The sequence below is a fragment of the Vicia villosa genome, linkage group LG1 (genome assembly GCF_029867415.1).
Source record: "Vicia villosa cultivar HV-30 ecotype Madison, WI linkage group LG1, Vvil1.0, whole genome shotgun sequence".
In the NCBI taxonomy this organism is placed as follows: domain Eukaryota; kingdom Viridiplantae; phylum Streptophyta; class Magnoliopsida; order Fabales; family Fabaceae; genus Vicia; species Vicia villosa.
Genome location: NC_081180.1, coordinates 92,636,597 through 92,780,775, shown reverse-complemented (window position 1 = coordinate 92,780,775; position 144,179 = coordinate 92,636,597). Strand labels below are relative to the sequence as shown.

At 33.0% G+C, this 144,179-nt stretch overlaps 9 protein-coding genes, 2 long non-coding RNA genes and 1 other non-coding gene across 14 annotated transcripts; 5 read left to right on the top strand and 7 right to left on the bottom strand.

Moving 5' to 3' along the window:
- Positions 1 to 1,571: 1,571 nt before the first annotated feature.
- On the top strand, positions 1,572 to 2,806 carry LOC131612403 (uncharacterized). The gene is made up of 3 exons (XR_009287368.1): positions 1,572 to 1,690; positions 1,894 to 1,967; positions 2,482 to 2,806. It is a non-coding gene; the product is annotated as an uncharacterized LOC131612403 (long non-coding RNA).
- A 31,211-nt stretch (positions 2,807 to 34,017) lies between these two features.
- LOC131612393 (E3 ubiquitin-protein ligase Os03g0188200-like) lies at positions 34,018 to 34,702 on the bottom strand. The gene has a single exon (XM_058884193.1). It carries the CDS (start codon positions 34,698 to 34,700, stop codon positions 34,161 to 34,163), a length of 540 nt encoding a protein of 179 aa, XP_058740176.1. The 5' UTR covers positions 34,701 to 34,702; the 3' UTR covers positions 34,018 to 34,160.
- A 6,045-nt stretch (positions 34,703 to 40,747) lies between these two features.
- LOC131612383 (uncharacterized) lies at positions 40,748 to 41,574 on the bottom strand. Its single transcript, XM_058884184.1, has one exon. It carries the CDS (start codon positions 41,484 to 41,486, stop codon positions 40,869 to 40,871), a length of 618 nt encoding a protein of 205 aa, XP_058740167.1. The 5' UTR covers positions 41,487 to 41,574; the 3' UTR covers positions 40,748 to 40,868.
- A 3,448-nt stretch (positions 41,575 to 45,022) lies between these two features.
- Positions 45,023 to 48,324, bottom strand: LOC131612359 (protein phosphatase inhibitor 2-like). 3 transcript variants are annotated; one of them, XM_058884159.1, is made up of 5 exons: positions 48,212 to 48,324; positions 46,624 to 46,695; positions 46,133 to 46,245; positions 45,589 to 45,759; positions 45,023 to 45,492 (listed from the first exon to the last, which is right to left on the bottom strand). In XM_058884159.1, exons 2-5 carry the CDS (start codon positions 46,626 to 46,628, stop codon positions 45,314 to 45,316), a joined length of 468 nt encoding a protein of 155 aa, XP_058740142.1. In that variant the 5' UTR covers positions 46,629 to 46,695; positions 48,212 to 48,324; the 3' UTR covers positions 45,023 to 45,313. The 3 variants fall into 3 exon arrangements, with proteins under 3 accessions (XP_058740142.1, XP_058740156.1, XP_058740149.1); XM_058884173.1 differs by having other exon boundaries at positions 45,023 to 45,486; XM_058884166.1 differs by lacking the exon at positions 48,212 to 48,324 and adding an exon at positions 48,076 to 48,132.
- An 8,760-nt stretch (positions 48,325 to 57,084) lies between these two features.
- Positions 57,085 to 57,191, bottom strand: LOC131645446 (small nucleolar RNA R71). Its single transcript, XR_009297067.1, has one exon. It is a non-coding gene; the product is annotated as a small nucleolar RNA R71 (small nucleolar RNA).
- A 688-nt stretch (positions 57,192 to 57,879) lies between these two features.
- On the top strand, positions 57,880 to 59,425 carry LOC131643542 (uncharacterized). The gene has a single exon (XM_058913792.1). The coding sequence runs from the start codon at positions 57,951 to 57,953 to the stop codon at positions 59,319 to 59,321; it is 1,371 nt and encodes a 456-aa protein (XP_058769775.1). The 5' UTR covers positions 57,880 to 57,950; the 3' UTR covers positions 59,322 to 59,425.
- A 2,915-nt stretch (positions 59,426 to 62,340) lies between these two features.
- On the top strand, positions 62,341 to 62,803 carry LOC131612349 (putative zinc finger A20 and AN1 domain-containing stress-associated protein 8). The gene has a single exon (XM_058884148.1). It carries the CDS (start codon positions 62,387 to 62,389, stop codon positions 62,801 to 62,803), a length of 417 nt encoding a protein of 138 aa, XP_058740131.1. The 5' UTR covers positions 62,341 to 62,386.
- Positions 62,804 to 68,713: 5,910 nt separating this feature from the next.
- On the bottom strand, positions 68,714 to 69,993 carry LOC131612341 (heat stress transcription factor B-2b-like). Its single transcript, XM_058884138.1, has 2 exons — positions 69,632 to 69,993; positions 68,714 to 69,536 (listed from the first exon to the last, which is right to left on the bottom strand). The coding sequence occupies exons 1-2, from the start codon at positions 69,875 to 69,877 to the stop codon at positions 68,955 to 68,957; spliced, it is 828 nt and encodes a 275-aa protein (XP_058740121.1). The 5' UTR covers positions 69,878 to 69,993; the 3' UTR covers positions 68,714 to 68,954.
- Positions 69,994 to 77,546: 7,553 nt separating this feature from the next.
- On the top strand, positions 77,547 to 78,923 carry LOC131612329 (heat stress transcription factor B-2b-like). The gene is made up of 2 exons (XM_058884127.1): positions 77,547 to 78,011; positions 78,106 to 78,923. The coding sequence occupies exons 1-2, from the start codon at positions 77,766 to 77,768 to the stop codon at positions 78,745 to 78,747; spliced, it is 888 nt and encodes a 295-aa protein (XP_058740110.1). The 5' UTR covers positions 77,547 to 77,765; the 3' UTR covers positions 78,748 to 78,923.
- A 6,195-nt stretch (positions 78,924 to 85,118) lies between these two features.
- LOC131612322 (uncharacterized) lies at positions 85,119 to 87,898 on the top strand. Its single transcript, XR_009287352.1, has 4 exons — positions 85,119 to 85,220; positions 85,520 to 85,608; positions 86,904 to 86,999; positions 87,298 to 87,898. It is a non-coding gene; the product is annotated as an uncharacterized LOC131612322 (long non-coding RNA).
- Positions 87,899 to 97,136: 9,238 nt separating this feature from the next.
- LOC131643541 (leucine-rich repeat receptor protein kinase EMS1-like) lies at positions 97,137 to 101,315 on the bottom strand. Its single transcript, XM_058913791.1, has one exon. It carries the CDS (start codon positions 101,128 to 101,130, stop codon positions 97,312 to 97,314), a length of 3,819 nt encoding a protein of 1,272 aa, XP_058769774.1. The 5' UTR covers positions 101,131 to 101,315; the 3' UTR covers positions 97,137 to 97,311.
- Positions 101,316 to 112,949: 11,634 nt separating this feature from the next.
- On the bottom strand, positions 112,950 to 113,621 carry LOC131649298 (uncharacterized). The gene has a single exon (XM_058919071.1). It carries the CDS (start codon positions 113,619 to 113,621, stop codon positions 112,950 to 112,952), a length of 672 nt encoding a protein of 223 aa, XP_058775054.1.
- Between the last annotated feature and the right edge of the window lie 30,558 nt (positions 113,622 to 144,179).

Genomic DNA, 144,179 nt, shown 5'->3' with positions numbered 1-144,179 from the left:
CTTTTGACTGAATCCTATTAAAAAGTAGTTTATTTAGTACATTTTGGTTCTTTCCTTATTAACTTTTTTATAATTTTTTCTTTAAAAAAATAAGTCATAAAAAACAATTGTATTGGGTATTATTAGGTGTCAAATGGGTGTCCAAGCATCACCCCTGTTTTTAGTCAATTGTGTTTTAAATGAAATGAATGTATGTTTGCATACCCCTGAGCGTCATTTTACATCTAATCATGATTACATTCCAACAGTTTATTTAATGCAAAAGTTCTGTATTGGAATATGAAAAAACCTGCACTATCTTCTATACTGTTATTGCATTGGAACATACATATTAAAAAAACCCTACCTTTTCATTATTTCTCCCTATGTCTATATATTTAAGTCATTATTACTTTTAACTAATTAATTTGTAGATTTTTTATATTAATAATTGGACCGTTGGTTTTCCCCAAATATTGTTTCACGCGTAAAACAAATTATTTTGGCATTTCATCACTTCCAACGCTTCCTTCTCATTATTAAAGTCTCTATTATTTTCCAATGCACATCAATGGGAGCATTTGCTATAAGAATAACTACATGAATAACTCTCCTCATTCTCCAATTTTCTTTTTCCATTAAATTTATTCCCCTTCAACCTTTGCATGAGCGACTGTTTTTTTCAATTTTATTTTTAGGGTTGTATTTTCTTCTTCCTGTTTATTGATTTTTCCTAAATAGTGTTGTTGTTCTCTTTAGATTCGCACATTCAGTCCAGGGATCTGAACGAGAGGGTTGGAGAAATCATATTTGCTTATGCAAGGTAAGTTATCTACGAATCTCATTCAATCCTCCTTTCAATCTTTAGTTTCTTTTTCTATTAGAAATCTCCTTTTCTCTCTACTTCATATATTTCAGTTCTTCTCCTAACTGATTATGAATTCTATTTTTAATCCCCAGAACAAAAAACAAAAGCAACGCATTTTAGAAATTTGTTCAGAAACTTAAGTATTTCGTGTAACTAAAAATCGACCCCAAAGTCGATGTAAAGATAGTATTTTTAATTATTGTTAATCGATTTTGTTTAATTTTAGTGTTTTTAGTAATGTTTTCAAATGAGTTTTCTGCTATGTGTTGATTTTAACAAAAAAAAGAGGGAGGAAGAGATGGCTAAAGAGAAGGAGCAGAATAATTTATTCAAAGTTGTTGTCAGTCAGCTTAAAGTTCCAACTGGTTATTATTCCACTGTGTAATATTTTTTGGGATTATAGTTAATGGGTTTCTGTTATTCAGGTGATGATGATATGCTGTTCATTGATGTTGTTTGTTTGTTATTGTTTTGGTTTTGATGAGATTTCTTTTTCATTTTTTTTCTTCTGTTGTTTTGGTCTGATGTTATTTACATACAATGGAGAAATGGGATGCAGAAAGTATTGGAGGCGAAGCAAAATAATCAGAATAAATCGAAAGGATACAAAGTTCCAACCTTGCATGACTAAACTCTTCCTCCTTCCTCTTCCATTACATTCATCAATTTTAGGTTTTTTTTTCCAGTTGCTTCTGCCATTCCACCTCCATCGTTTTTGGATAATTTTTCCTTTACTTCTGTCATTCTAAAATCCATTTTAATGCCCATCCATCATGTTTGAATACGATTCAAATACGATTTACGGTATTTGGTTTTAAAGTCTTGCTGTTTGTTGATTTACGGGTTAGTGTTCAGTTCTTTCATCATGTTTGGTATTTTCTTTATTTTATGATTTTCTTCTGCAAGTTTTTTATGATTTGGTTTGAGATTTCACGTTTGAGTTCGAATCAGTTACGATAAACTATTTTTACCGTTTTGTTGATTTTTTATGGTTTCGTCTTAACTACGACTATGCTACAATTTGATTGTGGTTTGATTCGATGCAGATTTTGTTTAGGATTAAAGTTACAGCAAGCATACAACACTGTAATAAAACATAAAACGGGACTGTGCTCACAAGGTGTTTGATGAAAGTGCTCAGTAAATTATTTTTGTTCAAATGTTTTTTTATGTTTTTTTTTATTTTGTTTAATGATCAATTACTATAGGATTGTTTGATCTCTTACATTAAGGTTTTACCTCTTATATTATAGATTGATTTGGTTTGATTTTGGTTTAGTTTTTTTTCCAATTTTTTGCCTTTCATATTAAGGTTTTACCTCTCAAATTACTTCTTTATTTTGTATTGTTTGCAGTGTGATTGTTGAAGCACTAAAGGTGGACAATATGCACAGGAACCTGAGAAAATTACCCAAGTTTTATTAATTCTTATATATTTTATGTTTTCACTATTTTAGATTGGTTTAATTTCCATATTTTGTTGCTATGATGAAAACTCAATTTTTTGTTACTGTGATTGTTTATGTTTCAAATTTCTCAGATTATGTTTCAAGGATAAAGGTTTGTATTGTATTTAGTTTCCACAAGACTGACATATGTTTCTATTACTAATTTCTATTGACTTCTCCTTTCAGGATGATATGAGAACTTATGACATGGAATGTATAACTATGAGCAAAAAAGACCTTCAAAGTTTTGTTTCAAACAAAGTTACAGAATGCTATCAAGTTAAAAAAGTTTCATCAAGAGTTCAAGAAATTTGTGGTAGAGTTTGATTTGAAAGTTAGAATGCAGCTACTGAAAGAGCACTTAGCCAGTACCATAAGTCACATTCACAGTGCCTACGAAAACTCATGTTTTCATGTTTTCATTTTCATTCTATGCTATGTAAAGATGCCTCTAATCACAAGGATAGTAGTTTCTACTATTAGACCAATTTATACCAGTTTTGTAGCAGGAATAAAGAACTCCAACATTTATATGATTTTTATTGACTGAGAAATGAGAAATAGTGCATTATTTTTTAAACATAGGGAGAAATATATAGTTTTACGATTGGAAATATTAACAAAATATTAGACTATTAAGCTTCAATTCTAATATATAATTCTAATATATAGAAAACACTTTTAAAATTTATCTCTTTCTAATTAGATGTTAAATTTATCTTTTTAAATGGCTTACAAGCAATTTATCTCTTTCTAGCAATTTTCTATCAGTATCGTTAATTACATATTGTTAAACATGCTATATAAAATCAATAGAATTGATTGGAATCAAATTTAATTGAATATAATTAATTGTTACAATTATGATATTATTAATCATAATTAACATAAATAGTAAATAACTAGATTTACAATTAATAAATAGGTTTGGTTACTTTTAAACAAAATAAAATAAATTAAAATGTATATGAATAAAATGAGAAACATAGTTGATTTTAAAATTTATTTCACATAAGTGTGATTGAATGTCAATTTAATCATTTTATTTCTGACTAATAAATATATTTAATAAATATATTTAATGACTTAAAGGTAACTCTATCCAACTTTTTTTTAATAAATATATTCTGACTAATCAATATATTTGTCCTATTTAATTAATTATTAAATAGTATATTTTTTGGTTGTTTATTCCAAACGTACTGATTGGCCTTTCTATATTCCAAAACTTTAAAAACCAAAATTTATTATAACGATATACTGTTACAGGATGTAATTATTGATGTAAATATTTTTTTCCAATAATAAATAAAATTAATTAGGGTATTAGATTTTTAATAAAAAATTATTTAAAATGTAATTATTATCATTTATTATAAATCAATTAAATTTGGTTATTGTAAATCAATTATTATCATTATTATCTTTTAATTTAATGTGAATTTTTTCTAAAACTATATGCATTTTATTATTGTCATGTTATGTTATTGTATTTGTTATATTATTATTCACGTGATTTATGTCAATGGGATGAAGACATTTTACTTTATTCCATTTTTAATAATTACACTTAACACTAATGTCATGTTATATAATGTTCGGATATTTTTTAACAACAAAATAAAATTAAAAATAGAATAAGATTTCTCTGTAAATGAATTTGACGAGAGAATTTGATGTTATACATAATATCAATTATAATTTATTATTTATAATAAAATAGTATACATTTATTTATTATATTATTCATTGATTTGGTTTTATATATTATAGTTTACAAACAGTATACATTTATTTATTATATTATTCATTGATTTGGTTTTATATATTTTAGTTTACAAAGAGTACTATGCTTTGTATCATGATTAATACTTTGGTTCATGATTGAGATTGACATGATTAGTATTTTGTATCATGATTGAGATTGAGATTTACTTTGCACGTAGGCTGTCTATTTAACTTTTCAAAACTTGCTTATTCCAATAAATTGTTTATTCCAATTAACTTTTCAAAACTGTCACACTTACCTATGCCAATACATTGATATTCGAAATTGTAATGTTCAATATTTTATCTCAAATATTAATTTTATATAAAAAATAATTGCGATGAAAATAAATAAATAATAGAAAAAAAAGGAGATTTATGTATTATTTATTTTTATTATGATAAAATAATATACTGCCAAAAATACTTAATTACCTTAACCAAAATTAATTTAAAAGATTATTTTGTGCCTCTATGATCATTTTCATTATTATTATTATTGTATTAATATCTGCCATTATTATTTTTTTCCACTTTAACAATAATATCTTATTATTATGTTAAGTGTATATTTTAAAACAAAAGTCATATTTCCGTTTCTTTATTCTAAAATAAATCCTAATTAATTATTACCGTTAATACAATGTATCTCTATTATCTAAGTTGACTCAAATCAATTTTTTAAACTTCGGGTGTTCTCCCATAAAAACTCCTTTTAGTCTACAACTTTTCAAATCTGTAAAATTATAAGATTTCAAAACATTAAAATTATAACATAATTAATTAATTTAAAAATAGGCTTAAATTATTTATTTCAATCTACTAAAACATTATTAGGTACACGATTACATGATTGAATAGTTAGAAATGATTAAGTTACATTACATGACCAATATGTGTTATTTATATGTAATTAAATATTTTATTTGATAATATATTTTATAAATAAACACACATTTAACAAATATTGTATGATCTAATTGATAAAATAAAAATAAATAATTACATGTGTATTATATAAGTAGGATATTCTTAATAATATTAAAAATAATTAGACATGTTACTAGAAATAAATGTTTTATAAATAGAATTACACGATTTACTTAACATAATTTCATAATTATGCTTTTGAATTTTTTATTGCAACTTATTTTTCATTATTATAACCGCTGAATTTATTTACATTTTATCTCCCAATGTGTGATCCGTACAAACATACACATTCATATTAAATTAATATTTAATATGACAATCATAATTTTAACCATTTTCTCTTTTTAAATTTTTTTAACCTTTTATATACATTTATTAAACTTTATCATTTTGATTTTCTCTTAATTACAATTTTATTTCCTATTTAGTATCTATTTTATTGTAAATTGATCTTAATATATAATTTCAACCTTTAAAAATAGAAAGCTTGGTCTAAAAATAGTAATTTATCTTCTAAATTTTATTTTGAAAATAAAATATTACTTTGAAAAATAATTATAAAAATTATGAAAAAAGGTAACTGTTTTAATTAATTATAAATTATTTTTTATTTTCAAAAATAACATAAAATTTACTTCTATATTTATTCCAATTAATTTTTTTAGATTGCAGCTACGAAAGGAGTTAAAAAATTGGCTTTTACATTTTATTTTTAAAAGGATTGAGTTCTTTGGTGGGATGAGTGGCTCTGTTATTTTCAAAAAAAAATTAATGTTCCAGCTTTATAAATAATGGTCTTTTCCAATATCGTGCACCATTTCATTGTAATTTGTAATTGTTCTCTTTATTTGTTTCAAAAATGAATTAATTTGACTTGGGAAATAAAAATAGTGTCAGATTCAAACCTCTACAATCATGATAACATATTATAATAATAAGAATCGTGTCTTACAAGATTCAAACCTCTATAATCATGATAACATATTATAATAATAAAATAATTTGGAAATCCTCAATATTTATTACATGTGAGTAAACATTGAGGAAAAGAAATTATTTTTTTTCTCATTTAAATTGTTAACCTATTTAAATGATATTAAATTTTAAGTTTCAGTATAATGACATTTGTATCAATATTTTAATTTGTACAAAAAAATATTAATATTTTTAATTTATGAGAAATTTGTAATAGTACTTTTGTAAAATTTATATTATAAACTCATTATTATAATAATAGTTATAATTGATCAAAATTCCAACCAATACTGGAGAAATGAGAGAAAATGAGTGAATAATTGATCAAAATACCAATCAACACGGGAGAAAGGAAAATATAGAAGCAAATTCAAAAAAAAATATCAAATTTTAATTTATAGTAAAATATTATCAATTTTAATTTGTTACTAAACCAATATGTTTTTTGTGTATTATTTTTATTTTATAATTTTTGTTAATAGAAATAATAAAATTAAAATTATAAGCCAATATGTTTTTTGTGTATTATTTTTATTTTATAATTTTTGTTAATAGAAATTGTAAAATTAAAATTATAAGCAATTATAAAAATTATAGTATGTCCGACGGGCCAAACCTGTTTTTCTAATATATATATATATATATATATATATATATATATATATATATATATATATATATATATATATATATATATATATATATATATATATATATATATATATATATATATATATATATATATATATATATATATATATATATATATATGTAATACCCCGGTTTGCCGACGCTAGTAATTATCATTTAATTGGATAATTGGAAATTAGAATGCACGTCTGGTCCTATTCCGTATCAATGTAAGAATTTGCTTATAAGAAGAGCTAGTGGATTTAGTTAGAAAGGAACCATGTGGCATATTGGTAAATATGGCTTAGTTAAAGGGCAAATTGGTCCAAAGAATAAGTATATCATTATAAGGGTTTGTTTGGCTGAAAGGATCAGAATTTGGAAAAGGAAATGAGAAGCTTAGAAGCATGGGAGAGAAGAGGAAGATTCATGTTCATCACCTTCATCCTCCATTTTCGCAACTATGGTACAGCCTTCACTAATCAGGTAATAACTCTCCGCTCGTAACTCCGATTGAGCTGATTCCGGTCCCATTGGATAGCTAACGAATTTCTCTTCGATTTGCACCTATGGTTCGCATTTATAGCTTCTGATTCGAAGGAGAAAACTGACCTTGAAGTTGTGTCAGTGATGCTGAAAGTGTGAAAAGAGGGATTACGGGTTTGTTCTTGTTGGAGATGAAGATTTGATCAAGAAGGAAGTTTAGTGGAAGCAAGAACACAATCTCAACCTCCATTTTAACAAGGTGAGTCCTTTAGATAGAACTTGGGTAGGATTTGGGGAAGAATGCATGTCAAGGGTTTAGATGGAGATGAACATATTGCATGCTTAAATGAATGATAAATGTGACAAATTGATAATTGGTAATTTTCTGTGATGCATGCTTGATTTAATGCTTAGATTGTATTTTATGTATGTATTGTGTCCATTAGATCACTACTACATGTTAGAATTCGTTGGAATTATGTTAGTGATGCATGGAATCAATTATGGGGCAATTGGGACTGTTATAGAACCCTTAAAATGCAGAAAATTGATTCTGCTTCAGGGTAATCGGTTACTGGCATTTGGGTAACCGATTACTCTGTGTAAATTTGCGTTTCTGGGCATTTTTCATGTCAGTAACCGGTTACTGGATTCTGGGTAACCGGTTACCCTGGGCAAAAGTGCAAAAATCAGCAAACTTTAGAAAGTCGTAACTTCCTGCTCGGGTATCGGAATTGCGCAAACTTTATATCGTTGGAAAGCTAGCGACGTGTACTTTCTAATTAAATAGGTCCCCAAACCAGAATTATTGATTTAATAATAGTGGAGCCCCACTTAGTGAATCAAGGAATTAGTATGAGAACTTATGCCTTTACTATTTGACCAATACTTCTCCTGTTATGTGTGGCATTTATTATCTAATGCTTATTATGAATGTGATATCTATGTTTGAGATGATATGCAATTATATGATGTGCATGAAATCCTATTGGCACCGTCGTTTTGGTTAAACGATCGGCTTTGGTTGTATTGTATGGATTAACGCTTGTTATGCGTGTGTATGCTTGAATCGAAGTAGACCCGGTACTAAGTTACGATTCGGACCGTGGGTCCTGGAGTTGTCCGTGGGACTGCCCTGATCATGGATCCCAGAGGCACATACCTGAACTACCGTTGCAGTGTGCTTGTGAGTGCCGTACGGGGCTTTTTACTCACTTGCTGTATACACACTCGCGTGCTCGGTATGATGGCGTTATGCGGCTAAGTAAGCCTACGCATAACAGGTAAACCATCTCTAATGATGCCATGTAGGCTACATCATTAGGTTCCTATCCGGATGGGCTCATGCGTCAAGACGGCGTGTTGCACTTGCTGTTAACACCACGTGCGTACAGATGGTTAATGGGACGATGTCGCCTCTTAGGCAAGGTCATCTCGCAGCCATGTAGGCTTGTGCGAACCCATTTAATCATTCTTGCAGGGTGCTTGTGTAAGTCTCTTGACAAATAGGCATGGGTGAACCCACCGAGGGTGTGTTAGTAACTTAGTCTAGTGGTATTAACGTACTTCTGGATTCCCCGTACATGGGTATGGGTCTGCATACGTGTTTGTTGTACTATTTGTGTACTTGTGATACGATGACTCCTATGGTGGACGATTCATGTATTTGCTCCGTACTTGTACCGGATGAGAGGATAAACCCCGGATCAATGGTGGATTCGGTTTGTGATGCATGTACCCTGTAGAGCCGAGTGGACCCATAGGATAGGAGGACTCACTGAGATTTAGTAATCTCACCCCAATCAACTTATATTTTTTCAGGTGCAGTTAGTAGCGTTTGGTCAGTAACAGGTTTGGACTGAAGACTTGGAAGTGGTGTTGGCTCGAAGACCTCGTTGGTTTTGACATTCCGCTGTGCAAGATCTATTGAAGACTCATGTATTATGCTTCTTAGTAGAATTTCATGTTGTATTTTATATGGATCTTTCTATAACTATAGCTTTTGTATGTACTCAATATCAATTTTAACGTTTCATGCATAATATACTAGTCAGTTATGTATGGGGTGTTACAGTTGGTATCAGAGCAGGTCGATTCTCGGCCGAGCCATGAGACATCACTAGCAATTCCTTTTCCTCCTCTCAAGTGTGCGTTGCTAGCCTGATTTTACTGATATCTCATTCAGTTGTTGAACTTGATCAACTCATCGACTGAGTGTGAGACAGTAGGATTACGGCAGAGCCGCCACGAGGACTCGTAAACCTGTAAGTGTTGTGAACCCAAGTAGTTGAAGTGGGACGAGTAATGGATTTTTTTGGATGTTGTAAGTGGATAATATTGGAGTCGTCAAGCTTAAGGAGAGCGTTTGACGCGAAGTAGTGATACCCGAACTGTCAAGATGTGGATGGAGACAACTAGAACCCCCAGGATTTTGACTGAACGAAGTGAAGATTTCTCTGAGTCTTGGTAATAGCAAGGGAAATCCAAATAGGAACGAGTAGGAGCCTTGTAAGTGGGATTCTCCGAAGGTGTTGAGCTGAGAATTAGTAGGATTCAGTACTGATGATGCTGCTGGTGTTGAGTGCGACTGATGAGCTGATAGGACAGAATAACCTTTGGTAGTGCGGACACAGAAGTCAGACCATTCTGATTGCGTTGGTACTAACAGTAATTGGATGGGTGAAGTATTAGATTCTTAATCATCTTGGAGCACCTAAGCGAGAGTAGTTTCCTAGTAAGGGTTGGTGGAATGTACGAGCGTGGTAGCTTACGATTGGGTGAGGCTTGAATACCCGGTCGATAGAAGAAGATGTGTATTTCTGTTCTTATCATTTTATATTTAGTTCTAGAACTACGCTAGATGGAATATGAAATGATGTAGAAGCGTGAAATGCAGTATTCAAGTCCTCTTAGTTGTTGTTCGTCTGACCCCGAGTGAAGCCATAGAACTACGCTTGGCGTTGGGCGTACAGGCGAGTAAGAACTAAGATCTATCCGGACTGAATTATCCTTGGAATCTCATGCATGCATGGGACGAGTGGGTACCCGCACTGCATGGTGACCCGGAGTTGAACTTCATATCTTCGTGCTTAGCGTTTTGGATTTCCGAGTAAATAAACCTTGGTGTGTAGCACTCTCAGGTTTTAGCATCCTGAGGAGTGTGATTCGAAGGACTTGAGGAACGATGAGCCTATTGGAAGCCTGTTCAGACACTTGTCGGTTGTGATAATAGGATACTTGTGTGGGTCATTATACGCCACTGAGGTAGTTTACCTGGATACATGGCCTCGGAGTTAGACCACCATGTTGGTACTACCAGGCGGGTATGACGCCACAATATCGCCATCGTGCACAAATGCGTGAGTCATCCTTATTCCGACATGTGTGGGACAAAGGTGATCTGAAGCTCAAGGTGGAATTCTGATTTGGCACTCGTGAGACACAGATCCAGACTCTCATAAGGTATGTGGGATAAGGATCCATACATCGCGCTCGATAGTAGAGGAATAACTAGACAGGCGATGATGTGATGGATCAAGATCCAATACTATACTTATGGAGACCCTGAGTGATCGTGATTGCGTGAGTTAGTATCAGATTGTACCTTGGAGACGTTCTCGTTTCATGAAGTGTTAGGTTGGCAATTTTGCATGAGTGTCTAGAGTGAGACTCATGTGCGGTCATGATATCCTGGTCAGCATAGCGAGTTGATATCATGTACCAATGGCGACCGGTGATGGAATATGCAAGTTGTATCTTGGATCGGCTCGATGTGTGATGTGTCCGGTAAGGTATTGCCAGATACTCTGAGTAAAGAAATGTGAATCTTGGTAAGGCATGGACAATTTGGTTTGAGAACTGCTAAGGAGTTTATAAGAGAGATGTTCGAAGTGCAAAGTGCAAAGTGCAATTTCTTGCATTGTGGCTACACTCAGACCGTTGGAAGCACTGCAATGAAGGATGCAGCCGCTGAGGAAGTCAGTTCAGTGTCTGATTCAGAGGTGGAACATACGTTAGATGATTGTGTGAATGGAGTGTGGCTATGGGAGGATCGTTATATCAGTAGGTCACACGAGTTATCAGAGGTGATACTACGCTAAGAGAATGAAGGTGTATGGTTTGGTAGAAGTTGTGTAAAACTGCTAGAGTTATCATGAACTGCAGTATGTCGTGAAGGGTTTGACATACCGGTTGAGCAACAAGATTGGTTGGAATGAAAAACATAGCAGTTGTACGCTGTGGAAATCAGTGACAAGGACGAACCTCTAAGTCAGTGAATTTTTGGGTTTCAATGTCCTGAGATCGAAACGTGTACCTAAGTTGTGGTGGATGAACTATATGGAATGGCAGGGTAAGTAGAAGCTTGATTATGGAGAGTATGCAACTTTGACGAGTAGTAGTTGATGATGGATGTATATGGAGTTCTGGAACGTGTTGTAATTGGATAACTGTGGATAAGGAACTGTTGTGTAGTAATGGAAACTAAGTGAATTATGGATATAATATGACTCAGAGGATTTCAAGGTGTGTGACTTGTTGGGATCGGAGCAGCGTTTCGTTCGTTCTAGTCTCTTAAGGATCACCATAATCTTGAGAGGTATTGTTGACGACCGACTTAGAGGAGGCTTCATGATTGATGTGCAATCGGATGTTTTCTTGGTCGACGGTCGAGCTTGTGAATATCGTGATCGTTGAAATGATGAAGTCAAGTGAAGCATTTTGCTTGACAAAGATTTATCATGGATATGTCTGGTGCACTTATGAGCGTGCGTGAAGAATTTGGGCGAAGATTGTAGGACCGCTGTTAGAATTCACCTTTTGTCAGTGGAACCGCAAGGGAAATTGTCGGATATTAAGGATGTAGTTGTGGGATTCTACTCCCTTGTGGTTTGCAGTGGCAGTGATGTGGTCTAAGACTGAATGAAGGATCAGTTTGGAAGTGAATCCGGGATATCGTCATTGAAGGAAAGTTGTAATAAGATTTCTTGAAATGGCAGTGTTTTTGGGAACCTATGGCAAAAGTGGAGATTCTGGGGCTTATATTAGTAAGGATGAGCTTAGCAGATACGTGGTATGATGAATATCCCAACTAGGCATGGATTGCCATCAGTTCCAAGGCTACAGACTCAGTATGATGTGTAGAGGTTGGAGACCTCAGAAGAGATGTGTCATGAAAGATCTGGGGTTTTCAATCGGGGATGGTAGAGCACAAGTCTATTAGTAGTAGGTTATGTTTCCTTAGACGGAACAAGTTTCAATCAGAGTTGTAAGGTTTATCCAAAGGAGAAGATGTGAAGGTGTTTGTTGGCATGGTGATCGGAAGGAATTCGAGGGCGAATTCTATTTAAGGGGGGGAGAATGTAATACCCCGGTTTGCCGACGCTAGTAATTATCATTTAATTGGATAATTGGAAATTAGAATGCACGTCTGGTCCTATTCCGTATCAATGTAAGAATTTGCTTATAAGAAGAGCTAGTGGATTTAGTTAGAAAGGAACCATGTGGCATATTGGTAAATATGGCTTAGTTAAAGGGCAAATTGGTCCAAAGAATAAGTATATCATTATAAGGGTTTGTTTGGCTGAAAGGATCAGAATTTGGAAAAGGAAATGAGAAGCTTAGAAGCATGGGAGAGAAGAGGAAGATTCATGTTCATCACCTTCATCCTCCATTTTCGCAACTATGGTACAGCCTTCACTAATCAGGTAATAACTCTCCGCTCGTAACTCCGATTGAGCTGATTCCGGTCCCATTGGATAGCTAACGAATTTCTCTTCGATTTGCACCTATGGTTCGCATTTATAGCTTCTGATTCGAAGGAGAAAACTGACCTTGAAGTTGTGTCAGTGATGCTGAAAGTGTGAAAAGAGGGATTACGGGTTTGTTCTTGTTGGAGATGAAGATTTGATCAAGAAGGAAGTTTAGTGGAAGCAAGAACACAATCTCAACCTCCATTTTAACAAGGTGAGTCCTTTAGATAGAACTTGGGTAGGATTTGGGGAAGAATGCATGTCAAGGGTTTAGATGGAGATGAACATATTGCATGCTTAAATGAATGATAAATGTGACAAATTGATAATTGGTAATTTTCTGTGATGCATGCTTGATTTAATGCTTAGATTGTATTTTATGTATGTATTGTGTCCATTAGATCACTACTACATGTTAGAATTCGTTGGAATTATGTTAGTGATGCATGGAATCAATTATGGGGCAATTGGGACTGTTATAGAACCCTTAAAATGCAGAAAATTGATTCTGCTTCAGGGTAATCGGTTACTGGCATTTGGGTAACCGATTACTCTGTGTAAATTTGCGTTTCTGGGCATTTTTCATGTCAGTAACCGGTTACTGGATTCTGGGTAACCGGTTACCCTGGGCAAAAGTGCAAAAATCAGCAAACTTTAGAAAGTCGTAACTTCCTGCTCGGGTATCGGAATTGCGCAAACTTTATATCGTTGGAAAGCTAGCGACGTGTACTTTCTAATTAAATAGGTCCCCAAACCAGAATTATTGATTTAATAATAGTGGAGCCCCACTTAGTGAATCAAGGAATTAGTATGAGAACTTATGCCTTTACTATTTGACCAATACTTCTCCTGTTATGTGTGGCATTTATTATCTAATGCTTATTATGAATGTGATATCTATGTTTGAGATGATATGCAATTATATGATGTGCATGAAATCCTATTGGCACCGTCGTTTTGGTTAAACGATCGGCTTTGGTTGTATTGTATGGATTAACGCTTGTTATGCGTGTGTATGCTTGAATCGAAGTAGACCCGGTACTAAGTTACGATTCGGACCGTGGGTCCTGGAGTTGTCCGTGGGACTGCCCTGATCATGGATCCCAGAGGCACATACCTGAACTACCGTTGCAGTGTGCTTGTGAGTGCCGTACGGGGCTTTTTACTCACTTGCTGTATACACACTCGCGTGCTCGGTATGATGGCGTTATGCGGCTAAGTAAGCCTACGCATAACAGGTAAACCATCTCTAATGATGCCATGTAGGCTACATCATTAGGTTCCTATCCGGATGGGCTCATGCGTCAAGACGGCGTGTTGCACTTGCTGTTAACACCACGTGCGTACAGATGGTTAATGGGACGATGTCGCCTCTTAGGCAAGGTCATCTCGCAGCCATGTAGGCTTGTGCGAACCCATTTAATCATTCTTGCAGGGTGCTTGTGTAAGTCTCTTGACAAATAGGCATGGGTGAACCCACCGAGGGTGTGTTAGTAACTTAGTCTAGTGGTATTAACGTACTTCTGGATTCCCCGTACATGGGTATGGGTCTGCATACGTGTTTGTTGTACTATTTGTGTACTTGTGATACGATGACTCCTATGGTGGACGATTCATGTATTTGCTCCGTACTTGTACCGGATGAGAGGATAAACCCCGGATCAATGGTGGATTCGGTTTGTGATGCATGTACCCTGTAGAGCCGAGTGGACCCATAGGATAGGAGGACTCACTGAGATTTAGTAATCTCACCCCAATCAACTTATATTTTTTCAGGTGCAGTTAGTAGCGTTTGGTCAGTAACAGGTTTGGACTGAAGACTTGGAAGTGGTGTTGGCTCGAAGACCTCGTTGGTTTTGACATTCCGCTGTGCAAGATCTATTGAAGACTCATGTATTATGCTTCTTAGTAGAATTTCATGTTGTATTTTATATGGATCTTTCTATAACTATAGCTTTTGTATGTACTCAATATCAATTTTAACGTTTCATGCATAATATACTAGTCAGTTATGTATGGGGTGTTACAATATATATATATATATATATATATATATATATATATATATATATATATATATATATATATATATATATATATATATATATATATATATATATATGGTTTAATAGCAATTACCAAATTATATCAAATATATTCGTTTAAATTTTAATAACGGAATTAATTGAAAAAAATAGATTAATTGGAAATGTGGTTATTAAATTTTAATATATATGAAAAGTCATTAAATAATTAATAATTAGTATTTATAATAAATAAATTAAAAATAAATATTTGAAAACGTGATTGTACGTTAAATGATTTTTTAATGTAACAAGAAGTTATCAAAATTAATTGAATACTAATTATTATTATGATTTACTTATTAATATTATTATGATTAATATTGCTTATTCTTTAAGTATTTAGCATCATGGAGATTAGCTGAGCAATACCGGTATGAAAGTTTGGTACATGTTACCAAATCAAATAAATATAATCACATATATTATATTTATTTATTATTTATAACATTGTCCAATCCGTGCGAACGCACAGGTAGATGACCAAGGTAGATTCATAACAATATTGTATGATGCGTGCGAACGCAGATAGATGACTATTTAATTATTTCATTTATTTTTTCTACTAAAGTATATATTTTTTAATAAGATTAAATTAATATTTATATGACAATTATAATTTAAAATATTTTTTATTTTTAATTTGTGTATGTTTTATATATATTTATTAACTATTATTATATATTTATTTATTATTTATTTCGACTTTACGTGACCCGTGCGAACGCACGGGTCCATTACTAGTAATAATAGTAAAAGTAAAGGTATATTTTTAATTTTGAGAAAAAATTGTCATATTCAACCGAGTATTTGAGCTCGGGTGGTAAACAAATTGTCATATTCAATTTTAAGTGGGAATAATACTTGATTAGTATTATAATTTTTTAATATGAACTCTGAATTACTTCGCCTGAGAACCAGAATGAGAAAGAAAATAAAATAAATTAATTGTGATATTTAAAATCTCATAATCCTTTGTTAAAATATTTTAAAAAAATAATTTGTATAGTGCTATATATTTTTTATACAAATAATTTAAAAGAGAACTTTTTATAAAATAAATTTATATAAAATTTAGTTTAAATAGATTCTAATAAAAGATATTTATAGCAATTTTTTTGTTATTATTTTAAAATGACAGTGTAAATCATCCAATTAAAATATATCATTTTATCATGTCATATAATTTTTTTAAAATTTTCAGTGTAACTTAACAGAATACACTAATATTAATTAACAGTGTAATACATATTCTTTTTTCCTTTTGTTATAACATTTCTAAATACTAAAATTTAAAAAAAGATTGAAATTTGAACTATTTTTAAAAAAAAAAAATGTAAGTATCATTTTTATGTTTGTTAAATAAAAATACGTAAGTATCATTTTTTATGTTTGTTAAATAAAAATACGTAAGTATCATTTTTATGTTTGTTAAATAAAAATATGCGATTTTGAACACAATAAAGCTTTCAATAATAAATATTTAAACTATCATGTCAAATAAATTTAAAATATGTTCTACAATTTCTATAAAATTCTTAAAATCAATTTAAAAATGTAAATCTGTTTGGTAAAAATAGCGGTTGACTGATAAGCTAGTTGATAGTTTATAGCTTATGACTGATGGCTGATGATTGATGACTTATAGCTTATAGCGGATGGTTGAGACAGATAGCTTATAAGCTCATTGAAATATTTGATAAAATTAACGGTTCAATTAACTTATAAATGTAAAATAACATACAAGATATTTAATATATATTTATTTTATTTTAAGTTAAAATAAATTATAAGGGTTAAAAATGAGTTTTAATTAGAATAATAAGGATAAAAAAGAAAGAAAATATAATAAGCTATAAGACATAAGCTAAAACGTTATTTGAAATAGCGTCTGAAAAATAAGCTATAAGCTAATAAAATAAACTATAAGTTCGTGATGAAAAGATCGTTATCAAACGGGTCTAAATTATCATATGAGTTTATAAGACATAAGACATAAACTATAAGCTCGAAAACATGTCTTACCAAGCAGAAAAAAAAAATTTCTAATCTATAACAAAAATACCTCAATTAAGCTCTGAGAAAAATATAAATAGATTTTAATCAATGATAAAAATAGATGAAAAAACTTAGTTTTTACCTTCATTACACATTGACTGATTATTAAAGGAAATTGTGGGTGGGAAACAAAGAAAATGGATTTTAAAAATAAAAAGTACAGCATTATTATTTAATAAATTTATTTGAAAAAAATAAATGTGTGTTATATTTTAAAATTCGGACCGGTTATCGACCCAGTCAAACTATTGAGTCGGGCCAATGAATTTCTTTTCGGACCACATGACTTATAATAATGTAAAAAAAAAAATCAAAATTTTTGTTAATTTATAGTATCATTCAATCGAATAATTAATTTTCTAATTTTTAAAATTTATTATATTAGTATACTTTATTATTAATTGAAAATAAGTTTAATGAAAATTGCATTGGGGAGAAATGTTATAATTATATAATATAGAACTCTCTTTTCTATGATCAAAATAAAACATCGAAGAGATATATGTTGCAGTTGGTAAAACTATAATCTTAATTGTTTTGAAAGGTTAAATATTCGATTTTTAAAATTTGACAGAATTTTTATTTCTATAATTTTAAATTACTTAGTTATTATAAGTATTTAACATAATTATAAATATTAATAAAATTGAATTTTAAAATAGGGTCACCAAAATTTTAAAAAATTAAAAATAAAGGGTTTAAAATTATAATTAAACTAAAAATAAATATAAAAAAATCAATTTGTCAAATCAAAAAATCTACGGGTTCACTGATCTGACCACTGAACCGGTCGAATCATACCAATTTTCACCGGATCAATTATAACTAAGGTCCAATGGTTTTATTCGCCCGCTCTACCCTATGGTCACGGTCTAATTAGTCTGATCGGCATGAACGGTCCGAGTTTTAAATTATTAATTTTACACGTGATAAAAATATTTTTGAACTAAAATAAATTAAGATAAAAAAATTAAAACATTATTAAACTAAGCAATTGATTAAGGTCAATGAAAAACTAATCATCAAATTAAAAATAAAAAGAAAAAAATAGTTGTTTTTACTTCTTAAAGGTTACAACTTAATAATTTCTAAATATAATTTTATTAATAAAATAAATTTTATTTTATTTTTTTATATATAAATTAGATATCAAGACCTCTGATTAATTGAAAGAGACACTTATCATTTCAACAAAGTGCTTTTTTCGAATATTTTGTATCTATTTAATTGTTGTAAATAATAAATTATGAAATAATTCTAATTGATAAAAATATTAATATTGTATAATTAATTAACTATTATTCATTGAGGCTATCACTATTATTTTTGTGTTTGCCATCTATGTTTCTATATTTTTTTATTTAGAAACGTTGATTTTTATAGTGAACCAAATCCTAAAAATGCAAAGAATTTGGAATTGTTCATTCAAAGGCTATCATGGCTAAGGCCTAAATCATCTCAAATTCATTTCACATGATCTGAGGAAAAAAAGTCATCTTATGTGAAACGCAAGGTGTAATTTTTTATCTCTACTTTTATTACATTTATCTTGAATTTTGAATTGACTTGGACGTTGGAGTGTTAACTTTTACATCCATCCTGCACCACTGTATCAAAGATTAGCAACACTGACTCAGGATTTCGTATCAACATATGACAACCAACTTTGGTTCCAGAATGTAACGATGTCGTCGTCTGTGAGAAACGACTTCTTACTCCTGCAGAACTCCATTTATAGATCAATCTCAATCTAAAATCAGATATCTACCGAAAGTAAAAGGAGTAAAAGCGGTAACTCTGTTAGTCATGTTCAAGAGATCCATTCCATCCTCCAAATCAATCATTCACCATTTGTCACCAATCGGTAAATTCCACGATACCGTAACATCCAACACTTGTATGTCATCAGATTTCCTGCTACAAACGGAAAATATCGCCAATCATCAAAACAGAGATTGATCGAAGTTAAGATTTCTGGATCGCGAAAAGATCAATGGACTTTCAAACTTCGACCTACCTCTAATTCTAGTAGTAACCATCACTGATCAAATTTTGACAAGATTCCTCGTGGATGACAGAAGCTCTTGCAACGTCCTCTACACCGACACGTTGAAACAACTAGGCCTTCAACAAACTAACATTTTTGACAAAAAACAATATTAAAAGGATTGTGTGAGAGAAATATAATCCTCAATTTCCAATTAATATCGTGTAAGAGTGCCTTCAGAGGTATCATGGGGAGATCCTTCTTAGTGAATCTAAGTGTAGTAGCATAATCAGTCCAATTGAAAGTAACCTATCAAGATATAAAGGAAGGTCGGCCATGATTAGCACCTACGTAGAGGAGGCAAAATGGAACAAGGAGCTTATTCGTAAGCACATTCTCATGTTAGCAACAGGAGCAAAATAACATCTGGGGAAAACCAACACGTTCGACCTGGACGCATGCGAAGATGAAGTTTGGCCTATTCTGGATGGAGAGTCTGAGTCTATCCAGCTCTATGATAACCTTGTCTGGTCAATAAAGATAGGATTCGAGTTTTCCCAAGAAGTGAGGTCCACCTTAATAGAATTTCTTCAGGCCAACGTAGACCTTTTTGATATTTCTCCACATGTGATGTATGACAAGACGCCTCTGTGGTATGCCATTAGTTTAATGTAGACTCCATCGCCCGCTACATGTCCCAGAGGTGGAGGAGGAAATCCTTAGAGAAAGTTGAAGCCATTGCGAGCACGGTGAATGGGTTTCTTTGACGTCAAGTCTGTAAAGAAGATGTTCATCATCTTTCTTAGCTTAGTTTTGATGAAGATAAAAGTTTGTCATAGAAGAAATATCAAAGAAGAAAAAGATTAGAATCAAGTATCAATATTGAATAAGCTTTGGAAATCAAGACTGAATCATGAAGATTAAGATTCAGTGGCAATTTATATGTATATAAGCTTTAATTGCTCATAAAATCATTAGTCTTTTAATCTTTAATGTTTCTAAATTTCCATGCATCATCCATGCATCATAAGCTATCATTAAATATTTTTCAAATGCAAAAATTAAGTTTTCAAAGGAATATATCAATTGTTCATTTAGATTAATCGATTGTCGACAAAATGATAATAGATTTAGCCGCATCACTGGAATCTTATGAGAGACTACAATATCTCATGTTAATCGCTTCAAGCCACAACCCATTTGCTTCTTATAATTCCTTGTTCATTCTTGGAAGGATAATCTTGTTAGTCGCTTCAGGCTGTCCATTAACTTGAGGATGTTCGACTAAAATAAATTGATTTTGGATGCCTATATGTTTACACAACTCTATGACCGATGAGCTTGAGAACTGTGTTCCGTTCTCTGATACAATAATCCCAAGAAGGCCAGAATTATATGTTATATTCCTCCAATAAAAACATCGCACCCTTTCTGTTGTGATCCAAAGTATGGGCTCAGCTTCCACCCACTTAGTAAAGTAATTGAATGCCACTATAAGAAACTTCACTTGTCCTGGTACCATAGGAAAAGGATCCATAATGCACTATGCCATAAAAGACCTACGAAAGCGCTTTTTTTAGGCTTTAAAAGCGCTTGAAAGCGTTGTCGTAGGTGGCGCTACTATAGGTTTTAGCAGCGCTTTTTGTTTAGGCAAAACGCTGTCGAAGGTAGGCCTAAGGCAACGCTTTTTCTTGAAAAGTGCTTTCATATATAGGCCTAAGTCAGCGCTTTTATGCTACCTACGAAAGCGCTTTCATAGATAGGCCTAAGGCAGCGCTTTTACCTAAATAGCGCTTTCGTTAGTGTTTTTAATAAACCTATTATTTTTTTAATTTCTAAACCTGCATTTTTGGCAGCATTATTTCATGAACCTGTAATTTACCATTGTTATCCCATAAACCTATAATTTACAATCGTAATCCCATTATTTCAGTAATCTTATTATTTCAACAAAGAAGCGATTTCGATTATATATAAAAAAAGGCATTATAAATTATACCATTACATTATATACCATTGTAATTAATCCAAAATATATATACACCGACTCACATATTTCTAACATGACCAAAACAACTAAATCAATTCACATTACATTATAACATGACCAAAACAACTAAACCAATTCACATTACATTATAACAATAAGAAAATCATCCCTAAACAACTAACCGAATCCCACCTATTCTACAAGTTCCAACATCATTCTCATCATTCCAAGCCATGTTCAATAAAACCTTCATGTTTTCTGGAAATCTTCATGTTTTCTTTGTTTTACAAACTCAACCCAATCTTACATATGCATTTATCTTCAACTCAAACTTAATAAACTTGATACTCTCTTCTTTATCAATTGTGGATGAACGATACTCGATCATAACCACTATTCGATTGACAGTGTGGTGTAAGAAGTTCTCCAGTTTCAATTTCAGTTCTAATAGAGAGGCGTCCTCTATGATCCTAAATTCAATATGAGACCTCATATCGTTGAAGTAAACAAATTCAATATATCGATAATGATTCATTTTTTATTTATTTTTTAACAACATATGAGAAATATTTATATAAGTTTAAATCATTTGACAAATATTCAGTATAAAACTCAACCGCTTCTTCAACAACGTATCGTTCGGCAATACAACCCTCTGGTCGACTTCGGTTTTTCACGTACCCTTTTAATGTTTTCATATAACATTCAGCAGGGTACATCCATCTCATATAAGCTGGTCCGCACAATTGTGTCTCTTTCACAAGATGAACGACTAGATGAACCATTATGTCAAAAACGAGGAAGGAAAATACATTTCAAGATCACATAAAGTAACAACTATCTTTTTTTGCAATGTTGGTAAGATCGCAGGATTGGTCACCTTACTGCAAATTGACTTGAAGAAAAAACACAGTTTAGTTATTGCGTTTCTTACTTTTTCTGGCAAAATAGAACGTATACCTGTTGGTAGAAAACGTTCCATTATAACATGGAAATCATGCGTCTTTAAACTCTTTAACTTGAGGTCTTTCATGGACACAAGTCTTCTAATATCTGATGAGTAGCCTTCTGGAACTTTAACTTCACTAAGGAACTTACACAATATTTTCTTCTCCTTTCTAGATAGAGTATAAACAGCAGGTGGCAGATATGTTCGTCTTCCTTTTGTCACGGGTCCCAATTCAGTTCTCATTCCCATGTTTACCATGTCCTTCCTTATTTTAAGGCCATCCTTAAATTTTCCTTGTATATTGAGTAACGTACCAATAACACTGTCAAATACATTTTTTTCAATATGCATAACATCGAGGAAATGTCTTACGTACAACGACTTCCAATATGGAAGTTCAAAAAAAATTGACCTCTTCTTCCATCCACTCTTGACAAGTGTATGTACAAAAGGCTTGCCAAACTGAGTACTCACATCTTTCACCTTTTCAAAAATTTGATCACCTGCCAATATTGGTGGACCTCTACGTTGTTCGGTGTCTCCATTGAATGCTTTTCTCCATCCACGGTAGTGATGATTAGAATTTAAGAATCTACGATGACCAAGAAAGACATTCTTCTAACAAATATTCAATCGTGTCGTATCGGTTCCATCTTCACAAACAGGACACGCTTTTTGACCTTTATTGTTGTACCCTGATAGATTTCTGTATGGTGGAAAATCATTAATTGTTCCAAACAACATCGCCCTCAAGTTGAAACTTACTTTCCTATACCCATCATAAACCTCCACACTGTTCTCCCACAAAAACATTAAATCTTCGATTAAGGGTGCCAAGTATACGTCTATGTCATTCCCTTGTTGTTTAGGCCCAGAAATTAACATAGATAACATCATGTACTTACGCTTCATACATAGCCACGGAGGTAGGTTATAAATCATAAGAATCACATGCCAGGTGCTATGCGAGATACTTTGAATACCATGTGGGTTCATTCCATCTGTAGACAATGACAAGCGAGGGTTTCTTGCTTCTTTTCCAAATTCAGGATAATCATTATCAACTTTCATCCACTGTGGTGAGTCTGCCGGATGTCGCAACTTTCCATCTATAATTCTTTCATCTGCATGCCAAGTCAAGTGTCTTGAATCGGTTTCACTACGATACATGCGTCTAAATCTCGAAATTATAGGAAAATACCATAAGACTTTTGCCGGAGACAATTTTTTCTTATATCGAGGGGCACCTCATTTAGGACACTCATTTAACGCTGCATACTCGTTTCGAAACAAAACGCAATCTTTTGGACAGGCATGTATCTTATCATAGATCATGCCAATAGAGGACAACATCTTTTTGGCCTCATACGTTCGATTGGGAAGAACATTATCCTCTGGTAGCATATCTTTCATAAGGGCTAATAACTCTGTGAAACTTTTATCTGACCATCCATTGCCCGCCTTTAAGTTATACAACTCTAACACCACAGACAATCTCGTGAATTTTGTACAACCATTATACAACGGTTTCTCTGCATCGCTTACCAACCTCTTGAACATTTTGGGACAATCCTCAAGATCTTCTTCAAGCGCTTCTGCAATCTCTTTGACTCGATCATAATCGTATGTGTCTGTGCAATCGTCGTTTGAAGCATACGTCGTATTATACCTCGATTCAACATTCCCGTTACTTTTCTCACCATGCAAATTCCAACATGTATAACTTCTATCAATTCCAAACCGTAGTAAATGCGATGCCAATTGATCCGCGTCAACCTGACCCCCATAACAGCAACCCAAGCAAGGACACGTCATTCGACTCGAGTCTTCGGCGTGCGCAACCGCAAACTTAACGAATTCTAATACCCCTTTCTCGTACTCTTTCGACAATCGATTTGAATGCATCCATGTCTTAATTAAGCTAAACAAAAACAACTAATTAAGGCACAAAACAGTATAATGCGTTTCTGTCAAAATGTAAAGTATACACGGAAAGAATCTGAAGCAATAAAATGCAACATATTACTTTGGCGAGAGAGAACAATTAATTACCTGTATAGAAGTAAGCAACTTCTAGACCCACACAATGTAAGATTCTTGAAAACGATCAAACTTTCACTCTTCACAAGTAACCCCTATAGCAAATTCACAAAGTTAGTAAGTTCATCACTTAACGATTAACATAGGAAACGACTTTAATATCACGCTTCAGGCGTAACTACAACTCATTTGCAATATTATATTTTCCAACAAGAGAACCTACTATAATTGGAATATTAGCGGCCGATAATAAGTTTTATAAATTTTGCAAATGAGAAATATAAGACTTCCGGTTCATAGTTTTTTCAAAATTCTCTCTAATCCTCTCAATAAACTGAAAAACTTGGATATCAAATGAGAAAAAAAAAAGATATTCTAACAAATTTACTACTTATAAAATGGTATTTTGATGAAATTCTTTTACTTATTATTGAGGATAAAAGTTCTTCTACTTTGAGCTATAACAAATTCCTTCCAACTGAGTTCCTTATCCTAGCTCCCAATAAGCATTTCTCCAATGTGATGGGATTTCATAAGTGTAGGTTTTGTAGGTTTTAACATTATCTTTTCAATAAGAATCAGCAAAAAAAATCATCCAAACTAACTCAAGATCAATAAAAATAACTAACTGTGCAAAGGGAATTACGACCTAATTATACCTCGATTCCTTTATAAGACGGTCGCATTAAACTATGAACAAGTCAAATCTCATTGAGACAAGTTTCAACACAGATAATCTAATACTAAATTCAAAATTCTCCTCCAAACCTAATGAATAAACAGTTAAAGAAAGAAAAGTTGTTACCTCTTTGAACCTAATGAAGAAACACTTAAAGAAAGAAAGAAAACCTAATATAAACTTTGATAATACACTACACAACTCTATAGAAACTTATGAATATCACTGAATTCCATTCCATATATTCTAAAAAATTGAAACATTCAAGATTTTGAAATGACACAAATCAATCTAATAATTACAGACAATTAGTAAACTTACAAAACCATGAACCAAGAAAAATCATGTATCAGCTAGCATCATAAATATTCAAGAAAAAGTTACAAGAATACTCAAGAAAACATGAATGAAAAAACAAAGAAACTTCACCTTTTTGTTCAGATATTAACAACATTATATCTAAGGTAACATCACATTATATAGACAGATTGAATACCTGAATAAATTCTACAAGTCTTCAAAAGCGTCAGTGGAATCAAACACCAAACTAAGCTGCTGGAAAAAATTCTACAAATATTTAACCGAGCTTGAGTAAATCAAGCTTCAAAGAACAAAATGAAATCAATTAAGCTAATGGAAGAAAACAAAAATCAAAAGAATATGAAAAAAAACAAAATTTAAGAGACAATCAAACAGAATAATCGAAATACCTTAATACTGTGACGAAAAAAATCGCGAAAACCTGAGATTTTTGAAATTGCACAAAACTAAACAGAGCAATCGTTAATGAGAGAGTGTGGGACAGAAATCACAAGTAATGAATCAGATTTTGTGATGGAAATAGAGGAAGAAATCGAAGAGAAACGGCGATGAATTTAGGGATTAGGTTTAGGGGTAAAAACATTCTGAGACTCATTAACGCGTTTTGTTAGTTTTGTTTTAAAATGAAATTTTAATTTTAATCAGGCTACGCCAGCGCTTTTAAAAGCGCTCTCTTAGGTACCCTATACCAGCGCTTTATTGCCCAAAAGCGCTTTCGTAGCTCTCCCCTATAGCAGCGCTTTTAAAAGCGCTTTCATATTCTCCCCTATAGCAGCGCTTTTATAAAGCACTTTCTTAAGGTAGCCTTATACAGCGCTTTTCAAAAGCGCTTTCGTAGGATCCCCTATAGCAGCGCTTTTTTCCCTTGTTTTTTAGTTTTGTTTTTAGCGAAACCTATAGCAGCGCTTTTTCCTAAAAGCGCTTTCGTATATGTGCTGCTAAAAGCCAAATTTGGCGTAGTGATGTTAGGTCCCCATTGGTAAAATGACTATGGAGAGATTACCAATTGCAACAACTCGGCAGAAGTGTGGATGAATGGAGCATAGATTTTGACATTTCTCACAATGATTCATGAACCAGGCGTAGTCCTGTAACATGCTCGATCCATAGTAACCGACTATGAGTATTTTTCCAGACAATTCCCTTCCACCAATGTGACTCCCTTCCATACATTTCTCACATGTTCTCCTTTCTCATAAACACATTGTAGCATAGGGGATGATCTATCCATAAGGTAAGAGACAATAGCCTTTTGATCCTTCGAGCTTCTGTTTCTTCTTCTAGCAGCTTCTCTTAGGTTAAGTATTAGATGATAGGTGAAATCCATCCTCGTGCACATTCTAGCATCTTAACTTCTTCAGTTTTTATGCTTGAACTTTCCAGGGTTTCTTGATCACAGTTCGATTTAAAATGGGACCTTTCATGATGGCTAACTATGCAAGGAGATCGGCTCTAAAGTTCCCCCCTGGGAATATTCACTAATTTAAATTCTACGAATCCTTTAAATTCATTTGGTTTTCCCCTTTAATCTGATTGGTAATTAATTGAGAATCGGTTTGCACCAGCAAATGAGTAACTCTGACCACTTTACTTAACCTCATCCCTACAATTTGGGCCTTTTACTCTGATTGATTATTACTAGCTTGGAAATTAAATCAATGGGACAGCTCTAACACTTGCTCTCATGGACCTTCCAATATTATCCCCGCTCCGCTGCCCTTAAGATTTGAGGAATTGTCTACCGACAAAATCCATTGGCAAGGTGATTCTTCAGGAACAGATGTACTTACCTCAATCAAATATTCTACCAGCATGTGAGATTTGATAATGTTCCTTAGTGTGGACATGATATCATACTCAGATAACTCTATTCCCATGTCGCTATCCTATCTGCTAGGTCCGGCTTCTTCAACACTTGGTTGATAGGGAAATTTGTCCTGACGACAATATAGTGTCCCTTAAAATAGTGTCTTAGATTTCTGGATGTGACTACTACTACAAAGGCCAAACATTCCTTTGGTAATGGAGCTCGGCCCCTCAGAGAACTTTGATGATGAAATAAATCGGCCTTTCCCCTTCTTTATTTTGTTTAACTAAAACACAACTTAAAGCTCGATCTGAGACCGCCATATATAAGGTGAAGGGGGATTTTTCCTTAGGACATACCAAGATTGTCAAGATTGACAAAAAGCGCTTTAATTCTACGACTACTCTCTCACATTCCTCTGTCCATTAAAAGCTTGCTGACTTTTTCAAAGTTACAAAGAAGTTGATGGATTTATCACTTGCACAAGACAAACAACGACACATGGCAGCTAATCTCCCAGTTAGTTCCTGAACTTCTTTTGTTGATGTTAAGATCATCATATCGATAATGGCCTGACATTTGTCGAGATTTTCCATAATTCCTCGATTTGTGAACATGAAACCGAGAAAATTCCCCTCCTCTACTCCAAAAGTTCATTTATTTGGGTTAAGCCTCATGTTGAAGCTTCTTATTGACGCGAACGTCTCCTCTAAGTATTTAACGTGATCCTTCTCCTTGGGGGTTTCGACCACCGTGTCATCAATGTATACCTTCAAGTCTCTCCCTATCAGGGAAGAGAACAATATGTTCATTAACCTTTGATAAGTAGCCCCTGTCTTTTTCAAACCAAGTGACATCACTTCATAATAATAATTACTTCTATTTGTCATGAACACGGTCTTTGGAGCATCCATCGGGTTCTTCCGTATCTGGTTAGAGTCAGAGGAAGAATCCATGAAACTAAGAAGGCAAAACCTGAATGCACCGTTGATGAGACATTCGTTGTACGATAATGGATAAGGATCCTTTGGAAAAGCCTTATTCATGTCACTGAAGTCCATGCACAAGCGCCATTTCCTTGATTTCTTCTTTACCATGACGATGTTGGATAATCGAGTCAGGTATTTTATCTCTCGAATGAATCTGGCCCACAAAGCTTTTTAACCTCTTCGGCTACAGCCTTTCTTTTCTCTTCATCGTTCTTTCGCTTTCTTTGGGATACTGGCTTCAGCAACGGGTCCAAGGAAAGTTGATGACACACTATCTTTGGGCCGATCTCGAGCATATCACAGAGGTCCATGCAAAGAGATATAAGTTTTCCCTTAATATTTTGACAATGTCAGCCTATTCCTATTGGCATAGGTTTGAACTGATCTGGGTGGTCTGAAAGTATTTGGAATCAATTTTCACCTTTTTTTAACTCTTCAGTGGGAGTCAAGCTATATTCTGTTGGATCCTCCGGTGGATCAAGGTCGACGAGGTTCACCTCGAAGGGCGTCTCATTCGTAAGAGAATATTTCTGAACTTTTATCTTTAGCTTTAGGATGTCCTTATATCATTTTTTTTGCCTTCCTCTGATCCCCCTTTATCACGCCCACACACCCATCATCCAATGGATATTTTAGGGTGAAATAAAAAGTCGATAACACAGCTTCGAGGGTGTTGAACGCCAATCTCACAATAATAATATTGTAAGAGGAAGATGCGTTCATGATCAAGTATCTCACCTTGACGCCCTTTGTGATTTCTCCAATACCAAAGATGGTCATGATAAGTAGATGGCCTAGAACCAGCACCTATTCATAACAAAAGTAAACTAGAATGCCCTTGAAAGGAAACAAATCACCTGGGGTCCATATTCATGCCCTTAAACGCATCCCAATACAAGATATCCGCAGAGATACCCGAGTCAATCAGTTTCAACTTTACATTCCAATCATAGATTTGTAATTTGAAGACCATGAGGTCATTTTCGTGAGACAAAACTCCTTCTGCGTCCCTTATAGAAAAACTGATAGCAGCGAGCTTTTCTTCTGAATCTGAGAGTAACTTCTAAGAAACATGCATCACTGATCGTGCATATCTTTTCTTGCCTGAGCTAGTTTCTCGTCCGCTAGTAAAACCTCCCAATATGGTGCTAAGCTTATGATGCGTCACTCTGGTTTCTCTTACCTCTTTGGGGCTTTTCCCTTTTGTAGGGGAAGGATTCTTCGAACCGATCGTCGGGGAGGGCTTCTCTTTTCTGGTGGCACGCCAGCATCTTTGACGTAATACAGCAGACGACCTCTTTAGATCAAAATTTTAATCTCTTTCTTTAGCTGATGGCAATCTTCCATGTGATAACCTCAGATCCGATTGTAAGAACACCATGCGTTCTCGTCTTTACCCAAAATGACGTTGACTCCCTTATGATGGTATGGTTTTTGGAGCAGTTTGAGATGATAAAATTCTCGCAGGATATCTCTGCGCTTGATGTTGAGTGGGGTATAGTTCTCGGTAGGGCTTTCATATGACCTCCGAGGAGGCTTCATTGCCACTTTGTCTTCTCCCGGAGCTTGTGATAGTCTTTCTTGAATCTGATTCTATCTTGTCTAGGATGTGTCCTCTCTTTGGCGTCTCTAGATCTCTTCTCCATATTACTCTATTCACCTTTGATATAACATTCCGCTCTAGTTATCACCTCATCCATGCTAGTTGTCGGCTTCTGTTCCAAGGATTCATTGAATTGATTGATCTTTAGGTTATGTTAAAACTCTCCAACAAACATCTCCTAATTTTGATGGGAGACTTTGATGGTCTCCTCGTTGAATCGTGCCAAATACTCTCGGAGTAATTTGGAATATCCTTGAAAGATGTTCAACAAGCTCGTTGTTGATACCTTTCTATGCTTGCTAGTAGAGAAGTGTTGTACCATCTTCCTGGTCAGGTCTTGATAGCTGACGACTGAAAGCTTGGGTATGCTTATATACCATCACAGAGCCACGTCTTTGAACGTCTCCGACATGAGTTTGCATTTTAGAGAATCGGAGGCGTCGATGATTGCCATCTGATTGTTTATTATGATGATGTGGCTCTGGGGATCACTCTTGCCATTGAGGCATGCCAAGGGAGGTGGCTTGAAGTTTTTTGGAACTTGATCGTCCTATATCACTTTCGCAAGAGGCTGGGGATCCATAAGCTCCTCTTCTGCCTCCCTTTCCTGCTAGATCTGATTTTGTTGGAGTGTATGAACACTATCCACCAATGACTTATTAAACTACCGTGGAGCCTCAACGATCACCAATAATTGTGTAATGTTTGGCGGAGGAGGCGAATCACTTTTGCTAGGCGATGATCTAGAAGACATTTCAATGCTATAAGATTAGTGAATCTTGATGATTTTTATGCGGTCTGGGAAAGTTTTACCGAGGCCCTATGATGGGCGCTAAATGTTCTTAAAACACTGTGTGGATAATGTCCCTGATGCTAGTCAGATAAGATCGCAAATGTTGAAATTTTGTTTCTAGTGTGCTTCTTATCAGTGTATTCATGTCAGATGTTTTTCATATGCCCTAACATTTTCTTCGGTGTTCTTTGTATAGTCTTTGTTTCAATCCTTAGATTCCTTCAAATTCATTTTGATTTTTACACTCAACTCACTTTGTGTTTTTTTTTTTTGACAAAAAAAAAAACTCACTTTGTGTTAAAATATACTAATTATGATTTGTGAACTTCGATTTTGTAGTAAGAAAAGGTTGGCGAGATTGACAAAATTGTTGAAGGAACATTGTTTTCGTCCTCGACGAGATTATAGCTTTGAAAAAACAATTCATGAGGTAGACAAATGTTTTGGCCTTAAAATTCTCTTGTGGAATTTTATCCATAACTATTAAGAAAGAAGTTGAGGTTATCGAAATGATAAATTTACTGATTTACTTTTCTTATTTAATATAATATAATTTTAGGATATTGAATTGAGGGTTTCTACGAGGAAAGAGTCCTTATAAGACTTCCTTTGATTTAAGTATCACAATGATTATTTTTATTAAAAAAATATATGTCATAAAATTTTAGATGCTTTCATTTTTCTATAATATTTCCTTCATTTTTCAAGATAGATTTTTTTCTATTTAATTATTGTAATTATATAAGCAAACCGCTTCTCTCGAACCATCATTGGCTATTGTAAGGCTATTTATGACATCATCTTTAGTATATATAACTAGGCCTTTCAAAATTTGGAAACTTTCTAATTTTTCGGTCCAATTTCAGGTTTATATTGAAGTTTTTAACTGCGTATTAAATTTAATACTATAAAATCAACATACATTTTGTCATATATTAAATGATATTTCGTACAGGCTGCAAGTTTGAAAGAAGTGATGATATCCGTCAACCGTGTATCATGGAGCCCGGACGCGAGTTTTATTGGTAAATGTTGTGATTTTTTTCTTTCTATTTTGCTTGATTATAAGTTTGTAATGTAATTCTTTCCTTTCAGGGATTGCTTTTGCCGAACATTTAGTTCATTTGTATTCGTATCAAGTTCCTAATGGACTACAACAACAATTAGAGATATTTTCATATCAAATTTCGATATGAAACTAATACAAAAAAATTTTGCGGACAATTAGTTCCTTGCTAATAACGTATTTGTTTTCGTTATTATAGATTGATACTCATGATGGTGCGGTTAATGACGTAGCTTTTACATATCCGGAAAATTAGCTATGCATTGTGACATGCGGAGATGATAAATTAATTAAGGTGACGGTAGAGTTTCTCGTCTATAATAGATTGTATCTAGCTATTTGAGATTATAAGTATTAATATTGGAAGAATGATACATATAGGTATGGGATTTGGATGGACATAAGATACATATAGGTATGAGTTTTTCCTCTATACAATATTAACATCGTATAGATTGTGAATTTGGTAATCAACTTGACAATAATTGTTTGAACCAGCTCCATAGAGTTAAAATGATTGCCTCTGTGAGTGAAGATGAAGTACGTGTCTGGTCGGTGAGCAACGAAAATGCATACATAGCTATCCATCTAGCGGGAAGAAGTTGAAGATGAAGTTGGGGATTTCTTCTCAGAATCCAACTATTCCGGGAGAGGACGAAGCTAGTAGTACACTTAATGAAAGTGATCAAACAAATGAAGATGGCGTCGATGAATTAGATGAAGAACTGATTTGTACTTGGTGTATCTTTTTAACTTCGGTAGACAAATGATCATTAGTAGCTTGGTTGTTTGAGTCATTTTTAGTAATGTGACTATGTAGTATTGGTTACTTACTAACTTTGTAGCATTTTTTTATAAACAAGTTGTTCTATGAATTTGTCTTATTTTAAATTAAATTTTAATTTTTATATTATGGTTATTTTAGTATACAATTCATAATATTTCAAAAAAATAATAACATCTTTAAGTTCAAATTTCCTGCGGATTTTTCTTGCGGATTTACCTGCGGAAGGTTTCCTGCGGACTTAGCTGCGGATTTACCTGCGGAATTTCCTGCCGAAATTATTACCCACGAAGGTTTTAGCTGGGGACGAATAGCCGCAGGAAAATCCGCAGGTAAGGTATTTCCTGCAGAAATTTAGCTAAAATCCGCAGGTAAATCTGCAGGAAATTTGAGTATTTATAGTAGTGTCGGTTCTGCTTCAAGTTGAATGTCATAAGTGTTTCCATTATCAATTGATGAATTTCATAATATTCAAACTGAAATTTTGGTCTCTCAATATACACATTTTTATTTCTAATTTCATTAAAAAATCAAATTTTAATTCATTAATTTTTTTAAATATTTTTCTTTTCTTTTCGAGGTTCACCTTCATGTTTCAACTAATTATTTTGATGACATGTGATTGATAAAGTTATAAAATATCATTAACTTAATTATTTAATTTTTTTATTTATCTATAATTTTATATTAAAGACTAAATTATTAAAATGAAAAATTAAATAGTTAAGTTATAAAAATAATAATATTTTAAAGTATGATAAAATATAGGATTCAAATTGGTAACAACAAATTTAGAAGATCAAAATTAAATAATAAAACTTCAAAAAAAAGTATACATCTAAAATAAAAAAACACGTATTTAATTAAAAACTGGTCATCTCTATTTCTTCTTTAATTACAAAGGATAAGAGTTATGCTATTTTTGGTATTTTTAAATAGAAACAACATTATTTGTCAAAAAAAAAAAAAAATAGAAACAACATTATATAAATAAGTATTAAAAGAAAATAGTTCTTTTATAAGGATTAAAGGATAGACACGATGGAGTGAAAATAGAAATGTGGATGCCATTATGTATGTTTATATTTTATTTTTCTTTTACAAATGGATATTTACTATTTTCAAGTTATTTTCTTTTACAAATGGATATTTACTATTTTCAAGTTATACGTTGGTTGTGATAAAAAATAACATGCCATCGAATTAAGATAGTTCATTTGATAGTTATGCGTGGACATTCGACTGTAAACGTGTGAATTTAAATTCGCGACATCTCATTTATTTATTTTTAAGAGATAGACAAAAAAATATGTTATACATATAATAACATGACTCCACTCGAATAAATGTTACTTTTTAAGAAATTAAATTTTTTATTATAAGAAATATTTTTATCTGAATTATTAGAATATTGCAAATAAGGTATATTTCATGCGTATTAATGAGTTTATTCAATGTGTGTAATTTGTGAATGAGTTTGTTTTTCTTATCGCCTATGATGTGCATACCATTCATAATTAAGGTCGTTTATGGTCATTATAATGACTACATCTCTTTGATTAAGCGTGATTATCATTGTCATTAACTTATTATTGAATTCTTTGACTACAATCGTCATCTGAATCATTTTTCAATTAGCAAAGTTGGGATATTTCCTAATTCAATGTCGAGCTAGCCTCGTGGCCGGGAGAGCTCTCCTCTCTTTTCACAATGGTGAATTTTGTAGATTCTATTTGAGATCGTATGAGCTCGTGCATCTCTTTATGAATACTTATCCGAATGATAGTGAATTCTATGTTTAGATGATTGATTTATAGATATATCGATACACAGACTCTTAATCACGAGATATGAAGGGACAAAATACTTTAAAAAAAAAATCTAAATAGTAAATTATCTCTATAAAGAACGAGCTAAGTGATTTAAGTTAGAGTTCCCGGAAAATTAGTTTGTAGATATGAAGGGACTAAATACTTTAAAAATCATTGCTTTCATTTGGCTCAAACCAAGAGCTTCCTATTATTTCACAACAACAACAAAATTCATAGAATATTTTTTTTCTATTAATACAAATACACGCTCAAATGAATATCAGCTCACTGTAAATAAAAATGAAGGGTTCTTTGAATAATCATGATGTTGCAGCCAGCCTTAGTCCTTAGTCCTTACCTTAATTATACCCTTTCAATTCCACCACAACCATTGATTTGTGTATTAACAGAAATGGCAAACTGAAAGGAAGGTTGAAGATTGAGCTCAGTACGACAAACAGGACAAGTAACATGAGTAGAAAGCCAGGCATCAATACACGGAGGATGAAAGAAATGATCACATTGAGGTAAAACTCGAACGTTATCGTTGTCATTGAAGTCAGCGAGACACACGGCACATGGTAGAGGACCTTCATCACCTTCCTTAACATGTTTGTTTACGGAAGAGTACAATACAATTGGGAAAGTTTGGAGTAGTTGAGGATTTATACCAGTGTCATTTTCAGACTTTGGTATCTCTGCTACGTCGTTTTGTGAGTATCTGAAACGTTTTAGGAACAATACAAAGATGAAAAGTAAGAGAATTGTTGCAATGAGGCCTTCAAGAACTACACCAAGCGAAGACAAGTCCCATAATGTTTCTGATGAGTCGTCTGACTGTGCTTCTGCGGTACAATACTGATGAGCACAAACAAGGACGAAGAAAATGATAATGGGTAACATTTTTTTTTTCAAAAAGAAAAAATGAATGAAAAAATTGTATCAATGTGGTGTAAGAATATGGATGTGTATGCGGGTATGTAAATGTTTGTTTATTTAATTTTAGTATTTTTGGTAAATGAATATTTTCTATTTTTGTGTGTTAGACATAGGCTAATATAATCTAGAATGATTTTATTTTAAGAAAAGTTAATTTTTTTATTGAAAATATTGACTAATTTAAATTGGAATAATCCATAATAAAAATACAAATTTGATTATGTTGAAATCAAAAAGAAGAATTTGTAAAAGAATTCAAAGCATCTAAATTAATAACATAAAAATAAAGCGAGTGAAATAACTCAACTAATATATATTTAAGGTTTAAAATTAATTAAAAAAATTTATTTATATTTTTTATAATATATTAATATTTATATATTAACAGTATATATTCAAAATTAGAAAATTTTAATATTATAGCTTAAATAAACTTATATCGTAATCAAAAAGATTACTTACCATAATAATACTATTACTATAGGTGTAAACGTGTGGCAAATTTTATCTTATTGGATTAGTTTTGATTTTTTTAGTGTCTTTCGTCTCTTCTTGTCATCACTTGGCAGGTTTAATGCTCTTAATGAGACCAAAGATTAATAAGAAATTTGAGTATCTTTGTTGGCTAGCGATTGTTTGGTCCATTTGCCTTGTTAGGAACGAAACTCTTTTTAAAGGAGGCCACAAGGGTGAGATTGTTGCATTGGCAAAAATGCTATCTTGAAAATCGTTTGGTTGTAGAAGTAGAAGGGACTTGAGTTGTAGGTGGAAAGATTGGCTTTTGGATCCTATTCCTTGTATTGTAGTTTGCGCTGTATACTCTTTTTAGGGTGGTTCTCTTGTTTGTATATGGGTTGAGTACTCCTAGTGCTCTCTTATATTCAATCATTTGCTTATATAAAAAGAAATAAATGGACAAATAATACATTTTAACAAAATTAACAATAGTTAGAAAAATATTATGCATCAAATTATGAAGAAAAAAAATTATCGACACAATGACTAAGATGTCGAGGCCAATAATAATTTGAGAAAATAATACAACTCAATATAATGGTGTGAATTTTGTATCGATGCAATCATCTAACATGACACATTTCAGCAAATTGAGACACAACGCCGATAACAAAAAATGAAGGGACTGGTTTTTAAATTTTTTTCGTCGCTAATTAACAAAAAATGACTAACATGATATATTTTGAAGAATTAAGAGATCAATATGGATCTTTTTAAGGTTAAGGGATTAAAATGAACTCCAAGATTAACTTATGAGACCAAAAAAATATTACGTTAAGAAAATATAATACAATACATAACAAAATTAAAAAAAAAAAACAAAAGTGTGGTGATTATAATTTATATTAAGTATAAAAATATGAAAATAATTTGATGGTAGAGAACAATCATGATAAATTGATGAAAGCAATAGTGAAAACTCTAATAAAAGAGAAACAGTAACACAAAAGAAAATGAATAGTTTTGAAATATTAAAATAAAATTGAAAATAGTGTTGGGTGAGAATATGACAATAGAAAACAGTCTAAAGGAGTTAATAGACTTTTGAAAACAAAATTAACTGATTCTTCAAATGAGAATAACTGGAGGTTTTTAAGAGTTTGTGCGAGGAAGTTTATAGAGCGAAAATGTAAAATGATACTCAATTCCCAATTATTCAGTAACAACTTAAATCACTTTACAAATATCGTAATGTCTAGATGAAGAAACACAACGTATTAAGCTTATCAAATAAATCGCTATTACCAATAAAACCTAAGCTTATCAAATAAATCGCTATTACCAATAAAACCTAAGTTTATCAAATAAATCGCTATTACCAAATTTAAACCTAAACGTGCATGTTCTACGAAATTCAAATTCAAGAGTAAGGGATATAGAGATGACATCGGGGTTATAGTGGTTTGACTTTGTGGTCTTCGCGTGAGTCTACGTCCACTTTAATAGTTGTTTCTTTGTTTTGACAAATATCTTGAGAGTATATACAATCACCAATCCATAATAATGCTAAAGAAAAATAACAAATAAACTCTTCAATTTGGATCTTGACTTGTATATGACCAAATGACAAACTCTTTTGCGCAATCTTTACTCGATCAACGCTTCCAATCTTCCAATATCACCAATTATACTCCAAGCCTTTGTGTGTAGCAATCAACCCCTTAATCCTATTGATTCCTTGAGCGGTAAATTGTCTGTAGATGTAAAAAGAACTTCACCTTATCTGTAGCCTTCCGCTCAGTCACAACTAAGGAAATTCTTGAGAGAAGACATTCTTCTTTTCACTTGAATTTGTCTGCATCAATGACAATAACCTCACTCTTGCAAGAACTTGATAACCCTTTATCCAATATTTAAGAACGGTTAACTTCAAGACAGAGTCTCCCTCAATCATTTAACAGTCACTAATGATTAAGAAATGAAATTGAAAAGAGGTTGAAGAGGAAATAATTTCAATGCAAGAGTTTCAAAAGAGGTGGTTGATTTTTCACAAAAATTCGCAAATGATTATGAAAATCTTACATGAACAAATGATGAAAAATGCTTACATATGTGATTGATATTAAGCATGTAAAAGACTAAAAAAGATTGGTTAGATTCAAATCTAAGTCAATACATGTAATGAGTCAAGTGAGCAAGTGAATGGAACAAAAGAGATTCAGATTTTTGACCCATTTTGTAGTTGATTCGAATCAAGTGCAATATGTGATTCGAATCATAGGCCCCATGATTCGAATCATGTTCAATAATTGATTCTAATCAATTGTTCCAGGGAACTTTGAAAAATGCTCAAAAGTTACGTGATTCAAATCATGTGCGAAGTGTAATTCGAATCAATTCGGACAGAAGTGACATGAAATTGTATGATTCGAATCAAATGGTTTTTGGAAAGTTTTGGTCATTTCTGTTTGATTTTGTTCTAATCAAATTAAGTGTGTGAATGATTTATTCTAATCAAATGCATCAAAACTCCTTTTCATGATTTTAAAGTTTGTATTTGCACCTGAATTGAATTGAACACACATAGTTATTCCACAAACTCATGCACTTGACTAAAGACATCTTGAGCAAGTTCAAACGTAACCAAATATTTTATGCACGCTAAAAGTTTTACGAAACGATTTCAAACTTAATTCAAGGTGTGCGATTTGTGAGGGATACTCAATAAACGATAATAAAAGAAAATGATAAGACAAGCAACAAAATAATCGTACCAGGGGTGCTCTCCCTTCATATGATAAGGACGTGCAACCAACTCCCCTTAGGGATATGCAGCTACAAATATTTTAGTAAATATAATTATTTTTTAAATATCAAAATTTATATTTTCTCCTCTCCCCTCCAAATTCCCCCATTTTATTCACCGTCTCTTGGTCTAACCATATCGATGGAATACCCCATGTCACCTCTCGAATTTCAAGTTAGAGGTCCTCCCCGTCATCGATAGGGATTCTACCAACACATAAAAAATACATATAACATTCCAAAGCAGAGTTAAAGATAAATTTGGTACCCCTATTAAAATACGTATTTGGTGGGGAGGTTCATTAGAGTGCAAAGCAGAAAGATCGAAAATCCCGTAAGCCATTTCCTCCAAAAAAAACTCGAATGACGAAAGCAAGAATATAAGAGAAGGGTATGGTTGTTACCCAGAAGAAACAAGTTGATGGCCTACGCATCATAGATCCTACCAAAAGAAATGCGTGAATAGGTCAGATATGAAGAGTAATGTAGAAAGAGTGGCCAGAAGAGATGAAGTAACAAATAAGAGAATAAAAGAGTTCGTATATTCACAAATGATGAAGAAAGAGAAAATAGTAGCGACGCAACTCCTTATATATGTCTCAACAAGGGTGAACTTTACGATCCATTACATTAAGCAACGCAAACCATGCCACTAATGATTAATATCTCATCGTGAACAATTCATAGTACTTGAGTGTCATATGATAGAGGGGACAATTGTATCATCAGACATAGAGACACACATCGAGACTCCCCTAAAATATATCTTTGATTCAAAGAATGACATTTATTGCATCTGTTACAAATGCTAGTGATGTCCTATCAAGGTTCTTCACTTACTTCAGTTAATAACTATCCTCAAGGTTTGAACGACAAAGCCCTCATTTTACATAATAGGAAGAGGGGCTTGCGAAACAACTGTTATAGGTCGTCTACAATGCCCATGGCAAAAGGCTCTAGAGAAAATTCCATGTAGAGAGGCCCACGGAACAGGTAGACCTTCACTTTGAGTATAATTAAACAATTTCACCTTCCAACGCATCAATCACCGTCCAATTCATTCATATAGTTGTCCGTATAGCACACCACACCACTCGTAGACGGTTTTAGTCTCCCTTGGTATATAAGTGTAAAGAACGTCATTTCAGGTATTAAAATTCATTATCACTCTCACATTACTTTCAATTCTCTCATTCACTTTAGTGTTTGAATGTTAACCTTGCAACTCAATCTCTTCTGCCACATCGGAAGCTTTCTCCACTGAACCAATATCTTATCTCCCCATTTCAGTACACATTTCTGGTTCTCAAACGAAATAATTTTTAATGCTGAGAACTTGGTGAAAAGGAAAAATCTTGATAAAGTGAAAGTTAAACCAACAAAGGAAAATAATCATAAAGTTGGATCTCTTTTCAAATTCCAAACACAAAGGTATGTTTCTGAAGAAATTCTTTTGAAAACTCAGTTGGATAATGAATAAGTTATCAATGAGTATTTAAAAACAGACATTGCTGAGAAGATATTTAATTTTGCTTTGGAAATTCCCATATTTCTGCTACCACATACACCATCAAAACTTTTAAGAAATAAGAATAAAAAGAAAATAAGCTCATGTTGTTGAAGAGCTGAAAGTAAAAAAAGGATAGAGTTGTTGCAACTTCCTACCTTGAGGAAGATGTTGAATATCTCAAGCCTTTTAGAAAATGATTGAAGGGAACCGGTAAATCTTTTATTAATAATGTAGTTCATAAAAGTGTAATAAGTCCCTCTATTCCCCTCTCTCAACTATGACTATCTCATGTATCTATGTAGAATCTAACCAAAAAACTTCACTACCATCATCTAGTCCATGCTTTGTTGAAAAAAATGCATCTCTTCTTCTTCCTCCATTTCAATCAACCAATGAACTAGAAATGACCTCATTTGCACCTGAAAAAAACATTCCTGGTGATCATGTTGATCAAAAAACTTCTGTTGAACCGATCTTTGTTGAACCTATTGTTGAACCGATTTTTATGGAACAATTCTCTGGTCATGTAGCCTCTGATCACGACTCTCTCTTTGTGTAAGTGGAACCTACTTTACCAAAAAAAAGTTTCTTAGCCCAACCATCATTAAACTCCACCTCCTCAACTAAAAGTTTTACAAATCAAATTACCCACGTCATTTACTCCTAAGTTTATTGGTGACAAGATTCCGCTTCAAGTAGAATTTCCATCAAACTTCAATTTCAATCCCCACTGATACACCAAATCAATCTAAACAACCATCCAACACCAAACCTCACCCATCAATATATTTAACTCTCCTCCTGGACCTGACCAATCAAGTATTCCGCATGACTCAACCTCTTATGATGGATATCTTCGGAAGTTCTTTGTTCAAAGATAAACCTAGATCGCAATCTCCAACTCACTTTTTACATTATCCCTTTTCACCTCACTTTGGATATTTGGAACCTGAGCTTGCATCAAAGGAAGCACATGTTTCCCCTCCTGTTAAACTTCAAACAGCTAAACTTTTTCTTCCCTCATTCCACCACTTTTCCTAACCTTAGGAATTTTTAACTAAAGGTATTACTAAAGTTAAAAGTTTGAGACATAAGATCAAATAGTTTTAAGTCCAAGAGAAGTATATGCACAATAAAGATGAATACGCAACTAATTGGATATAAAGAAGAATCAAGGAAAAAGGTTTGCTAAAAAAAATACTGCAAAATTTAGAATGCGGAAAAAGACTTTCTAATGTGATAGTCATAATATGTAAAATTTTCCATTTTATTCTCTCATTCTACAATCATGTTCATTTACACACATTAGTAACCGATCACATTACCGTAATATACATCAAGATCAAACAGCGAATACAATTTCATTCAAGATTAGTATGTCGAGATCGAATAGCTTCAGGGCTCTCCCCTAAAACCTCCCCCAACTTGTACACAACCATCTCAAACAGTACATACAGTGCACCTTCATACACACTTCCCATCGGAAGCAACGGTCTAGCTTTCACATCCCCTTCATCCTTATCATTCGCCATGGTCTGCGCAGGCACGTAAGCCACCACACTAGCATGCTTCACACACGAACCCGTCTCAGGCTGGGCCGTCAGAAGCAGCACCCTTCCGCCGTTAGACCGTGCCACCGAGCATAAAGCGTCGACGGTTGAGAAGCCCCCTGGACCGGCGGAGGCGATGAGGAGATCTCCGGGAGTGATCGGTGGAGTGGTCATATCGAAGACTAAGTGGGCAGAGAGGCCCAGATGGGCGAGACGCATGCAGAGGGCTTTGAGCATTATGCCCTCACGGCCGACTCCGTAGAGGAAAACGCGGTTTTTTTGTTTGGCGACTGTGGAGAGCTCGGTGACTAAGAGGTCGAGTGGGGGTGGGTATGGATGAGTGGGGTTTGAAAATATGGAGGCTATTTGGTTGCAGATTTGGGTGGCCATTGAAGCCATGTCTTGAGAAGTACAATTTGAAGAAGCCATCACTCTCTTGGATTCCTAGGTTTTCCTCTTTTCATCCCTTTCTGTCCATATATGAGGGCCACAAAAATTTGTTTGGATGGTTATGTTTATCTATTTTTATCTCTTTCTGTTCATATACGAGAACCACAAAAATTTGTTTGGATGGTTATGTTTTTCTATTTTTATCCCTATCTACGAGGGTCACAAAAATTTGTTTTATTTTCGTGTCACTTTTGAAAAAATACAGATATACAAGGTTTTAAATAGGATAAAGTAACCTAAGAAATCAAACTTCAAAACTACGTTATTTGATATTGTTAGGTGAAGTGATGGAATAGAGTCTTGTTACACTCGAGTAAATTTTTAGAATGGTAGATCACGAGAGAATCTTCAAAGTTAGTATTTTAAAGCTCAACTTAGTGATTGAGTGAAAAGTAGTTTGAGAGCGGGAGTGAATTGAATATCTGAAATGACATGGTCTAGCCTTTATATAATATAGGCGATTAAAATCATTCGCTTGTGATTCGACGTCCTGTGTGAGTTCCCATTCGATTAGTTCCAATAGATGTGACGGAGAACATGATTGGGCATCCTCGGTAGGGATGAGAGTTCATCTATTACGTGTGCCTTCTTCTTTAACACTTGTTATTAGGTCTTCTTTGTGAGCATTGCAGACGGCCCATGACAATTGCCCCCTGAGCTCTTGTTCCTACGTCGTAGAATGAGGGTTTTGTCGGATTCTTCTTTAGCCTGACTTCTAGTAGAAGAAAATAAAATAGCCTTGATGGATGACTCCCTCGTGATTAGCAACGCTTCGCATGAACATCTCAACATGTTTCCCTGCGTATGACATTAATGATTTATTCTAGTACTAGGGCATTTGAGTATCCTTGAGCATTGTGTGATGAGATCTTGATTGTTGGTGGTGCAATTCACTCTTCCTAGCACTGAGGATGGCATAGTTCATCTTCTTTAGGAGATATATAAGAAGTTATGGGGTTACCATGTTCCCTTTTCGTCGTTTGTGAATCTTTTAGAGTTCTTCTCTCGCGTCACAAACCTCCTTTATCTTTACCATTATTCTCCCATCAGTCATTTTTGCTGACATACTTGTGCCACATCTTTCAGTAGAGCATACATCGTTTGAGTCATTGAGTTCATAGTTTTCAAGGTAATGCTTAGCCAGAATTTTCTCTTCTTTTTATACATTCTTAGTTTATTAGGATTTTTAGGAAGGAGAGCCATGAGTTTTGTCTTTTCTGTTTCGTACTTTGGTGAAAGAAATTTTGCTTTTTTAGGGGACAGATGTCGAACGTAATGTTTGGGACAACTGGTTCGACAAGTTAAATCAGAATCACCTTAATTAACACAGACTAACTTGTACAAGATGATGGAGCAAAAAAGCAATAAAGAACACAATAATTGGTAACTCAGTTTGATGCAACAACACCTACGTCCCGAGGGTTGGCTTCCAACCCAAGAAAGGAAAATCACTATTAGTAGCTTAGTACATTTAGTCTTGAAGGAATAACAAGCCATATGTTATTCAATGCCTCTTCCTAACACTATCCAATGACTTTTTATTTAGGTCTCTCCTAAATATGAAATCCCGTCTCACTTTCTCTCAATCACTAAACCCTAGTGATCAACCTCAATCAATGTGAATGAGCGTTGAATTACAACTCAACTAGACAAACCTACAACTATGTCAAGTTACTGAAATATAGTATTGTGTGTACATACAACAACAACAAGGACTCAAATAAACACTAACACTCTAAATATCTTCAATGTATTGCTTGTTTTTCAATGTACATTTTGAGCTCCTTGTATAGCAAACATATTTCGGGCTTTTCTAATTGGATATTTGATTTGATTTCGTCCAGAATAGTTGCACAATCAGTTTGATGTGATTTCTTCCATAATCTCTAAAACAAAAAGATATGATTTGGTTTGTTTCAAATTCAAATGTAAATATGATTCACAGTTGTCCAACAAATCATATAATCATATTCCTAAATAAAAGCAATAAAATCTAATTGAATCTTCAACAAAAAATCCTTTCAAAAAATCTTAAACGCATGTTGAGTAAGTCCCAGATGTCGTACTCACATGTTGGAACATCTCGTCCAGCATGTGTCCTTTCTGCACCAAAAAAAACTTGACACAGCTGAGTAATCTTGATCATTTTTTTATGTTGTTGTTTTGCATAATATAGTCAATCCAAAAAGGAACAACAATCTCCCCCTTTGGCAAATTGTGGCAAAACAACTCTTCAAGATAAATAGCACTCATTCAATCAGAACAAGTAACATACAACAAAAGACTATCGGAGCATACAATTTCATCTCCAATGAAGAGAAAAGTGTGGTTGAGATTGACAATCCAATAAGAGCGAAAAAAATGATTACTTCTCCACTGAAGACTTTGGTAGAACTGAGTGAAGGTTGCTACAGAACTAAGTTGACAGTTTTTATTCCTTCAAATAGACTAAGATCCCAAACAAGGGACCGATAGAGTTCAGTGAAGACAGATGCAAAACGGATGCTTGGAGCGGATCTTGGATCTGAGTAGGTGGACATTCAAGACTAAGTGATGGTTTTGTGGAGATCAGTTTCATGGGTTATATACAAGAAGAAGGAAAGATACATATATGAGTTATTTTAATTGTGTTTAATTTTGCCATTATCTAGTTTCTTGATTGTATTAAACGCACATTGTAAAAATTATTTTAAAAAATGGAAGACTACGAATTTTCAATAACTTTTAATTGAAGATTGAGTCAGGTACAAAATGAGAACGAACGCCTTGAACTAAGATAAACACTTGTGCACTCTTCTTTATCCCTATCTTTTTATTTTTCTATATAGCTCACATGATAGAATCGTATGTTATTTGATTTTATCTGCTTAAAGCAATTTGTTGTATAAATGTATGCAAGTAATAGATTAAATCATCTCATTCATCTTTTCTCATGATTAAATATGTTTGTAACTTATAATATTATATTTGTTTATTGATTAATGAAATTCAATTTAGACATCTCATTAAATTGAATTTATATTTATTAACTCATTGATTGTCTAAGATTGTTATCGTTTCATATTCATTGTGTTGTTTGAACATTGTATAACTCATGATATCGATCAAATGCATATTCTATCAAATTTCCATTGTCTCATTTTTGTAATAACTCTTATTTTAAGAAAACTATTTTTGAAAACTATTCATAAAACTTACGGGTCTTTAACCCAGACCTGACAGTTAAAGAGAACAATTGTATTTGTGTGCATTATTGAAAGTTAAAGATTATGGTTTCATCGATCACCTAACTTAAGTATCGGCCACTGCCACTGGCTATCTAGAATATAACTGACACTAACTAATATAGCAAATTAACTGTCTAACTAACTTCAACTTTCTGTCAAAATTAAAAAACTAGCTATAGTATACAAGTGTTATACACGCTTTTAGGATGCCAAACTTTCTTTTTCTTTCTAATTTCATCCAAGAAAGCATCTAATTTTAACCATTTAAAAGCAACCAGTGCACTGCTAGAAAAAATTTCGAGCAGAAAATTCCATTCTTTGCTCAGTGCTCAAGAGAATCTAACATGGCATATCACCCGCATCTAAATGGATCATGTAAGTTTCGTTGAACATACCAAATGGAAAAAGAAGTGATCTATAAACTAACGCTAAAATGAATTGGTTAATCGGTCAGCTATTTCCTTTCCATAATATAAAAAGTAATGAAACCACAGAGGGTTTTATTCATCAAACAGTATATAAGAAACATTTGGTCGGAGGAAATGAGCAGAAGCCATTTTCCTACAAAGCGAATTTCCTTTATTCAGCACTCACCGGAGAAGATGAGTCAACATCAGGTTTCTTCTCCTCGGCGACCTCTGTATTATTATCCTCGTCGCTTCCATTCTCTTGAAGAGCCGCCTGCTGTCTCAGTTCTTTTACTTTAAGGAATTCATCATAATGGGCCCGTCGATGCTCTTTAAAACTACAACCTGCATCTGTTTCAGAATCAAGACATCGGGTCTGGTAATCTACTGTAATTAAAAAAACCAGACTCATTAGATAGCATGTAATGGCGAAAGAATAATATTTACCTTCATCAATTTGTTCGGTTTCTTCTTCCTCGTCCTCAGATGATGACCAGCCGTTAGTTTTTTTTCTGCTGCAACAGGCCGCATTATCAAAAGCAGTTTCTTCAGCTTTTGCTGGTTCGCTTTTATCATCGTCACATTCATGAGACCCTCCTCTTCCAGGAGATGGAGAGCCTAAAAAATTAAGCTACTCAGATGAAAAGTAGCTGCACACGAAGTAGCTTTTAATCTAGAAGTAAAAAACAGGCTTGAGCATAACATTACAAACACGGATTTTTGTCAAACTCCATCAACAGAAACTTACATTATACCAGTAAAGCAATTTTTTCATTTCTAAACAGAAGCGCGTAGAACACAAACTAAACTTTTGAATTTAATCCCGCTATGAGAAGAATAAATCCAACATTAGAGTTCAAGGATGCAAAAGATATATTTTTTTCATGTTAATATTATGCAATAGTCATGTGATTTCCATACAGACACAATCATATTGATATGCAAAAGGAAATTAAAAGGACGTGCAGTTTAACTGATCTTCTTTACATACTGTCATCTTCGATCATAGGATGATACGGAGTCTTCGGCTCAGTAATTTTTTGCCTCACAGGTTTGTTTGCTTCAATGTTTCCAATATTAATTTCATCCCATCTCACACGTCCCCTGCAATGTCAAAACGAATGAAAGGTTAATAATTCTACGACTCCTTCTCAATTCATCCCAAAGGAACATATTCTTTGGTTTAGCTCATTACAATATATTGTATATAACCAAAATATGGGGAGTTCAACTTTAAGTCAAATTTAATTAAGCTAGGAGGTCACAGGATATGAGTATTGGAAGTTTGGAATTAGCTTCTTCCAGATGTAAAGTAAAGCTACCTAATATAAATTCATAATGGGTCCAACTCCAACCCTTTCTCTGACTCTGTCGGGACGGTATCACTACAAGACCAAGTTACCCTTTTTCGGATTCCACAGAAAAACTAATAAAACCAAATAAGCAAAGCAGTCATATAAAAAAGTAGATTGGTAGTATTACTTCATTTTGGTGGATGAAATAGCTCTTGGAACACCAAATGTATGTAAGGCTAGCCCCAAGTCACGTCGTCAACTGGGAAAAACATAAAAGTTAAGATTGTAAGTCCTTGAGCTTCATAGACACAAGTTATGCAAAGAAATAAAAACAAAAAGAAACAAAGAAAAGGTCAAGCAAAACCTATGCAGAAATATATTTTAAAGAATGTCAAATCAATTACATATATAAATGAGAACAGGGAATTCAAGCAGGAAAGGGAATTTCATCAGAAAGCTAACCATTCCAAAAAGAGAAGGCCAGCACTGTAACATTCGTAGAATTGTAATTGTCTTTTGGTACATAGTATTCTAATACTAATTAGCACAAAAATATAAGAAGGCCACAAACCCATATCCAATCAAACAATACAAACTTGATCATATACATTAAATTAGAAAAAGGATAAAAATCAATGTGCCACATTTAGCATTGAGGTGGTTTGGGGGCAAATTCAGGATTAGAGAGATAATGGCTTGTGGGTTCAACTCCCCCTATTAGTATTTCTAACACTAACATTTGTCATTCAATAAAAACCTAGCTTGAAAACTAGAGTGGAAAATTGCTTCATGTAAGATCTGTAGCAGAGTGGTAGAAAGTTTGTGAGACATCTGTGGAAAGATTACAGGTGATTAATAAAGTTTTACCGTAGTAAACATAAGAAAATGCACCATGTTCAGATCGATGGAAAAATATGAAATGGGGTGATATGAAATAAAATAGAAACTTAACTCCATTCTATCATAAAATATCCAAATAATAGTATGAATGATTTTAATTCCATTACATGTGATGTAACATGATACCATTTTATCCTACATCTATGAGCTTAAAACTCTACCCTATTCATCATCCTAATCCGCCTGAAATTCCACATTAGCACTAATCAACAATATGTTGCAACTTGTAATTATATAATGAAAACCCCCAAAACTTTGATTTCTAACCTGCGAACGGACTCCGAAAAAGACACTAGGACACGACACGGATGCTATGACACCAATAATTTCAAAAACATAGGGCACTGATATTGTTATATATTTTGTTTTGACACATGTTTAACCGATGTGTGAGATTTGAGCGTCGCACCATGAGTATCATATAGGTGTCGGGCATCAATTTTAACTGTTGAAGCAAAGGAAAAAAATATATCATTTTTCGAGACATCTATCTGAGTTCTCTAACATGTATGTCATTAAGTGTCGGACACCGCAACACCCCTACTACCACTTTCTAACATATTCAAAAAAGTGAAAGACCGTAGGGAGTGTTCCAAAATCAACAGATTCCACAAAGATAAAATTAGCAACAGGGGGCATTTGATATCATGTTCCGTGCAACGGCTTAGAAATGCAAATTTTCGGAATCAAACATCAGAACAAATGTAATTTACAATATTAGATCAAAGGCGATAAAAACCTCAGACAATCAAGTTGAAAGCATCACCATTTTTGTTGCATTTTCTAGGTAAACAAACAACTAAGATGAACGAAATGAAAATTGAAAGAAGAAGCGTAGAAAAAGCAAAAAGAGAGAAAGAGGGAGAGAATTGTACCTTGATATTGAAATTGAATGGCGATGTTTAACTGGGATCTATTGCAAAGTGCTAAAATGCATAAAGAATACAAAAATGGTTGCACATATGAAGCAAAACAAAATTACAAAATTATACCTCTAAATTTTAATGGTTAAACTTTTAGGATTAATAGTCTTCTTAGATAAACTTTTAGGATTAACAGCTAGGATAATACTCATACCAGCGTGGATAAAATTTGTCACTCTTAGTTTAATAGATTATTTACGGTAAAATAAATTAAATACATATTTAAATACACGTTTATTAATGAATATAGATACCATTTTAATGTTATCCGTGTTTGCAGATATTCGTATCCGTTAATAAATTATAAAAATGATTTTAATATTATTAATTTATTAGTATATTTAATCTTTTCATCTTTTAAAAACTAAAAAATTAATCATAAATTTGTACTTGTTAAAAGTATAATATGTGACAACCTCTAGTGATTATGAATTGTCTGGGGTTTTAGGGTTTGTTGTAAGGTTTAGAGTTAGCTCACAGAATAAAAATGAGAAGAGTTATGTATATGTGATATTTTGTAATCAGATTGGACCCCTCTCAACCTCAAAGTTAAGGTATTTATAGAAGCCTCTCAACCTCAAAGTTAAGGTATTTATAGAAGCCTCTGGGCCTGAATCTCATACTCCTAAAAAATTGTAATCATTCTTAGGAGCATGGGAATGGGATAATTAGTCCCATATTATTCATGACAACATGGTATTTTCCCACTTGATTCTCACTCCACATTATTATTGACTATGATATATATGTCACTTTGAGATTTCTCTTGGAAGGCGACCAATCTGATAAATGGACGTCATATCCAAATGATGGGCGCTCGAACTAATAAACGGGCTATCAAAAAGTTATTTGGGCAATGTGTTACGCCTTTGCCCTTTCATTTTCCTCTTATAAACTCTTTCCAAATATACTGATACACAATCCCTCAATTGCGAGGACTTGTAAAAAATGAGTGATTTAGTCTGGCTTTCCTCTCCTAATACAGATGAGTCCTTCAGGCGAGCCTCTCAAATACGAGGTAAGTCCCTTAAGCATGAGGGGGGAGCTATGTGAATATAGTAGGGGATATATCCCCCCCCCCCAAGTGTCAATGAGCTGGATCATTATACGTCTGTCAGCCGAGGAAATCAAATATCAGTCAATTGAGGGAAATCAAATGTCAGTTGAGGGAAAATTTGTGTTGCGTGTGATTGAGGATAATTTTCCTCAGCAAGCCAATTTTGGCCTTTACGCATATCTCTAAAATGGGGAATCTTTCCCTTTTCTATTAATTGTTGGAATGCCTCGTGGGTGGCGGTAGATTACCCCTACAACTGGACCTCATCTCTCTATAAAAGGATTTAATCTTTCTTCCTTTAATATTTTCCACATTTTTTTCCTTCCAAACTTCCACTCATCTAGTTAAAAGTTATTATAGGTTCAAAGAGCATACAATTCAAAAGTTTTCTTACTATGATTTCATGTATAATTTTTTTTCTTTATTTTATCTCTCTATTCTTAATGATAGTTATTAGATTTTAGAATGTTTAAGAAGTGGTTATGCGCTAGCGTCATGAATTAGGTCTTTATAGCTGTGAGAGTCATGGTAGTTTTGATAGTGATTCTCTTGCTCTACCCATTCTTACCAGGAATCAATGGTAAATACATATGCTAAATGTTTCAATGTCTAAGACCTTGCATCTTTGTATTTTAATGAAGAGAGTATCGCTGCTTTTCGGCGGCAAATTAGACTTTCCAATACTAGACATGAGGACGGTGTGATTTTGGAACCATGTTATGAGGGGGAGGGCCAAGATGGATGCTTGGGATGGATCGGCCGCCTCTAATTCTACTTGCCTCTCCTTGTTATTCATGATTTAGGGTTTTATTGCCTTTTACACGGTTTAAATCCTAAGTTTTAGCAACAAAAAGCACTGCTCCTTCTCATACTACGCTTATGTTTAGGGTATTGTAAGGGAGTTTGAAATTATATATCAGATGTAGGGAGTCTTTCCTTCTGTCGAGGTATTCTTCTCTTTTATGACATTAAAATCAGCGCCAAAAGTGGATAGGTGGCCTTATGCGGTCATCTAGATTTTTTTTGTGCTAAAGTCCCACTCAAAACCTTACGAGGATTGGAAGGATAAGTTCGCGAGGTTTAGAGGGAAAGATTGTGCCTCTATGGTCACGATTGAGGCGACTGAAAGCCCATGTTACCCTGTCTTAGACGAGTGATCCAAGGATCATCATCGGTATTGACTTTGATGGCCTTGCCCCATATGAGCAAGAGGTGGTCCAAGTATTAAATGATTTTGAATACACGAGCTCCTATGCCCTGGTCACTCTAGATCGAGAAGACAATTACAGAATAGATGAATACTTAGGTGAGTTTGTGGTCGAGAAAAAACATTTTATTTGAGGTCGTTTATGATTACATAGTCAGATATTTTTCATGTTCTTTTCTTGCAAAGAAAATGTCTAAATTTTCACTAGCCGGGAGGAATGAGCGCCTTGACAAGAAGGAGGTTGAATGAAAATCGACGAGTAGCCCTAAGAGTTGCCCAGGCTGCCTAATGACAGTGGAGGAAAAAAGGCATGTCGAGGACCATTCCATGGATGATGCTCGCACTCGTAAAATCCAAAAGCAAGGAGAAAGTCCTACATTGGTTCTGAAGAAGGGGAAGTCCTTGGCAACGAAAGATAGTTCTTGTGGAACCATGTTTTGCAAGTTAGTAATCAAAGAAGCTTTCTAAAAGATGAATATTCTTTTGATTATGAGAACTTGTGTTGATGATAATTAACAACTACAGATCATGCATAACAATGAATTAAATATGCAAGAAAATAAAGTTAGGAAGCCATGGTTTAATGATTGTTGCAAAGATCCTCTTATGATGCTTTCCAACTAGAAAAATTCTAAAGACTCGTCTCCAATAAGAATTCAACTAAGTGTTTGTATGACTAATTTATCTAACAAGTCTTGATGCTTCAAAGTATGAAAGAGAGAAGTGTGACCCTATCACAAAAAGCTTAATAACTTATTTTTCTTAAAGAATTATTTCTAAAATTATTTTAAAGTTATGCCAGTTGAATCGGGAGTTATTCGAAAAGTTTTGAGAATTTTTTTTCTGACCAATAGATTGACATTTACACCTAATCAATTGGGTTAGTGAAAAAATATGCTCTAAGAATTTAGGACAATATCTTAATGAATGATAATGACTATATATCTTTTCTTTTCTTTTAAAACCTTTTAAAAAAATTCATTTTATGTAAATCAATCGATTGATGCATGATGCCAAACTATTGGCAAATTAACCATGTCCACAAAAAATTTCCTTTTTTTGTCAACCTTTAGCCTATAAATAGAGGTATTTTATCTCATATTTTCATATATAAAACTGTGAGCTCTCATGTCTCACTCTTCACTCTCTCTCTCCAAAAATAATTTCTCACTTTCTCTCGCTTAGAAATTTAGTCGTTATGTTTTCGAGAAAGGTCTTTTGTAAGTGAGGCATCTTTGTATTATTGCAAGAGTAGTATTGTAAATTCTTCAAGGGATTTTTTTCACCTTCGTTGAATAATTTATCCAATTAGGAATTTTTCAATTGGGTTTGAAACTGAACCTTTTTAAAATCTTTGGTTTGGGGATTTAGTTACTAAGTCATCGGTTCAACTTGAAGGCACATCGTGTTCAAAAGCTTTTATTGGTCCGAGATTTGCTCGGTATAAAATCGAAATTTTTTTCATCGTTATCTTGTGTAAAACCTTCGTTCGGTTCATAATTCCAACCTATTTAGAAGCTTTCTAAGTTTGAAAATCATTTCGGTATAAAATCACATAGGTTCGTGGTTAGTGCGTCAAAATCTCGGTTCAGTTCGTAAGCTCATATTGGTTAAAAGTTTGCTAAGGTTGGAGATAAGCCCGTGTAAAATCCTAGTTTATCTTGGAGACTAATCGTTTCAAGTTTATGTTTAGAAAGAAGACTAATTTATTCAATCCATTATATTGGAAAGAAGACTAACTGCTTCTCTCCTATATTTGTTGTTTGATTGGAAGTTAGCCAGAAATTTTATTTTCCTTGTATAAGGAGGTTCAAAAGTTCAACCTACTAAAAGCTCTTAAGATTGAATCGATACTCTCAAGAATAAATCTTATGGAGAGGATTAAGTCGTATCTTTTTTACCGAACCTCTATAATTTCTAGTGTTATCTCTCTATCCCTTAACTTTTTAATTTCCGTATTTTATTCTTGATTTTTTATGCTAACTTTTAAAGTGTTTTTAAAATGATTTTAAACTTTGAATAAAAGTGTTTCAAACTACAATTTTTCTGAAACACACAATTCACCCCCATTCTCTTGTGTATGGAATCATATGTTCAACAAGTGGCATCATAATCTAACTGTTGTTTAACAACTAATTGTCTCAGGAGAAAAATGACTTCCAACTCACTCTTAAACATGAGATCTTTCCCAAACAAACCTCCATCATTTAATGGTTCTAGGTTTGAATAATGGAAAGCTAGATTTAGAGTCTATATTAAAACTATAAATAAAGAACTATGGAATAAGTAGTAGATAAACTCTAATCTCTTTGGACCGCTGAAGAAAAGAGAAAATTTTAAATTGAATTCAAAAACAAGAATTTTCTAGTAATGTCCCTAGATGATAGTCAATTTTTTATATTCATAATTGCAAAACTTCCAAAGAAATATGGGATACTCTTGAAATAATATATGTGTGGAACTTTGTCTCGCACGTGATATGCATTCAATAAGGATTTTTTTGTTGTTGATGACAACTAATATTTAAAGATGACAACTAAATGTCTAATAAGGACTAAAGTCAAGCATAAGTGATTAAAGCGGTTAAAGATGCAAACTAAACTATTAGGGTTTGATAATGGACTTGACTCTATGAGGATGGCAAACAAACAGAATATAACTCAAGCCTCGCCCCAAAGAAAAATCAAGCAAGTGTTTATAAGAATGAAGCATCTGAAAAAGTCTTAAAGTTTATGGAAGCCATGTCTCGACATGTTTGATTGAACATGTTATAAAGCATGGGGGTATTCTCATAAAAGTGCATGCCTAAATCACACACACACAGTTTTCAAACCTATTTTTATCAAGAAAACATTTTGAAAAATGTCTTGAACTCATGCTAGGTGGATTGGGAGTTGCTATAATAGCTCTGGATAAAGTTTTGTCTTTCCTAATCAATGGACACATTAACCTAATCGATTGGCTCAGTTAAAAATTGCACCCTAAGAAATTAGGACAGAGCCTTAATGATGTTTAACAAATAAATATATTTTCTTTCCTTTTTAAACTTGATAGTAAATTAACTTAGGGTAACCAGTCAATTGGGAATACGTACCACTCGATTGGCAAGTCACAAAATGCCTTAAAATAATTCCTTTTATGTGCCAACCTTTAGCCAATGAATAAAGGTCCCTTTCCACTCTTTTTCACATATAGAAAAGTGATTGTTAATTCTCTAATTGTATGATTGACATTGATTTTAGTAAAGCAAATTTAACAGCGAAATGTTATATATGATGCTTCAACTTGCGGGAAATTTATGTTGAACAGGATGTTCTATCAAATGCAACTGAAGAAACATGTCGAACAAGATGTCTTATGCAAGATCATATGACATTGCAATTTGTGAACAACTGGTATGGGCTTTTTGGATTTGTGTGGTACAGATGCAGAATATTTGGAGAGTATTATGCAGTCCAATATGACGCTTAATTTAAGGATAAAAGATTTTATCTGTTTTGAAGATGTATTTATAGTTTCTAAATATGGATAATATTTAGGAAACTAATGATGGAAGACCTATTTTTATGGAGAATCTTGTGCAGATATTTAGTAGTCTCCTTGCTACATTTTGAAGCCCAAATCCAGACCAGATGTGTGCTATAAATAGAAGACAACTAACCTAGTTTTAGTAGAACTTACGGGGAATAGGTTAGGGTTTGTGTATTAATTGTGAGCCTCTCTAATATCATTCTTGATAGAATAGTATGACTGTTTTTATGGAGTTGTAAGTTATGTCATGCATTCATAAGTTGTTAAGTATTGAATGTATGTATGTCACTTAGGTATCATTGATACATTGTTCTAAGTGTGTGTTGCTTGTGTCTCAAGCTATTGTTTTTTATCGAAGCTTTTAAACAAGATCAAGTATTATTGATTAAGAGGTTCTTAATCTAGTATTTATTGTAATTGAAGATTGAGGTAAAGGGTCGTGAATATCAGTAACTGAGATTGTTATTGTGAGACGTCACTGTGGTGATTGGAAGTGAGAGGGGTTTTTCTTATCTAGGAAGTTCTTAGGTAGAAGTTGCATTAGGTAGGGATTAAGTGAGAAGTTGTAAACTAGATGTTTTTTAGCTTTAAATTGATACTATTAATAGTGGATTTCCTTCCTGGCTTGGTAGCCCTCATAATAGGTGTTGTTGTACACCGAACTAGATTAACAATTACTTGTGTTAAGCTACTTTCTAGCCTTGTTGTTAAATCATGTTTACCTTGTCATTGTATGTTGTTCAAAGATTAATGTCTCGACATCTATTAGGACATATGAGATCTAAACACTAGAATTTCAGTGATTTCATTTCTCATTTCTCAATCTCTTTTTAAAAATTCCTTTTGTTTACTTTCTCTCACTAAAAGTTTAGCCAACATGCTTTGTGATAACACCAAAACACACAGCATATTTCACTCAACTCACGCACATTTTATCATTATTTTACCTTTATTTTTAGTGTCATGACGTGGTTAATGAAACCCATGTTCCAACAACTCTGAAGACCTTTTCCCCACAATTTAAACCTATGGCGTTCTCCATATGATGTATAGCGTTTGCCACGCCTAGGAAATCCATAAACAGCCAATTGCTTTGGAATGGTCACCCACTTCTCCCTATTTACTGTCACACGAATCCAACAACCTTGACTTCACTTTTTAGGGTTTTGTAACACTATAAATACATGTTTAGACTTATTTTCAAATCATCCAAGCTTAGCATAATTTAAGCCATATATTTACTATTTTGAAATTTTTATCTCTTCACATCGAAGAGTTATATCATCGTTCTAATTTTAAGTTTGGAGCAATTCATTCGATAGCAGTTAATCTTTCCAGCATTTACTTTTCTATTCAATCATTTCCGTAAATTATTTGTGTATCAGATTCAAGACTCCGTCGGAGCAGGTTTTTATTATTAGTATCGTTTAATTCTATTGTTCAATTATTTATATGCATCTTGATTATTTTCTTTTACAAAATCTATTTTTCAAACTTTACTTTCTGAATTGAATCGCTATTCTTAATCAATTACAAGTTATTGTCTTTACTTTAATTTTTAAGTTTAATTTATCAATTGCATGTTTTATTTTTAATTGTTTTGCCTAATATGTCTTATTCTAAGTTTCAACCAAATACTTCATTGTTTATCATGAATATGACCAACTAATCTAATAGTGTTGGAATGTGAGGACCGTCGATTCGACGGTACTCTGTCTGTTATTCCTTTAGAATTACTTTTGGGACTATTTTGATTTTATCTCAATTTTTCAAGATTAATTTGATCGGTTACTACGAGAGTAGAAGCGTAAATACACCAGGTAAGATCGAAAGTCGTCTGGTACTTAAGATTAAATTGTTAAGTTTTTTATTAATAAACACTGTGAGAGCACTATATTAACTAATTAGCAAAGTTTAATATTTTCAGAAAGTGATTTTAAAACTATTTTCGAACGCGTTTATAAGTTTATAATTCGGTTAGGCGAGTGGAAGGCGGGAACCCTTTACAGATTAAACTTTTCAATCAAAACCATTTTTCAACTAATAAAAGAAACTAATTTCTTAAAAAAGATTTTTGCTACTTTAACGCAAAGCGCTCCAGGTACGCGAGAGTGGACAATATAAATTAGACAGTAAAATCTGATTTCGAATACGCAAGAGCGACAATTCCTTTTTAATTAATTCTTTTTCAAGGAAGAAAATATTGTCCCGTAGGTAATTCGACTTAGGAATAATAAGAGTACCATTGACCGACGAGAGTTGCATTCTAGTATTACATTCCTGAATTAATTAAATTTTATTATTTTATTTTGTTTTGCCTATTCCAATTCATTTCAACCTCCTTAGATAAACATTGTAGCAGTAGAAAATGATAGATTGACCATTAGGTCTATGTGGGTTCGATAACCTTTTATATTACTCTGATACACTTTGTATACTTGTGAAACTAACCCATCAAGTTTTTGGCGCCGTTGTCGAGGCCCAATTACGTCAAATATCATAACCCTGTTGTTACGCCGTCTATATTAAGGCACCCTTTTTTTGGTCAATACGAATAATTCGCAGTACCGAAGCTTTTGTAGATCCAATATAAGAACCAGAAAGATACGCACATGCACGACTTTCGCTCCAACGAATCAGAAGAGCAATGGCAGGAGAACAAGACCGCAAGCCACTCAAGGATTTTGTCTTACCTTCTAATGAAGAACCTCATTCAAGTATTGCTAACCCTGCAATCTCAGTTAACAACTTTGAATTGAAACTCGCTTTGTTGCAAATCGTGCAATAAAACCAGTTTGCTGGTCTCCCATAAGAGAACCCAAGCTAGCACTTAAAAGTGTTCATTCAACTTGCAGACACACTGAAATCCAATGGTGTTCCTCCCGAGGCAATACGTTTACGTTTATTCACTTTTTCCTTAGAGATAGAGCGAGAGCATGGCTAAACTCCCTTCCAGCGAATTCAATCACTACTCGGAATGACCTGAAGAAAGTATTCCTTGCTAGATACTTTCCACCAAGCAAGACTGCTATCCTACGAACCCAAATAACTAGATTCACTCAACAGGATGGTGAATCCCTTTTCGACGCTTGGGAAAGATACAAAAAGCTATTAAGGGTTTGTCCACACCATGAATTAGAACAATGGTTGATCATTCATACCTTCTATAACAAGCTTCTCTACAATGCAAAACGACTATCGACGCTGCCGTCGACGGTGCACCAATGAGCAAACCATATCCCGATGCATGCACACTCATAGAATACACGACGCAAAACCATTACCAATGGGGACTGAACGAGCATCGGTAGAGAAGAAAGAAACAAAAGGAGGTATATACAAAGTTAGTAGCCTAAACCATATAAACGCCAAGATGGACGCCCTAGCACAAAAGGTGAAAGCTTAGACGCTAACCATACATGGTAGCTGCAGTACAACCCAAATGCAAAATCTGTGGAACCCCATGACATTCACTGCCGAGTGCAGTCTTCTAGCTGAACCAAGCCCAAATCATGTCAATTATACCCAAAGAAACCCTTATTTGAACACCTATAACCCTAAATAGAGGAATCATCCAAACTTCTCTTATAAAAATAATAACTCTACTTTCACTCAAAACACTACACTTAAAAGACCACAGATTTCAAAGCTCAAAGACCGACGCAACCTATTCAAGATACCTCTAAAAAATAAACTTAAAAAAGATCATGAAAAACTCATTTCAGCTTAAACTCAGCAAAATAAAAAATTCATATTTTATCAAAAAAAAAATTATTAAATCTTCCAAAATAAGTAAAAAGTTAAAATCTCTATTATGAAGCATTAACAGAAGCCTCTATGTAACCGAAAGCCTGCAAGTAACGCCATTTCATTTCATCACCTCTGTTACAACCAAAATGCTTGAGTTCGTGCTGTTCTACAAGAACCCATTCCTCCACGCATCACTCTCCATCACCCTCGCTCTAACCCTAACCTTCTTCCGCATCCCAATCCTCTTCCTCTACGCTCTCCAAACCTACATCCACCCCGATTCCCAACCTCAATCCAATGGCCTCAAAGCCGCCATTCGCCGCCCCGGCGTCGACGGTTACCAACCCTTGTCTTCCAAAACCTCCACAGAGCTCAGAAAGAGGAGTAAAGCAAAGGACAAGGTCGATTTCGATGAGAGTAAGGCTCAGATCTTCAGGATAACGCTCGATCAGAGTCATTTGCAGTCTCGTCTTTATATCGATCAGTATTCCGTTGCCTTTACTGTTTCTTTTATTGCCCTTTTATCTATTTTGCTTCATAGGTTTTTGGATTGTGAAGAGGGTAATGGGTTTTTGGCGAATGGGGTTTTTGTTCCGGTTTTGTTATCAATTTTGAGTCTTTATACTTGGGGGATGTTGTTTGTTAAGGTTACGTTTGAAAGATCTGCGTCGAGGAGGTCGGAGAAGCAGTTGAGTGTTGTTTTTGGGGTTTTGGGGGTTTTCTTAGGGTTGCTTTTTGTTCCAGAGGTTGCTTGTTTGGTTTTGGAGTTTGATTTTGGGGTTTCTGTTGATGGGGTTTGGAGGGTTTTGTTGTCTGTGTTAATGGGTTCTCTTGCTAGTTTCTTGTTCATTCCTGCTGTGAGAAGTGCGAGATCTTTTTGGCTTGGGACTGATCAGATTCGTTGCAATTTGTCCATGATTACTTGTGGATTTTATAACCGCGCGATTCTTTATGCGAATCAAATCTTGCTTATTTTTGTGGCTATTCTGTGGATTACACCTTTGGCTGAAAGTTTTGTAAACAAAAACTATAAGGGAGATAGTGCGACGGGTGGAGTTGGTAATGCTGAGAGATTGGTGGGGAATGTAGGATTCATGCCGTCTGATTTCGCTAACTTTAGGCGGTGGTGTTTATTGGGATCGAGTTTATTGCAGATTGTGGCTTTAAGGCCTAACCTGCAAATGTATCTCAATGAAGCTTTGTTGTCTTGGTACCAAAGACTTCATGGTAGCAAGGTTCCTGATTTGGATTACAGTAGGGCGAAGATGTTTCTGCATAATCATTACTTGTGCCTTGTGGTTTTGCAATTTCTTGGCCCGCCTGTGCTGGTGCTTATCTTTCTTGGCTTGTCTCAGATTGACGGTCCTTCCTTTGGAAACTTTCCATTGGCATTGCCTAGCTCTGCTTTTTTCAAGGAGACTGCATTGTTTTTGGCTTGGTGGGTGACCTTTCTGCAGGCAATATATTCTTCGGCGATCCTTTTGCTACACCGGCATTGTATTTTGTATGTTTCTTGAACCTTTGTTTTCTAAAGCACAGTTTTATGTGGTAAGCCTTTTGTTGTAAGCTGAACACATTTTTTTAGAATTTTGACAAGAGTGAGAAGATGATTCGATTTATAGCGTAAGTTTTGCAGGTTAGTCAATTCATTATGATTCTTTAGTTAACTTCTAAACATTTAGATATGATTGATTTGTATGTTGCTGTTGTAGTTTTTGGACATGAGAATCTTATACATTAAACTGACCATAGATAGACCAATTAATATCGTATTTTGCATTTCCTTCAAAATTTCATGCAAAGTTAAGCACACGATTATTTAGTTGTTTCATATATTTTCTAGAAACAGTTTTGAAGGCCTTCTTTTAGTTGTTTTCTGTCCTATTATAGCATTACTATATCTGTGACATTAGCTGCTTTGTTTCTTCGCCTATATTAGAAAGTGTATGAAAAATGGAAATATATGACAGTGTATGAAAAATGGAAATGAAGTCAAGAAACTATCTGATGTCTACAATTATTTTAATAACCCCTCTTCAAGATGAGTGTTATAAATTGTTTCAGGATCTATGTTAGCTTTACTTTTAGTACATTGCATACACGGTAGATTAATCGAGTATAATTATGAACACTAGAAGTGTATGTAATCTGAATCTGATATTTAGTTTTGGAAGTGTATGTAATCTGAATCTGATATTTAGTTTTGGAAGTGTATGTAATCTGAATCTGATATTTAGTTTAATATATTGCATGCATGATAAATTGGAATAGTGGAAAGTATACTTAGATTGTTTGGGTATCTAGAGAGAAGACCCATAGCTTTTGTGTTAAGGAGAGTAGATCAAACGGAGAGAAGTCAAACAATTAGAGGTAGAGGAAGACCTAGAAAGATTATAAAAGAAATTATAAAGAAAGATCTCGAGATTAACGAATTAAATAAAAGCATGGTTTTGGATAGAATATTATAGCGAAGGTTGATTCATGTAGCCGATTTCACGTAGTGGGACAAAGCTCGGTTGTTGTGGTTGTTGTGGTTGTTGTTGTTGTTGTAAATAAAGAAACAAATAACTATCATATCTTGGTGAAAATTTGTAGGTCCATCATGATACTTCTTTGGGGTTTTGGATTGCCTTTGAGTTTAAGTATGTGATGTCATGGTTGCCCCATCCCAGATTAGCTTATATTGGTAACATGGATTGTTAGAGGCTTCCATGTGTGAAAGTTTGTGGTAAATCCAACCCAGATTAGCTTATATTTTCATAATGACAGACAAGTGTTTTTCCACTTATAAATACTTATTTGAATCAAGACATGCATGTTTTCTTTGTATAGCTTCATACAGTGCTTTGTGTTTTTAAGTAATACAGCCATTCATTTTTAAGTAATACATGTGTTGCAAGATTCTGGCACTTAAAATAAATTAGAAAATCTTGAGATAATGCTTTTGAAGGTATCATACATTTTTACCAATACACTAGTCATAGTTAATGATGATCTTTGAAGGTTGTAGATCATTTTCAATCTAATTTCAAACACTCATGCTGGAGTTTGGTAGAAACTAAAATATGTTTTTCAAATATTCATTATGTCTTTCATATCTATTATGTCATCAGACTTGTTTACAATCTATCAATCTTTCTAGTTTCTAATATGTTTTCATTATGCCCAAGTCAATTTCTACTTTCGGAAAGATCTCTTCAATAATTTATTTTGTACTCTAAAATTTTCAAAATGACCATTCTAACAAGGTGTAAATTAATAGTATAGATGTTGGATTGAAGAGGGATTGATTTCACACACGTATCATTCTATTTGATATTGGGTTGTTGGACTCAAAAGAGTTGTTTTGTTTGCTGGAATTTTTTTTCGAGAGGTTGTTGGTTCGTGAATTAGTCTGTGTTGGTGGTTGGTTCATATACCATGTTGAAAAGTGAATGCTCACACTAGACTCTTTTTAGCTATTTGGTTTCGTGTCTGTAAGCAACATGTTCGCTGGATAGTGTCTCTCGTGTGCGTGCTTTTACTTTAGTTGTTCAGAAAAACTTGCATGGATACGAATTTAAGCCTTTAGTGTTAGAAACAGCTAATAAGAATAGAAAAAAATTTAAATTTATTTAATTTATTTTTTAATTGAATTCTGGTGGTGGTTGTGATAATGTTGGAGAGACAAAAATTTATTTATTATTTTTAATTAATATAAAATTGTGATTGGTTGTTTATAAAGCCACGTTTTCATGCAACTATTTTTCTTTTTCGTTTTAAACAAAAAATCACTTTTGATGTTTTTATCAATTTGTATACCCTTTTAAAATAATTTTGTGGTTTGACTGAGTTAGGTTTATGGTCCTAGTTTTTGTAACTTCTTTTTTTAATTTATAGATATTTGGCTTAACATTTTTTATAGCGGTTTGAATATTAGCAACTTAAGTGTTATTGATCATATTCTTAATTTCAAATTTCAATCAAATCTAATTTGATCAAATTTAATTTAAATTGTTTAAATTTAAAATTATTTAAAAAAAATTAAAAATTATTTATGAGATAAATATTTTTTTTTAATTATGTATTTTTAATATATTAATAAAAATTAATCATTAAATTCTAAAAATAAAATCTTGACGAATGCTAAATCTAATTAGAAATATAGTAATTTAAATAAAAAATAATAATTCTAAAAAACCTAATTTGATTAATTAAGGAAACAACTTTATTTTCTAATAGATTTTAAAATTTACAGAGTTTTTTTTTTTTTTTTATGTTGAACCCATTTGAAATAATTATGTAATAATCGATAAATGATTGAATTTTTATTTGATTTATAATTTAAAATAAAAAGATAGAGATCGTACTTAAAAAAGAAGATAATTTTTTAAATCATAAATTGGATAACCTTTACTTTCCTAATTTTATGATAGTTAGTTTCCTAGTGGATATGGTCTATTATTATCCGGCAATTACCCTTATAAATACACATAAGCTATTGAACCATCTAACAATTTCAAACTTGCCTCTTTTCTCCATAAAACTCTCGCTTTTATTGATCTATTTCACTTTTTCTCGAGTCAAAACTAAGTGAAATAACATGGAGCCATCACTTTGTGCCAATGGTTGTGGATTTTATGGATCTCCTTCAAACAAGAATCTATGTTCAAAGTGTTTCAACCAATATGTCAAAGAAAATATTGCTAAATTTAGCGAGAATGAATCAACATCTTCTTATCTTTCAAAGAATCTTAGTACTAATGATATTTACGATGGTGTGGAAGCTATTTCTCTCAATGACAACGAAAACATGAAGAAGAAGAAAAATAGGTGCAAGAGTTGCAACAAGAAAGTGGGACTTATAGGGTTCGAGTGTCGTTGTGGAGATGTGTTTTGTGGAATGCATAGATATCCAGAAGAACATACTTGCAAAGTGAATTTAAAGAATATTGGTCGCCAAGTATTAGAAAAACAAAACCCTTTATGTATGAGTGATAAATTAGAACACCGTATCTAAGATATAAGAAATAGATAGGTGATATTTCTTTTCATTTTAGTTTTATATAAATAAGAATTATAAATTATTCTTATGGTTATATTTTTTTAGGAAACAAATAAGTATTTCATATTTTCAATAATTCACGGCTTTTCAACTAATATTACATATTATTAGGAAAGTGTTAGTAACACACTCTCTAACACATATTTTAAAATATCTTTTATGATTTGTTAAAATTTTTAAAAAAATAAAAATTTGTAGAAGTTACTAAATTATACAAACTCCATATTAATTTGCGGGCAATTGAAGTTTATTTGACCAAATAAAACATAATGTGTTTAGAAATATGTTGCGAGTGTTATTATGATTTGTATATGCTATGTTTGTAAACATCGACATTGTTAATTTTATGTATACATACCCGTTACATCATAAAATTAATATGATTATATTATATTGTTATTATAATCCAAGGGTTGACCTAGCGGTGGAAGCTTGGGTCTTGAGAGTGTGTTTCTCTCAAGGTCGTGAGTCATGCATTCGTGATTCACCATCCATTGAAGATTTTGAAGATAATTGAAAATGTATAGTGTTCTAGATAGGGGTGGCAAAACAGGCCGGGGCCCGCCGGGCCGTCCGCGCACCCGCCAAAAAAGGGCGGGTTGGGTTGAGATTTTAGGCTCGCCGCTCGCCAAAGCCCGCCCCGCCAAAACCCGCCACCCGCCATACCCGCCGCTCGCCAAAGCCCGCCGCTCGCCAAAGCCCGCCGCTCGCCAAAGCCCGCTCCTCCTCCAAAACTCACTCTTTTTTTAGTTAATTCTAGTAATTGTAATTCTTGATGGTTTATTTTATACATTCATTTATAAATATATGTAATATTTTTTGAGTAAATTTGTTAAAAAATTACTTTTATAAAAAATTATTTTAAAAAATAAGTGAAAAGTTTAATTAAAAGGTAAAAAAAAGCCTATTAATCTATTAAAAAATTATAAATAAAAATAGGCGGATAAGCCTGCCGCCCGCCAATCCACCATCTTGGCGGGGCGGGCATGACTTTTATGCCCATTTTACTTGGCGGGCATGCCCGCCCCGCTCATTTTTTGGCGGGCATAAGGCGGGGCGGGCGGGGCAGGCGGCCCGTTTTGCCACCCCTAGTTCTAGATCGGATCAGAGGTTGGCCCACCGTCGGGTAGAGCTTAATCCAGCGAAGTTAAGAAGGCCCAAAAAAATATTTACTTACTTAATTGTTGGAAGAGTCACAACCACGTGCCCCACGAAGAGCACGTGGTCAAATGTCCACCGAAAGATCCGGTCTTCCTCCTCCAAACCTTACGGGAAGTTGACCTAGAATGGGAGTCACATGCTGACTCTGTCCTACCACGTAGGATCCTGCTAGTCTCCTATTTTGGACCTCCACGATCCAGCCCAAAACAACAGATCTTGGCCCAACACTGAGGGCATTATAAATACCCTCTTTCAGAGAAGGTCAGGTATTCATTTATTATCTCACTCATACTTCGTACTTGCTCTCACTCTGATTCTCACTTTGACATCCGAGTATCTTGCAGGTACACCCCCTTCTCTTCTTAGACCGACCAGAATTAGATTATAGGCCAAAACGATCGTCTGATTCCGGTAAAATCATATAGTATAAACAAAAATGTTATTGATTTCCTAATCCTAAAATGTTGTTGACATTTCAAGTAATTATATTTTAAGGCGTTAGGACAAAAGATGCTAATAGGACACTGAAGTGAATAAAGATGGAATACAACTTTCTTTTGAGAGCAACAAATCAACAACTATACGAAGTAAACATATCTATAATCTACAAAAGTTATTATTTGATCTTGGAGGGAAATCTAAAAACATATACATGTTAATATTTCTTATAACGAAACAATTGTAACAAAGAGCTTTAATATTAGAAAACAAAATGCGGATTGAAAATGAAACAACTCGTCTAGACCCAAGTTATTGGAATGTGGTCAGTAGGCAAAAGATAAATAATCTATTGAATGCAAATATTTTATGTAATGTAGCAGACATTGTATTAATAATGGTTGTATCAAATAAGTTCTAGTATTCAATATAATGGAATTTATTATATGATTTATAAAAGAGTTGTGGAATTATGACAACTCAAAAATTTGTTCAGCCACTTATGATTATTGCAACATTGAAAAACCAAAATATAGAAGTTTATAGCAATTGTTAAAACAAGTATCAATGCTACATTGGTCAATCTAAAATTACATTAAAAATTATCACAGTACAAAAAGCTAGTTCTTTTGCAACTCCAAGGACCAAAATAATTTTATAGTTTACTGATGTGTTACCATAATAATTTTAGCATGCTTTGAAGTACCTCAAGTGGTTTAATAATGTCTGACCCTAAACTTGAAATACATTTCTTTAAGAATTTATATTGTCAAATTCAAAATGATACTTGGAATTTTATATTATGTGTAAATTATAAGTAATACACATGTAAATGAGTCCAACTTCTAATTTTAGCATAGAAAGCATATATAAGTTTGTCAATATGTGTTATTCCCCAATTTTCCTATTAGAATCTTGTTTGGTGTTTCCTTAAGCCTCAAAATTTACTTATCAGTAATTTCATTTCAACGACATACATTTCATCCTCGGTAACTTCATCCTCTCAATCTTTCTTTGATGTTTATTTACTCATAAATTGAAAATTTACAATGATAGCGTGGCCTTTGTTTGCGGTGTCTCAAAGGAATATGAAGAAAATTGTAGAAAAATGAGAGAGAATAAATTAAACAAGCAAACAAAGTAAATAAAGTATAAACATCCGCTAATAAATTAAAAGTATTTACGTAGATGGAACATGACAAATATATTTCTCGCAATAACAATTTTGAAATATATCAACATCCGACAATAGAAAAAAAAAAGAAATTTTGTAGTAGGATAGTCCTACTCCTAATGAGAAATATGAATGGTGATGTGTATGCAGTCTATAACCACGTGAGGAAGTGGTCAAGGCCACGATTCCTTAAAAAGTAGGCAGTCAACGATTCTTATGGCCAAGGAGAGACGGTTGCTACTCTTTAAAAAATTCAAAATTCAGACCAATATTTCTCTATAAATATCTCAACCTTAGAATTAATGGGGATCAATCCATTATTCACTGAAAATGTTCCATAAGCAGATCTTTTCACCCTCTTGATCTTGTTCTAACCCCATAGAAAACACATTTAAGACATTGCTTTTCATCATCGTGAAGTTTCCTTAGCACCCAGAAATACTAAAGCCTCTAGCCACCCCTACCAGCCTATGGAGTCCACACATCTGTATTTTTTTAGCAAGTACAATGGCGCTCACCGTGGGACCCCCTGTAAAATTGACCTTGGCCACACCTTCCATTATCACACCGCTCTGATACTCATCAAAGTCTACACTCTTAACCTTAATCGTCCCCAATCATGGTTGCTAGGAGATCACAATGCACAATCTACCACAATATACAAGTAAACATGTACAAGTGAAAAATATATAAGTGAACATATACAATATATACGATATATACAAAGCTCAAAACCACAGAAACTATTGTGATGCAATTCTAACACAAAACACCATTCCCCGGCAACGAAGCCATTTTGTTGGCGCAGTAAAGCGGCAAGCAAACAATTTGGAAGTATTACTCTGGGAATTATCGTGTCCACAGAGAATGGCCTGGTTAGAATGCCATTCAAATGTTTCACTGTTTGTGAGCTCGGGTTTGAATGAACAAAAAGTAAAAAGATATAAACAGGAAAATAAATACATTCTTCGGAGAGATTAACTTATCAGGCCTGAAAATACACTTACTCGTCACAAACTTAAACCTATCGATCAATTGCACTCAACCTACAATACTCGTCATTACCATCATGTATCTCTCACATCAATGTTCATCTATGAGGCACCAACGAGATAAATCACAATCAATGTTATCTCTAACGCAAATTTGCAAGAACATCCGTATTCTCGCGTCGGCGATCTCTCGTGCGCAGCTCAAACACGAAAGTATTAAACTTCGATACACAAGTGATTATTAGCTCTAAATCCATCTCTAGAGTCTAGAAACTAACAGAAATCTATCCCTAATTAGAATCTGTGAGGTATATCTCTACAGTAACACAAATCCTAAACATAAATGCAAAAAGATTAGGGAAGATAACAATAACGATTTGTAAAGCAGATTTTATGCAACGCCATGAGCGATAAATATACATAAAATTCGAGTAAATATACATACAAACCCAACACAAAGGAAACACACAAAGAGGAGAAGAGATAAATCAAATATGTCACGGGTTGTCAGCTCCTATTGATGAGCAATCCACCTCCGATCATCCAAGTGCACGACCCAGTGTTGTTTTTTAAGCTAATCCTAACCTAAAAATGAAAACGATGGAATTGGGACAAAAAACCCCAAAATATGAAAGATTTGAAAACACAAAAAAAATGAAGAAAAAATGCTGAGGAGAAAAATAAGTGGAAGAAAGAAGAAAGGGAACGATGAAAGAGAAAATGGAGTGGGATTTCAAAGAAAGAGAAGAAAAGTTGTAGTGTTGTGAAGAGAGATATATGACTTGCAAACTAAAGTCTGCTTAGAGCAAGAACTTGCCATTAAACTAAAGTTTTTGCATTTATGCTTTCTTCTTGAATCATTTCACATCATATGATCATTTAAGCTTTATTTTTAAACTTAAAATCAAAGTTTTTGCATTGATGCTTTCTGCTCCCTAACGCCTGTGCCATTCAACTATGAAGTTAAGATTCGGCATCGGCGCAGCCGACAATGGCATCGCCTCCAACACATATACTCCCTAACGCCTCTGCAATGGAGCTTGGACTTGACATCAACATATCCGACATTGATATCTCCGAAGATGGAAAAGGTGCATATGCTCTATTTTTTTCACATTTCCTTCTTTCTTGCGTATTCCATCATGCTTTTATGTGTTTTTAATCAAACTTTGGAGGCAGTTGAGTGAAACATGAAAAGGATAGCAAAATTTTGAAGGTAAAGGGATGAAGGAGAAGACACGAGGTCATAATGGCGAGAATGTGGTGGTGAGAATTGATTACTAAATTTATGCAATGGGCAAGTGACAGTGTGGCAATGGAGAAGATAGAGTTGTTTTTTTCTTTCTTTTTTAAAACTTAATTCATGTACATGTGTCACCATTTACGTCATGGGATTGATCTGATGGCTAGTTATTGCTGAAAGTTACGTAACTTTCGCGCTTTAAAGTTAGTGAATCTGTTTCAATTTTCTCATCATATCTTATGCTGCTCTTTAATAAATTTTAATTTGGCCTTTAAAAATATATTAATTGTCAACAAATTTAATATCACACTCTTTTTTTTAGTTCTTATGTTTTTTCAGAAATTTAAAATATATATATATATATATATATATATATATATATATATATATATATATATATATATATATATATATATATTAGTTTTTTTAAATTAAAATTATGTTTTAATTGGATACATGGTTGTGATTGGTTGACAGTGTAAAAATATTTTACACTGTCAGTGCATATTATTATCCATAAATTAAACTTTCTAGACACTTCAAATTAAAACAAATAATTTTTTATGTATCAAATAAATTTTTATGTTTTTTAGTTCATACATCAAAGGCAAATCTATTCAAGTCCAGAATTTCGACTAAAAATAAAACAATCAAGCCCATTATATTTTTGAACAGTATATAATAAAAATTAATAAACATACATCAGCAATATAAAGTACTACTAATAATTTTATTCTGTGATCCAACAAAGAAAGTGTTCTACTAGTAAATCAGAGCGTATATTTTAAAATTATAAGGAGATGATTATATATCTTCTATTTTCTCTAAAATAAAAGAAAAATAAAAAGACTGAAAACTGAAAAGGACGAGAAAGTTTTTTTTTATTGTGAAAACTGTAACTGTCCCAAACGGTTACAACGCATACGAAACATCAGAAACTTGCGTCTCCGTGTTTAAGGATTCAGATTGTCTACGCCACTTCTAACGTAGCCTAACATGCTCCCTATCCTATACAACACGAGTCAATTGCACACACTCTGATTCGCTCCGAACCACTGATTTAGCCACGTTGTTTTTCTCTTTACGTCGTTCTGTAAATCAAACGACTCTGATATCCCCAACACACTTTCCTTCTTCTCTCGCTCGCTTGGTACCTATCGCCACACCAAACAGCTTCGGGTAATAATCATCCAACACCATCCCCGCCGCATCTTCGCCATCGCACCGCTTCTCCGGCATTAAATTAAATGTCTTCGTTACAGTCGAGCAACACTCTTTTCCTTGTGCACCGCTTTCCGCTTGAAATTTGGCATAATTAGACATAAGATTGTAAATATTATTGAAGAGGGATTTCATATCCTCTATTTCCGTCGTTAACTGCATGTTCTCCTTTCTAAGCCTCTCGTTTTCTTCTATTAGCGCCGCCTGCTCAAACGACGGCGACGAATCCGAAGAAATCACCTGCTCCTCTCCCGAAATTGACGGCGATACGGTCGGCTTTGAGGTCGGAATTGAAACCGACGACACTGCTGCTGTCGGAGTCGCACCGCCATTGATAACGGCCGGCGGCGATTTTGAAACGATTTTCCGTCGCTGAATATCAGATAGAAGACGTTTCTCACCTCTTCGAAAACATTCGTTAGAGAATTCCCATCGATCAGGCACAACTTTTTTAAATCCCTAAACATTAAAACAAAATCGAACACAAATTACAAAAAATTCAAATCGAAAAATGAAAATAATAACCTAAAATAGGATGATGATAAAAGAATTACATAAGTATTGAGTTGACGAACGAAGCTGGAGAAATTATTGTGCTTGAAATATTTGGGAAGCAAATCTCTCGCGAAAACGGTAGGGTTCCAAACGACGAACGATGTTCCAGTTTCGTTCCACGAAACGACGTCGTCGATGGTGGGATCATCAACGATCTGGTAGGTCTTAGCGATGAACGGTGTCGGAGTTAATCTTTGAGAGTCGCCGGTTGAGGAGTCGGCATTGTGTTCCGCCGATGGAGCCATGAAGAAGAATCTAACACGAGATAAGGGTTTATTATTTTTATCGTGATAGTTCTAGAAGGTTCGCGAGGAGGTGTAGAGGAGAAGAAATAGAAGAATTATGGAAGAAAGAGAAAGAATATTGAAATGGAATTAATATATATAATTATTAAAGGAGGAGGAAGAAGAAACTAGAAGCATTAGGTTACGTCTTTTTCTCGTGAAACTTCTTTTGTGTGGGGACACTTTACTGATTTTGTGTTACCATAAAGATGCAGAAGAAACTTCTAGACTCACTTATTAAGAAAGAAACAAAATAGAAAAATATCTAACCGATTTGAAAGATTCTCGACAAAATAATTCAGAAATATTATTTTCTCTATTTTTTTCACATATTGACAGTTACTCCCTCTGTCCCAAAATAAGTGTCTTTTTAGCCCTAAAAAGTTGTCCCAAAATAATAGTCTCTTTACTTTTCCAATGCAATATTAACTAACTTTTATCAACTTTACCCCTTATCTACACTCTTTTCAAGACATGATAATATATAACACCCAATAGTAATTAAGGGTAATTTTGTAAAAATGTTATCTTTATTGACTCAATCATTACTTTTCTTAATCTGTGTGTAACAACCTTAAACGACATTTATTTTGGGACGGAGGGAGTAACATTCTGTACAGCATAGCATCAAAATTCTAGATTTCAACTCCCTCTTATTAAACATTAAATAAATTAATTTATTAAACATTATTTAAATTTTTATACTTAGATTAAAATACATTATTATAAGACATTGCATTTAACTAAATAAATTTTATAAATTTATTAGAAATAGACTGCAAAATAATAATTAAGTGATACAATTTTAAAAAAAAATAATTATCGCTATAATAAAAAGTGAGAATAATATTTATTTTAAAATAAATTTTATTTGTTAAAATGACGAATAATATATTTTATTTTTTATAATTTCTTAATTTAATTTTAGGTTACTCAACTATTTAAATTAAAATTATTTAAACTTTTTATCATGTATAATTAAAATCCTTGAACAATTCACACCTTAAGAATGTAATATTAGAAACGTTTCAAGGATTTTAATTATGTTCTTAGGAATGTAATATTGAAAATGCAACAATTCAATGTTTGTTTTAAGTTTTAAAAAATAATTTCTGGGTATTTTTTTATTTCAAAGAATTTTTTTATTAATAATTTTGAGCTTATATCTTATAAGCTCGTATGATAATAAAAGACCTGTTTCATAATAGTTTTTTTGTCACGAGTTTATATCTTATTTTATTAGCTTATACTTTTTTTAGACGCTATTTTAAATAGCGTTTTAACTTATAGCTTATAGCTTATCATTTTTTTTTCCAATAATACCCTTATAATTTTTAATTATTTTAAATGTGCATTTAATTATTAATTAAGAAATATCTTTTTATGACATCTTACATTTATCACTTAGTTAAACAGCTAATTTTACGAAACACTTTAATTAGCTTATTTGATATCAGTCATTAGTCATCCGCTATAAGCTATAAGCTATCAGCCATCAATCATCAACCATAAACTATAAACTATAAGCTAACTTATCACTCAACTGTTAATTTTACCAAACAGAGTCATAAACTCATAATCTTTTTCATAGTTATTCTCATGGCTAAAGGGTGGAAATCCAAAATTCTCATGGAAATAAACTTAACTACCTATAATTTCCCGCTTCTACTCATTATTTTTCATTTTTGTAATTTTTATTTTAAATTAATTTGTAAACATTCCTAGGAACTTTAATTTTTGTCCAAACACATAAGAGAGGATATTATTCCTAGGAATAATATTTCAAAAAATATAATTTTATAACATGAAACAAACACACCATTATAAATAAAAAACACATAAATTTTTAATACAAATTATATGTAAAAAATCAATTTTATTTAATTTAAATATTTTATTTCAAATGCATCTTTCCAAAATAAATGTAAATAATAATTCAATTTTATTTTATTACAAATGCATCTTTCCAAAATAAAATTACATATAATTATATTTAAAATTTTTCTCTCATTTTCTCAACAACGAACAACTAATTGAAATTGTTTTTTACATTTTACACATAAGGAATACTACGGAGATACTACCATCATTCACCATCTTCACAAATGGATATGCTTAACTCCATCGTTAACTACGTAACCTTTTATGATTATATGGACTTTCTTACCTTTCTTTCACCCCTTGTCGATCCCAATATCCTTATTTCAATCTCAATAGATATAGAGAAAAAATCATTCGCACAAGTCTTGAATGATGTGTGTGACATCTCTATTTCTCAACTTCCTTAACCTGCACTAAAAGGGAATCAGAGCTCTAAAGCAATACTTGAAGACGGATACCAGGAAAGTGTGGAATCGTGCAAACACAATCAATTATAATTAAATTAATAACGGTATATCAAACATACATGTTTTAACAAAGTATAACATATATTTTACTATGGAAACTAGATAGTCATACAAGCATGTATAAAATTAAATGACCTATAAGTTGATTTCATGAATACGTGGATCCATTTAGAAAATTCTTGTAGCGTTAATCCTAAATCACAAAGGTTAAGAGACAAACAACGAACTCCTAATGACTTGTGTGACTCTTTTTAAAACGATACTCCTAATGCCTTGAATGCTCTTTAGATGAGAATATAAGATAAACGACTTGTCTATGGTACATTGGGGATCATAGCCTATTTATAGAGCACTATAAAAAAAATCTTGATCGGCTAGGGGAATATGTGAGGTGAATCACCCCTCACCAAATTTAGACATTGCTTTGGGATAACCCCTCGTAAATCACAAAAAAAAATTAAAAAATAAAGATTGTAGGATACCTTCACAAAAAATATGAGGGATTTTTAAATCATCAACAACATACAACTTTTATTATCAACAACATACTTAAACAACGTACAACATATATCAACAAAAAAAATCATCAACAACATACCTTAACAACAACATTAAACATATATCAACAAAAATAAAATTATCAACAAAATACAAGTTTTATCCACAATAATATACCTTAAACAACATACAACATATATCAACTAAAACAAAATTGACAATAACATATGAGATGAAGAAGATATGTTGGAGTTTTGTGAATAAGTGGTATGGTTGCGTTTATGGAGTAAGGATAAGACGCGAGAGAGTGTTAGGGTTTCGTTTTGAGAGAGAATGTTGTGTTCCGTCTTGAATGAGCAAACTTTCTCTTAAATATATCTTAAACTTTTCACTACGATTAATAAAAAAGGTCGTGATAACGTGTATGTACTTTTCACAATGATTACTATTATATAATAGTGAAAGGAATTTTAATTTCAATAAAAATATTATGATTATAAGTGAAATGCCTATTTAATAATCAAAAAAAGGAAAACTTCTAGTGTTGGGATTCGAAGCACGCATGCCTTAACATATGACTATGGTAACTAATATGGAACATAGGGAAATGTATTTTAACGAAAGAAAAAAATTGCAATCGTATAAATAAGATCTCTTACTTCAGTTGGCTAAATGGTCGTGGTAATATCATGTTACATTAGGTGTTTTTCTAGTAGGGTCATTCCTCTCATAAAGACTTGAACTGTGTGTAGTAAGCACTAATATTGGATGATCCTTGCGTGCAGCTGAGAAGATTCTTCTTTAATTGGAAAATTTGAGGACCATTTTTCTGTTGAAACCATTTTTAGAGTTCCTTCCAAATCTCTACAACATTTGCAGCATAAATCACACTTGCAGGGATCTCTTTGGAAACTGAGCTTAGTAAACAAGAATAAACGATGTTGTTGTTTCTCATCCATGAACGATATTGAGGAGATTGATCTTCTAGTTTTTGAAGCGTGTCATCCACAAAACCTGTTTTGTTCTTGCCATCAAGATCTATTAACATGGCACGTCACCAAGAATTGAAATTATCACTGATTAATGGTTTTGAAACAAGAATAACCCCAAGATGATCAAATGAGTGAAGATAGTAGGGATCATTATGATTTTCCATTGTAGAAAGAAATAAATAAAAGTATGAGATGAAGAAGAAAGGTACAGAAGCAGAAAATTAAAAATAAATTTCTGATACCATATGGTAGTTTGAGAGATTCATAATGAGGAAGAAGGATAAAAAGTTATCTCATTGAATGAATGAATATACAAGTGATATTGTTATTACACTTATATGGAAAGTAAGCTTGAAAAAAGTTACACTCTAAATAAATAACTTGAGTTAGATAGTTACAACTACTAGTAAATACTAAAATAACACTCTTTCTACAACAACCTCATAATAGATACATTTGGGAAACATGTAATTCATTATAAGGAGCTTTCAAGTTTCAAATATCGGCATAACTTTGTTAGGGACGTCTTAATTGATATATTTTGACGTGCATGGGCATTTGTGAAGAAAAACACATTTGTGAATTTTTTGTACGAGTGGGTGAGAAGGAAACACACTTAATGTAAATTTGGCTGGTGTTTCCCCACTAGTATAATTGATGACTGAAGGTTTTACTATGAGACATGAAGCTCTCAAAGCCGCTTCAAGTAAACCGGAGTTTTCCTACTAGTAGAACTGAGGACTAGAGGTTTTACTGTAGGACATTAAGCTCTCAAAGTAGCTTCAAGTAAAGTTGCAAAACATGAGAAAGCGTGTTCCGTCAATCAACATGCTTTCATATCATTTGTTTTTTAGCCTTTTAATTTTTCAACACTAGAAGCAATGAATATTTTATAAAGAGTGCAAAAACTGATGCATAACAATATTGTGTCTCATAGAAAAATGAATATAGTTTTTAAGAGAATCAACTTTTCCATTCAAAAAGGAGTAATGGCGCGGTTTGTTGCCTAATTGCATGCTATAATTACATAAATCCTTTATTTGATATGTGTGTGTGATGAATTGCCAATATAAAATATTTCTCAAAATACAATAGATTAAAATAATCTTAAAACGATTTAAAATTTTTAAATTTAAATAGTTAAGTGTCATAAAAATGAATTAAAAACATTACTTGTTTTAAGTTCTTGGGAGAAGCTCCTAGCATACTACAAAGTTAGCATAATTTTTTTATAATTTCGATGGCGTGTTGTGAAAAATATTAATCGTCTTTTCTGGAAATAGTATGAGAAGAAAATAAGAAAATCATTGTTCATTATTTGCATTTTCTATATCTAGAGATATATATTTTGTATGGAATTTTTCAAATCGGTTAGATATTTTTATATTTTGTTTCTTTCTTAAATTGATACCAAGTGTAAATTTTTTTTCTCTTTCTTTAGTTTAACTCAAAATCCAATAAATTGTCCCCACAGAAAAAAATTCCAATAAACGGTCCCCATAGAAAAGATGTTTTGCAATTTTGTTATAATTTTCGTATATTTTTACATAAGCAATTTTCCCCTTCCTAGGGTGTCAATTTGATCGATTTAGCCTTTTTAGCTTTCAACTATTCGATTTTTCGAAACTTTTCTACTAATTCAGTCATATCCCTTAAGTATTGGATATCTAAATTATTCCTAATAGAATAGTCTAAGCCACTCACAGCCATTTTGAGATAATCATCTATTGACTCAGAGAATTTTCTCTTCGCGCTGGTTAATTCTTTCTGGCTAATTTTTTACTGACTCATATATAATTGCTCATGAAATACTCTTTCTAGTTGATTCCAATTATATATAAAAATTGGAGGAAGTGTGATGAACCATGTGAAAACGCTCTTAGTTAAAGAATTAGAGAAATGTTTCATCTTTAAGTTCTCATTATTGGCCAAATCTCATGCCTCTATTTGATATTGAGCAATGTGCTCGATAGTGGACTCAGTAGTATCGCTTGCAAACTTAGTGAACTTAGGAACTATTCAACCCCTTGGAAGTTACGTCTACAATACATACTTAGATAAGGAAAAAATGAAATTCGCCCGATGAAGACCAACATTAAGACCGTTTTGGGATAGGATTTGTTCAACCATATAGACTATGTTATCTCCCCCCCCCAATTGTTTTGTTGGACTATCCTTACCATTTGATATGCATCCTTGTTCCTATTGACCAATACTACATTTGGGCCATTTCGACCTAAGTCTCTTTCGACTACCTTGGATATTGGTTGTTCGACCAGTTGGGGCATAACCAATTGTTGTACTTGATTATTTGGAAAACCTTCATTGTTTGCAACTTCTGGATTTTGAATTTTCCCAACTCCTTGGATATGAGGAACTGTGGAATGGAGGCTTGAAGAGCACCAAAGAAATCAGCAATTCGGCCCATTTGATGTGTCAATTATTGGTAAGTATGGTTTGTGTTTTGGATTAAAGGATTAAACAAAGTACCAATTTGTTGTGCAATCATATTAACCATATCATGGTTAATATCATCAATTTGTAGCCTCACATCCAAGAGGAAACTAGTAGTTGAAGGTTGCATAACTTGAGAGATACATTCTAACCCTCCTTTGGGTTTTTCTATTCGACTAGGATTGCTTATAGAGGATCCTAATGCTAAGAATTAATAAACAAGAAATGCAATAGTAATTGTATTATATGCTCACATAAATGATTTAGTTAATAGGTCTGCCATCATTGCAGTTGGCATGCCATATGAATATTCCTAACAACTATGGGGCAACGTAAAGCTTGGGAGGAATGAAGACGTAGGGTCTCCTATAATGGTTTGTGTAACCCTAAGAGTAGTTGGTTATGGTGGGGGAACCACCACCTCTGGTAACATCGTCGAATCTGACTTTTGACTTGCAATAGGAGCGGTTACTCCAACGGACGTTAAAATACCTACACCACCAACCATTGCTTCAAACTGTTGTTCTTCTACATTTGGAGCATTGTTTTGGGGAAGGGAAAGATCTTTTGACGATTGACGAGCCATTTCAAGAATTTTACCACTCCTCGAACATGTAAACACCCAGACATATAAAACATTACATGTATGAAGAACAAAACAGAAAATAAGAACACCAACACTTTTCTGTATAAGTGTACCCGTTTTTCATAAAAAAAGTCCCTTTGCGCGTACCAAATTGATTATTGGTATTTTTAGTAAACATATCACAAGTTTTAGTTCACTTCACTTAAAGGATTTAAATTGAAAAAATTCCTAAGGATATTTTGTGTAAGAAATTTGAGAAAATATATTTGTGCTTAAAGGTTTTCAATGTGAAAGACTCAAAAGCGTAATGCATAAGAGTTTAAATGTATAAAAAGAAAAACAGTAAAGCAATTGTAAAAAACTGATTGAATTAAAGGTGAGATGCAAGTTCATACATTTTTAAAAAAAAATTGATCTCTATAACTTAAATATGTGAATTTTATAGAAAATTTGAAAAATGCGAACCTTTTTTAAGGCCTAAAATTTGACACTATGAAGCAATCGCCTCCTTAGTACCAAGTTAACCGAATTTTTTAGAATATTGACACTTTGCTGTGCAAAATGTTAACCGTCTTTTCAAGAAGAAAATAAGGGAATAATTATTCCTTATTTGCATTTTCTAAATCTAAATTTTAAATTATTTTGTCTCGGTTAGATATTTTTTTGTTTCTTTCTTAAAGTGATAAGAAGTGTAGAAGTTTCATCTCTTTCTTTATGTTAACTCAAAATCCAAAAAACTATCCCCACAGAAAAAAAATCTAGTAAACTGGGCCCACAGAGAAGATGTTTCGCGAGAAAAATACGTAACCTAATAATGCTTCTAGTTTCTTCTTCTTCTTCCATTAATATTTCAATAATCTCTCTTTCTTCTATAATTCTTCTATTTATTCTCTTCTGTACCTCCTTGCGAACCTTCTAGAACTATCACGATAAAAAATAATAATTCACTCTCTCGTGCTAGATTCTCCTCTATGGCTTCATCGGTGGAACACAATGGCGACTCCTCAACCGGCGAGTCTCAAAGATCAACTCCGACACCGTTTATCACCAAGACGTACCAGATCGTTAATGATTGCACCATCGACGACGTCGTTTCATGGAATGATAGTGGAACATCGTTCGTCGTTTGGAACCCTACCGTTTTCGCCAGAGATTTGCTTCCTAAATATTTCAAGCACAATAATTTCTCCAGCTTCGTTCGTCAACTCAATACTTATGTAATTCATTTTTCTTCATCCTAATTTAGGTTATTATTTGAATTTTTCAATTTGAATTTATTTTTTAATTGGCGTTGGTTTTGATTGATTTTAGGGATTTAAAAAAGTTGTGCCTGATCGGTGGGAATTCTGCAATGAATTCTTTCGAAGAGGTGAGAAACGGCTTCTATGTGATATTCAGCGACGGAAAATCGTTTCAAAATCGCCGTCGGTGGCTACCAGTTCCGGTGTAACTGCGTCTGCCACAGCAGCGGTTTTAATTCCGACTGCAAAGCCGATCGTTTCGCCGTCAATTTCGGGAGAGGAGCAGGTGGTATCTTCGGATAATTCGTCGCCATTTGAGCAGGCGGCACTGTTAGAAGAGAACGAGAGGCTTAGAAATGAGAACATGCAGTTAAGGACGGAAATAGAGGACATGAAATCCCTCTTCAATAATATATTCAATCTTATGTCTAATTATGCCAAATTTCAAGTGGAAAGCGGTGCACAAGGAAAAGAGTGTTGCTCCACCCCAACGAAAACGCTTCATCCATTGCCGGAGAAGCGGTGCGATGGCGAAGATGCGGCGGAGATGGTGGTGGATGATAATTATCCGAAGCTGTTTGGGGTGGCGATAGGTAGGAAGCGAACGAGAGAAGAAGAGAAGTGTGTTGATGATAATACAGTGTTTAGCCTGAATCAATCAGTTCACATGGACGAGAGAATTCGGAGTCGTTTGATTTGCCGAAATGTGTAAAGAGAAAACAATGTGCTAAATCAGAGTGTGTACAGGATAGGGAGCACGTTAGGCTACGTTAGGAGCGGCGTAGACAATCTGAGTCCTTAAACACGGAAACGCAAGTTTCTGATGTTGTAAGCGTTTGGGACAGTTACATTTTTCGCAATAAAATAAAAGTTTTTCTTTCTTTTTCACTTCTCTTCCTTTTTATTTTTTGTTTTATTTTATGCATTGCTGAAAAATGTTAATGGTACTTGAATGTTTTATATTTGGACGAAATAATGGACTTGAATGTTTTCACTTCTCTGTCTGAATGTTTTAGATTTTTGTAACTCGTTCAAGGCTTAGTTTGCCCATGCATAACTTCTACAACATTGCTCATACTATATTATTGAACGGAGCTATATTTAATTTAGTTCCATTGAACCATCAATTTTGCCTTGGAGCTATATTTAATTTAGTTCCATTGAATGATCAATTTTGCCTTGTCATAACTATTAAAGCATTGCCTATACAACTACTATGTCTTATGCTAAAATACTTTGAAATTTGGTTCGAAATTAGATTAGCCAATTAAATTATTGAATTAGGTTCCTGAATTAAATGAGTTGAATATGACTTAAAACTAAGTTTGTTAATTAAATGAGTTACTAAGTTTGTTAATTAAATGAGTTGAACTTAACTATGTATAATTCGACTCATTAGGTTTAAGAGTCAACTCGATTATTTATGAGATAATTATATTGTTTTGAGAGTAAGTTTAAAAATTTGTTTCAAATCTTAGTCCTATATTTTCTTTTAATTTAACGATTTTAATTGATAATTTATATTTTTAAGTGAGCAAAATATTTTTTAAAAAAATTATATAAATAAAATCAACGTTGTTTGTATAAATTATAATCTTATAACTTTTATTTTTTTAATATTTTTTATTTAAAAAAATTTAAATTTAAAATGTCAAATATATAAAAAGAATAAACTTTAAAAAATGACTTTTAAGTTCGTGAAACAAACGAGTTGAACTTAACGAGATGAACCGAGTTGTTCGTGAACTTCTAACGAGTCGAATTTATGTTTAAAAAAATCTGTGACGAACTCGAATCGATATTTAAGCTGAATCAATTTTTAACGAGAAGAGTCGAGTCGAGACGAGTTCGACTCTACTCGACTCATTTCCAGCCCTGTTATGCCTTAATATCCGTGCATATTGGCTATTTAAATCTAAATAATAACTAGATCAATAATAAAGTTTTATTCTATTAAATGAGATCGATTTTTTGAATTAATTTTGTTATAATGCTCAACTAAAGATTATGCTTTTATTAAAATTGTTAATATCGAGATTTTTCTTAATGATTTTTCTTATAGTTTTTTAAAAATTTTCTCTTTCTCTAGTTATTTGACTACTTTTATAAGGAATAATGTTTTTGCTATATTATTCACAATGTATATTGGTACAGTATATAGAAACAAATTTCCTGTCATAATAACTGCTTCCTATTGTTATTGCTTAATTTCCTCTAATTAGTTACACTTAAATTTAATTGCTTGATTCCAGAATAACTCTCATCTTGAATATTTGATCCTAAAGTATCTCTTAATTTAAATGCTTTGAGATGATACCATATAAGGAATAATGTTTTTTCTATGCTATTCACAATGTATATTGGTACAATATAAGAAAACAAATTTCATTTCATAATAACTTCTTCCTACTGATATTGCTTAATTTCCTCTAATTAGTTACACTTTGATTTGATTGTTTGATTTCATAATAACTCTCATCTTAAGGGTGTGTTTGTTTCAAGGTTAGAAAAATTATTCCTTGGAATGATATTTCCAGGATTACTATTCCTTGGAATATTATTCCAACTTATGTGTTTGGTAAGAACTTTGTTTCCTAGGAATAATGATAAAATTTGTTTAATTTAAAAATATTAAAAAATAAAAAATAATAATAAATGTGAGTGATAGTGGGAAGTTAAAGTTGGTTGAACTTATTCTCATGGGAATATTATATTCCCACCCTTTAAGCCTTGGAATAAAAATAAAAAAGTCATGTATAAATAAGAATCCTGGAAATAAAAAATGCCTTGGAATAATTTTTTAAAACTTGAATCAAACATGGGAATGTTGCATTCCCATGGCCATATTCCTGGGAATCTTTTTTACAACCTTGAAACAAACACACTCTAAATACTTGATACTAGAGTATCTCTTTATTTAAATGCTTTGATTATGTAACCTTAACAACTTTCTATCAGGTTTATTCTCCGTACCACAAAATCTAGGTATTCTCTCTACATTCTCACACCACATACCTAAGTATATTTTTCACCATTTTCTTTACTATATGCGCTACCTCAATACTCTCTCTAATATTTTTATTTTTAATTTTATTTTGTCGAGTCGTACCATACACCCGTTGCAACATCCTCATCTATGCTACATTTAGTTTATTCTCATGTTGATTTTTAATCATTCAACATTCTATCGCATACAACATCACATGTTTAACCACAATATGGAAAAAAAATCCTCCAACTTTAGCAGTACCTTTGTGTTCCATAAAACACGTGAAGTATTTTTTCATTTCAACCACCCATCATGAATTTGATGGTTTAAATTCTCTTATATTTTCCAATCATTTTGTATTAGAGATCCAAGATATTTAAATCGTGTGACTTAAGGGATGATATGGTTTTAAACTTTCACCTTAGGTTGGAAACACCTCTTCTTTTGTTGAACTTACATTTCATATACTTAGTCTTACGCTTGCTTAGGCGAAAATCATGTGTTTCTAAAGCTCGTCTCCAAATCTTGAACCTCTCATTTAAATCCTCCTTCGACTCTACAAGAAGGACTATATCATTACCAAAAAAAATATGCATTTCGGGGCTAGCTATTATATGTGTTTCTTGAATACATTCAAAATTAAAGTAAAACGTAAGGGCTTACGGTTAAACCTTGATCCGAACCTATTGTAATGGGAAAATATCCTTCTCGACATCCTATTTTTGCACGCTAGTCAATACTCATTCATACATATATTGGATGGCTCAAATATATGCAATTCTAACTTTTTTCTCTTCTCAAGAGATTTACACAAAATATCTTTAGTCACTCTATCATACGCCTTATTCAATTTAATAAAAATTAATTGCATGCCTAGTTGGTCTATTTGATACTACTTCATCACACGTCGTAATAGATAGATCGCTTCCATGGTCGACCTTCCAAGCATAAAACCAAATTGATTTTCGGTTATTTGAGTCTCTTATTTTAATCTCTGATCAATCACTCTTTTCCATAACTTCACAATATGACTTATAAGTTTAATCTCCCTATAATTTTCTTAATGCAGTATATTTTCATTGTTCTTATAGATTGGAAATAAAATTTTCGTTCTCCATTCATCTAGCATGCATTTTGACATAATAATTTCATTAAAGAGTTTGGTGAGTCATTCACTATAACGAAAAAAACACATTTAATCTTGATTTGATATGAGGTGTTACTTTGGTTTCTATGCCATGTAACGAAGGACATCATAAAATGTGTCACTTTACCTCTCGGTTTTAGATCCATCGATGGGTATGGTGTAAAGATTATGGGTTTGATCTCCAGGTAGATTCTTTTGAAAAAATTTAAATGGCTAAAACACCTTTTCTCTCAGTTTTGACATTTAATTAAAGGGTAAACACAATTGAGTTTATTATATATAATGTGGTTTCCTTATTTCACGAAGCCCTAATTGAACATATAACTTTTTTAAATTGAGTTACAAAATAATTATATTATATTTAATGTGGTTTGCTTATTTCACGAAGCCCTAATCAATATTTTTGAGCATATGGTAATTCATCATTCATCTTGTAAATTTGTTCTTGTGATGCTTTTAACCCATTTTTCATCACACTAATCAAAACTACATTCGTCGACATGGTTGTTCTTATCGAAGCTTGTCAACAAATGACTTTTATTACTTAGCATTTTCTCAACGTAGGTTTCTTTGACTTTCTGTTAATTGGAAATTACAGGCTAATAGATGCCCCCCAAAAATGTCATTTTTGATCATATGTGTCAGATGGAAGAAATGTGGCTTTTTTTGTAACTTTTCGACACTATTTCAACTAGCCAATACACGTCACATCAAGTATACGTTTTAGTCATCACGCACTACTACGGAAAATACCTTTCGTCAAACAATATTACGACGGACTTTCTTTAACCGTGGTAGAAACACGTTTTTGGGCTTTTTTTTTTGTTTTTACTAAAAGATCTTTCACTACGGCCTTCGTTAAACTCCGTAGTAAAATGTACCAAGAGTTACATGGTTCCAATTCCAATTCCTTCATTATCCCAACTCCTTGTATATCATTACAATTATTATTTTCAACCGTGCTGTAAAGTCCAATCATTGCATCATGGTTCTTCTTGTTAATCGTGATGAAAAGTGATATTTTTTAAATATATAAGCGAAAGTGCTCTGCCGCCAAGTACATAACAGCAGTTTCTCTTTAAAAAAAAGTGTAACATATTTCACTTTTCTCTCTCAAAACTTAACCCTAACATCCATGTCGCTCTTCACACATACTGCAACCTTCAGATCTGTTTTCACCAATCATTACCTTGAGATTCGTTCATTAAACTTATGCTCGGATTTTGTTTATGTTTCATGTTAAAAATGGTTTCTCATTTTTTCATTTGGTGAATGTTCTCATTTTTTCAGATTTGTCTTCACCAATCGCTACCTTGAGGTTCGTTCATGAAACTTATGCTCCGATTTCATTTATGTTTCTTGTTTAAAATGAGTTCTCATTTTTTTAAATTTGTCTTCACCACCTTAACAAAATACATATTTTGGCTATGGTACATATGGTTTGTGTTGCTATGAAAAAATACAAGAAATATGAAACTATTGTGGAAACTTCATCCACCTTGTATTTCTTTTTTCGTAGCATCATAAATTAGATGAACTTCATAATCTCTTGTTCCATGATTAGTTATGATAAAATGTGTGTTCTTGGAACATTTTATTATATCTTCTGTTGTTGTATGTTGTTAGTGTTTTGTTGGTAAAAAATATGTTTTTCCTTTTTGTTGTATGTATTTATTGTGTTGTTGTTGATAAATGTTCTCATAACAAGAATAAAACATTGTTAAGTCACAAGAAAAATGTTTCTTGTGACTTAGCAATGTTTTGTTCTTTAAATTTTTATGCAGATAAATTCAAAGAACAATAACAAAACAATGCTTTGTGAAGAACAAATATTTAAGATAAATCAACATTTTGGGTGCCACATTAATATTTTCATTTTCTAAAAAGAATTAATCAATCAAAATAAAGAATAAAAAATATACTTCAGTCTTTTTTTTTTGAAATGATCAAACTTTACTATTGTTTACCCATACACAAAATTTATTAAAAAAAATCAAATATAACACTTATATGATAATATAAAATTATTATTATTTTAAAAAATCTCATTAAAAATCTTGCTTAAATATGTCGGACCTGCCCCAATTAATATGATGTCACCTCTAATTATACGTAGATTTTTACTTCCTTATTAGTATATACTCCATTTAGAGGAGTTAAATGAAAATCTGAATGACTAAATATAAATAAGTTTTAACAACTTCTCTTCTATTGAACCATGATATTTAAATGAAAATCTGAATGAGTAAATATAAATAAATTTTAACAACTTCTCTTCTCTTGAATCATGATATTTAAACTACTAGTATTAAACTGGGTGCAGTTACCGTGCATAGATAAAAATCTATGCACCGTGCATAGATTATTATGGACCATTAGATCATTGGATCAAATTCTAGACATCAATTGTTATTACTCAATATTCAATACTCACCACTCAATACTCTTTACTCAATACTCAATACTGGATTAAAAACATGATCCAATGGCTTATGTAGGCTTATGCATGGTGCATAAGGAAAATCTTTATGCATATTAGCCAAAGCCTATTAAACTCTATATACTTCAAATCACTTAATTGATTAGTCGTAGAGAATAATTTAGACGAGTATTTTTTATAGAACTGTATTGTGAAATCTTGTCATGGAGGCTTCAATTATTGGGCCAGGTTTCACATAAGCCCATTGAAGCTAGGGGTGTTCAAAAATTTGGTTAACTGAACCGAATATCTTATCTGAATTGAATTGGACCATAAAAAACTTAAACCATTTAAATGGTTAATGAATTGAATTGTTTATTTTAACCAATTCAATTAATCTAATTGAATTTAAAAACCAATTTAAACTGTTATAAATTGTTTCCACAATTTTATCAAAAATGTAATTAATATTATTTAACAAATTCAATAAATTTAACAAATCTCAAGTTTACACGTTGTTTCCACAATTTTACATGTTGTTCTTCCCCAAAATGTGAAATGAGAACCCTAAAATCTCAAGTTTCTCTCTAACTCACACTAAGCTTCAATTTCAATTTCAATTTTCTTCAGGTTCGATTTCGATTTCACCTTCACGTTATTCATTTTCGTTGGATTTCGATTTAACCTTCACGTTATTCATTTTTGTTAGATTTCATTTCACCTTCATGTTATTGATTTCAATTTTCGTTGGATTTCGATTTTCGGTTTCACCTTCACGTTATTCATTTTCACTCACTTTCAATTTAACCTTCATATTCCATTTTTGTTTATGATTTTTCGATTCAACCATTTTCTATAATCCATACTTTAACACTTAACCATTCATTGCGCTTTCGTTACCCTAACAAATGTTTATGGTTTCTCTATAGGTAGTTTTTGTGGATGATTCTAGACCCTTGTATCAAAAAGTTGCTGGATCTTTCATGAACAAGTTTTTCCCCTCTGGTTATCCATACAGGTACATTGAATTTTATTCTTTATTTTTACTGAAATTATGATGTAATTGTAGCTATAGTTATGGCTTAGTTTCGAGGGATTCAATTTCATGTGTTGGCTCATTTGGTGCTTTGTTCTATCAGTGGTTTTGTTAGCTTGTTACTGCGTCCTGCTTCCATTTAAATCTCAGTGTTTATTTTCTCAGCTTACTTTTTACAATAATGGCTCAAGTTTTTTAAACATGTAAGCCTAAATTTTTCATTTCACTGTAGGAAGAAGAATATCTTTAAGTTTCATTCTTTTTCCTTTTTGGGTATTTTCATTCTGCTTTCTTGTTCCTGCAAGGAAACAAATTCATGATGTAGGATTTCAATTCTATAACTAGTTTCATAGGTTTAGAAGCTGATAATATGAATTCTTATCATATAAGTATATAAGCTATTTCTATAACAAAAATTAAAATAAAGCTAAATTACTTTCATATAAGTTATAAGTTGCTTTTACAAACCACTTAAAATATGCTAAAAACAACTTAAGATCATGCCTTAAGCTCTCCCAAACAGTATCAAATATGGTTATGCATGTAGATAAACTCACTTAAGTCAATTCAAAAAGACTCTCAATATATATGACATAAGGGCTTATGGTAATTCATTACTTAACTTTTGATTAATTATACTTGATATGTATTCAGTGATTTGTGTCAAGTCCATTGCTAAGTACTATTCTGCTATTGATCATACTAAATTCTGAAGAAAGACATATTTCTCCAACACAACAACATTATATTTATTAGAAGCAGTATTATCACTAGCTGAAATATTGAGACAGTATGTCATCCCATCAACAACCTTTGTTTCACCACTAATAACCTTATCTAGCTTCAGATTCAATTTCGCTTTCTTGTCTTGCTCAGTAACAGCGTATTTGGCGACATCTATTACATATGGATCATTTATATCCTTGATTGGGGTCCAAACACTTGCGATAACTTGATTTTTCAAATCCATTGTTGGCTCATTTGGTGCTATATTAACTGCCAGTAGAACAATTGATATAAAAAAGGCAGAATCATATATTTTTGGTCAAGCTTATTCAAAACACTTGTGTGTGTTGTGCATCTTACAAATTGATGTTTTTGCACAGTGAAATCTGATGTTTGGCAGTAGCTCAGTGAGGGTGTTGTGCCTCTTCTCTAATTGGTTTTTATGTTAAATATGTTGAGTCTAACTGTTTACAGTACATGAAATTTATGATATATTTTGCATGATTTTAGACATTAAGTGTGGAATCTAACAAAGCTAGAACTTTTCACAGGTGTTTTTCAAATGCTGCAATTTGTGTCTGATTTTTCTTCACCCATGCAGTTTCATCTTCAAGTGAACTATCCAGTTTGACCCTCATTTTTTCAAGGTTAGAAAACTCTGTCTTATGTTATTGACCCTTTCAAATCAACTTCTGTGATGATAATTTATTCAGCTTTCTATGTTTTAATTGTTTTGCAATTTACTTGTAATCAATTACTACTTATTAAGTTTAATAGTGAATTACTTTCAATGTTAATGAATGTTTAGAGTAACTTAAGACTGAAATTTTAGCTCATTGCGTATGTTTATACTTTGGCATTGCTGTTTGATTTGTTTGCTTATCTTTAACTCAAATTTCAAATATCCCAATTCTCTAAAGTCTTTTATCTTTTAAAACTTTTCAGCCAAATTGTAGCCACTTCAATATGGATAGCCATGACAGCGTTTCGGACTTCGAGACAGAAGAACATATTGGTTCTGCACATCCAATTTCTAATAATGTTGGTTTGTTGCCTCAAAAGCGTAAAAATCGATCTGAAGCATGAAATCATTTTAGTCCAATGCCGTCGAACACAGAAATGTCAAAGTTAGCAAAATGCAAGCATTGTGGTTCCTTGATCAAGTATAATGGTGGAACAAGTGCGATGCTAGCTCATTTGAGAAGATGTAGTGATAATCCAGATAATACGGTGAATGGGACGAGGCATGAACCTTCTTCAAGCTCAACGAAAAATAGGGAAGCGGTTGTTAATTCACCCCCCTCGGTTCCCAAATTTGACCAAGAAGTAAGCCGAATGGACTTGACAAAAATGTTTATAGCCATGGAACTTCCGTTTCAAAAGGTAGAGCACCCATATTTAAATAGGTTCATTTATGGCTTACAACCAAAATTTAAGTTTCCATCACGCAATACGTTGGCACGTGATGTTTTGAAGAATTGGGATGCGGAGAAAGCAAAGATGAAGACTATTTTGTCACAAAATTGTCGTCGAGTTTGTATCACTATAGACACATGGACATCTACCTCCCAAGACTCTAATTACAAAATTGTCGTCGACTTAATTTTTTTTAAAAAATTTGTTAAGCAAATCAATTTTTTTAAAAAAAAATTATTTAAACCAAAAAAAAAAAATCCAGTTTTTAATCACTTAATTTTTTTTAAAAAAATTTGTTAAGCAAATTGAAGTTTTTTTTTAAAAAAAATTGCTATTTAAACCAAAATAAAAAAATAAAAAATTGCTATAATAACCCAATTTTTAATAAAAAATCCAGATTTGTATCCAATTTTATTAAAAAAACCACAAAAAAACTGGTTTTATAATATATAAGAAAACTAGTTTGAAATTTGGTTAAAAGATAATCCAATTCTTTCAAAAAATTTGGTTTTAAATTGGTTATATAAATTAAACTGGTTTAAAACTCTGAACTGGTTATAAACTGAATTGTAATTGAATTAACAGATTATCCACATTTTGTTAAAGCAGTTTTTAAAAACTGCACTGAACCACTAATATGGTTCGGTTCAGTTCAGTTCATGAACCATGAACACCCCTAATTGAAGCATAGTTTCTCTCAATAGTTTAAAAAAATAAGGAAAATGCTCTTTCTACCATTTTATGAGTATACTACACCTTCGAAAATTTAAAATTTTCTTTTATACGTTTGAAAATGTATCTTCGAAGACACCTAAATTACATAGAAAGATATATCTTCGAACCAAATTTAAATAGAACAAAAATTTTTCAACAATTTCATCTGAGATTTGTGTGAAAAATGTGCGTCTGAAGTTGAGGGCATTTGAAACTTTTCATAGTTTGTGGGATAACACCTAAGGATGGAAAGAACATTCTTCAAAATTTATCTGGAGTTAATTTAAAATCCTGACTTGTGTGGAAAAGAAAAAAAGATCATAAACTTTTAAATAAATGTGATTTTTACATGGTTTCAAAATGTAGTTGTTAAAACAGGTTAGAAGTAGGTCAATCATGTTTGATCTAAATATTATTGGGTTGTAATCCTCACTATTCATACAAATGATCTTGCTTAAAACAGTAAGATATTTTAATATGTTTCACTTAAACATGAGTTATCTAAGTTCAACTTGACTTGGATCAGACCTACTAATCCAACAGTCTCAGTTGACTATTAACAAGAAAACAAGAAAATACCAATTGTTTTACCCCAAGCCTACTAATAGAAAAAATTTAGGGTATGTCTGACTAATAATTTGTCAATGTGTTTTAGGTAATTGAGTCTTTTTGTTTATATGCATGACTTTTTTTGTTTTATAGTAAACACTAATATTAATTTTTTTTCTTTCTTATGTTAGTTAGTGAGCCTAAAACAATTATTTTGGTCTCACTCTTTGTCTTGGTTTTCTTCATTCACGTTTGACCAAAAATATAATTGAAATAGTTTAGTATCTATGACTAATATATCAAGTACTATAAATTAAAAGTAGGGTCAAATGTAATTTACCTCCCTAATCTTATAGGTGTAGTTAGTTGTACATTCCAACCTAATTTATTAAATTAAACAATTTATCCTAATACTCCCTTCTTCGTAATTTTTTTAATTTTTCACTTTATGATTATTCTACCAAAGTAATGCTTTTACAACTTCCCCTGTTTCTTATGATTCAATTCTTTAAAGTAATCATAAAGTGAAAAATTAAAAAAAAATACTAAGATTACATTTATAAATTTGGTAGAATATGTATTAATTTTATTTAATAAGTGTGTCACAATGTGTATATTAAAAGAATATGTTTCTTATCCTTTAAAAAATTTAAAACCATAAGCTTTTCTAATACGTAAAGTAAAAAACTAAAAATATCTACTCGCATACTTCATACTTCATACTTCGATGCTCTCTTTTAATTTCTTTCCTTTAATTATCTTTTTCTCAAATTTTATCTTTATATTTCTCAAACATTCTCTCTTCTCATTTTATAATTTTTTCTAGTATTATATATTTTTTAATTATATATATATATATATATATATATATATATATATATATATATATATATATATATATATATATATATAAAAGAGGGAATTAACCGAGAGGTTTATATTACAAAAACAAAATAAAAAAATCAGCACAATTTTCCCCTTCCTATAAATATGAGATAAGAAATCTGTCATATTTACGATAGTTTTAATGTAAGTGCTTTTAAATTGCTAAGGCACAATACGTGATTTAAAGATGGCTTGCACAACCAAGAGAGAGTCATTTTCAGTCCAAAATTTTGTCAATCCTTTCTCTTTAGTGTTGGTGATTTTAGTATCATCAATGTATTTTGGTAGTAATGTGATTTACTATAGGCCGGTGCAATTATGCGTTAAGCTTGAAACGAGTTAGGATAGTGCGGAGTGCACGCTCGTCGAGCCAAACGTGCAATTGAATAAGAATAATTGAAACAGGGTTTCAAGGGGCGAAGCCCCTGGCGGGGTGCGGGGCAGCGCCCCGTTTGAAAAATTTTCTGAGCAGTTGAACCCTTTCCCAATCGACATGACCGTTTTCTAAACAGTTGTGTCTTTTCGGTTTCTGTTATTGATCTCCTATATAAGGAGTCATTTGGCCTCGGTTTTGGGTTACGAAAAACCATACTTTCTCTCTACATTCCTGATCAGTTTTCTTTTGCCAGAAACAGATTGTTCTTCGAGAATTATCCCCACAAAGATTTCGTGAACCCAGGCAAGAATAGGGTCGAAATACTTTGTTCGGAAAGTGTACGAACACGATTCTTCGAAGTTATCCAGGATTATCATACCCGAATTTCTAACAAACGAACAAAGTAGTTTCTGATAATCATAGCTGGAGGAAGTAACATCAAGAAGATGACTACAAATTTCGGAAAATTGGACAAGTTTCAAGGACAAGACTTCAGGCGCTGGCAGAAGAAGATGCATTTCATGTTGACAGCGTTGAAGGTGGTGCACGTCCTATCTACGCTGATTCCAGAACTTGTAGAGGATGACACGGTTGAAAATCTGAGACGCAGATCAAAGTGGGAGAACGACGACTACATATGCAGAGGGGACATTCTTAACGGTATGTCTGATCCCTTATTTGATATTTACCAAAACGTGGAATCTCCAAAGGAATTGTGGGATTGTCTCGAATCCAAGTACATGGCAGAGGACTCATCCAGTAAAAAGTTCCTGGTATCCGATTTCAACAATTACAAAATGGTTGAATCGAGGTCTGTCACGGAACAATTCAATGAACTCCTCTGAATCCTTGGACAGTTCACACAACACGGATTGAATATGGATGAAACAATATATGTCCCAAGCATCATAGACAAGTTGCCTCATTCGTGGAAGGATTTCAAACACAACCTGAACCATGGAAAAGACGAACTGTCTTTGATCCAACTTGGAAGTCACTTGCTCATAGAAGAATCTCTAAGAGCGCATGAGGATGACAAAGGAAAAGGCAAAGAAATTGCTGGACCCTCGGTTAATATGGTCGAAGAGGGTGGTAAGAATGATAACAACAAAAACAAAGGAAAGAAGCGTTCTTTCAAGAACAAACAGGGCAGTTTCGGTGCTAACAAGAAACCGAAATTAGAATGCTGGAAGTGTGGCAAAACAGGTCACTTCAAGAAGGATTGCCATCTCGGCAAAAAGCACGACAACGCGAAAGCAAGTGGTTCAGGAAAGGGGTCTAAGGACCAATCCGAAAACCAAGGTCAAAAATCAATTCGTGATTTGAATAGTTTGATTAAACATTCGGTTTCACTAAATTCTGAAGCATTTTATGTGCAGGATGATGCTATCGCATGGTGGATTGATTTTGGCGCCACAACACGTGTTTGCAAGGATCGTTTTTGGTTCAAGACTCTTGTCCCAGTGGAAGATGGTTCTGTCCTCTACATGGGAGATGATCACTTCGCTCCTGTTGAAGGCAAAGGAAACGTGGTGCTAGAATTCAGTTCTGGAAAAACTATTACTTTGTTTAATGTTTTGTATGTTCCTAAATTACGTAAGAATCTAATTTCTGGTCCAGTATTAAATAAGTTTGGATACAAGCAAGTGTGTGAATCCGATAAATATGTTTTATCGAAGTCTGGTGTGTTTGTAGGATTTGGATATTATAATAATGGTATGTTTATGATGAATTTGAATGGAGTTCCTAATGATTCTGGTTCTGTATATATGTCATCTTCGAACGTTATTAATTTTTCGTTAATGCATGAAATGTATAAAGACGATTTAATTCCGGTTTTTGATGAAAATAACGAAAAGTGTAAAACTTGCATGTTAACAAAGATCACTAGGCAACCTTTTAAAAGTATAACAAGGGAATCTGTCATTCTTGAGTTGATACATAGTGATTTATGTGATTTGCATGCTACTCCATCATTAGGGAATAAAAAATATTTTGTCACTTTCATAGATGATGCATCTAGATTCTACTATGTTTATTTGTTGCACGCTAAAGACGAAGCCTTAGATAAATTCAAAATTTATAAAACTGAAGTTGAAGTGCAACAGAATGTGCTGATTAAAACATTACGTACAGATAGAGGTGGTGAATATTATGATCTTGTATTTCTCCAATCCGTAGGAATCATTCATGAGACTACGACACCTTATACACCTGAACAAAATGGTGTGGCTGAAAGGAAAAATAGAGTTCTTAAAGAAATGGTAAATGCCATGTTATCTTACTCTGGTTTGAGTGAAGGGTTTTGGGGAGAAGCTATGTTAACGGCTTGTTATTTGTTAAATAGGGTTCCTAATAAAAGGAACAAGACTACCCCATATGAACTTTGGTATAAGAAACAACCCAACTTAACATTTCTACGTGTTTGGGGTTGTAGGGCCGTGGTTAGACTCCCGGGCCCAAAAAGGAAAACTTTGGGCGAAAAGGGTGTAGCTTGCATCTTTATTGGATATGTTGAGCACTCCAAGGCCTATAGGTATTATGTTATAGAACCTAATGACTCGATTTCTATTAACACGATTATAGAATCAAGAGATGCCATATTTGATGAGAATTGTTTCTCTTCTATACCTAGACAAAAGATATCTATACCTAAATCAGATGAATCTCTATGGGATGATCATTCAAAGGATGTGCCAAGTGAGACACTTGAACCCTGTAGGAGCAAAAGAGCTAGAAAATCTAGATCTCATGGATCTGATTTTCAACTATATTTAGTTGAGGGATCAAAGGATCAGATTGAAATTCAATACTATTATTGCTATAGTATAGAGGAGGATCCAAGAACGTATGATGAAGCTGTGAAATCTCGAGACTCTGTTTTTTGGAAAGAAGCAATTGATGAAGAGATTGGTTCTATCATGGAAAATAATATTTGGGTATTATCTGATTTACCACCAGGCTGCAAACCATTGGGTTGCAAATGGATCTTCAAAAGGAAGATGAAAGTCGATGGTACAATTGACAAGTTTAAAGCTAGATTAGTTATCCAAGGCTTCAGACAAAAAGAAGGGATTGATTATTTCGATACCTATGCTCCAGTTTCCCGTATCACTACTATTAGATTGTTGATTGCCTTGGCGGCTATTCATAATCTAGTGATTCATCAAATGGATGTCAAAACAGCATTTTTGAATGGTGATTTGGAAGAAGAAGTGTATATGAAGCAACCTGAAGGATTTGTAATGCCTGGTAATGAGCATAAAGTGTGTAAGCTAGTTAAGTCGTTGTATGGGCTGAAACAAGCTTCGAAGCAGTGGCATCAAAAGTTTGATGAGGTTGTTTTGTCTAATGGTTTCATTCTAAACCAAGCTGACAAATGTGTATATAGAAAATTTGATACATCCGCTAAAGGAGTTTTCATTTGTCTATATGTTGATGACATGTTGATCTTTGGCACCGACCAAAATCAAATTGATAAAACGAAGAATTTCTTGTCATCAAAGTTCTCCATGAAGGATATGGGATAAGCGGACGTTATTCTTGGTATTAAGATTAAACGGGAGAATAAGGGGATTGTAATTACGCGAACTCATTACATTGAGAAAATACTCAAGAAGTTCAATTATGAAAATTGTTCTCCAGTAAGTACTCCCATGGATCCGGGAGAAAAGCTTATGCCAAATACAGGTAAACCTGTGGATCAACTCGAATACTCAAGAGCTATAGGCTCTTTGATGTATGCTATGATTAGCACTAGACCGGATATTGCTTATGCGGTTGGAAAGTTGAGCAGATTTACTAGTAATCCTAGTAGACATCATTGGCATGCGATAACTAGGGTATTCAAGTACTTGAAGGGTACTATGAATTATGGATTGTCATATATGGGATTTCCTTCAATGTTAGAGGGTTATTCGGATACTAGTTGGATAAATAATGTTGAAGAGTCATCCTCTACAAGTGGATGGGTGTTCTTGCTTGGGGGAGGTGCCATCTCATGGGCTTCCAAGAAGCAAACATGTATAACTGGTTCCACAATGGAATGTGAGTTTGTAGCATTAGCTGCTATTGGTAAAGAAGCATAATGGCTAAGGAACTTGGTATATGAGATTCTGATATAGCCTAAACCGATATCACCAATTTCTATCCGTTGTGATAGTAGTGCCACACTGGCTAAAGCTTATAGTCAAATATACAATGGAAAGTCTAGACATTTGGGTGTTAGACATAGTATGATTAGGGAATTAATCATGAATGGGGTGATATCTATTGAGTTTGTTCGGTCGCAACAAAACTTAGCTGACCACTTGACGAAGGGGTTAGCTAGAGACTTAATGAAGAAGTTGGTAATTGGGATGGGATTAAAGTCCATTTAAATCTATTAGCTATGGTATACCCAATTCCCTTCTAATACAACGTTAGAATCAGAATTCAATGTGGAAAGATCATAGTTAGAGATTGGAGAAATTGTGTTTATCTTCCCAAGGTATGTGCTCAGACCTGCAAGTGATGACTAGGTTGAAGTATATCTTCTTAATGGTTCTTTTGGAAAATTGCAAATGCAGGTGCAAGATTAAAAGGATCACCTATGTGAGCATGAAGTTTTGCTGCTTCAGGAAGCTTGGACTTGGCTTCCTATATGCTTATTAATGGATAAGGACACATGGCTTGTAAAGTGTCAAGTATGAATAGTAGAGTATTGTGAGAAACATATGTGTACTATATCTTCAGATATTCAAATAGATTGACGGGTTCAATCGATATGACACCCCAATTTTCGAGTATTTGGAATGTGTATTTGTACTAAGATGAAAATTCAATCGCAAGACATTTTCGTCTATGCATTTGTTTGATCGTTATACCTGTGAGTAAATCATGGATTACACTAAAATGGGGGGAGTTTGTTGGTGATTTTAGTATCATCAATGTATTTTGATAGTAATGTGATTTACTATAGGCCGATGCAATTATGCGTTAAGCTTGAAACGAGTTAGGGTAGTGCGGAGTGCACGCTCGTCGAGCCAAACGTGCAATTGAATACGAATAATTGAAACGGGGGTTCCAAGGAGCGAAGCCCCTGGAGGGGTATGGGGCAGCGCCCCGTTGGGGTTTCAAGGGGCGAAGCCCTTGGCAGGGTGCGGGGCAGAGCCCCTGGGCGGGGTGCAGGGCAGCGCCCCGTTCGAAAAAATTTCTGAACAGTTGAACCCTTTCACAACCGACATGACCGTTTTCTGAACAGTTGTATCTTTTCGGTTTCTGTTATTGATCTCCTATATAAGGAGTCAATTGGCCTCGATTTTGGGTTACGAAAAACCATATTGTCTCTCTACATTCCTGATCAGTTTTCTTTTGCCAGAAACAGATTGTTCTTCGAGAATTATCCCCACAAAGATTTCGTGAACCCAGGCAAGAATAGGGTCGAAATACTTTGTTCGGAAAGTGTACGAACACGATTCTTCGAAGTTATCCAGGATTATCATACCCGAATTTCTAACATTTAGCAATATCAATCGCTCTAATTACGACACTGAGCTCATCTAAAAAGGGAGAAGTTCAAGGAATATGCACAGAAAAAACCAAGATGAAGTCTCCATCCTTGTCTCTAAAGATCTCACCACAATTAAAAATAGAGGTTTCTTGATTGTAAATTCAATCACTTTACTAAAAATACAATACGTGATAATCTCCTTATATGTAGGGTGGTCATAGGTTTTTAGGATTCTTATAGTGTTAGAGCAAGCTGATGCACGGATGGTGATAAGTTTTGTATAGTGTTTTGTGTAGTTAACTTGATGTATCTCCTCATTAAGAAATTGAGGTATTTATAAGTGACCTCTTAGGTTAGGTTAGAAGCGGTTTTTCTTAATTTCCTCAGCAAAGATGTGGGGTGGGGAAAGATTGATTCCTCTTTGAATTTTGGGGGAGAAAGTTTCTCCTCTTTGACTAATATGTTCACATTGTTACTCCTTGAAGACCTAATGGACCATGCTTGATAAGTGAGTTGAATTGTGGATACTAGTTTAGCGGACAAGCCAAGCTTCAGACGATCAAGCCCAATCTAACAATCAAGTATACTTTTGGGCGTCGCCCAATATTACTACACCCAATATTGCTACACTTAGCTCATTTTTGCTATGGACAGTCTTTTATTACCCAATAAAATTATTCCAATACACATCTGCATTTAAGCTAATCAAAATTTAGGAATTGTCGAAGAACCTCTTCAATAAAAGGGTGCATATTGATATTGAAAGCTTGGGAAAGATTGAAATCAGCATTATTTAGAGCTTTATATTTCCAATTGTAAATTGTTAATACATTTCCTCATTTCTATGTTGGATGCCCTCTTCAGCAATGTATCATATTCTTTTCATTTAAGTAAAGAAAAAAGTCATGTTGATGGTTTTACTTTACTTAAGTATATAAGAAATAAGAATAATGTAGTTTTATAGAGAATATGTATTCTAATAGCATAAATGTATTACCTACCTAAATTAGAATTTTGTTCACAAATTCATTTATTTATAACTTTCTTTCTAGACAATTCTCACCCGTTCAAAATTCTTCATTTATAACTTTCTTTCCAAACAACTCTCACTTGGAACTTTGTTCACAAGCTCATTTATTTATAACTTTCTTTACAACAATTCTCACCCTTGTTTTGTTATAAAGAATCACTCATGACCTATTTTGTTCATTATTGTAGAAAGGATAGTTGCTAGTTGTTTCATCAATTATCATACACTTTGAGAAACCAAACTTGCATCACACGCAATCATTGATTAGTGAAAATCAAAGAAATTTTTAGAATAATATTGCTTGGACAAAGCAATCAAGACATTTCTCATATTATGCACAAACTCAACAAATACATAATATTATTTTGCAAACAAGAACTTCTAATAAGCTTATAATCTAGATTATAATTATTCAACTCTAAGCTTATGTTAGAAAAAAGTGTGCACTACTATTAATACTACATCAGCAGATACAATGACAGAATTAAAACTAGTTAATCACTCATCTCCTTTCATCCCCTTCAAGAATTTGTGCACTTGAAACATGGTAGGCCTGTTTGCCGGATTATCAGAGAGACAAACACAAGCAATCTGCAGCATTTGAAGCATCATCTGCTTCGAATCCGCGTCGAGAACCGTTGGATCAAGAACAACAGCAGCCTGACCCTTCTTGATCTTCTGACCAACCCATCCAACCAAGTTTCCGCCTTCTATCTCTTTGAAATCTGGTCCTGTCGGCTCTTTCCCGGTCACGAGTTCAAGCAAAATGACACCGAAACTGTAGACATCGCCTCTTGTTGTTGATCTTCCACTCTGTCCATACTCTGGTGGAATGTAACCGAATGTTCCAGCAATATCGGTAGAGATATGAGTTTCGCAAGCACTGATCAATCTTGCGAGTCCGAAATCGGCGACTTTTGGCTCAAAATCTTCATTCAGTAAAATGTTGCTAGCTTTCACATCTCTGTGAATGATGTGAGGTATGAAACCATGATGAAGGAAAGCCAACCCTTTTGCCGCACCGGTTGCAATTTTGTAACGTTTGTTCCAATCAAGGATCTCGAGTCCGCCAGTCCTATTTCTCAACCAAAGGTCTAAGCTTCCATTTACCATGTATTCATAAACAAGGAGTTTTTCCTCACACATTGAGCAATATCCAAGCAATGAAACTAGGTTTTGATGCTTAACCTTTCCTAAGGTTTCCATTTCAGCCATGAATTCGCGATGACCTTGTGTTTTAGCTTCACTAAGCTTCTTCACAGCAACTGTTCTTCCATTTGATAAAGTAGCTCTATACACAGTTCCGAACCCTCCGTCTCCGATTATGTTTGTCTTGCTGAAATTATCGGTAGCTTTGAGGATATCGACCAAAGTTAATTTCAAAAGAGGCTGCTCAAACATTGCGACATTGATGCTCAAAGGTTCCTTTGATTTGCTACTGCTCAAGAAGTAAAGATTTTGATCCAAAAAACTATTCAGTTTGCGATCGTCGAGTTCCTCAGGATCATTTTGCTTCCTGCTAATCCATCTATGCAAAACAAAAGCAAAGATCAAGGTTATTAATATAACCGTAATGGTGATTCCACCAAGCCTCCATGCATTAAACGATGCATATCTACTGATGCTTTTGACCTCACAATTTGTACCCAACATTTGGCCACAAAGGTTTATGTTTCCTGCAAATCTAACCTTCGAAAGGTTTTGGCAAACACCGGTTCTTGGAATAGGCCCTTCCAATCTGTTTTGAGACAGATCTAGGTAATTCAAATTTACTAAGCTGCATAGCTTCTCTGGAATCTTTCCAGATAATTGATTAACCGAGACATCAAAATACTCTAGCTGCATTAGATTCCCAAGGTCGGAGGGAATCTCACCGGACAACTGATTTTGATGAAGATCTAAAATTGTCAAATAGGACAGATTTCCCAAAGACCACGGCAAGTTTCCATCGAAGCAGTTGTGACTTAAATTCATTGTTTCAATCCTCCATGTCATGGAGTTTGAGAAAAGCTCCCCGACATGGCCTGAAAGCCTGTTATTCTGCACATAAAGACCGACAAGGCTTTGCACGCCTGACATGATTGATGGAAGCTCGCCACTGAGCACGTTATAGCTCAAGTCCAAGTGAGTTAACTCCTTCATATTCCCAAAACTATTTGGAATTGAACCAAACAGCATATTTCCTGTCAAATTCAGCTTCACCAAACCGGTTAACTTTCCGAAACTACCAGGGATTGTACCCGAGAGTTGATTATGTCCCAAATATAAACCTTGGAGTGTGGCAGCATCTCCAAGCTCTGCTGGAATGGAACCGGACAACAAGTTTCCGGACAAATCCAGAGTTGTTAGATTCGTCAAACGCGAGAGTGATCTCGGAATGCTCCCAGTAAGCATGTTGTTGCTAAGCAATAGATCCACAACTACTACACAGCTTCCCAATTCATCAGGTATGGTGCCAGACAATCTATTGTGAGAGAGATCAAACACACCAAGATGTTGAACAAAGCTCAAATCAGGAACGGTAAGTTGCCGAAAATAAGAAGATTCCTTGGAAGGAATAGACCCTGAGAGATTATTGTGAGAAAGAACTAGGCACTGTAATTCACTTAGTTCCACCAATTTGTCAGGAATGGAGCCATTGAGTTGATTGTTTCCAAGGTCCAATGTAGTGAGTGAAACGCAATCGCCAAGCTCGGTCGGAATGTTTCCTTCAAGTCTGTTTCCATTCAAATTAAAAACTGAAAGACTTTGAAGACTACCAATTTCCTTCGGAATAGTACCTTTAAGACGATTATTGCTAAGAACAAGCCTTTGTAGAATTACCGCACTCCCAATCTCCACAGGAAGAGAACCTTCCAAGTGGTTATTCGCGGCGGAAAACTCCATCAAAGTCGATAAATTCCACAAACTAGAAGGTATCTTTCCACTGAAATTGTTGTTGTCCAAGTCCAACACCATCAACGGAAGCTCGGAAAGGTACTTCGGAATGGAACCAACAATCTGATTATTCATCAAAACCAACTGAGTAAGGTTCTTACAATTAACAAAAGCCTTCTCAATTGTTCCACTAAGATAATTATCATCAAGATCAATCTCCAAAAGTGAAGCAGCATTACAAAGCTCCTCAGGTATAGGACCAGTCAACAAGTTACTACTCAAACTGAGATGCTCCATCACAGAACAATTCCCAAGCTCGGGCGGAATCACACCCGAAAACCGATTAGCCGAAAGCAAAAGAGAATCAACATTAGTCCACTTCCCAAGCCAAGAAGGCAGAGGACCATGGAGAAGATTCTTTTCAGCTGAAAAGGTTCTTATAGGAAGCTCAGAAAGCTCTTGAGGCAGTGAACCAGAAAGTGAATTGAAAGAAAGCATCACAGAAGTTAAATTTGAACAGTTTCCAAGCTCTGATGGAACTGACCCATTAAGCTCAGAAAAGACAAGGTTCAAAATTTTCAAATTTTTCAACTTCCCAATAAACTTTGGGATTGAACATCTCAAAGGGTTATAAGAAAGGTCAAGTTTAGTCAACGATTTCAGGTTCTCCATTTCTACAGGTAATGGACCTTCGATCAAACAAGAAGGTGAATACAAAATTTCAAGCTTCGAAAGCTTTCCGATTTCCTTAGGCAATGTACCAGACAACTTGTTTATCCCAACGTAAAGTGCAGTGAGATTCTTCCAGTTTCCGATTTCCGACGGAAGCTCGCCGGAAAACGAGTTGTTCGAAATATCAACAGAAATCAAAGAAACTTTTCCGGTGAAAAGAGTTAACGGAAGAGAACCTGAGAGAATGTTGTTACTAAGGTCCAGAAACTGAAGGTTGGTCAAGTTCCCGAAACTCTCCGGTATTTCTCCGACGAGTGCATTACCGGAGAGGTCAAGCGTGTGAAGCTTCGTTAGAACCCCAAACTCCGGTGGAATCTTCCCGGAGAACGAGTTGGAACCGAGTCTAAGAGTTTTCAGGTTAAACAACCGACCAACCTCACCGGGGATTTCGCCGGAAAACTGATTATCCTCAAGGTTGAGGATGGTAAGAAAGGAGAGAGACGAAAGAGACAAAGAGAGATTGCCTTTAAGGTAACGAGAAGGAAGAGAGAGCGAGGTGACTCGTCCGAGTTGACACGTGACACCAACCCAGTTACAGTGAGGAGTTGCAGAGTGCCATGAAGAAAGAAAGTGAGAGTTTTGAAGAGACCCTTTAAAAGAAAGTAGTGAAAGCTTTTCTGGGTTGTGTTCATTTTTGTCTCCAATGGCGTAACATGAATGGAACACGACAAGGTACGAGAGAACAAGAATGTTAAAAGGAAAAGCCATGGAAGAGTGAAAACGAGGAAATGAGATGAGAGTGTCTTTGTTGTTGTTATTAAGGTATTTTTATTTGGTAGTTGAACATGCAGAAAATGCCATTGAAGAGAAATGAAGAAAAGTGGTGTAGTGAAATAGTAGTAGTAGTAGGAGAAGCATGAAAATTGAAAACCATTGTTAATGTTGTTGCTGTTGTTATGAAATATGAAAACAAGAGAGAGAAAGGTTGTACAGTGAAGTAGTGCTAAAAGAAGAAGGACGTGTCAGAAGGAAGCACGCATCGCACGTGATTTCAACCTTCATAACGGCAAATAAATCCTTTCTCTTGTAGACACGCCTTATACGCTTTTTCTTTTTAGAAAATAACCTATATTAATTGTCTTTTGGACAAAGAAAGATTTGTATTAATGACTAATGTCATATATATGGGTCAAAAAGAAAAGAGACTATTGTTGTATGAAAAGAGTAAAACTATTCTACCAAAAAATAATATTGGTAGTAGATGACTTAACTACTACCTCCATCATATGATAATAGACTTATTTGAACATTTTATATAGGTTACATAATTATATGAATAAAAGAAAAAATCGTGTTTTTATTGTATTGTTAGACTATGTTTGGTAAAAAAATAGCAATTGACTGATAAATTAGTTGATAATTTATAATTTATGATTTATGACTGATGATCGATATTTTATGGCTTACAGCGAATGATTGGTGACTTATAAGTGATAAGCTAATTAAAGTGTTTGATAAAATTAGTAGATCAATTATTTGATAAATTAAAATGACATAAAAGATATTTAGTATATAATTATTTTATTTTAAATTAAAATAAAGGGTTAAATATGTTTTTCGTCCTTATAAATAACTCAAAATTCGATTTTAGTCCCTATAAAACTTTCCTTTAAAGAATGGTCCTCTTAAAATTTTCTGTCCCTAATTTTGATCCCTGCCGTCTATTTACTCTAACGGAAGATGATATGGCACGCCACGTGTCATGACACGTCACTTAAAGTCAACAGTTTGTGTGACTGCAAAAAAACGCGTTAGATTGCGGGGGTTTAAAACCTCCCTAAATTTAGTGATTTTTCTCATCTTGCTCTTTTTCTTAATGCATTCTACTCACAACCATTTCATCAAACAGTTGGCGTGCACTATGAATCAAACCAGAATCGTTTTATCCATCTACAAACTTTTTCCAGAAGAACACATCTATACAACTATTTCATCAAAATATTATTATCAACGTGGTTACTACGTGTAGTAATGACCCTGAATTAAATTCACATAGTATGGAAGGTTTATAAGAGGATGGTCCAAGGTAAAACAGAAAGTGTGTGGTTCCTGATAAGTTTATGTTCCATCATCCAAGGTAGATAAGTTTGAACGGATATTCATTCATTCTTTTATCTACAATGGAAAAAAAAGCTATCAGAAAGAGAAAAAAAAACACTGTGGTTAAAATTCATTTGTTGTAGAAAACTTCTCAAAGGATAATCCATTAGCTTGAAAGATGTGGTTTAGAGAATGACATTTGAGAAAGACAGAGATGTGGTGCAACTCTAACATGCGAGCCTACCGGTCAATGCAATTGTAATGCAAGGATTTAATGTAGCAACCTTAACATTTACTCTTATACAATCCAAAAATAGCACTTAAATAAAAGTTTCATATAATAAACTTAATACTTCATAATTGAAGTTTCGGGAGCTAATCCAAAGCCATATACAACTAATTAATTGATTATGTAATCTATCATACTTGAAGATGACTAATGCATAAATTATTGTTCTTGCTGTTTCCATCGCCCATGTGGGTTTAGGTATATATGTTTGACATATAATCCATTAGTTCTTATTATCTTCATTGAAAAACAAGCTTTATATGGAAAATAATAGTGTGGTTGAAATTCATCTGTTATAATGTCCTTCTATTGATATCAACATTCAACTGCTAATCAGTCTAGTACAAACCATTTGGTGGTCTAACTTTAAAAAACGTTGTCTTGCAATATCCATAAATAATTGTCCAAATTTTGAGCACATGAAAAGTGAAAACCAAATTCTCAAAAGTGCAGCCATATCCCTTTATGACAAAAGTTAGTTTTTACTGTGATTCAATAATTCAAGTGCATAGAAATAAATAATTCTCAACTCCAAAATCGTTATAAATTGTTATGGGTTAATTAATTCAACATATAGACAAAGATAAAGATCTGACTGAGCATATTTTAAATAAAAAAGATGCAACAATATTACACTAATAAATAAATATCTTGTATGAACTATTAATAATGATTGAGTTTCAACTGTTGGGTTTTTCAAAAGGGTAAATACACAAACACCTTATGTGCACTCTCCTAATACTACAATTTCATGGTTCACATAATAGGTAAATTCAAAGAATTTGATCTCATGTGGAAATTAGTGAAAGAAATTCACAGATTGAAGGGAATGTGACATTGGTGCAGAGTTAGTTACCTCATTGTTAATAAGAAGGAGCATGGGTTTGAGCAACATGGCAAAAGAGAAAAAGAAGAGCAAGATGAACATGAAGAAGATCAATACAATTAGGGAGGTCTGTAACCCCCTCAATGTAATGCATATTTTATAGAAAAGCAAGTTGTTGACTTTAGGTGACACGGCATGCAACGTGGCTTGCCACGTCAGCTTCTGTTAAGTGAAATAGACGGTAAGGACCAAAAGTGTGGACGGAAAACTTTAGGAGGACTATTGTTTGAAGGAAAGTTTTATAGGGACTAAAACCGAATTTTTGGTTATTTACAGGGACTACATACATATTTAACCCTAAAATAAATTATAAAGGGTAATTATGAGTTTTACTTAAAATAATAAGAGTAAAAGTGGAAGAAAAATGATAAGCTATAAGCTATAAGATAAAATGCTATTTAAAATAGCATTTGAAAAATAAGTTATTGCTCGTGATGAAAAGACTGTTACCAAACAGGTCTTTTATCGTCATATGAGCTTATAAGATATAAGCTATAAGCTATAAACTCAAAAACTGTCTTGCCAAACAGAGTCTGAGTTTAAGTATCAAGTATTAGTTGATTTTTCATTACTATAGATATGGAGGAAAGATATTAATTCAAATGAGAATGTGGAATTGTTACTATATAAGAGACAGGATCGTCTTTGAGGGTATGCAACATGTGTTATAGCACATGGTTTTAAATTTTTTCACTTCTAAACTGTGACTAAATATGATCTTATAGTATTTTGTCACGTATAAACCATGATTACGTAGGCTCCTAGTTGTTTTTGTTAAGGTTGAACTGTGGTTAACCTACAGAGACCCTCCAAATATTTAAGAAGACTCTAATAAGAGAGGTGGAACTCGTGCAAGTATGAATAAGAAAAATACTTAGATGTACTTCAAAATCATTCTTATATCAAAAATACGGTTAGAGTCATTCCCGATTGATCCAACATGGGATGTCAGTGAATGTTAGATGTGATCAATAATTAAGATGAAGGTGGAGGTCGTGCTTCTATGTGATGTCCATAAATGAGAGTCCATTTTTTCGTTAGTGAGTTGATCTTCAAATTAAGCCTATGATTTGGGTTGGTCTTAATGGTATTTTGGCCAACCCGAAACAGTTGTCTCCCAAGTCCTTGCTATCAACTTTGAAGCGAGGGTTGCTGAAGTAGAAAATAGTGAGATCAATTTGAGAATAGATATTATTAAAAGGAAAAATGTCTTTATGGCACTGAGTGGGGGAAGTTGGCATTGAAAACATGTGCATTCAATGCTTCTTGTGTAGATGAAAGATTGGCTCGGCAGAGGCTTCCATGTGCACCCACGTGTGTAGGGTTGAGAGGAGATGCACATCAGCATACTTGAGTGCAGTTATAGATTTGAGAGTTCATCTCGACTGCTATATTTGACCTTTGCTCTTCAGTTAGATTGTGACCATTGAACTCGGCACTCTTCATGTCTATGAATTAGGAACTTTAAGCATGAATTTCACTTTTCCACTTTTTCTTCGTTCATGAGAGAAATTTATGCGATTTGGTTGATTGTTGCAAGGTTCTTCACATTTAATTGTATCATTCAATTCTAGCCATATTATTTCCGAGTTCTCGAGAAACTTGCATTAAAATGTAAGGTATTTTCTCTTTGCTTCCTTTTTTTCATCTCAGTTTTAGATAGTTCTTTTAGAGCGATTAACTTAGGAAACTCATATTTAGGTATTCCCATTATTGACCTCAGTAATGATGTTGATATTATCAATGATGACTCCACCACAAAAATGGAAGGGATTAAAACGTGGGATAATTCGTCTCTCCTTACTAAGATAGAAATGATAAAAGTCGATGTTAGGTTTACTTTTAGTGAGATTTCGTGGTTGTCACCTTACCCGTGGAGAATCTCATGGAAGGACGAATGACGCAAAGTGTCGCTAAGAGTTTAGGTCGTTTGTCCAAGATAAAGGCCATTGAAGATGAGGAGAGGTGGTAGTTAGAGGAATGGTCAAGATGTAATACTTATGGTAATAATTTTTTATTTGTTGACACTGAGAAGGGCATGCGGAGGAAAGTGCCACCAACACTGAGAAGGACATGTGGAGGAAAGCGCCACCAACGATTGATCTTCTTGAAAAATGTTATTGACTGACTACCCTTGGGTAAATGACGAGATTCTAAGGATTTTTATCTTGGTATACTAGTGATAGGCAGATAAAGTACATTTAATGGGAAATGAGTTTGTCCTAGGATTGGAATATGACCTAATTAGGGAATGATAAGTGTATTTGTAGTCAGTATGAGATGTACCTATTGCCTCTACTTTAGTGTCTTTTTTCTAGGATGATGGTGTTAGGTCTACCAAGAAGAATTGTTACATGGTAACCTGATTGATATATGAGGAGAGTACTAAGAAGGAGATTAAGAAACTTTTTGGTGCAAATTATTCTAGTTAATAACTTTCTTACTTTATATTTAGCCAAGTCATTTTTTTCCATGTGAACTGATATGTGTTAGTTCCCTCTTTAAAATAACGTATAATGTTTTGATATGATCAACATGCTTAAAAAAGAAGAAAGGGTTGTCCATTCCCTTTCTAATGTACTAGAGACATTCCCCTTTTTTGTAAAAGATATCTTTTGACAAAAGGCCTTGTAAAAGAAGATGTTGGGAAAGAGAACCAATTTAATTAGGGTGAATTTGGGAAGAAAGGTAAGCCCCAAAGAAAATGTCTAGAAGCCAAAGGGTTGCTGCTAGCAAGAAAAAAATCCAATAAAGAAGGTTATTATTCTAGAGAAATCTATAAATAAGCCTGTTGAGATGTCTTCTTCTATAGCTGTCAATGTTGACTAAAATAGGGAGAGGCAAGGAAAATGTCATGTTGAAGATGAAAACCCCAAGAAATAATGAAGAGAATAGATAAATCAAGAAAGATTATTTCTTGGGGAAAATGACTGTCTAGGTCTTTTTTCAAGCTTCCACCTTTCTTCTTCACTCTGGTCCTAGGACAGGCAAAGATTTTCATAACATCATCGTAGAGAACGAATAAGCCTACATGTCTAATTTGGCCAAGACTGTGCTTTATGAGCTAATAGCATACTCTATTTATCTTATGCATAGGGTTTCCACCGTAATTTATTTGTGGGCCATTGAAAGATGTGTTATTTTATCTCTAGTAAGGCTATATGAAGAGAATAATCCATTACAGGAGCACATTGATTATGCATGCTCCGAGAAGGAAAAGTCCCTTAACGAGCTTAATCCTGCAAATAAAATGTATGGTGCTCCTACATAGTGTGATTATATCAAGGAAAATTCCCTTACGTAAAGGACGTTGAGAAGTATGGTGCTCCTACTTATTTGAAAGAGAATGTGACTAAGCTCAAAAATCTTGCTAAGAAATAGTGTGATTATATAAAGGAGAAGGAGGTGGCCTTGAGAAAAGTTTGAGAAACTCTCATTGACACCGAGAATTATACTGTTGAGGTTGTTGAGGTTTGGGAAGAACGAGTTCTTTTTTGGGCCATTTTGAAGATGATGATGATTTGGGAACGTGAAAAGTATTTTTAATGCAAGCAAGAAGTGAGAAATGATGTTGTGAAGAAGAATAAAAATGTACCTCTTTATATAGCTTTCATTTTATCGATTGGATAAATCAATTAGGAACAATAATATTTGAGAATTTTTTTTTGCAAGTATCTGTTACAACATTTAATTCTCCAACCATCCGTCGAGGTTCAATGTTCGAATTTTTACTGTTTTGAATATTCTAATTGATTAAGGCAATCAATTAATTTTCTTCATTTGAGCTTCCTTGATGCCTTGGTTTGTTTGTTGGGCCTTTTTCCTTTCTTAACATCTCCAATTCATGCTTTTGATACCCCTAAGCTTAAAGAAACTTATTTAAAATATGAAAGAGTTATAAATAATTAATTATGAAAAATCCACAATAAAAGTATATTTATTTAAAACATGAAAGAGTTAAAAATAATTATTTTAAGAGTTTAAACAGATTAACTAATTATTTCAATCTTAAAATAATTTTACCTGTATCAAGAAAACAACATTCTTGAAGAACTTATACAATGCTACCCATCTAGAATTTACAAGGACACCTCACTCACAAAAGATCTTTCCTCACAAAAGCTTTTGGTTATAAGAACTAGTGAGCAAAAGTGAAAATGAAAACTTAGAGATAGAAAGAGTGTGTCAATACAAAATTTAATTTCTGGAGGAAATGAAATGAGGAATGAAACCTCTATTTATAGGCTTGAAATCCTCCAAAAGAGGAAACAACATTAAATAGTAAATGTCTGTTACGAATTGATTGAGTCAATCGATTAGCTCATTTGATATATATATATATATATATATATATATATATATATATATATATATATATATATATATATATATATATATATATATATATATATATATGTTGCTAATCGATTGAGTGCGTTCAAATTGCCTTGTTCCTCAAAAGCACACTAATCTAATCGATTAGATTCAGTCAAAAAATAGTTTCTAGCTTTTTTAAAATTCTCATCATTTTCTATGCAACTATATATATATATATATATATATATATATATATATATATATATATATATATATATATATATATATATATATATATAATTCTCAAGGTTTATTCTTTTCAAAATATTTTATAAAAAGGTTGGTTGTGTGTGTGCGCGCGCTTATAGCCATCTACTTCTACAAATAAAGAACTTTTGATTTTATAAAAGCTTCACACATACTAAATAGGGATATTTACTCCTCTGAGCCTTGTCTGATAGATTCTCTTGTGTTGACCCTGGCTTTGAGATTTTTATTGCCTTGTCTGATAGATTTTGTTATGTTGACACTTGCTTTGAAATTTCTTTTGAAGCTTTTGATGTAATACATTTGTTTGCCTTTGTCTGAAACTTTGTTGAAGTATGATACTTTGTCAATTCTTATCAAACACATGGCTTGCATCTTTTAATCGCTTAAGTGCATTGGTTGAATTTCTTAATTATTGCATCTTTTTTTGAAGCAAATAGGAATATATTACTACCCAAAAAATAGTTTATACAACAAGTGATCCTAAGATCCAACTAACACAAATCAAAACCTATAACATCAATAGAGCTACATACTTCCTAAGCTTTTTATGTATCCACCCTCTATCAGGGCCGGTCCTTTGAATTTGGGTGCCTTGGGCGAATAAAAAGAATGGTGCCCCTATAATTTTTTTTAACAATAAATACATAAAGATAAGAGAAATAATTGGATAAAACACACATTTTCATTTGACATTGTGCAAAGAATACAAGCATGAATCTTTGAATCAATGTTTATACTATATCAAAACGTAAACCACTGTAAAGAGAGTTATTCTTCTTCTTCTTGATTTAATAATTTTTCCTATAAAAAGTTGACCAAACCATTAAAATTATTTAAATATCATGCTCTTAGCTTCTTTTTTTTGTTGCAAAATCATTAATAATTTGGTCATCATCAAGGTTCTTCAAAATATTATTTTCAATTCAAATCAACGTAAGACTATTTAATCTATCTTGTGACATACTAGATCGTCTCAAATAAGATTTTAATAATTTTAATTTAGAAAAACTTCTTTCAACAAATGCAACACTGATAGGAATAGTCAATATTATTCTATATGTTATGCATGCATTAGGAAAACAATTAAAAATCTTTAAAGAACTCAATATCATATAGTTTGATTTTGATTCAACTGTTAAAACTTCTCTAATAATTTTTAATTCTTCAAACAAAATTCCACCATCAAGATCAACAACTTAATCCAAATTTGACACGGTCAGAAGATTTCTAACTTGTCAAATAACATTATCAATAATATAAAATATTTTCTATATATTATTTTAATTTTAGTGCCTCAGTTAAATTCTTTAGTTACTAAAATTATGCATTTATTAATTGATTTTATTTTAGGGAAATTAATTGATTTTATTCTACTATATATTTTATTAATGGGAAATTATATTCTTTTATTAATTTTGACTCTGTAGTGCCCCTATAATTTTCTTAGCCAGTATTTTAAAAATAAAATAACAAATTTCTTTATAATAGAAAATTTTCTTGGGTAAAAAAAAAAATTTTTGGTGCCCTTAAAATTATGGGGCCCTGGGCTCCCGCCCCGCGAGCCCATGCTCAGGGCCACCCCTGCCCTCTATACACAATACTGTCAATAATACTATATACAATATCAGAATTTTTGTATTATTGCCAAAGACCAAGTTATTTCTCCTTTTCCATATACCATAAAGGGTTTCAGTAAAAACTATCTTCATTATACAAGCTCTCCATACTTTCTTTGAGGTATATCTAAGAACCTAACTAAGTTCATCTTTCCACTTCATCGGTGTATGCTTCACGCCATCCAAGGATCTGTTTCCATATACTGTGAGTATGCCTGCAATAAAAAAAAAGATGTTCTAGAGTTTCTTCAGCATTATTACAAAAACTACATTCACTATCCTTTATCATGTTGGATCTTTTAAGTCAATCCTTTGTAACTATTTTTCCATGGCATATGATCCCAGCTAGAGCTGTCAAACAAGCCCTATTATTAAAAGCCCTAACTATTTGGCCCCATTAAAGCCCTATTATATTGAGCCCCAAATTATTGAGATTTATATTGGGCCCTAAAATTTTAGGCCCTTGGTATAATGCATCTTTTTTTGGCCCCATTGAAGGGACCTTATTTTATTTAAAAACTCATAGAAACTTCATTTCCGTCTTTGATACTTTATTTAATAGAAGGTTCCATATACAATATTGAAAACAAGTAGAAAAAAAAAAGAAAGGTTATTTGTTTTTTTGGGAAAGTAAGAAAAAAAGAGTAGTTTAAAACGATCAGAATATCAAAGTGTACAATGTTGTTGCTCTTTAATACTTTATTTATATTAAAATGTTCCAAACTTTTATTATTTTAGTTAGACATAGGATTCGGTTAGAGAAAACCTTTGTGGTTTCTATGTTAGGGTCAATTACATCAAATCAAATATTCAAAATATATTTACGTTTTAGATTTTCCTGCACCGTTAAGCATATTTTTAAATTTTTTTATTAAAAGTTATTTAATTCTTTGATTTTTTGATTTTATTCTATTTTTTAAAATTAAGTTTTTTATTTTATTTGGGGCCTTATAGCCCTTTTTCAAATTTTGGGGCCTTCTAATATTGGGCCCTATGTATTTGAGGGCTTACGTTTTTAAAATTATTTTAGGCCCTTTTATTATAGGGGCTAGGGCTTAAATTTATTGGCCCCTTAAATTGACACCTCTAATCCCAGCATTATGAATTGCCCTAAGCCTAGCACCATTTTGGTTTAGTAGATGTCTCCACTCCACACTCTGATTGTTATCTCTAATGGCCTCATACAACTTCCTCATATTAAACTTGCCCTGATTTAAGAGATTGTTCCAGACCTGTTGATACTGCTGAACTAAATCTCTCATGTCCATGATTCTTGTCATAATCCAGGTACCACTTTGGCTAGTTTTTGCATCCATGCTCTCTTTACCTTTTAAATAATACATGTGGATCGACTTAACCCACATATTATCAAATTTCCTGCAAATGTTCCAAAGGCATTTAATCATAGTAACTTTATTCTAGCCAGTCAGATTGTATATACCTTGTCCACCTTCCACCTTGAATTTTAGGGTTGCAAACAGTGTTCCAGGCCACAGGGCTTTTCCTACAAACTGCTACACTACTAGTCCAAATATAAGTTCTACACATGATATCAATCTTATTTATGACAAATTGTGGTAGAGGGAGAAATTGCATCCAATACCGGGTGATAGCCAGAATAATACTCTTCACCAACAAAATTCTACCTGCATAGCTCAAAAGTCTTTCAGTCCAATGCTTTATCCTGTTCAGAATCTTATCTATAAGGGGCATGTAATGATTGATGTTTAACCTCTTACTTGTGATAGGTATACCAAGATACTTCATAGGTAGTTGACCATCATCAAAATTTGTAGCTTGGGTAATTTGGTCCTTATCTTCTTTGTTCAAGCCACCACAAAACACTCTACATTTCTTTGGACTTATTATCAAACCAGTTGAATCAGAGAAAGTTTTAACTGTATCAAGAAGCATGTTAACAAAAATGATATCTCCTCTACAGAAAAGGAGCACATCATCTGCAAAGGTGAGATTGGAAAGACCAATCTTCTCACACTTTACATGATGATTATTTTGGGTTCTTTTGCATCTTCTCCAACTTTGCATGATGATTAAAGATGACAAAAAGAAAGGGGGAAATAGGATCTCCTTGCCGTAAGCCTCTCCTAGCCTGCATAATCTCAGTAGTACTACCATTTATATTAAACTCATAAGTAACATTTGTAACTACAACCATAATCCAGTGGATAAACCTCTTAGGCATACCTATCTCACGTAGTATCTGTTCCATGGCCTACCAGTCAACCTTGTCACATGCCTTCTGAAGATCAAGCTGGAGCATACACCTTGGAGTTCCTCCCTTTCTTGTGTAACCTTTCAGAACCTCAAAAGCTAGCAAGATATGATTGTGAATAACTTGCCCTGGGATGAAAGGTGCTTGATTAATATTGATGATGCTAGGTAAGATTTTCCCCAATCTACTAGTCATAATTTTTGAAATGATTTTGTACACAATTGTGCACCCTGCAATTGGCCTGTAATCCTTAGCATTTTTTGCCTCTTCAGACTTAGGGATCAGGGTCACCACAGTTCTATTAAAATATTTTAAAAGTTTTCCATGGGTGAAGAATTCATGGATGGCTGCAGTAAGATCATTCTTGATAGTATGCCAACACACTTTGAAGAATTTCGATCCAAAGCCATCTATCCCTAGAGATTTCTGATCCCTAATGTCCTTCAGGGCCTCTTCAATCTCTTTTATTAGAAACCTGTCTAGTCAAAAACTCCCTCTGATTGTTGCAAATATGCTTACCTTTCCTCATGACATCTATATTGATATGAGTAGTTCTACTATTTGCCTTTCCCATGAGATTTCTATAGAAATTTTAAACTCCTTCTCAATGTCCTCTTAAGAACTCAGTATTGTCCCATCTTCTTTTTGGATAAATTGTATACCTTTGGCATTTTTTCTAGCTTTCAAATAAGCATGAAAGAAAGCATTATTTTCATCCCCCATTTTGATCCAGTTGATTTTTGTTCTTTGAAGCATACTCTTCTCCTCTATATAAATCCATTTGATCACTTCCTCAGTTCTCTTCTTCACTTGTTTAATACCTTGCTTATCCATCAGGTTATTCCTTAATTCATTATATGCCTGCTCCAAATCTTTTCAAGCTTTAGTAATCTGTTGTTGAATATCTGAAACAGGTTCGTTCAGCTTTCTGAGTACAGGTTGTAATCTATGCAGCTTTTTCCATAGTACTTCCATTGGCCTACCATACATAGGCTTATTCCAACTCTCATTAACAGTGTTTTGAAAACCATCTAAATCCACCCAACTGTTATTAGATTTGAAAGTATTCCACTTATTTCTCTGACTATCAGGTTTACTCAGATGTAGCATGGAATGATCATATATATTTGGGGGCAGCACATTAAGAGTTGCATCATCATTAACTTGGAACCAAGCAGTATTGGAAATCAACCTGTCAATCCGGGAGTATATAGGATTATCATTTTGCTTGTTGGACCAAGTGAAGTACTCCCCTTTACTGTCCATCTCACAAAGCCCAATGGTACTCATCATATTATTAAAATCCTCATACTCTGCCTTAACAACCATTTCCCCTACCCTATCAAGGGAATTAGCTACATTATTGAAGTCACCCACTACGCACCAGCGCCCAAGGTACTTTCTGCACAAGTCATTCATATTAGTCCAAAGGATCCTCCTTTGTTCCACCTGGTTCTTAGCATAAATTGCTGTCAGCCAATATTTAAAACCACCCATCAAGTCATATACCCCATAGTGGATATAATGACTTGAGCTACTCACAGTCATCATTATTAATATTATTGCATCTTTATTATGCTGAATGTTATCTTTTTTTCTGATCTCTTACAGTCATCATGTTCCATCTGTATCATGCTGAGTATTTGTTTTTGTTCTTCACAGTTGTCATCATTTTGATGTTATCTTTCTTTTATAATTATTATCATTAAAACAAAAATCTATTACCTGCAAAACAAGGTTCCACAAGAGTATGTATTGCTAAACTTGGCTGGAAGATTAAGTGTGAAGATAAAGCCCTATGGTTCAGAGTTGTGAGAGGAAAATGTGAAAGTAGATGCATTATTGAGTTATGAGAGGAAAATATGAAAGTAGATGCATTAATAATCATGGAATGGAGGCTAAGACTCAAGACTCGGGACTCAGGTGTTTAGAAGAAAGTTTTTTTAATATTGGGCTCTATTATATAACATGGATATATGTTCTATGGGGGATGGCGTGAAAATCGGGGCTTGGGAGAACTGCTAGTTAGGCCATAGTATCAGACTGGATTAATTAAATAATATGTGGATCAAAGACAAATGACTGTTGCAGAGCTTAAAACTAATAGTCGTGATTGAGATTGGTGCTTGCTCAAAAGTTATCTGAACCATGATCTACTTGATATGCACATCTCACACCAACCTCATAAAGCAAATTATGGGAAGGATCAATGTAGCTAGAGTGGTAATAGTAGGGGTTGCTTTACAATCTCTAGTGCTTTTGCAATTATCAACTCCACTAGTAGGAGTTTGAAAAATAAACAATGGAGCAACATTTGGAAGATCAGAGCACCTGAGAGAATTAGGTCCTTTATATGGCTTGTGCACCATAATGGAGTCAAGACCGAACAATTCTTACGTTAGAGGAGCCTTGGTGATCCTTATTGTATCGGTTGTCCTAGCAAGGAAGAATCTATCCTTCATGCTTTGAGGGATTGTAATATGGTCAACTATGTTTGGAGGAATCTTGTTAGGAGTACTTACAAGGATGAGTTCTTTAACTCTTCATTGCAAGAATGACTGGATTTTTGAACATGACCAATAACTTAGGAACAAGTCAAGATCGTAGATATTGGGTGGCTATTTGGGCGACAACGTGCCACACGATGTGGTATTGGCACAACCAAAGACTTCACAACAAATGTTATGTGATGCCTCCCAGACTACTAAATATCATTCTTATGCATGCGAGCCGATATAGGGAAAACATGGCTTTGGTTAATAAGAGGATGATCAGGCCTAGAGTTTCTAGGCAGTTTAAATGGATTTCCCTGAAGATGATTGGGTGGCCCTTGACACCGATGGAATAGTTCTCAACACTAGGAGAGATAGTTGTGGAGGTGTTCTAAGGCATATAAATGGTGAATGGTTGGATGGTTTTGCTAAGAACTTAGGCAGTTGCTCCATAATTGTAGCCGAATTATAGGGAGTGTGGGAAGATCTTCATCTGGCTCAAACTATAGGGTGCAACTGTGTGGTGATTCAAACAGGTTGTATGAAGATCTACAAGTTGCTTATAAAGGAGAATGGGCCACTTCAACAGGGAATAAGTTTGCAGAATAATATCAAGAGACTTTTGATAAATATCGTAGAGACTCGAGTGATCCATATCTATCTATAAGTCATCAATTATGCAAACAATCTTACGAAGATGGAGCAACAAGTGTACAAGATATTAATATGTTTTTTGAGTGTCCTCTACAAATGTATGAGTTTTAGGTAGCTAACTTCATGTGAACCTTCTATATGAAGAGTATAATCGTAAAATCTTTCGCTTTTGAGCTTCAACCCTCTTGAATCCAAAATAATAATAATAATAATAATAATAATAATAATAATAATAATAATAATAATAATAATAATAATAATAATAATAATAATAATAATAATAATAATAATAATAATAATAATAATAATAATAACAACAATAATAATAATAATAATAATAATAATAATGGAATCAAAACTCTTTTAAAATAAAATTTGAAGACTAATTTTGTAAATAGATTATAGTTAAGGGACCCAAATTGTAATTTAACATTATATTTTAGTAAATAAATATTGTAGATGTGCTTCTGTGATTATTTTCTAAATGAAATATATATTCATAAAGTGTATCATTTGCTCGAATTAAAATGAGTATTTTCCAAATGAAGTATATGTGCTCGGTTAAAAATAATTTATCATTTGAAAAAAAAAAAAACCCTTCATCTCAAAATAATTTATTCATTTGTATAAAAGTTATGTTAAGTGATTCTTTTAATATTATTCGATGTAATAATATTAGTAATTTTTATTGTATATTTTACTTTGAATATATATATATATATATATATATATATATATATATATATATATATATATATATATATATATATATATATATATATATATATATATATATATATATATATATATATATATATATAACTTTTGTTCACAAGAGACATAAAAATTAAAAGAAAAAAAATTTGCATTATAAAAATATTATATACTTTAAGAAAATATTTTAAAACAAGTTAGTAATTAAAATGCTGATTTAGAACACGTGTTAACAGTTTTCTTTTTACAAATTACAAATAACTTTGCAAGCTAAGCAAATTTAGTGGTTAAACTTGTCAGAAAACACGGATTTAGTCCAACTTTTTCATTAATTTGAGGAACCTTGTCTCTTCTCACTTTGGTTTCATATGTTCTCCTCTCACTAACCCGTCAAATAAACAAAACTAATTTAGCACTAATTTAGAATAGTTGTAGGACTAGCTAGGTTTGTTGGATAAGCACATTACACGGCTATGGTCACATTCTTCATACAGATTAATTAAGATTCTTACTTTTCTTTAAAATCATGCCAATGCTTTGGCATAAAGTGTAGAAAAGTATTGATGCACTTTAAACTCTTTTAATTATTAAAAAAAAGTTAAAAGTACGTAAATTATAATCATGGATAAACTATTGGGTGATGAATGTTTGATATGGTAATTAGTGAACTGACATAATAGCCCTGGGGAGTGATTAAAGTTGGGATTTGAGCTACTTTTTAGGTATTTAATTTGATTTAAACAAATCAAAAATATGTTACAGTTGTTAGAAAGAATTAAGGGCTGAGGTTGTTTTCGTCATTATGGAATCAATTGACTAGGGAGGTATGATATGACATTGGGGTATCAAATTCCAAATACTAGTACTACTACTAGTTCTTTTATTTCAGACTTTGCTGTCTCTTCCCTGCAAACATGTCCACTTTTGGAATATTTTGGAACTCTCCCATCCCATCATATTCCAACTCTATTTTCTTTCTTTCATTTTTGTTGTATTTAATTCCTTAATTATAAAAATTCTTATAAAAAGATAATTTTTTCGATTTTAAAATAATTGGCTCCTTTTTTTCTTAATTACAATCAGGGCATAAGCCATAAATAATTGACTCATTTAATTAAAACTTTAAGGAAAATATTTTTTTATATTCTTATATCATATAACACTCACCAAAATTTAAAAATATTTTTCATATATTCAAAAATTTATTTTTGGGCACACCAAAAATCAAATCAATACTATTATATTTTTTGAGTTTCATTTCAGTTTTTTTTTTAAAAATAGTCTGGAGAAGTATCTCCGTGTACTGTTTGAATTTATTTGAAGATGCATCTCCAAAATACCTCATACACTCATTTAATTTGTTTTGTTATTCACGCAACTGATTTAAACAACAACCCAATGATATATCTAGAGATGCATATTCGAAAATGCCTCAGCAGAAAAGTTGATAAAGTACCACCTTGCATGAAATTCCTCTACATGATAAAAAATGAAACTCCATTAAAAAACCCTTAAATCTGCATGGACCGAAGATTCAAGTTCGACACTTTAGCAATACAACAAGTAACAAAGTTGAATTGGCATATGCTAGACAAAAGAATTGATTGGGAAACAATAAATGTAATTTTTGTCGAGATTGAGACGTCGTATACCAAATGCGTCGAAACCAACATAATGAGATACAAACATATTTTGGTCGGAGTAGTATTGTGTTAGAACACTGATTCAAAAACAACATCCTTTATTCACAGTTGGTTGACAACGTATCTCGAGCAACATTGAATTTTAATTTTCACGAAGCCAAACGAGCAAATAAAATAGGTTCAGATATCTCAAAGTATGAGTGTACATTTAGGAAGACTCTAGTCTTCCATGTGCTTGTTTAACTTCAAAGAAGCTAAAGCTTGACAAACCAATACGTATGGACAAATGCAGTCCATGGACCCGCCTCCGTTTTAATGATGATGGTGTGACGAAAGATAATAAATCAAACATATTTATCATGTCTGAGTGGAAAGTGATCCAAGAGAGATTCATAAAAACCGATGACATCATGAAATTGCACATCAAATAACGACTTAGGAAGATTGCATATCCAGAAACAACAAATTTGAAACCACCCTCGCAACCGGTTAAAACAAAAGGTTCCCCGAAAAATGTAAAACCAACTCAAAGTGACAACTCCATGAGACTGTCTCCTTCATATTTTGAACATTTTGATTCACATTTTTCGGACTCTCTGACTCCAAATTTCTAAAAAAGTGTTTTCAAGGGTGCGTGCATTAGTAAATCATCTTCTCCACCGCCGTTACCAAAAATCAAATTCATTGAAGATATGCCGCTTTTTATGCACAAGTACATCGAGCAGATTGTAAATGTTGAAAGTGACGACAATTGTAGTTTTTGAGTTATTTTGGGTTTACTCGAAAAGGGAGAGGACGACCACGAATTTTTCTATCGTCATCTTATACAAGAGATGACAACACATAGGGAATCATACACAAAGTTATACGGGAAAAAACCAAATTACGATACAATTCTCAATGATCTTGTTCATTGTCTTAGTGGTCCAACTCTGTTTGACAAATGAATGCGCTTTTCGGAAATGATTAATCTTATAACAAATGCTTATAATAGGGTGTGCATTGATTTAACACGCCATAGTTTCTTGGGAACATTTTTTCCACTTCGGAGTATGCCACCTCATATTTCATCTAAATCTATCATGTGTATTGGTTGTTCATAAAAAAATAACATTTTGTTCAGCTTTATTTGAAACCAGAATGTTTTATACCAATGACATCACCAAAGTGAACGACACATTTCACACAAGATGTTGAAACATGGCCAGATCATTTGCTTGAAAGGATGGAAGAGTTCACCAAGTTGAGCAATATTGAATGAGAAGTAAATAAGGAATTGTCAAAGATTGAGCCACCAATAGCCTTTAATAGTGACTCAACTTTTGATGCATTTTAGTTGTAATCTAACAATGTAACACATTTTTTTGTAAATAACACACTACATAATGGTATAAAAATTGGTGGTATTTTTTGGACAATTTTTGTTTTTCAAATTCTGCCATGCATAATTAGTATGGTTCTGTTATGCATAATTTTTGGGTGGATCCAGAGATGCATCTCCGCATATCCCCTTTTTCATTAATTAAAAAAATAAAACAGGGGATCATCCGGAGATGCATATCCGTATCGACCCTTATTTTTTGAAAAAAAACGGATCCGAAAATGTTTCTCCGAAGTATTTCATTCGGACATGATCATGTATGTAAGGTCCTTATTGCTCTACAACTTCTATAAATAAGGTGTCTCAGTTCATTTTCTTTATACAAACCAGAATGACTACATATTCCCATTTTACATTTGTGTATTTGAATTGTACAAAACCCTCGCTTCAATTTTGGATATGCGAGAACATACTTCTCATTAATATGAAAACCAAATTGAATACTCCCCTAAATATTTAGAAATTGAAGAGTTGTTAAGCTCGAGTACTGTTCACCCTCGATAGACAACAAATGAAAATATAGTTCACCATGCTTGAAATGAAGACAGATGATGATATGAAGGTGATGAGGAATAGATTTTAGCGTTACTCAACAAAGGGTTTGATTGAAGTGGATGCGACGAATCAAAGATCAGTCGAAGATATTATAAGAATGTTGCAATGTCCCGAACCACCTGTTTTTAATAACATGTAATGTTAAATTCATCTAATGTTTGTCTATGTAATGTTTATTTTGGATTTAATTTATGTTGGTTCCATTCCATTCTACCATTGTTATTTTCTCCTGTTTTTACTTTGATCTAACAGCATTTTTAGGAGATGCATATCCAAAAATCTTACTAATGAACAAAGAGGGGTTACAGAGATGCATCTCCGAATCAATCTTTCGTGTATACGAAGATGCATCTCTGGATCGATTTTTTAATAGAATAAGAATTTCTCACCATTTTTACCTCAGTTGTGTGTGGAAAAGGTGCGTTCGAAGATGCATCTCCGGGTGCTATGAACATTTTATATTTTCACGGTGGAAGAACCCTTAAGATGAAAAGAGCATTTCCCAACTTTTATATATATATATATATATATATATATATATATATATATATATATATATATATATATATATATATATATATATATATATATATATATATATATATATATATATATATATATATATATATATATATATATATATCATTTCTCGTCTAATCAACACAATTCCTCAATATAATCAAAATCAAACATTAAACCACTATAGTATAATGGTATTTTTATAATCAAAATGATATAGAAATAGATCCACTACTGCTATGCATGACAAAATCAATCATCTTAAAATTTATACTCATTGTTTTAAGTGACACAACATTGATATGCATGAACTTTGGCACTCTCTATAAAAGATTCACTGTTTCTGGTGTTAGAAAATCAAAAGTGTCAAAGATAAATGAAATCACTATAGTTAAAAATTTAAATTTAAAGACTAGACTAAGATTCTATATCGATAATTATTAAATATATATATTTTAAATGTTTAATATGATTATTGAACATAATAAACTATAGTTTTATACCATTAAACATTAAAGTCCAAATAAATTTTAATACTTTTTCTTTATATTAAATCACATGTTAAATTTATTTTAAACTAAAATTGCAATTCTATAGAACACAAAATATTTTAAAAGGTTATGTTTACACCCACAAGTAATTAAAAACACCTGTCAAGATAAATTTACATGCAATTTTAAAGTTAGTCAATAATCTCCTAATTAAAGCCAGACAAATATAAATGTAGTTGAGTGTGAGCAAATCGAACATTTCTCGAGTCTATAGGTCTATTATAATCGTCAAAACTCTAAACTTAATCAAAAGTATTATAAGAATACATAATTAGATCAATTTATAGTCATGTTCTATAATTGTAGCACCATTATCCAAAGAGAGTGAAGATTGTAAACGACAATTGGAAAGGGTGCATACCAACGAACATAGTCATTGAAACAAGTAGAGAAGTAGAAGACGATATCCAAGGGGCGTCGCATATCTAAAAAATGGAGGAAATAATCTTACACTATCGACACAAATAGTTGAATGAAGCAACACTTTTTGTACACCAAGTTATTACACCCATTTTGATTTGTTCGGGTATCTATAATAGGGGAAAATTTTAAAGTCAATTGAGAATGAATAATTGAAGTTGAAATATGCAACAAAACCTAGAACTATATATTAAACAACCAAAAATATTACTAAATATTTTTATACTCTGAACAAAAGATGACAAATTTACTAGAGTTATAATGAGAAATGACAAAACATTTATAATTATGAAGAAGTATAAGGAACTAACTAACTAAATACAACTGTGGAATTTTTATTACTAATTTAGTGTCAAAAGTTTCAATTTATTCAAAGTCGTGGAAGAACTATCAATTGTCACCTATCTTAAAATTCAAAGTAATGTTTAGTGCATATACATAATACTATGATATATTGTGTCACGAGAGTCACCACAAAGGAAACGGATCCCCTCCTACTTTTTTTCTACTACCATATAACTGACCATTAGATATAATCTAAATGGTTGTAATTTCACATGTTTAATGCAGATTTTGGTTTAAGATTAATCTAAGGGTCTATATTAAAGCAGAAGGGACAGAAGGAGATAATAAATTAGAGAGTATCTAAATCCCTCCATAAATGTATTATTTTGAGCCACTATCACAATTTTTTAAACCAATTTCAAGAAAGGGTACACAAATTGAAAAACCAATTTGAACCAATTATGATTTTCGGCCCCTCTCATGATGGGGTTTGATTTCAAACGTCAGTAGCTAATCGGTTAGAGTAGTAATGAGTACCGTGACTGAAAACACCCTTTTGGGTACATACTCATAATTTTTGTCTCATTCAAGAAGATTTCAAAGACAAAATAGTGAAAATATAAAAAAAAAATCTTGAATCGTACTACATGAAGAATATCATGTGCAGCCCCATCCATGCCTATGCATGTGGCCCCCTTATTTACCAAAAGTTAGCTTATGTATCTGCTGCAGCATAAAGCAACACTGCCTCAAACCTTTTTCATGACTCACCGTTTGCTTGTGAGCCACAAGAACACACAATTGCAACCACTCACTACTCACTTATTACCTTGATGCGTACAAGGTAAAGTAGATGGGGTATTATACTTTTCTTTTTGAATTAAATATTGTTGATTTTTATGGTTTGAATATTGATTTATCCAATTGGCTTTAAATTTGAAGCAAACCAATATTTTGATTTTCGAATTTGTAAGTGTTTACTTGTAATTTAGAAATCTAAATTTGCAAAATTTTAAATTGAATTTTTAATTGTTTCACAATGTATCGTCCGCTTTGATGTGAGAACCCTCACATATTTGTTCATTTTGGATGTGAGAATATTCACGATTTTGTTTTCTAGAAATGACTCATTCGTTAAATTGAAATGTAGAGTGTTATATATAAATAACTTTTGGACTAGATTTTCAAGCAATATGAAACTTTTTTGAGCGGTCAATACCGTTGTCTCCCAATCAAGACTAAGTGATATGGTAAGAGCATCTCCAATGGTGGAAACTTAGAGATTGTTTAGCTTTTAAGTTCTATTCAGTGTTTTAAAAACTGGACCGAACTGGCCGGTCAGACCCGTTGGACCGGGAACCGGAGGAGTCACCGGTCTGGTCTGATTGATGGATCTGGTATGCTAGTGAACCGGCGGTTTTAGAAAATCAACGATTCAAATGCATGTTTTTTTCCGCACAAAACGATGTCGTTTTCATGATTTTTTTTATAAAAAAATAATTAAAAAATTAGGCTTTATTTAAACCTTATTTGGAACAACTTTTCCTCTCTTTGCAATTAGACCTGCTTTAAAATTTATTTAAATTTATATTTTGTATTATTTTGTTGTGATTGATGATTATATTTAGAATTTGAATGTAAAGAATAAACATGTAAAATTATGATATTTTAAAATTTTAAAATTTTGTAGGTGTTTTGATATTTTTTAAAGACAGAGTCATCCGATTCGACCGATTTAATAAATATATAGTAGTGCAATAGAGATGGGTTTATTCAACCGAGTTATCCGGTTTAATCTGATTTAGTCATGTGGTTGGACCACTGACCCAGTGGTTCAACCAATGAACCAGTGACCTAGTACCTTCACCGGTTTGATGACCTGTCCGATTTTCAAAACACTGGTTCTATTCCTTAGCTTTTTTTACCATTGAAGTGTAATGATGTGATACCATTGATTGCTTAAATATAAGGGATAGAACTTCATGAAACAACTTGAAAAATTGAGAATTTAACATTAAATATTATTATTTTTGAGTCAATTCAATTGAAATAGTAATGAAATGTGGTTGTCAATTGTAGTACAAATATAATAATAAAAATTGGTGGGACCTAATATACATTGCTTATTTATAATTACCATTGGAGAAAAATAATTTATATTGCTTATGAATTCCTTAAATACGATGTGGCAATTTGGACCCACAAAATATAACACTAGCAATTAAGGATGTTCTCCCAATTGGAGATGCTCTAAGAACCTCGTGTTTCCATAGACCAGACTAATATGATTAACCTTAAGGCTGCGCCATTCAGCTACCAAGTATTTTTTAACTTTTATGTGTAAATGTAATTTTACGGTAAAACTTGTTTTACTCACTTTTATACAAATGTATTCAAACATAAATCACTCTTCATCCAACTAATTTTTAATCAAAATCAATTCACTCCATTCTATAGTCGTCATGTTTGTCCAAGTGGATCAAAATCTATAATCCATAGCCAGTGTGCTCAACTTTTTATTAAAAAAATTACATGTTCGAAAGTGTTTGGATCAAACAAATTACGTGTTATAAAGTGTTTGGATCAAGCAGCCACAAATATGGCGAAAACCTTGGTAAGAAAATACCATAACATGGAACTGAGTTAGAGGTGGTCCTGATTGTAGCAATTCATTCAAAAAGTTAGTAACAACAAAAAATCGCTTTCAATTTAATAAATTCAGAATCCAAATAGTTTCTTGTTTCTATTCTATTGAAGCTTAATTACAACATTCCTGTCACCAATGAAAACACTTACCAACCTGGACTCCATGATCTATCACCATCCCAATTCACTTCAACTTTACCTTCAACAATATAGTGGTCATGTTTCCCATGTATAAACAAGATTAATGTAATAGCAGTATCATTTTGGATGATGTTATATCTATATCATTGTCTGTCACTATCTTCACATTGATTCCAATTTGGTAGGAAGCTACTACCAATTTTCTTTCATCAAATCACTAGTAATTGGGTTTTAAATGTTCTATGTTTCAATAAAATAGTGTGCTTTGATTATCCTACGGAATTGAATTGTAGTTACAGAAATATAATAGTGTTACATTTTGTTCTCTCTTGTAAATGTTATGAAACTTATTTTAAATCTATATATTATTGTCAAACTTAATTCTAATGTGCTAAAGAAATTTAAAGTTTCTTTAAAGTTTAAATTTCATGGTAGTTTATCATAAATTTATTTTTAGGTATAAGAAATATTTGAAAGACTAGTTGATCTATTAACTTATTTAAAAAACATATTTCATTTAAATATATAAAAATAAATAATTTAAATAATATTTAAATATATTAATAAATTAAAATATTAACAAATTAAATATTTGTTTACATTGAATTATTTAAGTTTATCTTATATATAAATAAATTTTGTGAGATCATGTGTTTAAAAGTATTTATCAAATCAACTTATCTCATCATTTATAATAAAATTTCAACTTATTTTTATATGTTATTCAAGATAATTAAATTTTATTTTTGTATTTTAATTTAAAGATAATGAGACTAAAATAATTTTATTTTTGCATTGATTTATCTAACTTTAGATATATAATAGCATAAATTTTGGAAGGTTATATAGTTACAAAAAACTTACGAAAATAACTTGTCGTTATTTATAAAAAAAAACTTATTTTTATAAATTATTCAAAATAACTAAATTTTATTTTTTTGTATTTTAATTTAAAATATAAAATAAAATATAATTAATAATAAATTTATTCATTTATTTAAATAAGCTGGCTTGATAAACTTACATTTTTTATGGTATTTAATCTGCTTTTAATTAAATAAACTTATAAAAGAAACTTAAAAATATATAATAAATTAATTAATTAAAATAAATTAATAAAATTATATTATCTTTCTTCTATTCAATATTGCTTTAATACTGTCTGAAATGGTGAAATACTAGTAGTACGACCTTATCAATATTGTGGAAGGGAGTAATAAGATTAGATTGAAATGCCATTGAAGTTATGCAATTAATTTCGTGCGTGTTTCTCTTGCAAGATTTAAATATCTTTAATTTTCTTGTTGACCCTATTCAATTCTCCAACCCTATGTAATCTAGAGTATTATCCTCTCTCTCTTCTTTTGCAAACAATGTTTTGATTTTTCACGAGCACTTTCAGTGATTACTGTTTAAAAGAGAAACTGTTCATTAATCAGTACAATTAATTCGCATTCTCAAGAGTGGGTAAATTTCTAGGGAAAAGAAATTAACAGAGTTATATCACTGGCATATCAAAAAAAGAAAGCATGGCATGCAGTGACTACAGTACATGAAACATAAGCTCCAACCACTCCTCTTACTCTGCATGCACAGATATTGAATGAGTGAATGATATTTGCATTCGTCACTAAACTGTAGCTAAACAACAACCAAATAAAAACAAATTAATGCAATTTCGGCAATTTTGGTGTTGTGTTAGGATATTATGGGGATTGAGGAGCATAGTATTCATGGAAGCGTGTACGTTTTAATTGAGTCTTAAATTATGGACAAAATATTTTTCCTCAGTTTGTTTACTGTGGATTATTGAACTGTAAGATAGATTATCCTAAATATGGAAATTTGAGAAAGATTGTGATATGACCTTAGCGTGACCAAGCCATAGGCCAAGCCAAATCAATTTCTTGATTTTGACTGCTCTATCTCCTTTATTGAAAAAGAGAGATTCTATTTTTATTGCAAAATTATGAATTTCTCACTTATATGAAGAGATTACGAAGATTTTGGGTGTATAAAGCTAACTATTATATATGATTTAAAATTTATCACAGTTAAATTGTATTTTAAAATAAAATTTTATAGATTAATTGTTAATTGATTCAGCAGTGACTAACATTAAATTTAGTATGAAAAACCACAGTTCAATTTTCTTGATGCCATACGTGATCTTCAAATTAGATAATGCGGTTCATTGAAGGATTTAGATGTTGAAAAAAATTAAACTTCATAGAATGTTTGTTCCAATTAAACCGAAATTAAATATAATATCTATTAGTTTTGTCATGGTTTAATTTGCCACTAATCTGCACATAATCTCCAAAAACTATAATCATTCTCACAGAGATCAATACTTATGAACAAAAATGTGTCTGATGTCAGACACTGCCCAACACCAACACAATAAAATTATTACTGATTTCGTCGTGTCATGATGGTGTATCATGTATTTGTCCGTGGCAACAATTTTATAACATTTTTTTAATGCACTAGCTGTTTTGTTTTATTGAGACTGAATTGGCAACAATTTTCTCACATTTTTTTAAATGCACTAGCTGTTTTGTTTTATTTGGGTTTTATTTTGTTTTAAAGTGAAATTGCAAGCAGGTGTTTGTAATAATGTATGAGAGAGTTAGATGAATACAAAGCAATACTCAAATGATGCCGATAAAATTGGTTAGAGCAGTGTACTAAAGAAAAGCTGGATAGAAGTACGAGTTATAAATTATAAGATCATGCACTGGCACGTTTTGTGCAGCCATGTGCTGGGGTCCTTTTTTATAATTGGAATCTTTTTCGTTTTTTTCTGGCTTTCTACTATCAACCATTTTCTGAATTCCGAAATCAATTTTGCCTATTTTCTGAAATTTGAATGCAATTGACAGTGTTGTTTCTGACACGTTATAAGTGTATATTTAGATATTTAGATATCGTAAATTAAAACTATTGAATTGAATTTAAAGTTGTCAGCAGGGTAAACTCCAATTCAACTTTGCCAACTATCTTTTTGAGTATTAAGTTTCGGTGATATATTTAACAATAGGAATTTTTTACCACAATACCACCTTATAAATTCTATTTTACCATTCATTTCACCCATATTTCTCAATATATCATGCTTTAAAAAAATTTGTACTATAGTACCTCCCCCTTTGAATGGGTGGAGCCTTTCTTTTATATAGAGCATACGCCCAATGAATGGACGGAGCAGTGTATTTGACTTTTTTAAATTTTTTTAAAAAATAATAATAAATATTAAAATTAATAATAAAATATTAAAAATATTAAAATAAATATTATTATTATTATTAATACTTAAAAATATTATTATAATAAATAATTTAAATTTAATAATATATGTATAAATATTTCAATTATTTAATATTTTAATATTTAAATATAGGTATGCACCTGCAATTAACATAATTTTTTTGGTTGATTTTATTATTTAAGATCACATCCACCTCTACATTTGGCGGGGTTTTTGAATATTTTATTATTTAATTTCAGATTTGCCACTGCAATTGACAGAATTTTTGAATATTTTATTATTTAATTTCAGATTCACCACTGCAATTGGCGGAGCTTTTGATTATTTAATTATTTAATTTCATATTCGCCACTGCAATTGGTGGAGCTTTTGATTATTTTTATATTTAATATTTTTGTTGAGTGTTAAATAACTTTAACGTTGTCCTTATAAATAGCATTCGTTCCTCAGTTGGTACTCACAACACCTACCACTCATCTCTTCATTTCAGTCTTAAAACTTTCTGCAAGAATGTTTCTAACGTTTCCGATGATGAAAAGAGATACGCATGTTATATTTTCTCCAGTAAAGCCTCCGATGAAGATCAAACTCTGGACACACGCATACCTTCGAGCAATTTCAGAGGCACTTGCTCCACTGGTTAGATGAGCACATCCTTGATGGTGAAAAGATAAGGAGAATTGATATGCAAGTTACAATGTCCGATCCAAATGGAGTAACTCATTCCTGGAAACCGGTGACAAACGATGCTGGTGTCCTCATGATGATGTTAGGACCAGATGATATTGTGTTGACGGTTATAATCTCATAGATATGTTGATGTGTTTGGTAATTATATTTGTTTGGATCAACTAATGTTGTTGAGGTTAAATGTTGATGTTGAGTGTTTTTATCTGTTTTGATATATGTTGTACGTGTTGTTTTTGTACCTTGTTGTAGTTCATTTTTTGTACCTTATTGTAGTCCGTTTTTTGTACCTTGTTGTAATATTGTTATTTATATTAAATGCGAAAGATCTTTGTGGTCATTAAACGTCATTAAATTGTGGGAACCACTTAATTAGTAATGGTGCATACAATTGAGAAGCTTAACATCAAAATGAAGTACTAGATATTACTGGTTCCAACATTTGGACAATGAGTTCGGTTGTGACCAGGAAGACGACACAACACACATTTTCTCTCAAACTTATCATATATGTCCATTTACGTTCTAATACGTGAGCTCACTGGGCGGTCTTTCTTGTTCCTCTGCATTATTGGATTATGGAAAATTTGATCTCCATTAAAAGCGGACCAATATTCATCGTACGGTAGAATTGGAAAGCTTGTGTTATAAACACTAAATAAGTTTGCGACCTTGTAAACGTCAGACAACAGAGCATATGCGTCTTGGCGCACCACAGAACAAGAAGCAATAACATGTGAACAAGGAACACTGTATGCTTGATACTTTCCGCAGTCACACCAACGATCTATTAGGTTGACCTTGTAATCTCCCATATGCTTTCCCTCACCATGGTCCATTGTTACCTTTACACTGAAAGTGTTACGTTTGTAGTCATATATTCATACTTGATGCGTTCTAGATTTTGATGCTTCGTCTTTCATAACCTTCATACAGTTTTCTGTAAATGTTTGTCCAAAATTCATAACTGCACTCCACTATGCACCCCTTTTAGTAAATAGTGATCCCATCATATAGTATGTTACACGTATCAACGTTGTAATGGGTAGATTACGTGTTCCTTTAAGGCCTGAGCTCATCGATTCAACTAGGTTTGTCGTCATATGACCCCAACGCCGACCTCCATCAAATGCCCTCATCCACTTTTCCATTGGAATATTGTCTTACCACCTTAAAGCATCACCATTAGCCATGCCAATTTCAGTTCGGTAGTATTGAAATGTTGGTTGGTTTAAAGCATAACCTGATTGTTACAAAAATGAGTTACTAATATATAAATAAAAATTACCAAGATATAAGGTTAGAAAATGCATACTTATCCATGTTGATCACTTTTTTTCAAAGGTTACGGTCCTTGATTTCTCTAATCAAATTTTGTGTGATATGTTAGATACATTAGACATGTATAGATGGAAGATCATGCCAACCATTTTCTGGATTATTGTACGCACTTTCAATTGATGCATGTCTGTCTGAAATCAAACACAGGGCAGCTTGAAGGGCTACATGCATTCTCAATTTCTTTAGAAAGAAGCCCAAACCATCCACTGTCTCACCCTCCACAAGAGCAAAAGCAATTGGAAAGATATTACTGTTTCCATCATGTGCTACCGCCATTAGTAGCATGCCCTTGTACTTACCATACAACCAGGTACCATCAATCTTAAGTATAGGTTTGCAATATGCGAACCCTTTTATGCTTGGTTGGAATGCCCGGAAAAGTCGGTGGAAAATTTGTTTCCCATTGACAACAATGTCGTCAGCTGTATATACGGGAAGTGTTTGCATTTCTACCACCGTACTAGGAGCAAAATTTTTAAGAGCTAATAAGTAATGTGGAAGCTTATTGTATGAATTCTCCAAATTATCGTATACTTGTTCAATTGCTTTATTCCTTGCAATCCATGTTTTCTTGTACGACAGAGTAAATTTGAATTTAGATACAATTTCACTAATACAGACGCTCACATTAGTTAATGGGTCCTTATCTACAATAGGCATTAAATGTTGACACATCAGCGGAGAGCTCAGTTGCCGATGATCCTGATTAAAGATAGTTGTTGAACAACTATGTGGGGGGTTCATAATTCCTATCTCCCATAGGTGGATTCTTTTTTGATAGGACGCCAAAAGTCGAAACCTGCACGTGTTTCTTTAACATATTTGATATCTCTTTTTGTCAGAAATATTCACCTTGAAATCAATACGTTGTTTCATATGAATCAGCTTTGGTTTTAAACTGGCACTAATGAATCCTAACCCATACCAATTTCCATATACAACCAAGTACGTTTCAACATTTTTTTTAACATATGTTTATTATGCGTATTTTTTAGGTATTAATTTTTTCCTTTTTAGGTGGTCCACATATGGGGTGAATTACGAAAAAAAACACCCCATCATTGTGCTTCTGGATACCAGGTGTTCATTGATCATTTCAAGCCGATTGATGTAATATCTTCAACACTTAACTCAATTAATACTTTTTTATAATCATTTTTTAACGAATCATTTGAACGTATGTAACAGCTTACATGGAGCCCCTATCTCGGACTTAAAGATTCTGAACCAACTGATAATGACGTGTGGAGTTCAAAAACTTTTATAATTAGCTTCACTTATGTTGAAATGCATCATTCAGATAGGGTTAAACTCCAGTTTAGCATTCAACAAGACATACTGTGTCCTCCAAAGTTCATGGAAGAGTATCACGAAAGTTAGCTAAGAGATTAATGGCCATACAGTGATTGGAAAGACCATTACAAACAAGAGCGTCGTTAATGGCATAATAGCCATAAAACTGTCTTACAGGGAAAAATCATGCCAAAAGAATGTTAACTGAGTAGAGGATACATGGCATGGTATGCATCTGTATCACATTTGTATATGTCACCAAATATATTCTTATTTGACTCTCATAACCAACCCTCGTCTTCAAACTTCCAACAAACCCGACCACCTATCACTAACACCCAACAACATTTCCGTAACACCCAATAACCTTTCATTCCAATACAATTACCTTATACCCCAAGCCAACATTATCATTACAAAAGACCATATACATCATACACCCGACCACAAACACTATTCTCACAACCTACCACTACCCCAACCTACCAACACCACTACTACCAAACACCCCAACACACCCAAACACAACCTACCACTACCCAACATAACTCATCTACATCATACATCCAACCACCATACCGCAACTAACTAACACCCCAACGACAAATGCCTTTTTCCCAATCAAAACAATTTACCCCTAGTTCATCACAACAACACTATGTTAACCCCATTCAAACCTCAATGCCTAACACCACCCAACAAGATTGGAATAACGAGAGAACCCGATTAAATTATTGCAGTGCGACGGCGGTTGATTTATCAGTGAAAAATGGTCGAAGAATTGTATAATTGTGGATATGAGGTAGGGCCTTCTACTCAGCCTTCAAATGATGAAGTGCCTCGTAGAACGTCTACAAGAGTTGGACATCCTCCTAACTGTGAAACCAATCATCAGTTACGCTTCCCGGGTCAAGGTCGCCATTAAATATTGTTTGTTTTATTTTATTGTATTTTTATTTTATTTTAATCCTATTGTAATTTTATTTATCAATTAAATACTCCCTCCGTCCCAAAATATAAGAGAAAAAAATGCATTTTTCTTGTCCCAAAATATAAGAGAAGAAATCATCTTTCATTTCTTTCAAGGTAAAATTAAATGCAAATTGCATTTAACTTACATTCTCTCTCATCATTTCTATAACCAACAACCAATTAGAATTTTTCTTACATTTTTCAAAACACTTTATTTCAAGAAAACCATAAATTAAATGATTGTGTTTTTACTTTTCTTAATAAACGTGATTTTGTTTTTTTCTCTTATAATTTGGGACGGAGGGAGTATATGTTAATTATATAAATATTATTTATTATAAATCATTTTAATATATTTAAATTTATTATAATTTATATATATATATATATATATATATATTTTAATAATTATAAAAAAAGTCAAATTAATATCAATTTAAAAATTGGATTAAAAAAATCATTTTAGAGGCTTCCGCCAGAGCATTGGGCAGAGATTCTTCTTTTTTGTACACGTCCGCCCATTTAATTGCCAGAACAAGAAAAATTTACACACCTCCGCCTATCCAATTGGCGGAGGTTTTATATCAATAACAATAAAATTTTAAAAACATAGTATATTGGAAAATATTGCTGAAATGTATGGTATAATGGAAATTAGCTCCTAAAAACATGGTAGAACAAGAAAAAAAATTCTAACAATAGTATGTAAAACAATGGCTAGTGCGGGACAAATACAGTAGACGGTGATATCTAAAATTTTTAGGTAAACATTTTGGTACTTTTGAATTTAATTGAATAGTAATATCTTTAATCAATCAAAAACTATAAATCAATGTCACATTATTTTTATTTTATTTTATTTTAAAATAAATTAAAATTTTAACATAATTTAAATTAAAGGTACCGATATTCAATTTAAATTCATCGATATTAAAAAACTGACCAAATATTTTATCCATCTCGTGAAAAAGGAATGTGGGTAGGGTGGACTCGACGAACCTTATACCTTAAGGCTTAAAACTTGAGTTTGTTAAGTTTGTGTGGCAAACGATAATGCATAATTTGTTTAAGTTCGTTTAATAAAAATCTACCAAAAAAATATAAATGTGTAGGGCGAACATAATAGAGGGTGATTTGTAAAAAATTTGTTCGTCTTAAAAAAATAAATGTGAGATGGTATGGATCCGATATATATGTATTCTAAAATTCAAAATTTGCAAAACTCAATGTCCATAAAAAAGAGGATGAAACCGACCCAATGGAGATGCGAGCTTAAAATATAAATTCAACCTAAAAAAATGTGAACTAAACAAAAATGTTTGACCTAGATGATCGGTGTTCCTGTCACGTGTTGTTACTTATTTTTAAATTAAAATGTACAATTACAATTATAAAAATATTCAAAATTAAATTGAAAATAAAAAATGATAATTATCGAATATTTAATGCTACGGCACCTAGCATTATCGTTGTGCAGCCGAATCGCCGAAGAAATATTCCACCACCTACCACTGTAATTATTTTGGCTATTTCCCTCATAACTAGTTCTAATAATCACCAAGCTAGTACAAATACAATAATGCAATTTCTAAAACAAAACCTAGTATAATGCAATCATCATTTCATCATTTTATTTAGTAAATCAAATTTAATTGCAGCTTTATAAAAAGCCTGTATTCCTAACAATTTTTTATGATAACGTAAAAAAGAAGATTTACTTTAAAATATACTAGTACTCCAGTTTAAACTTTAAAGTGACACTCGCTAACGTTTTAAAGTAATCAATGTGTGAACCACTTCAAACTAAAGTTAAATTTGTTGTTCAAAATTTAATTTTCCATATAAAAAAGGTTGTTCAATAAATGTACTGAAAATAAGTCTCGTCCGTTTAAGACAAAGTTATGCAAAAATAACTTTTTATACAAAAGTACTTTGACATCAATATTATTTAGAATGGGATAGTAGTATATTTTTTCATTGAAAACAATTACTGTTAGGTAGTCTTTGTGTAAATTTTGACGTTGTAAATTGATTGACTATGTACAGAAAATAACAACTACAACTTGTAATTTACAAATTACAACATTTGAAAAATATTACTATACAGTAAAAATTACAGCAACTAACTAACTTTATATCTAATATCAACTACTCGTAATAAAATAATTATACCTATAATATTTTTTTCGCAAGTTGAAATGTATTTACTGTACCTCAACTTGAAAAATACATAATAATGTCAAAAAATCATCAAAAACATCCTCATAAAAAAAATCATCAATCGGAGTTCTAGAAGGATTGGAGGAGCTTCTATGTGCATGAGCTCTCTAAATAGTGTTATAATCACCTATTAAACACGAAAGTTTATCACTCAAGTCCTCTAAAGATGTTAGATTTGTCCAGAGTTCTCTTCTTTTTAAATAACTTGTTGAAGCATAAATCACCGCCATATTAAAGCACTAATTACCATCTTTTAATGACAAATGACTCATATGTTGATAACTTTTAACTCTATATGTACATGGAGAAACAAGATCATATTCAAAGGCGATCGGTTGTTGCTCGACGATTTAATAATGAACATCAAAGTGATGGCTTGGTCATGGCATAGCATTGGCAATAGAGGTGTTGCACCACTTTGTATTATTGGTAACATTCACCTCTTGATTTTCTAATTTTGGACTAAGCATTTTTGTATCGGATTGAGTACCCTTGTACTCTAATTAATAAACTTTGCTTATCAAAAAAAAAAATTCTTTTAACTCTATTTTGGGGTCAAGATGAGGGGTACACAGACACAAGAGATTTCAAGGAAAGTGTGGCCTATCATTGGTAAAAAAAACCTTTAGGTTTAACTTATGCGCTGTGCATGATGGCACATTCTTTCTATTTTAAGTGCATGCGCTATAGAAAGTGGCGTCTCCTTTGTATGACGATTTTTTTTAAAAAAAAAAGTGGTTAGAATGGTAACTTTTTTGAAAGTGTAGTTATTTTAGATTTTTATTTGAAAAAACTGATTATAAAAAAAAATTCCAACAATTTGATTAAAATCAATTATCTAACACAAACTACAAAATATGGTCCCTTAAAAATAAAACAGATATCATGGTTAGACAACAATACTAGTAGAGAATTTCTTTACCCACCTCCTAACTTTCTTGGTCACCTCTGGTGAATTTACCAAAATACCCCCTATTTCGGAAATACATTTCAGAAAATGTGCTTTTATTGAAAAAAAAGGTGTTTTCGGAAATGTATTCCCGAAAATGTGTTTTTTTTTAAAAGCACTGATTTCGGAAATGTATTTCCGAAATAAAGTTGTTTTCCAGAAAATTGGTGTATTCGGAAGTTCATCTCCGAATTCATCCCCTTGGAAGAATTCGGAAATGAACTTCCGAAATAAGGTCTGGACAGAAGAAAAATAACAAACAACAACGATTCCCTTTATTTAATCGGATGAATATTACATCGATCACATTACATAATACTAAAGTTACATATTGTTAAACACGGGTAGGTGAGGATGAGTCAACATTTGATAACGTCGTCCCCCGATCTTTGAAGTTTTGCGTCCAACTCGATCGGACCCTTCGAAGAAAATCGGTCAAAAGTTGTCCACAAAACCGCTAAATCTTCGTCGTTCTTGATCTCAAAAGGTGTGAACTCAACGTCTCCGTCGTCGTTAAGCGATGGAGAGCGGTACTCGAGCTTGACAACCTTTCGATTTTCCGGATATTGCAATTGCGTATTGAGCGACGTTATCAACTCCGCAAACGGCGTGTCGCGCGAGAAGCGGAACTGGAACGGCATCGGGTAGCCAGTGGTGAAGTAGACGAATGCTAGGTGGGGGTAGGTTTGTGTCATTTGTGTTTTCTGGTGTGAAGAGGATGAAGAAGAGTGTGTTGTATTTATAGACTTATTGGGGCAATGATGGCCAACAAACCTTATCCTACATTCAGTGGTATTTTCGGAAATGAACTTCCGAAATTTGGCTGAAAACAAGTATATTTCGGAAGTTCCTTTCCGAATTTGCAGAAACAGAGGTGAATTTTGCATTTTGTGCATTGCTGAGTGTTTTGTGTAAATAATACCAAAAGCATTCAAAATAGGCATAAATTAGACAATGATGACATAAAACATACTTATATTATATATGTATTGAATCGGTCCGATTTTACATGGTAAACGACAATACATACAAAAACGGTCATTACAAATAAAAAACGGTCCGGTACAAACTAAAATTCACCGAACCAATCGGTGGCTCCTAAATCTAAAATAGGTATGTTCTTCGACCGCTCTCTATTTTGCTCACGCTCTTGGCTCATCATTTCTTCAAACTCCGACATTCTTGAAATGAAAGGACCCGGCCAAGTCTCCGCCTCATTTGAATGATGTGCCGTCCATTGACAAGAAGTAGCTGGTATAGGACCCCCAGTTTCAAGAACACTTGCACGATGTACCGCGATCTTAGATACCCGATGCATATGATGCGGCTCGACGCGTCCAATGGCGGTCGACTATGAAGTGGAAAGAAAGTCTCACTTAGTCCAAATCTCGTCAAATCGACACACACCCGATCATATGCACTTGCTATTAGATGACCCATCTCGGAGAATGTCATCTACCTCGAAACCAGAGCGATACCGGTAAGTGATGGAACAAGTGAATCATGAAGTTTCTCAAACTTTTCTTGATTTTCATATAGTCGGGCGTAGATGTCCCGATGCGACGTCAACTCCGAAAGAAGTTCCCGTCGAACTTAAGTGTGATTTTCTTCCCCTTTACCGAGCAAACCCGCAACGGCCCGATATCCACAATTGCCGTCGCCTCCAACATCAATTATGTTATCGATATATTTGTGCATAAAAAGTGGCATCTCATCAATGTATATAACGAGTGATTTTTTGAGCGGTGGTGTGCGAGGTGGCTTCGAAATACGGGCTCCTTTGTTACCACTACACTTGGATTTTGGAGTCGGTGAATCCGAGAAAAATGCATCAACATGTTCAAAGCAGGAAGGAGATATTTTTGTTGATGTGTCTTCTTGTGTATTTTTGGACTTTTCCGGTGCACCTTTCGTTTTAACCGGTTGAGATGGCGGTTTCAAATCGGTGGTCTCCGGAAATGCAATTTTTCGTAATTGTTCTTTTATGTGCATTTTCATTATGTCATCCGCATTAGCAAACTTCTCCATTATCACTTCCAACTCGTCGGAGATTGTGATTTTGGAGTTATTTTCTTTCGGCGGGTCAAAATCATCAAAACAAAGCTTCTTCCAATGGTCAATTACCTCATCCATGCGTATCGGTGAATTCAACTTCATTTTTTTTGAAAGTATACAAGCACATGGAAGGCCGTATGTCTTTCTAATGGTGCACCCACATAAAGAACTATCCGCACCCGTGGTCACCGCCCTCTTCGCCTCATGAAACATAAAATTCAAACCCGAACGGGATATGTTGTAAATCAATTCGGAGAATAGAATTTGCCCCTTAAATCGATGTTCCATAACCGTCTTGCTCCGACCGAACGATGTTTGAATTTCATTGTGTTGATTTTGGAGCATTTGGTTCACGGTGTCTCATCCCCGACACAAATCTCCCTTGCTATCACCCAACCACCTCTTCAAGACCGCATGTGCGGATTCAACTCGGTTAGTCGTGGTGCAACCAATATGTCTAACTCGATTTGTCCAAGCGCACACAACTTTTTCCTTGACTTTGTCAAGAATGGTGGATTCGACGTAATGACAAAAAGTCTCAATGGAAATGCACAAAGACCTAAAGTGTATCAATTTCTCGTTATACACCTCTTCGGAGTGTGCATCTAAAATCTCCCTCCATGCCGCCATTATCCTCTCCACAACAACACCGGCTTTGATAACTTTACCGTTTTCATCCGGCCTATCTTTTGTCCCAACCGCGGGTTTCAACTTACTTCTCACGTTGCAAGTTATGTGATACCGGTAAAGTAATGCGGACGATGTTGAGAAGACGGTATCGAACGCATTCATCAAAGCATTGTCCCGGTTGGTAACAATGACGTTTGGCATAACCTTTTGATCAACTAACAAAGACTTGCATATTCCCAATGCCCATGTAAAGTTTTCTTCTTTTTCACACTCCAAAAAAGCAAACCCGACCGAATAAGTCTTGTCCGTCGAGGTCACACCGACTATCTCTAGAAGAGGAAGCCTATATTTGTTTGTCTTGTACGCCGAATCCATGACAAGAACGGTTGGAAATGTGTTGAACAATTTGATACTTTCGGGATGAGTCCAAAAAATATCACGCACCGTAACTTTATCCTCGGACGTTCGGAAGCTTGACACGTATTGGTTATCGCCTAATAGTTTCAAAAGTTGTTGCATTTCCGACCGAGGGCCCATTTTCAAAACTTTAAGATTTTGTCGTTCATTGTAAACTTGCTTGATATTTGAAACGTTATCCGGTTTTTTCCATTTCAAATCGGCAAGTATGTTGCGAGGCGCTACTTTAACTATCGATAAATCCGAAATCACAATCTTCTCTTCGCAGGAAAAACGACACGCATTGGATGCCCGTGTAACTTGGCATCCAAGGCATGATTATGAATTCCACAAATGACACTTAAACGCCACAAATCATCAACCCTCCGAGTCGCGCGCAACTTAAACGGACACCCGTACTTTCTCGATCCCGTGTCTTCGTGTTTTAACACCTGTTTTGATTGTACATAACTCCCACCCCGTTAGCAATTCAAAACAACGAAAGCTTTCCGCCTACTATTTTCATTGTCGGACCTTAAAATAACAATTCCAAATCCAAGTTTACAAGCTTCGTTACGAACCCAATCAATCAATTGTTCGTGACTAACGAAGCTCCGATCATTTGTAAATTGTTGCCGAACATCAACCGCATCGATTATCGATTTAACGTCGATACCCAGATCGCTACTAACGTTAGCTACTACGTCGTCGTGCACAATGTTGTCCGGATGCACCATACCTAACATATGCAAAAATTAGCAAGGCCAAAATTGTTTTTTATTGCCAGGGCTTATTTCGGAAGTACATTTCTGAAATTTGTTAGGACTTAGGTAACATATTTCGGAAATGAACTTCCGAACCATCGCAGGTTTCAGCAAAAAATTGTTGAATCAATGTAGTGAAATAGGGGATGAAATGAGAGACGTTTACCTCAAATTGTAGCTTTCTATGCTCCCTTTAACGTGATCAACGGTTTGAAACTTGATTTTGAGACGAAAAATGGATGGAGATTGATTGAGTTTTGGAGAGGGTTTGGAGTAGTTTTGGAGAAAAAATGATGAAATAGTGAAGGAGGGAAAATTGTATATGCAGATATATTTTCGGAAATGAACTTCCGAAATATTCCCTTTTTTGAATTTTCATGCATTTCGGAAATGCATCTCCGAAAACACCAAAAAAGTGGTGTTTTCGGAGATGCATTTCCGAAGTTAAAAAAAATCTAAAAAAAAAATTACTTCGGAGATGCATCTCCGAAGTAGGGGCAAATGGGGAATTTCGCTGGGGGTGACCCCCATAGAGAGATGGGTAAATAAATTCTCTACTAGTAATGTCTAATACGACAATTGACACACGTCGCTTGAGGGGGCATTTGAGAAAATAATTATAAACTGTCCATGGCATATATGCAAAAAAGTTTTATATTTTATTTTTTTACATTTCTTATTGAAAAAATAGCATGGAATTTATATTAAGGAATTTTGAAATTTATTTGATATTGTATAAAATATATTTAGACACGTGTAAATTTTAAATGACTGATTTTAATTATAAATGAACAATAATAATATAAACTCAATTGTAAATAACCATATAAAAAAGACTCGTAATTAGGAGAAAAAAAATTGAAATTCTAACACTGTCTCTCAAATAAAAATATTTGTTGTTAAAATAAAATAGATATTGTGTTGGTAATTATCCGTGAGATAAAAAAATTATTTGATACGATATAAAATATACTTAAATACAAATGCCAAGTTTGAAATGATTTAGTTCATTATAAAATGAACAATAATTATATAAATTTAATTATATTAAATAATCATACAAAAATAAAAAAATGAATCGTGAGATGGAAAAAGAAAAAATATTTAGAAATAAATATTTTGTCTCTTAAATTAAAATAATGATTGATTAAAATAAAATACATATTGTATTGATAGTTATCCGTAAAATAAATAAATCTTTGATTTTATTAAAATTAAAAAATAGATTATTAATATTTTTAATAGAGAAAAATTAAAATGAAAATAAGGAAGTGCGGAAAAAATGTGATAGAAATTTGAAATTTTAATTAAGAGAGGGAATATGTGTACTGGGGGAAATAATTAATCAATTAGACGAATAAACAAATGACACTTGTAGGATAATGTGATATGGAAGAGAATTTTAACAAAAACATTTGTTGTTTTTTTATAAGTCCTTTTAATAATATAACAATTTTAAATAGAAATGACAATTTAGACGAAACATGCAATTAATTTGTTATACGGTAGATTTGTCATGTTTCATAAATAATACATCATTTTAAATATAAAATATGAGAGAACGATCAAAATAGTTTTAAATTAAAATAAAAATTAATTTTATAAAGTAGATAAAATAGAGATTAAAAGTGTAATTAAACTTTTTTTTTCTTCTTTTAAAATTGATGCATCCTCGTACAATCAATTTATTTTCTTATTTGCACGGGTAGAATTTAGAATTCCAGACAAGAGACAAGTAGTAGCAATTTTAAAAATATGTTACATGCTCCTATATGAACAAAATTCTTAATTTTAATAAAGAAAAAAAGAGTGAAGTCTCGTTTTAGTCTTTCATAAAAGTTATAGAAGTCATATTAGTCAAAAGAGAAAAAAAAGTCTCTATTAAATCCCTTATAAAATTTAACCGAGTTATATTAGTCCCTCAACTAACTTTTTTTAAAATCGTTTTTTTTTTCTTACTTTTGAACCGTGACTGAATTGCTAATAAAGACTCATTTTAGTCCCTCAAAAAAAAAAGAGTCCAAATTAGTCCCTAATAAAAAAAATCTATATTTAATCCCTTACAAAATTTAATCAAGCCATGTTAGTCCCTCTTTTAGTATTTTTTTTCAAATTGATTTTTTTTTTTTAAATTGTGACTGTACTTCTATTTTACGACTGTTGAATTGAAATTATTTATGAAGGGATTATAGATAAATCATCGCGATACCACGTCGTTCTTTTCTTTATTTTGTTTATTATCAGACTTATGGGTGGGTGACTATGATTTTTGTTGTTATTGTAAGTATACGAGTGTACCTAAGAGGGGGGGTGAATTAGGTTTTCAAAAATTTAATCGGTTTTATGAGAATATTTCTAATACTTTTTGGCTAAGTGTTTGAAGGTTTTTGTAAGGTTCTTTTCTTTTCTTTGGTAATGGTGATAAAAGCTATAAAGTGCCGAAAAGTAAAGGACGCAACGATATATACTGGTTCCCCTCACAATCCGAGAGTACTCCAGTCCCCTTTCAAACACGAAAGAGATTTCACTATAGTTAGAAATATTGTACAATCCTATGTCAACTATCTAACCTATAGGGTGATCAAAGGTTCTTAACACCTTTAAGATCAAATCAATACTAATGTGAATGAAGAACAATCCTCTTCAAACACAACACTTACTTCCAACAATCCTGGATAGTAAGGAGATAATACTTTTGAATTTATACAAGAGATTTAGATGAAATTTGTATAGCACTATCAATCTTGGATTGATCTTCTTCTTCAAATAAACAATTCTCAAACTGAATATAAGTGTTCACAATAATGTATGCATGAAACTTTGAATGAATTCTCTATGAAAATGTGTGTAGAAAGTTTCATATAAAAATTCTGGTTTGTGGACACTTGGAAATAATGAAATTTATGATTATGAATTGTTAATGAAGAAGGTGATTTTTGAATATGAAAGATATGTAATATATAGTGTGTAAAACACCTCTTCAAAAGGTTATTTTTCCATGAAGCAATGCAATGTTTAAAAGGTATAAAGACAATTTCGTTTGAGTGTAAAATGCAATGGAAAAACACACTGGTTCAGTAGGAACCGGTTCCTGCCTGGGACAACCCGGTTCCTGCTGAACGTTACAGCAGAAAATTTGAATTTTGAACGTGGGAACCGGTTCCTGCATAGGGACAACCCGGTTCCCCATAGTAAACTACAGATTGCTGAAATTTGAGAATGCTGGGAACCGGTTCCCCCATAGGGACAACCCGGTTCCTAAAACCTTTATTTTGAATTTTAACTATGAAAAAGGTTTTAAATGAACTCTTTGATATATGAGACTTGTTCATGATTATGATATGCATGAGAGTATATTTTGTGAACAATTATATGTCAAAGTGAGTATTGTTTATACCTTTGCCATTTATTGCTTGATTCTTGAATCTTTGTTATTTCTTCAAGACTTTGAAATTGTGTGTTCTTTGCTTAAGACTTGAGATTCTTTTTGCACATCCTTTATGAAAGCTTGATGTCCATATTGTCTTCATCAAAACAAACTATGCTTGAGATGCTTTGCAATTACATTCTCCCCCTTTTTGATGATGACAACCAAGTCTTGAAAACGTTTTTGAAGAGAGTTGTTTTGTGCTTTTGAAAAAGTGTTTGAACAATGCAAGGCTCCCCCTATGTTAGAGACTCCCCCTAAATCCATGATTCCTTGATTTATGGTGATGAGTTTTACTTGATAATTTTAACAATGGCCTGCATTTTCTTTGAACAAAACAACAACAATACATGCATATTCTTCTCCCCCTTTGTTATTATCAAAAAGGATGGGAAAAAAGATAAAAAGATATGAATTATAACACAAATGTAAAATACCACAAAGTTAGCACACAAATGAAATACTACAAACGATACGAAACGTAGTTTGTTACGGTTACAACATAAAACAATAATAATCCTAAACATCACGAACATGAATGGAACATTGTCTAGAAAGCATAAGTAAAATACGAATAATAGAAAGAAAACATTACAAAGAAATTAAAGGAAATAAATTAATCACTTTCATCCATGTGTTCTTCATCATCATCATCATCATCATGTTCATCTTCTTCTTCGCTTCCATCCTCTCCATCATAATGAGCCAAGATACGCTTTTGAGTCCGTTGAATTTCCCGCATTTGTCTTCTCATAAGGTTATGCTCATAGTCATTCTCCCTCTTGTTGTTATCAATAGATGTTTGAATAGAACAAAGCTTGACAAACATCATATCCATTGTGTATCCACCTTCGGGACGTTGAGGATCTTGTGGCACGGCTGGCTCAAAATCAACTTTGTAAACAAATCTACCTTCACGATCCATAACTATTCCGGTATTTTTAAGAGCGGTAGCGGTGGTGATAGCACACTCTTGTTCATCCATATTTTTCTTTGGTTCCCGTTGGAGGAGAACACCAGCATTCCGAACAATATGAGAAATGGCCCTTGCATAAGGTAAGCCTCCTTTAAGGGAAGCCATAAGCTGCATGTGGCGCATAATTGAAAGTGCCCAATTGACTTCAATGCCACGTCTCAGAGCAAGCAGAACCATTAACTCGAACTCATTGACCCTGGAATGGTTAGAATTCTTCGGAAATAAAACATAAGCGATGATAAGATGAAGCATCCTATCACTTACCGATAAGCTAGAACCGAACATGTTAAATTTGGTAGCAAGTTGTTGGCGAACTGTGTCGCGTTGAGTTGGTCGGCACATATCCACAAAAACATCCATCTTACTATATGGTTGCCAATCCTCCGGTATGTTACCTTGAAGGAGCACTAAGCCTTGAGAGGGAATGCCTAACACTCTACCAAATTCCTCAACATCTAAGCATATGTCCTTATTTGAAACTTTTGACAGTAATGTGAAATCATCAAATTCATCGGTCACTATCTTAAGGTTATGATAAAATTCTCTAACCAAATCCGGGTAATAATCACCATGGTCAAGCACAAAGTTAGCTACCCCTGCATTAGCTAGTCTAGCCGGAAAAGAGAAACTGTGAGTAGGGAAATCCGGGAGTTTACCGTATTTTGCTTGAAGGAGTTTCCGACTACGAATGTTGAAAGTGAGTCTTCGACTCTTAACAGTTGGTTGATGCTCTTGAGGATCTTCACTGGACTCTCCAATCTTATTCTTTCCTTTTGCACTTCTTGAGACTTTGGGTGCCATTTTTGAAAGTTAGGGTTTAGGTTGGGATTTTCGGATTTGGTGAATGGAGAAGGATTTGAGTGATATATGTGTAAGAGTGGAGGATTATATAGTGTTTAGAGATAGTGGGTGTTTTAATTTTGATAGTTATGGTGAGATAGTGGAGCTTTGAATGAGGTTGATAATGGATGAGGAAGTTTGAAGAAGATGAAGATGAATGTTGAATGAAGATAAATGTGAGTGAATGTGTGGTGTAAATGATATAATGTGAATTAAATAAGAATAAGAAGTAAAATAAAATAAGAAAATATATATAAAACAACTATTCACGTACAGCCACAAAG

Coding starts and splice junctions, on each gene's coding strand:
- LOC131612393 (XM_058884193.1), bottom strand. CDS start 34,700: ATGTTACCCATTATCATTTTCTTCGTCCTTGTTTGTGCTCATCAGTAT.
- LOC131612383 (XM_058884184.1), bottom strand. CDS start 41,486: ATGGCTTCTTCAAATTGTACTTCTCAAGACATGGCTTCAATGGCCACC.
- LOC131612359 (XM_058884159.1), bottom strand. Junction 45,760..46,132: donor TCCTATGATCGAAGATGACA/GTATGTAAAGAA, acceptor TTAATTTTTTAG/GCTCTCCATCTCCTGGAAGA. Junction 45,493..45,588: donor AACCGAACAAATTGATGAAG/GTAAATATTATT, acceptor ATTCTGAAACAG/ATGCAGGTTGTAGTTTTAAA.
- LOC131643542 (XM_058913792.1), top strand. CDS start 57,951: ATGCTTGAGTTCGTGCTGTTCTACAAGAACCCATTCCTCCACGCATCA.
- LOC131612349 (XM_058884148.1), top strand. CDS start 62,387: ATGGAGCCATCACTTTGTGCCAATGGTTGTGGATTTTATGGATCTCCT.
- LOC131612341 (XM_058884138.1), bottom strand. CDS start 69,877: ATGGCTCCATCGGCGGAACACAATGCCGACTCCTCAACCGGCGACTCT. Junction 69,537..69,631: donor TTCGTCAACTCAATACTTAT/GTAATTCTTTTA, acceptor TTTAATGTTTAG/GGATTTAAAAAAGTTGTGCC.
- LOC131612329 (XM_058884127.1), top strand. CDS start 77,766: ATGGCTTCATCGGTGGAACACAATGGCGACTCCTCAACCGGCGAGTCT. Junction 78,012..78,105: donor TTCGTCAACTCAATACTTAT/GTAATTCATTTT, acceptor GATTGATTTTAG/GGATTTAAAAAAGTTGTGCC.
- LOC131643541 (XM_058913791.1), bottom strand. CDS start 101,130: ATGGCTTTTCCTTTTAACATTCTTGTTCTCTCGTACCTTGTCGTGTTC.
- LOC131649298 (XM_058919071.1), bottom strand. CDS start 113,621: ATGACTGTGAGTAGCTCAAGTCATTATATCCACTATGGGGTATATGAC.